At 29.4% G+C, this 144179-nt stretch overlaps 1 protein-coding gene across 5 annotated transcripts; it reads left to right on the top strand.

Annotated features, from left to right (window-relative positions):
• Nucleotides 1-39060: 39060 nt before the first annotated feature.
• Nucleotides 39061-130689, top strand: LOC129915558 (homeobox protein abdominal-B). 5 transcript variants are annotated; one of them, XM_055995160.1, is made up of 8 exons: nt 39061-39132; nt 96175-96239; nt 101046-101097; nt 119484-120017; nt 120127-120296; nt 123399-123582; nt 129138-129343; nt 129478-130689. In XM_055995160.1, the coding sequence occupies exons 1-8, from the start codon at nt 39087-39089 to the stop codon at nt 129667-129669; spliced, it is 1449 nt and encodes a 482-aa protein (XP_055851135.1). In that variant the 5' UTR covers nt 39061-39086; the 3' UTR covers nt 129670-130689. The 5 variants fall into 5 exon arrangements, with proteins under 5 accessions (XP_055851135.1, XP_055851137.1, XP_055851134.1 ...); XM_055995162.1 differs by having other exon boundaries at nt 39071-39132; nt 119646-120017; nt 120109-120296; XM_055995159.1 differs by having other exon boundaries at nt 39071-39132; nt 120109-120296.
• The last annotated feature ends 13490 nt before the right edge of the window (nt 130690-144179 follow it).

Here is a 144179-nt window from a genome sequence, read left to right as displayed (position 1 = left end):
GCCTCCAAAAAAATGCACATTTTCTTAAAATATTTTTTTTTTTAATTGAACGAAATTCCAGCTTTTAAATCCATTAGTATTTACTGACGATTTATCTCCAATATCTAACCACGTAATTTATGATGAATGTAAGAAAATGTACACATACCCTAACCCAGTGTTTTTCAAACTGTTTGAGTAAGCGACCCTTGATGAGAAGTCATCGATGTTTATAAAAGATTCAAAATTTAGAAATTCGAATCATTTTTCTGACCCTCCGCTTCATTGGCCTTGATTAGCTGAAATGCTAAAATAAGTTTGAGGCAAATCATATGGGTAGCGTATAGTAGCAATAATCATGTGTCGGAAAAAGTTTTCAATTAAAATTACAAAACTAAGCGTCACAAACAAATGGAATAAAAGTATTCAGATGATTGGAAATGGCACTGGGACCCGTACACAGAGAAAAATATGACCCGCTAAAAACTAACAGATTGCCATATTGTTTTACCGTCCATACATTTCATAAGGAAATCTTATTAAAATCAACGATTAATAAGGTTTTTTTAAGGAGATTTCTTATTATTTTTATAGAGAAAATCTTATTAAAATTTGACTGAAAAGTTGATTTTTTTTGCAATTTAGCAGTAGAACAAAAACCGCGATCAATATTTTCATGGCAGGTTGGTTCAGGTGGTAAGGTGGGTGACTAATGATTTGAAGTCCCCAGTTCGATTCCCAGCCTGGTCATGGTTTTTTTTATTTTTTTGCAGATTTTAAAACAATAAGGAAAACCCGATTGTTTTAATAAGGTTTCCTTCTTGGATGAAAACCATAGAGAAATCTTATTGTTTTTGTTCTATTTTATGTGGTCTATTTTTCTCTGTGTAAAAAATAGATTTAATTCTAGCCAAAAGGTAGCACCATCAAGTTGTTATTGACGTCCCTTAATAAAAAAATTAATCTCAATGATTGTAGCTAATTAATTGCTAATTTGCTGCGCAAACCAAAAATTTGTAGCTCCTATAGTTTTTGAATTAATGATTTTTCCTATAAAATAAGTCTGAAGTTAGCGGACAGAATCTGAAATGGGCTGACCTCCAAATTTGTAGCTTTTTAAATGGTTTTCAATTCCACAAACTTGGTTTCTGTAGCTTCAACAGTTTTTTTGTTATTCAAAATTCCGCTAAAATAAGATTGGAGTTAGCGAACGAAAATGGGTAAATTACTATTTTTTAACTAGTTTGTTGCGCAAGAACTTATATAGTTGCTCCACCAAGTCATTTTTTATTTCAACTTAAAGTTTCAGAGGTTTGTTATTGTTCAATGATTACAATGATTTTCGACTTTACATAAAAAAACAAAATATGCAGTTTTTTTTCGCGAGAAAAATATTTTTAAATTTCGTTTTTTCTAAACAGTGTATTGAAATGTAAAAATCTGTAATATTTCAAAAAAAAACACTGAAGCCAAAAACTAAGTTATAAATACCTACCAAATTTGGCAGACACGTGTCAAATTATATCTTTTTTTTATTCTCTAAAAAAATAAAAATCCTTTTATGCAGATTTAAGGTGAATTAGGTATTTCTCGAACATCGAATTTCACTATTTTGACTTTTAAACGTCCATATCTCGAGTTACAGATTTTTTATATTTTTTGTTACCTACTACTTATGTATTGCTTTCAAATATTTATAATATCTATCAATTTCAATAGCAATCTTGTTTCTATCACTTTTTGTTAAGAAAATAGCTATTTGACATTTTCCTAAATTCATCCCTGTAAAAATTTAAAAAATTTCTTAAAATCCTGAATATTCAAATTTTTATATTAAATTTCTCTGACATAATATTTTTTTTGCACCTCTAAGGCTTCCCATAGAAGCACAGGATGGCGTAATCGAAAAGAAACAAAAAATGAACCTTAAAGCTAGGCAACCCTATGCCTCGACAGGATGTCGCTAGGCAACCTATGTATGTGCAAACGGTTTCTTTAGACACTATACCTTTAAGAAAATATAACTCTCAACTGGTATAACGATGAGGGTAGGTCGTCCTATGGTGGGATCTTCTAATATACCTAATAAGAATTTAAAAATAACAACGAGTTAAAGTTGTTGTGCTTTTGAAATTTTAGTTTTTTTTTTTTTTTAAATTCTAGTTTTTTTGAAAGATTGGTGTAAAAACATTTTGATGGCGGTTGGGCACAAAGGACCAAAAGCACCTTGTGCAATACCTTAAGGTATGCAGCTAGGAAACTTGAGCTTAATGAATCGGCAAACGTAAAGTGGTTCTCTGTCTCTGTCCCCCTTCTTCATCATCAACTACTAATATTTTTTTTTATAAAGGTTTAAAATAATTCTTATATTATAATCCTATATTATTATTTATTTATTTTTTAGCTAAGAATAAAGTTTATTCAAATTACTAGAATAAATCGTTCAGTTCGAAAAATGATATATTCACTACTGCACTCGGCGCAACGCAATGTAACTTTTCCCGAAAATTACAAGCTTTTCCCAATTTTGACCTAAAAATACATACCTACCTACCTAGATAAGGTTTAAAATTTCAAGCTCCTATCTGAACTGGATCTGGATGTATTATCACCATGATTATTTTATAGCAAAAATATATCCTATACTGTTAGTTGGCTTGCTCGGTCATAGGTTATAAACGGCTGAGGAGAAGTCACTCAAAATTTAGGCCAAATATATAAACACAGTTACAGTCAATACGAGGAAAACTTTTGTTTAAGTTTTAAGTTTTTTTTTTTTGCTAAACTTTTTTAAACAAAAGAGCTGACATACGAACTTCAATTTGTCGAATGCATTTAGTGGAGAGTGTTTGTAGTAATTGCATACACCACAGATATTTTAGCAACCATTCCGTAAAACAGTTGAACAAGAGAAAACCAATCAACAAAATATTGGTGAAATTGTTGGAGAAGCTAAATAATTCTTTTCCGAAAATTTTTCAAAACTTTATCTTCAGAGCTTCAGCGACATTGTATATAACTGGTTCAAAGTAATTAGGACAAATTCTTTACTAAGAATTAAAACTACCAAATGGAGATTTCATTTTGTTTTTTGTAAAAACGAAAAGGAATTCATTATTTTCTTTTCTATCTGTTTAAACATTGTCAACGAAGAAAACACTTTAAACACAATAGTCTTTTCAATATAACATCCGTTTTGTTGCTTTCATTCTCCATTTACATTTTAAGTCATTTTACTACCGAACGTGTTCCCATCAAAATTTTACAGCTTCCCGTTCCCATCTTTAAAAACTTCCCACGTAAAAGGAATTCCTTTTTAATGCCGGATCTGAGATGGCGTTATAAAAAAATGGAGAACGAAAAAAATGTGTTAAATGTCACTTAACTTCAATTACGCACAAACATTGTAACATTTTTACACGAAGCCATTTCATCCGGTTGTCGCGTCGTGCGTCGGGTGGCTTTTGTTATTTCAATTTCAACCCTCAAGAGATTTATCTTACATTGATGTGAATTATTATGCCCTACCACGGCTGTGTGTATGTGTTGTTCTGAAAAGATACTCGAATAACGCCATGATAGAATAAAAGATGAAGGGATGGAAGTCAAATGCTACTACCTGCCCTCCTACTTACAAATGGCCGACTTATCCATAACTCCATTATGGGCGGAGCGTGTAAGTAATGAAAAAAAGATAAAAGCGATTGGATGCGTTCTACAGTGTGTCCGGAAAGATAAATAACAAATAATATTTTACTTGAGATATAGGTTCTATAGATACGGTGACCATCCGTCACGGTTTTACCGGGACTGTCCCGTATTTCATATCTCTGACTTTTCTATTTAAAATTTTGTACGGAAACAAAGAACACACTGGTTGGTACATACCTACATAAAAGTTGGTCTTTTATTTTTCAGATAAAAGCACTAGTTTATTAAAGGACATGGTGGTAAAGGTAAAATTAAAATTTAAGATTTTACAATTTCAAAAATCATTTTGAATGAATTGAAAATGTTTAAAAAAAGCTTTCACAATTTTGATTTGAACAAATATTTTTTAACAGTTACTTATGGTACCTATTATACATTCTAACTTCCTTGTTTACCACTTATGTATATTAATGATTACAACGAAAATATTTCTATTAAAAATCGAATAGTTTAAGAAATCTTGATATCAAAATAAGGAAAAATTAAAAAATTCATTTCAATGAAATTCAATTTTTTTTTTGAAAAATCATTACGATTAACGAATATAAATTATGAAATTAAATTAAAAATATTTTTGTGTCAATTTATTCCATAAAATGGTAATATAGCTATATAACTTTTAGGTACCTATAATGTTTAAAATAAGTTTTTATAATTTTTTTATTCCGGGTTTCGCTCCCAAAAATATGGTCACCCTAATTACTCGTATAAGGCAAGCTTAGGATTCGTTGAAAAATTAGAACTCGAGATATCAATTAGGCATTACGATGATTGAGTATGCCAAAAAAGTAGGTCTCGCGATTCTGTTTGTCCGTTTTTTTTTTGTGCCTGAAGCGATTTAGCTCAAACTTGGTAGTTAAAGCCGACTCGTGTGAACGTAAGCCACAGGTGACTAAAGTGACAATTCCCATGAAAGAATCCTAGTCGGCTTTAGCCGTTCGATATATTGTGCGGCTAAAATCGTGAAAAGTCGGCATATGGTTTTTGGGTAATTCTCTAGATGAGAAATTGGAAATTGAACAATTTCAAAACGGGTAACTGAATTTTCTTGAAATTTTTTTTTATGAGTTAATAATTTATTGCATTAAATTGGCATTCCAATTTTTTTTATTTTGGAAAATTTTTCTCAACAAAAAAATTATATAAAAAATGGGTCCTATACAGTTATAAGAAAAAAAAAATTATAAAAATTCTTTGTTATCCAAGAAACCCGAGTTAAAATAGATATTTAATTTTTAAAGAAAAAAATAAAAAAAATCTTGATCGCCACCCCACAGCTGCACCACCGCCGCCGTTTGGTTTAAAATTTCGGCGCAGCACCCGAGTAACGAGTAACGAAACGTTATTTTCTAAACAGTATCGTTACTTGTATGTTTCGTTACTGGGTACTGAAGTAACGAAACATACGAGATACGAAACATATGTAAGAGTAACGACCGCATTCCAATTTCAATACTAAATCATCCGATACATGAGATACGAAACGAAGTGATACACTCAATTTGTCGCATTTAGCATCTTCTATCGACATCGTCACCGTAGTCGGAATGCTAACTCCAGATAATTGTCTTGAGTTCACTTTTATCTCAATAGAGACAGTAGTGCCAAGGTATCGTTGTGTTATCGATAATAATTTATACAGAAATATCAAAAGAGACACGTTTTGGTATTTTCTCTATGGGGCCGAAACCAATGTGTTTATGACCTTTTTGTTAATGGTTTTGAAATGTAGCTTAAGAATATACAAAAGTTTTTTTGGTTTTTCAAAAAATTTGTTTATTTTCACTGCAAAATTTTCAACTAAAAATAAAGCAGAGAAAACGAGGTTTGAAAATCACTCTCAATAGAAAAAAATAAATGAAAAATTGTTCGACATGGTTGTATCGAAGTGTTAATATTCCGAGATCTACGAGATGTACTTTTGAAATAAAGGTCTCTAAAGAATTGTGATAAGATTACTGAACGAATATAAACAAAAAATTACCAAAGTTTTGTCGAAAAATTAGGAAAAAAAATAAAATAAGTTTCCACGTTTGATTAAAAAAAATCGAAAAAAAAAATCAGTATAGCTACCTTCAAACTCTTATAACATGAAAACGCCGCAACTTAAATTAATGTTTATGACCTTAAAATGTACCTTAGATTACACAAATTGTTTTTGGTTTTTTCAAAAAAAAAAAAAATTTACACCCTCATACCTACCAACGTACGAAAAATACTTTAAATACCTACCAAACACACGAAACGTATCAAATACATAAAATATACGAAATGTACGAAACATACGAAGCATGCGAAAGTAACGAAAGTAACGAAAGTAACGAAACATGCGAAACACACGAACCATACGAAATATACGAGATATACGAAAAATGCGAAACATACGAAAGTAACGAGTAACGATCTTATTGCTGCGGGTACTAGTATCAAAAGTAACGTATACATGCGGGTACTCATTTTGTCGTTACTTTTACAGCCCTACTTTCAATTAGAAGTCCAACGCTTTAACCACTCGACCACCAAGTCATGTTTGTACGAACAGGCAATTTTGTTACTTAAGTCAAAATAAATTTGAAGACGACTAAAACATTTGTATAAAAACGCGTGGTGCGGCGCAATAGAAATTTTTTTTAATAGTGCGCACGTGGTGCAGCGTAGGTGCGGCGGTCATTTTTACTCCGGTACTTTATTTTGTAATTAAGATATTTAAATAAAAGTTTTGTTTTGCAATTTTGTTCCTTAAAAACATTAGTTACACTAATTGTAGCTAGTTAAATACTGAGTTGCACAAACAAGTCAGCTGACGAAAATAAGAAAGTTATTATTTTTTGTACCGCAAAACCCAACTAGCACAACAGCTTCTGTAAATTAAAATCTCGCAGGTTCTACTTTTTATACAGCTTGTATTGAGCTAACTTCAGAATTTAATTGCTTATAGAAGTTCGGACTTGTTAAAAAAAACTTCAAATAAGATGTTTAAATACTTTTAAAGAAGCTTAAACGAAGAAAGCTTATTTTTCGGATAAGCTAAGTTAATGAATTTAAAGAAGCTTTACAGAAATTACTAGGTTTTGTATAGATATGATTTTTGGTTTTCACATTGAATAATTTAGCTCATACATTTTTTGTTTTGACATTTCTGCTATTTGAACTGATTAAGTTTTTGATTTCATTAATGAATATACTAGGATGGCCGAGTATGTAGAGTGGTGGACTACATCCAAGCAGATACGAATTTCGATTCCTGGGTGTGGTAAAAAAAATTATATACTTTACAAATTATTATTAATAGATATACTAAAAACTAATGGAATGTTATATATAATTTCAGATCGAAAGATAAAATTCATGACTTAAAATCAAATTAAAACCAGTTAAAAAAGAATTCTTTTTTGTTTTTGTAGTTGTTTTTTTAATTTCGATAAGAAATGTATTAAAGAGCTATACAAAATCTTTCGAAGCTATCTGTCAAATCTCAAAGCTTCGGTAGAGCTTCGGTAAACCTTCGTTTAATTTTGTTTTATAGAGTGTCAAACTTGTATAACGTTCTCCTTTTTCCATGGCCAACAACCTTACTAAAGTTTAAAACAAGCTGAGATGTAGCTTTTGCAATACCTTAATCCTTAAATCCAACATTTTTCAAGCAAAAACATTAAAACAAAAAAGTAATCAAAAATTAATCAACTAACTAATCAATCTCGAAAGTACCAGGTCAAAAATGTCAATGCTACATATTCGCAAAAGAAATAGAGCCAACCACCTGCAGTGGCTCAACCTTCCTGTCGAAGAATGTCTGTTACTTGGCCAATTTTGAGGGTTTCGATACACAAATGTGTAAAAATTACATTTCTATGAAAAAAAAAATTTGTGAATGGAAAGAGGAAAGATAGTCAGAAGATGAATGGATGAATTTTAACATTTTATTGAAAAGGGCACACATTTTAATGACATTTTAAAATTAAGCTTGTGTGTTCCAGGGTCTTGTTATAACAGAAAGAGTTTTTCCTATGTTAAATAATGTTAAGACAAATAAAAAAAAAAAATAAACAAATGAGAGCCGAAATTATAAAATCTACTAGATTGAACTATGCAAATTATAGTTTTGTGTTCAGAGTGTGTTTAACAGTTTAAATTTAAATCTGTCAAATCACATACCTACAAATTTTCAAATTTCCTATTTTAAATGGCGGTATTAAATTTAATAGTGACTATATAGACAGAGAATTAAGTGTTTCCCTTGCATTAAGTTAAAATAAAGACTGAATTTTATTTTTGTTGCCAACGTTTTTCCTTTTGTAATTTTAATATTAACTGACTATACCTATTTAAAGTCCCCATTTAAATGGTGACTTTTAATTTAATTGAGTTTAATTAATTTAGCATTAAGCCAAATTTAATTAATTTTCATTAACAACTCTGCATGGAAATAATTTTTGACATCAAAATTCATAAAATGAATCACAATATAAGAGTTCCCATTCCCCTTTGAGGGGTTAACTAGTGAATTAAAATTGAATTGACAATCATGTTGAAGGAATTAACTCTGGATTAACCCTTAAACCAAAATGGTCTCGCACTGAAGCTTTGTGTTGTTCAAAATGTACGTTTTAACTGGTCATTTAATTTTCAGAACCTATTTGTATTTTGCCTTCTCGTTGATTTTGAATCAAGATATTTTCAATCTCTCTCATTTTATCTCGGAAAGTGAATTTATGGAATTTCCATATATGCAATTATAAAGTCGCCGTGTATGATCTGCGTTAAAATTCGGGTTAAAAGTTTCACCTTGATTAAAATTGAATCCTGCTCTATAGCAGAATAAATTTTAAACCACTTTATTTACTACACAACTCTCAAAATTTAAGCAAGGTGAAAATTTGAAACCAAATTTTAACGTAATTCACACACGCCATACAATATTATTTTCAAAATTCTATTTTTTGAGAGAATTTAGCTTGGAAGCTAAAATTTAGGTGGATCTGCGTAATAGGCGTCGATTTTACAACAGACATAAGAAATTCTATTTGTTTTGTGGAAAGTAACCAAACATACCTTATTATTTCTGATTGCACCTTTAAACTCTACAAAATCTACAAAACAATGATTATAGTCAGATTATACCATTCATATCCCATTCGAAGAAATATGGTTGACGTACAAGCTAAGTAATCATTTTGAAATAATAAAGGTATTTCTTGTGCACTTTGCCTTTTGAATTCCTATCTGTTATAACCCATTATTTAAGGTTTGTGTATGTGATAAATTCCCTTTACGATATGACGATTTGTACTTATTTAGAACATAGAATACAATTCGTCCATCATAGATGGCGCACTTTGGTTTTTGTTGTGCGCATGTTCGGGCGTGGCTTAAAACAATGATGGCCGCCAACTCATACAACCATAATTTGTTTTCTTTAATACTCATATACTTATTTGATAAGAAATTGGAGACAGGAGACAGGTATAATTTTTTTTTGATACAAGTATTTAATAAAAAAAAAAAATGGGGAGAAAAATGTGTAGGTAAATATTAAAGGAAGATATTCATTCCATTAGCTTATTTCTGCTAAAAGATGATAAGTTTTAATGAGAAAACTTGAATGAAGGCTGTGTCGTCTGTTTTGTTGTTTTTCCATACGGAATAGGCAAATTGGCTCCTCAAACTTTTAATCTTACAATAATAATCATTTTTTATTAGGTATTATTATGAAAGGAAGAAAAAAAAAAGGTAAAATAAAAAATGAAGCGAAGAATGAAGCGGATGGGATGTGGGATGCTCAAAGATAGTCTTTATTTTCTTATACCTAATTCAAGTTTAAATTATGTTTTAAGATATTCCATCAGGGATAGATAGCTACATACCTATGTGTAGGTACCTACCTTAAACAGAAAAATAAAGACTTTTTTGAAAGCTAGCTTGATCTAACATTAAAAAAAAAACCGTGAATATTTTAAAAAGTGTTTGAGCTTAATTGGGACTTGCATCAAAAATTTAGTTTTCAAAAGTTTCAATTATACCTATGTATTTGAAAAAGAAAAATATTTCAATACATAGTTATTCATTAAAAATGTATCTACTGGCTTGAGCAAACTGGAAATGCACTTCTTTTATTTAAATTTGAATTGAAAACTGACTAGATTAAGCTACAATCTACAAAGTTAAATTTTGCGCAACAAAATTTAATTAATTTAATTAGTTACAATATTGGACACACAAAAATAATAAGTTTTCTACTTTCGTCCACTGACCTCAGTCTTATTTAAGCGAAATTTTGAAAAAAACTAAAAAACTGTTGAGGCTATAAAAAACGAAGTTTGTGGAATTCAAATTCATTTAAAAGCTACAAATTTGCATGCTAGCCAAACATATTGTAGGTAGGTAGATATATTAATTTCCGACTTATTTTAGCGGAAATTTCAATAACTCAAAATCTATTCGAGCTACAAATTTTTAATTTAACTATACACAACACATAAAATTAGCATTTAATTAGCTATATTTACTGAAACCTAGGTATACATTTTGTCTCCGCCCCAAAGTGTCCATCAAAGAAAGGGACGTCTATTTATGTAGGTACCTATACAAGTTGTTCCACAGTCACCAAATGAAAACCATGCATTCTTGAGCTCATTCTAAGTCAATAAACTTAAGAGGTATAGTTTTCTCGTTTTCGTCCCGTTTTCGAGTTATGACGGTTTTTTATGATTTTTGCTCTCTTTTCGCTTAACTGGCTTTAACTTTGCCAAACTATGTCTGATTTTAAAGAGTTTTTTGTACAACCAATCAAGAATTTATTACAGTTTTAGTTTGTTACAAAACTTTTTTTTCTGGGGACAACCGTTTCTTCGCAATTTTGCAAAATTCATAAAAACCATCATAACTCGAAAACGGAACGAAAACGAGAAAATTACCTCTTAAGTTTATCGACTTAAAATGACTTCACGAAGCCATGGTTTTCGTTTGAGGCGGTGACTGTGGGACACCCTGTAGGTATAGATTTTGCATTGAAACCTGTGTTTTTTTTTAATTAGGTAGAGAGAGTAGACTGTATTTAAAAATTTTTTGTATCCTTTAATTTTTTCCATTAGAGTGGATTGTAATTGCCCTGTGTAAGTCCCAAAAAGTCTCGCTAGGGTCTGGAAGGTCCGTATAGGTAAATTCGATGCAAACAATTAAAAGACTTTCTAATACTTCAACCAGAAAAATTTGTGACGAAATCGTTACAAACAGCAGCCAATATTTTCAAGAAATGCTTGTGGATTCCATCACCGTGTTGTAGTTTATGCGATGCAATCCGAAACTATATGTTGTTAGTCTTAGGTATGATTTAATTTCAGGATGGTTTCATAGTGATTTCTCTTGCAATGAAAGAATCAAAAATCATAGTCGCCAAACCAAAAATGAAAAATTTTAGTAATTTTTGGATAAGGACATTTCTGTGAACTGTTTTCAGTAATAAAAATGTTCTTAAATATTTTCACCGTCTAACCAGCAGCAATATTATTTTTTGTATGAGTTTTACTGGTTTATCCAGCTCCGTATCTCCATAGTCATTGATCCTATATATTATATAAAAAAAATCATGTGTGCAATACACAAGTGCATTGTGCAGTGTGCATTGAAGTGAAACCTTAAAAAAACATTTTTCTTGCAAAATAAAAATAGAAAAAATATAAATTTTTTTTATTTAAGCTTATTGTTTCAGATCAAAATATTTATATCGACCATGTCTATACAACATCTACAAAAAGAGCTAGAATTTTTTAACCCAATTAGTTTTCATAAAAAAAGCAAAACAATCTATTTCTTTTCTCTTCTAACGCCATTAAATGCATTTTTTAAATGACAACCTATAATAAATTTAATATCTTTATTATTTCACCTTTCATTATGAAGCTTCAATCATATTTCTACGATGCCTACAAAAATAGTACCTAAGAATTTTTTAAAGTCAACCCTGTCGAAATTTCAAACTGAGATTACGTTACTTCCTTCCTACTCTGGGGCTGGTCATCGGAAACAGATCCCCACAGTTGTTTTGAGGTATTTTTCAGGTTTTTCAATTAAAGATTGTTTAAGTTTGTAGAGTTTTTGAAGGTTGAATCGTATTGTACATCAAAATTTTCATTTCGAAGATCAACCTGAAACAAATTGAAACTCACAAAACCCAACAAAAACCCTTAAGATTTCAATTGCCTAATAGCTTAAATGAATGAATCAAATTCTGTCGGTATGTGCAATTGTGCATACTGCATACTTCCATAAATGAAACAAAACTTCAAATGACTATAATCTATAAAATATATCAAGGTCAAACACATTTGCTGCAAATACTATTCTAACGAATGTTCTCAATAATTAAAAAAAAAAGGATTTCACACATCCATAAAGTTTAATGGAGTCACATTAAAATTGCGTCTCTTCCTCTTTAGAGTTCGATATTCAAATTCAGAAAAATGTCTTTTGTCCGATACCTACACATCTTGCCACCCTGAAGGAACAAGAAAAAAAAATCATCCAATTATACAAATTTTCTTTCAAGGACAATGATGTAATATAACAGAGACTCTTGTCGCACTCAATCCTTTTAACAATCGATTCTAATTTTTATTGATCCTTTACTGCACGACGAGTATTCTAATTGTGAGTGTTGAATTTAACGATAATTGGAATAATCGTCGGAGGTTTCTACAATTTAGAAAAGTAACTCTCCAAAATGTCCTTGAAAGAGTATATCCTTGTCAGGTGTTAAAGGCAATCGAAAATACCTATTTAATTACATTTTTGGCTCTTGAGCATTTTCTATAATCGATTGATTGAAATCAGTTTTTCGACAATTTTCCGGCGGCAAGGATGCAGACGGTATGTTCTTCATCAAATCAAATCGAATGGAAAATGTGGGTGCTTGTTATAAATGATAAAGTGATGTGATATAGTGAATGTGAAAATTATGTGATTTGTTCCTTGTCCTTTAGAAGTTTTCGATTTAAAAGCATTCCATTTTTAAATCAAAAAATCCAATTTAAAAAGCTTAAAGAGAAAATGATAAAAAGAATAAAATTGGTTTTATGGAATAGGGATTTTCTACTCGTATTTATTTTCGTTTCCATTCGTAATTCTTTGTTTGTGTGTTATTACCTAAGATAGCGCACCATAAAGCTGGGGTATAGTAAAAATAAATCGTTTCGCTCGACTCAACGATGATGGACATTCGGATACGTGATGGCATTAAAATGTTCAACGGTTTTTCAAAAACCACCAATTTCTTCGCTCTTGCTTTTATTTGGAAATTGAGTGGAGTTTTCAAATACATCAACAGTTTATATATAAACTACGATGCTATATATATGTGTTTTTTTTTCTTTAATGTCACTGCGATGATATCTGGCTAAAGTATGGAAGTTTCAACTGGCATTATAGTTAATCCACATGAAGAAATGATGTGTGTATATCAATATTTTGTATGTATGTATAATTGTATTTCTTGAACAGACAATTATTTTTTATGGGTCTTATTCTGAAAGATTAGGTTTCCAGAAGAGTGTATTTATGTGTAAAGGATTAATAAGGAAAGGATTGATAAGGATTAAAGATTCTTTAATTATTTTTGTTGTTGAAGTTTTGATATGTTTGCTTAAAAAAAGAGGGGAAGGGTTGGTTAGTAAAGATTAAAGAACCCAAATATAAGCAGTACATTATTATACCTTAAATCTAAAACTTTGAGAAGTTTTTTTTTTAGAAATTGTATTGAGTAGGTACCTGTATCGAACCAAGTTATATATTTGTTTTTCTGTAGAGCCAAGAATGCTGCTGACGAGAAATGAAATTTATATCTAAGTCAACAGTGAAAATCCTCACTCAAAAACCACAAAAAACATCATAGACAGGGGTTTCTAAAAAAATCGGAGAAAAATATTTTCGAAAACCACTTTTCAAGTCAGATTTCGAAATTTAACCTTTCCGTAAATGGTAGTGCATCGCGATTGGTGATTGGCTCCGTATCCCTTGAACCTTAAGACAAAACCAAACAAATTTTGGCGAATTTATATTTATTTAAAACAACAGAGATTGACGAATTAGGTTGTTACCAATGAAGGCAGCAAAGTTATAAAAATTTAATTTGCACATTCAGCAAATTAAATTTTTTTGACTTTTCTTTCATCATTGTTAAAAAATCGCCAAAAGTTTTGTCAGAGAAATATAAAAATGTTTCTAATCGGTAAATGTTGAATTCGGTCAGACAGCTTTTAGCTTTGAAAAATGATCATATCTAGTTTTTTTTCACGTTTATGCTTTTGCCCAGAGGAGGATGAAATCGATATGTTCCTACATTAGGGTGGTTGTTATTTAAAAAATTTGTAGGCTGTTGGAAATAAACAAAAAAAATATTGCCCCAAGTTTCAAGTCTTTAACTAAACCAACCTGTGCCTCCAAGTGGTTGAAGTTTCTCATGGGAATAACACGGGATTTAACATTTGAGACCCAATCAATTTTAAAATCCAGCCAAACAAAATTTGAAACTTAGCCTAATTAATGCTTATCAATAGTTGCAGCTTTCATCTGGGGTGGAATTGGCTATTGTGATTTGTGTTCGGTGATAATCACAAAAGAACAATTTGGTCTGCGAAATATGATTTTCGCATTCCAAATTTGGTTCTTGCGACTATCACCGATCAGAAATCACAATAGCCGATTCCGCCGTGGATTTTTTTTTTAGATATTTAACTGTTATAATTTCGAAGATTCAGCATGGTAAAGAAAACCATTTTTTCGGATTTGTATAATAAAAAATTAAAAAATACAGAAAAAAAGATAATACGTTTTGAAAAAACATCTAACAAAAAAACCAAATGGGGGTAAGACCACCCTATCAAATTTTGTTGGTAGAAAGACCGTTTCTATTGTTTTAAATGCAGTTATGCTATATTTTCATTAGTTCTCACTCCAGCACAAGCTTTTTGGTACCATTTAGTACACATTTTGCACTTAATCCAACAATTCTTTGGATTGGATCAAGAAGACAGTTGAAGATAGAAGGTACAAATACAATCTGCTAAGTCCTCTTCATCAGAATCATCAATTACAGTATTTTTTGACGCCTGTTGCTTAGCTCTTTGGAAGATTTAACGGTGTATTTCTTTTTTCACTTTGTTTAAGCTACCAGAGCTTCCAATTTCGCCCATGGGCGGTCTCACCCTGGTCATATCATATTTGATGTTCTGTATTATTTTTTTTTATTTATTTTTATGACTCCTTCTTTCGCAGAAAATACTTTTTAATATTCAATTTCTATTATAAAAAAAAAGAAAAGTTAAAAATTTTAATTATTTCAGTGTCAAAAATACAACTGACTTTTTACATGAACGATCGTACCAAAGGGCACCTATTTTATATTGCAAGTGTTGCCAATTTTACTTTTTTTCATACAACATAGTACAAAAACCGTCTTGCCCCCATAGGCGGTCTTGCCCCCACTTTCCCTACATATATTTAGCTTTTCCTGTTTTCTTTAGGCATAGGCAAACGATATTATCTAAAGGCATTAAAATTATCTAAAGAATGTTCTGAAATTTTTCTTTTTGAGAAGTATAATTCTTAATGCACATGCGGCGGTAGCAATTTATCTATTTCTATATTTTTGAAATTTGATGACAATGTGATAATAATATTGGGAGTGTTTCATGGGTTGCGTTGTTTCTTCTATAAGTAAGTATAACCAAATAAAAAATTGTTAAAGATCATCACTTTTATTTCTTAAAATCATCAAATTTTTTTGTTTTCCCTTTAAACATCCTGATTATTATATATGTACGTACATAGTAGATTTTTGGCACAGTTGCTTATAGCCATAGTCCAATAAACCAAACTTAGCTTTCGAAATCAATATGGAACATTGTCAAAAATGAAAAAAATTCAAAAAACACTGCAATTTTTCAGTTATTTCTTGTTTTTAGCTCTTAAAGCCTATAGGCTATTGATTATGTAGTTTGGAAAGGAACTAAGACGTTCACGGGTTTTTATTGCAGGAATCGTTGAATGGGTTATAAGAGAAGATAAAACCGCGGAGTGCTATTAAATGAGAGGGTGGAAACTGAAGATAGGGGTGCAAAAGCCCCCTTTTTGGTTTTTTCAATATACCTCGTAAACCAAGAAAAATTTTAATATATTGCTCATAAAACATTTTGTAGAGAATTAAATTTTCTATTGGATTAATGTTTTTTAAAAATTGAAAAAAAAAAAATTCCATACCAAAATAGTCGAAACAATCTTAAAAAAAATATCAAAAAAATCAATTTTTTGATTTTTTTTTGCTTTTTTAGCTGTACATTTTTTGTGGGTTGAGATAGACATAAACATTGCTCCAAGGAAAAAAAGAAGATTAAATTTCCTTCAAAATGCTGTACTCACTAAATTTTTTTCATTGAAAATTAACCGAAGTATGGCCATTTGAATCTATCTTTTTTTCGCATTTCTAGTTTTACTCAAGTAAAACAGAATCATTTGAGGGGAAAGTACGATAACTTAAGCACCAAGAAAATAAAATAAACAAACTGAGTGAATTAAAAAAAAATCATTTTTAAATACAAAATTAATTTAAATGAATTAAAACTTTTTCTAATTCTTTTATAATTCATTTAAATTAATTTTTTATTTAAGAATTATTTTTTTTTAATTCACTCAGTTTGTTTTTTTTTTTTTTTAACTACTTTCAGTAGCCTTTTTTATGAAATAAAACTTATTTTTTTTATGGAAATAAACTTTATAATAAGCACAAAAATAATACTCATTAACGTGTTTTTTTTACTTAAATGATATGAAAGTGTAAAAAACAACTTAAAAAACGAAGAAAATTGTGTTTGATGCAAAATTGTGGAGAAACGGTTGTCCGCAGAAAAAAAAGTTTTGAGACAAACTTAAACTGTAATAAATTCTTGATTGGTTGTAAAATCTTTCAAACCAAACGTAGTTTGGCAATGATAAAGCCAGTTAAAGGACAAGAGAGCAAAAATCATAAAAACCGTGGTAACTCGAAAACGAGACGAAAACGAGAAAATTACCTCTTAAGTTTTTCGACTTAAAATGACCTCAGGAATCCATGGTTTTCATTTGGGGCGGTGACTGTGGGACACCCTGTATACATTGTCCATAACTATGTCCTTAATTCATAGTATAGTTTGCTGCTTAAGCGGAAAGAGCTCGATATTATTAACAGTCTGTAAATGGCTAAAAAAAAGGTAGTAATTTCACTTTTAAGGCAGCTATTAAATAAGAAAGAACTTTGGGACACTGTGGTGTATGCGTACTATTATTAAGGGAAAAATATTAGTGGAAATTTTGTAATATTTGATCATATAAACATTTAAAAAAGGTATACATATACCTGCCTTAAGGAAATTTTAAAAAAATATCAAAAATAGACAACAGTGTTCTATAGGTACACCAATGATACATTATTTCAAGGTATTTTTTAATATTTTTCCAAAAAAGCAAAAAAAAAAAAAACTGATTAATGAAAATAAAAAAAAAAAAAAACAAACAAAAATCTATTAAAATTATATTTGAGTTTTAAAAAATAAGTAATATTTACCTAAAATCTTTTTTTTTGAAAACTATTAATATAGGACATCTTGATCTATAATAATAATAGTAGTAATATTAAAGCAAAATTTTGAATAACAAATATACATAGTGCATGTATATTTCCAAGTTCTTTCTTTCTAACCTAGAAATCATTAATAAAATCGTATATATTTTTTATAAATAAATAAGTAGCCAATAAATCAAAACACCTTCTATATTTTATAAGGTTGTTAGCACCATTAAACAATTTTTTTTGTCTCAGCTCTCTAACTGTTTGTAAGGTACTAACTATATTTATTGACATTTTTATTTTTACTGCAAACCGAAATGTTATAAAAATTTTGTTTTATTTCCCTGACACAGTCTTGTCTGGGTTGATGGTGATGTGTAGATTTATTATAACCCGGGCATATTAGTGACACGGTATTGTCTTGTCTGTGCCACATCAAATTCAACGACCAACTAATTGACATCAATAAAGCATGCTAATTTTTATTTGTTCATCTTTATAGACATTTTATACATTATAAATACTGATGTATATAAATGATGCGAATAAAAATCCCAGTTATCAAAACTATCGATAAAATTTATTTTTATTACCAAATTAAATGATGTACACAAATAATATTGATATACAAATGGTTTTTCTTTTGCTGCAGCCTCTCTTATACCCTCCTTTAGAGGCATATAAACTCATTCACGCATGCCGGCTTGCATGTCAGTACATTACATTTGTTAAGTGTCGTCAGAAATGTCAAACTGTCTAGCTAAAGACAATGTCTGTTTACCTACTCACACTTTACCATTAAACGAAGGACTGTCATTATGTTATACCAGAAGCTAAGGGCGAGTGCTTGACTATTAAATTTATTCCATTTTCCAAAGCTATTGACGATGACACGATGACGAGACGACTTTGCATAATTAGACAACTCGGAGTTATTCATATGCACCACAGAGTAAAATGGCGCATTTTGTTGTTCAGAAATGTCATCACCAAGTCCTATTTATAACTTTCTACATCCTCTCTTACTTTGTTTTGTTTTTTTTTTTTTTTCCTAAAATTTGCAACAACGAACCTTTGTCACAAAATAGATCTTCTGTTCATAAAATGTGCGCCATTGTTCATTTTCTGTTTTGTTAAAATTGTTTTGCATATAAATTTAGTACCCCCTCATTTTGCAGTCAACACAAAGAAGTAAAATATTCATTCAAGTTGAATGAGTTTATGTGTTAGCCTGGAAGTTTTGCCCTTATTGGTTGCAAGACAAAATTCGCTCAGAAAGGAATTTGGACCGAAAGTATAATACCTTTTTGCACCCTCCTGGCCCTTACTCCCGCAATGTTTATGTATATACACATACCTAATGGCTTTGCACAAGGAAAATGTCATAAAACTCCCTAGCAGCAAGGATAATACATATTTGCATGTAAATTATCCTGGAGTTTTTATGACACTTTTCTTACTTTGGGGGTCGTCGTCATTGGTTTACATAAATTCTATACCCACAAAGCTTCTTTTATACTATGAAAGTGTGTATATACCCTAATACAGTTGACTAGCACAAAGTTTGAAAAGTCCTTTGTAATAAAACGTGAGGACTTTGAAAACAAATCGTGATGGTGTAGAAAGCATTGCCAGAATCAAAAATTGCAATTATATGAAAAGAAAACTGAATTAAAAAAATAAATAAGGAATTTTTCAAAAAAAAAAAAAAGTAGTTTTTATTTAACAATTTATTTAAATATTGAGTTCCTGAAAAATGTATCTTCGGACAATATTAAGAACTCTTTGTATGCAATCCAGAACTCTTGTCAAACCTTTCTATGTAACTTTTTCAAAAAATAAAAAATAAATATTTTTAAAAATTAATTTTAATCATTTTAGATTTCTTGTGTGTTGATAAAAAAAAGGTGCTCAGAACTCTTTGTTACCAAAAAGCTTTGTGAAGTTATAGCAACATATTATGTATGTAGGTACCTACTTTAATTTAGGGGAACTCAAAAAAACTCTTGAGTTGCTATCAAGAGCTCTTATTTTTTTTGACGTGATAACGTCTTATAAATCGATGAACCATGGCAGCCACCACAAAAAAGTGACGCCATTTTCTAACGTTCCACTCTCGCACTTTCGCAGTGCGGCAAAAATTTCAATTAAAAATTAAAACTAAACTATTAGAGATACCTACAAAAATCTTCTGTAGCTTATTTGAAAGATAATAACCTAAAGTTAAATACACTTTGAAGGATTTAAAAAAAAATCCATCTTTTAATAGGGTAAATAGGGGTAAAACAAAATTTCAAAAAATTGGATATTTTCTAAACGCGACAATGTAGAAAGTTGAATTTTTTTTAATCGATATAGATAAATTTATTGCAAGACTGACAATGGTATTGAAAAAATTCTAAAAAATTTGAGAACCAAACTATGAATGGTTTTCTAAAACTAAAACATGAGGTAGGTAGACCTTTGACAAAAAAGTTTTTTTTTGACAATTTGAAAAACGTCATTCGAAAGATAATAAAAAAAAGTTAGGGGTCTGATAGGGATTTATTTTTAAATCTCTGCGTTTCGAAATATGAATTTTTGAAAAACACCTACTTATTTTGGGGTATTTTTGGGTGAGTTTTTATTTTTTTTTTAATTTTTTGTAGCATTCAAAAAATCTCAAGCTTTTAAAACATGTAATCTATGACTGTGTGCAAACATGTGCGAAAAATTGGTATTTTAAAGTTTTTGACCGAATAACGGGAAAAACAAGTTTTTTTGTCCCCAGTTTTTTTTTGAAATTTATATTGTAGATAGATAATACCTAGACAGGACTATATCTGTGCATTCAATCAATTTTGTAGTCACAATTTTGATATAACGGTAAAATAAAGTTTTATTATTCAACAGGTTCTATCTTTTGATCTAAAGCAAATACAAATTTTTTAACTTTATTTAAAGTTATTGAGCATCCTGATGATGTTACCTTTCATTTGGTATATCACACATAACTGTACATTCACTACAAGCTACACAATGTTAAATTAAAAAAAATTGGGAAATACCTCAAAATACCTGTGGAGATCTGTTGATCATGAACAGCCACCAGTGTGGGAAGTACCGTATTCTCAGTTTGGAATTTCGACATGGTTGGCTTTAAAAAATTCTAACTTTTTTTCTATCGCAGAAATAAGATTGTAACGTCATATGAAATCTGAAAAGCTAAGCTTTTACATGATATACAATTTTTTATAAGTAATCTAAAAAAAATTCGTTTAATAGCGTGAGAACACAAAATAATATGTTTTTTTGCTTTTTTGATGAAAATTGTTCGAGTTCAAAAAATTCTAGCTCTTTTTGTAGATGCCTAATAGACATGATCGATATATATATTTTGAGCTGAAGCAATAAGCTTTCAGGTGGTATAAAATTTATTATACCTAGGTTGTTATATCAAAAAAAATGAATTTTTGGGTGATGGAAATGATTTTTTCACTTTTTTCATAAGAAATGATTGCTTTTAATAAATTATTTTAATACTTTTTGCGCATTGTAAATATTTAAAAATATTTGGCTTTTTAATGGTATAATTTTTTTTGTAATCTTTTAAAATAAAAAAAAATTAATATAATGAGAAAAGAAAACAGGTAATTTTTTTTAGCTTTTTCTTGTAAATTATGAATGTTTGAAATAAATAAACGCTTCAATTGACTCATTTTAAAAGCACACAACTTGTTTTCTTAGGACGTTATCACGTAAAAGCATCGTCCGTAAACCGGCTTTACAGACAACCTCTTTTTCTTGTATTTTTTCAAAAAATATATTTCTTAAAAAAAGTATCTTGTCTTTGTAAACGCTAAAATGGGGTACATTTATTTTGGTTAAAGGGTAGTTTAAAGAGTGGATTAGAATAGTATTGATAAAATAAGAAAATATAATTTCGTTGCTAAAAAAAGTCTGTTATCATATCACATATCACTTGTCGTTTTTAATGCCCTCTTTTTTAAATTTTTTATACCTACAAGAATCTCAAGTGGTTTTTAGAGCAACGGCTAACACTTGAGAATTTTAATCAAAAGCTTTACCTGAATGTACGACTCATTTATAATAAGACAAGATCAAAAGTGATGAAAAATTACTAACTCCAGAAGAAACGTACTCGTTTTGTAGTTTTTTTTGACCAACCAAACGTCACAAAATTACTCGTGACACAGAAGCAATGGACATGCTGAGAATTCTAAACGGTTCAGATTTATCAACCGTTTTTCGAGAAGAGAAGCCATAATTGCTTTAGTTTCTACTACAGCTGGAATATCCTAGCAGATGCATGGAGGGTCCTAGGACACTGGCTTAAAGAAAAAAACATAAGATTTAAATTAATTTTTTTTTCTTATTTCACGATTAAAATAATTTTGTTTGTGAAAAGAAAGGGTATTTTTCGAGGAAATTAAATTTTATTTTGATGTATCTTTGGTTCAACGACTCAACGTAATGAGTGAAAGGCAATTTGATTGAGAAAAAAGACATCCCAAAAAAACAAATACAAGCTAGTTAAATTAAGAAGATTTCAGCATGGGTTTTTGATAATACTCTACTCTCTTCCTTATAATATTTTCTATCGTTGTATGTAATTTCATTGTACTTTAGTGAGTAAATACAAAATGGCAGCCATTTAAAGTCAAATTCTTGTCGTTAAAAAACACATATTTTGTAGCCCTATTCATGTCCTGCATTTTAAAGAAATAAAATGCACGACTGGGTCGCACGAACTTGCTCTTAGAGTTAAAGTTGCTTAAATTTTTAAGACTTTGTATAGAAATTTGGAAAAAAAAATAAAATTCGTTTTTTAAAAAAATAAAATAAAATCTAAAATAAAATTGCCCTCCAAAACAAGTATGCAGTTTTGATTGATACATTAACATGCATTTTTAGAAAAAAAAATTTCAAAATCGTTAGAGCCGTTTTTAAAAAAACTAATTTTTTATAAATAATTTTTTGGAAAAAAAGTTTTAAAATAAAATTGGTATGCCATTTTGTAGAAATCACTAATCAACATCTAAAAACAAAATTTCAAAAAAATTCAATGTCCCGTTTTCGAAAATTTGATTTTTCAAACAAAAATTTTCAAATTTTTTTTAAAAATCCAAAAATTATTTTTTTGGAAATTTTATTTTTGGTTTATATTTTAATTATATAAATGCTTTTTCACAAAAAGTTTCGTTGAAATCGAATAAGCAGTTTCGGAGATAATCGGATTTTAAAAAAACCGTTCTATGGCAGGTACCGTTAATAATGATTTTCAAAAAAAATTTTTTTCATTGAAAGATAGACCTTTGCTTAAAACTAACATTTGAATTTTTTAAACAAAATCGTTGGAGCCGTTTTTGAGCAATTTCAACTTTACTAAAATCGGTATATGACAAGTACCGTTATTTTTGGTCCAAAAAAATTAATTCCAAAAACCCCTCTGGAGAGTTGCCAAATAACGCTACATACCAAGTTTGACATTAATCGGTCCATTCGTTTAGGCTGTAGCTTCTTATACAGACAGACAGACAGACAGACTGACAGACAGACAGACAGACAGACAGACAGACAGACAGACAGACGGACTTCCGGGACCCACTTTTTTTGTATTGTCTACCATCGTAATGTTATGGAAAAATGTTATCTCAACTTTTTTTTTTTGTACGAATGCATAACTTGATATATAGTACCTATATCGCAAGTAAAAATCAGCTCTTTATCACCAAAGATGGCCGAGCAGTTGATAAATGAACGCATGCAAAACCGGTGCGAAAACACCCAAAAATATCCTTTTTGGGGAATAACTCGGCTTCAGAATGTCCTACGACAAAAAATAAAGCTATTGATTGTTTGTTACAATATTTTCTATCGATTTGGTGCACATTACTTTTGTTGAAACAAATAAAAAATAAGTAATATTAAGTCAAAGACGTTTTTGAAGTGAAAATTTCTTTAGTATCGTAGTGATTTAAAACAAGATGAAACGAAAACGCGACACGAACATTCAACTTGTTATAACTTTTTTGTTTTAATAGATAGATGAATGAAATGATAGGTAATTAAATAAACATGAATAGGGCTACAAAATAGGATAGAAAACTGTCAATCATGATATACCTAAGCTTTTTTCGAAATAATGACAAAAATGTGTTTTTTTAACAACAAGAATTTGACTTTAAATGGCTGCCATTTTGTATTTACTCACTCAAGTACAATGAAATTATATACAACGATAGAAAATATTATAAGGAAGAGAATGTATGTTTATTTTTTGGTCTACGACAATCTGGAGCAAAGATATTAGCTTAGAAGTAAAATAAGAAGTGAATAACTCCGCTAAAAAGAATGATCAGGTGGTGAGAAACTGGGTTTAAGCCTTTTTAATATACCCCTATTGATTCATGAAATAAAAACTGACTGTGCCTCTGTGCGCAAGGTTAGGCCCTTTTTTCCGACGCTTTGACTGGAGTAATTATTTGCAATCTTATAAAAACCGTCAATATTTTTTTTTGATTCAAATAATGAGTTTGAAAATGTTCACTCTTGTATACTTTTCACTTTCTGGTTTAATGAAATTAAGTTTTCAGCGCAATTTACTTCATGGGAAAAAATATTTGAACAAACTGGTTAAAATTTATACAGTCTGTGAAGAAATTAGTTCACAGTATTCAGACTGCACTGTAATTCCATTTAGAAATATTCTTTGGTATTTATTTGACAACTTGGCCTTTTTTTGTAAATATTTCCTGGGCCATAATAGACAGCCATTTTGGAAAATAAAACAACTAATAATTGGTTGAATGTGCCATTGTTGAGATGTTTTTTTAATTTTATTTCAACAGCATGAATTTTTGTCTGACAATACCTCTCCTTGTTAACTTTGTAATTTTATTCCTCTTACACGTGTACCAGAGGATAACTCCAAGGAATAAACCCCAAACAAAATACATTTTATACATGTACCAACATAACATAGGAACTCAGATAGATTATCTTATGAAAACGGAAGATTCAAGTTACTTTATAGCATCACTTGCTATACAAAAGCTTAATCTAAAATTCAAATTTGATTTTTTTTTGTACATGTACCTACACTGGTTATTGCCCTGTGTGACTTTATTATATTTTATCTTCAGACAACTTCTTCAATTTAAATTAAAAAAAAAATAAGCTTCCATTATGGGTGGTTGTCATAAAATTCACTCTGATTTTACGACTCCAAGACATAATTAGATTTTTTTTTCTTTTTGTCACCAAATCTACAGGATATGAGTTCGAATTAAAAACAAAAATGAAGTAAAAAATAAACCTTCAATAACCATTAATCCAATTTAGTTTAAGATTCAACAGAGATACAACTAAAACCTGATTTTCAGCTCCACCGATGAATCTGAAATCGATTAAAAGCCTTAAAAGAGGTGGGTTTTTTGAAAGAATTCTTATTTCTTTAAGTCTTTTATACAGGTTTTCGTTTTTCCATTAACTTTATTTTAAATTTAATCTTTTTTTTTTGTCGATGGCAGCCATTGTTAGGCAAAAAAACAAAATCAACGAATTTTTGAGTTGGGTTCCAGATTAAAAAAAAAATAAAAATAAAAAACAACAAAAAAAAAACAAGAAAAAAGATATTTATGTATCTTCAAGAGTTTTTAATGGCTTTCTTTGAATCGCTATCCGACTACAATGTCTGTCCGAAGGAAGTTTGTAATTTGATCGGACTTTGCCTGACACGAAACGAAGATGTTCGCACTGAGATGCAATGCACTCTGTGGCCTTTTCCTGTTGTATCGCTTGACGTTTATTGGTTGATGCGTAAAGAATACTTGGGTCCAGAAATCTCAGCAAGTGAGTCGCTCCTTGTTTAAGAATATATTTGAAAGGAATATGGACAACGGGGTATAATTTATGTAAATGCATTTCTTGTGCTTGGTTAACTTGCGGCAAAGATTACGGTGAAGATGAGGATGACGACGAACGACGGCCAAAGTCATGGTGGGTTGTTGAGAAATGAACGTGACATGGGTCCACACTGTGATTACAAAAGAATAAATTTTACTTCCATCTGACAGATGACATTAAATTAAAAAAAAAGAAAACCTACAAAGATAAAGTCCAAAATGGAATTTGAACATCAGAACCGAATCGCATCGGATTACATGGTTCCTTGCTGGGAAGGGTAGAATGAAGCTATGTTTTATAACTGCCGCCATTTTAAAAACAAAAATGTTGGAATTTGAGGTTTTTAAAAAATATACATTATTAAGTACCTACTATATTAGTTCAATGAAGATTTTTATTAAAAATATTGAATATTTTGACAGTGAAAAAAAGATTATTACCTTATTATTCAATTTTTTATTTTTACTCTTGTAGCAAAAAGTTAGAATAAAATTAAAAACGCACAGCAAAAAGTGTCCATCAATGTCCACTCTATCTTCCATATTTTTGTTTTATAAAACCTTCAAGTTCCAATATGAGTAATAATATAGTCTAAGAGCCCAGAGCAGATTTTGGGAGTTTTTGGATAACCGAAAATGGGTCATATGTATGTGTAGGTAATAGCGTCCTGATGAAGAATTCGAAAGTCTGGCAGGTTTATTTCACGGCATTCTATGGTTTATGGGGAGTTGAAAAATGCATTTTTTCCGATTTTTGTGTCGAGTATATAACCACTTTAATTCATATAGAGCCGATAGAGGGCGATACCTTGATTGCAAAAAGTTCGGTCCCAGACGTTTTATTCGCGGCATTACCCCCGCCAGACGTCCTTGAAGATTCGCGAAATGGCGATTTTCATACAAAAGTCAGAATATTATTTTTTGCAAGATATATAACCGTCTGGTGGTACCTATTAAGAAATCACCACTACCCCTTGATAGAAAATAAATTAGTGCCAGACGTTTTAACCACGGCATTACCCCCGCCAGACGTCCTTGAAGAGTCGCGAAATGGCGATTTTCATACAAAAGTCAGAATATTATTTTTTGCAAGATATATAACCGTCTGGTGGTACCTATTAAAAAATCACCACTACCCCCTGATAGAAAATAAATTAGTGCCAGACGTTTTAACCACGGCATTACCCCCGCCAGACGTCCTTGAAGAGTCGCGAAATGGCGATTTTCGTACAAAAGTCAGAATATTATTTTTTGCAAGATATATAACCGTCTGGTGGTACCTATTAAAAAATCACCACTACCCCCTGATAGAAAATAAATTAGTGCCAGACGTTTTAACCACGGCATTACCCCCGCCAGACGTTCTTGAAGAGTCGCGAAATGGCGATTTTCGTACAAAAGTCAGAATATTATTTTTTGCAAGATATATAACCGTCTGGTGGTACCTATTAAAAAATCACCACTACCCCTTGATAGAAAATAAATTAGTGCCAGACGTTTTAGCCACGGCATTACCCCCGCCAGACGTTCTTGAAGAGTCGCGAAATGGCGATTTTCGTACAAAAGTCAGAATATTATTTTTTGCAAGATATATAACCGTCTGGTGGTACCTATTAAAAAATCACCACTACCCCCTGATAGAAAATAAATTAAAGCCAGACGTTTTAACCACGGCATTACCCCCGCCAGACGTCCTTGAAGAGTCGCGAAATGGCGATTTTCATACAAAAGTCAGAATATTATTTTTTGCAAGATATATAACCGTCTGGTGGTACCTAATAAAAAATCACCACTACCCCCTGATAGAAAATTAATTAGTGCCAGACGTTTTAACCACGGCATTACCCCCGCCAGACGACCTTGAAGAGTCGCGAAATAACGATTTTCATGCAAAAGTCGTTATTTCGGGACTTTTCAAGGACGTCTGGTGGGGGTAATGCCGTGGTTAAAACGTCTGGCACTAATTTATTTTCTATCAAGGGGTAGTGGTGATTTTTTAATAGGTACCACCAGACGGTTATATATCTTGCAAAAAATAATATTCTGACTTTTGTATGAAAATCGCAATTTCGCGACTCTTCAAGGACGTCTGGCGGGGGTAATGCCGTCTGGCACTAATTTATTTTCTATCAGGGGGTAGTGGTGATTTTTTAATAGGTACCACCAGACGGTTATATATCTTGCAAAAAATAATATTCTGACTTTTGTACGAAAATCGCCATTTCGCGACTCTTCAAGGACGTCTGGCGGGGGTAGTGCCGTGGTTAAAACGTCTGGCACTAATTTATTTTCTATCAGGGGGTAGTGGTGATTTTTTATTAGGTACCACCAGACGGTTATATATCTTGCAAAAAATAATATTCTGACTTTTGTATGAAAATCGCCATTTCGCGACTCTTCAAGGACGTCTGGCAAGGGTAATGCCGTGGTTAAAACGTCTGGCACTAATTTATTTTCTATCAGGGGGTAGTGGTGATTTTTTAATAGGTACCACCAGACGGTTATATATCTTGCAAAAAATAATATTCTGACTTTTGTATGAAAATCGCCATTTCGTGACTCTTCAAGGACGTCTGCCGGGGGTAATGCCGTCTGGCACTAATTTATTTTCTATCAGGGGGTAGTGGTGATTTTTTAATAGGTACCACCAGACGGTTATATATCTTGCAAAAAATAATATTCTGACTTTTGTACGAAAATCGCCATTTCGCGACTCTTCAAGGACGTCTGGCGGGGGTAATGCCGTGGTTAAAACGTCTGGCACTAATTTATTTTCTATCAGGGGGTAGTGGTGATTTTTTAATAGGTACCACCAGACGGTTATATATCTTGCAAAAAATAATATTCTGACTTTTGTATGAAAATCGCCATTTCGCGAATCTTCAAGGACGTCTGGCGGGGGTAATGCCGCGAATAAAACGTCTGGGACCGAACTTTTTGCAATCAAGGTATCGCCCTCTATCGGCTCTATATGAATTAAAGTGGTTATATACTCGACACAAAAATCGGAAAAAATGCATTTTTCAACTCCCCATAAACCATAGAATGCCGTGAAATAAACCTGCCAGACTTTCGAATTCTTCATCAGGACGGTATTACCTACACATACATATGACTCATTTTCGGTTATCCAAAAACTCCCAAAATCTGCTCTGGGCTCTCGGTCTAATAAGTTAATTTATCTTCTTAAATTTTTTTCTATTGTGGTTAGGGGATCGGATATTAAATTCTTTCATTCTCCATGCCATATGTGATGGCCCGCGTTTGTTTGTCTTTCTTGTCTTTGCACTTAAATTCCCATTATAATATTTTTACTATAGGTAGGTGCAATAAAAAAATTGTAATACGTGTTTATTTATGAGCTAATAAATTGTGTAGAATTATTTTAGCCGACACATATTTTCAGAATTTATAGTGCTGATATGGCAAATGCCAATGACAAAGATTATAGGTGAGACTCTGTGAAAGAATTTGGAGATTTTTAATATTGCAAAAAAAAAAGTTGAAAAAGATTAACAAATAATATTAATTTTGTTGTTGTTTAATTTTTGCAACATTGTTGATTTAGAATATAAAATAAAGATGGAAAGATATACCTAAATAATGTGTGTCCATAAAAATTTAATTATGTGTTTAATAAACAAATTGAAAGAATTGATAATAAAAACGCATAATTTATTTAAACAAAACTCTAAATTACGTTAAAAGTATTCCATATTTCACTTACTCTCAAATATTGTATTCATTGTCTAGTAAAAAAAAACCATCTGCCCGTTAGCAATCCGTATAAGGCTAGGCGCACACATGCGATTTCGATCGCGCGATTATTCAGTCGCAAATTAGATGACAAGAATTTCAATGACTGTAGACATAATTTTCAAATTTTTAATCGCGAGAAGCATGTGTGTTCACAGTCATTGAAATCCTTGTGATCCATTTTTGCGACTGAATAATCGCGCGACTAAAATCGCATGTGTGCGCCTAGCCTAAGAGTTAAGGTTTAATGAAAACATTTAAAAAAGATTTTGGTTTGAGAAAGTACCTATTGAAATTAAAGGTCAGAGACCTAAAATTTTAATATGAGCATTAAAAAATGCACACAATTTTTTTCAGAGACGAACCAATTTATAGAGTAGGTACAAAATTTCTCATCAAGAACACAAATTTAAATTCAAACATTCGTTGAAGAATCGGAAGGAAAGAGGCGGAATGAATGCTAATACCTAAAATTAACGTTTTCTAAGTAAATACATATCTTTGTTTGGATATTTTATAATTTCCTCAAAAAAATCAAGTGTGTGGACACAGTCAAAGTTTTCTAGGTACAACATGAGGTGCGAGTTCATACCTATATGATTTTTTAAAAAATTCAAGACTGGGGTCGCACGAACTTGATCTTAGAGTTCAAGTTTATTAAATTTTTAAGATTTTTTATATAGAAGTTTGGGAAATGTAGGTGTAGGGGGAAGTGGTCACCCTTCGTACACGGTCACCCTTCGTACAGTGAGCTTAAAACAAAAACTAAACGGTATTCAAACACGTGCTTACTAGTGTGCATAGACATAGTAGGCGCCGAGCTGCTAGATAAATTTTGAATCCTAAGTGCAACGGATTCGGTCGCCACAAGACTTTTAGTGTTTTTTAGTGCTCTGAGTAATTTTTTTATGTACATTTGATGTTATGTTGTGTTTAAGTTAAGTATGTTTTTGGCTAAACAGTAATGAAGAATTGTTGTTTAAAGTGTTAAATTTGTGTTTTAATTATAATTATTGCAAAATCTCAGTAAATTTTTTCAAAAATCGATTTTTCTGCGTTATGTACAGCTTGGGGAGCATTCGTCCAGTCAAACATGGGGCACATTCGTACGCATACGTATGCCCTGCAGTAAATTTTCTTGAGCAGATAACAATCAAAACACGGAGTTACAGTTTTATTGAAATGAAATTTAAACCTCTATAATAAGTTTTTCGCATTCTATAGTAAATTAAGGTTGGTATTTTTATATATGTAAATAATAATTTGTTTCAGAATCGTCGAATCGCGAAAAATTAAGTTTTTTATTTGTTTTTTTCTGAGTCAAGTTCAATAAATTAATAAATTAATAAGTAATTAAATGTTTTAAAACTCAAATTTGGCATTTGACAAATCAAAAGTTAGTCAAATTAACGTTTTAAATATCCTGTACGAATGTACCCCATGTGCTGTACGAAGGTACCCCACGGGTGGGGAGGATTCGTACAAAAATCTAATCCCAGTAAAATGGCTATAACTATTTAAGCCTTTGACTTAGAAGTGTCAAATTTTTTTGTAAAGTGTAATAATATACATATTACAAATAAAGTCCATTTTCTCGAAATTGGAGTGAGTAAATAAATAACTAAAAAAAAAATAAGTAAAAACTGTACGAAGGGTGACCACTTCCCCCTATCCCCAAAACAAAAAAAAATTTAAAAAAAAACGTAAAATTGGCTTTTTTAAAGAAATAAAACAAAATCTGAAATTAAATTGCCCCTCAAAACAAAGTATGTAGTTTTATTTAATATAATATGAGTGTATTTTAAGAAAAAAATTTTCAAAATCGTTAATTTTTTATAAATATTTTTTTGGAAAAAAAGTTTTAAAATAAAATTGGTACCTATGCCATTTTGTAGAAATCACTAACCAACATCTCAAATCAAAATTTAAAAAAAATTAAATGTCGTGTTTTTAAAAATTTGATTTTTCAAAAAAAAAATTTCAAAAATCCAAAAATTATTTTTTATTAAATTTTATATCTTATTTAGGTATATTAAAATTATAAAAATGCTTTTGTGTCAAAAATTTCGTTGAAATTGAATTAGTATTGAAGCAGATTTGAAAGAAAAGGTTTTATGGCATACCTAATGGTTTCCAAAAAAAAAAATTTCCTCATAAAATAAACCTTGCTAATAAACTAATATCTGAATTTTTTTTTTAACAAAATCGTTGGAGCCATTTTCGGGAAATTAAATTTTTCCGAAATTTTTATATGACAGGTACCCTTATTTATGGTAAAAAAAAAATTAATTCCAAAAAACCCTCTGGAGAGTCTCCAAAAATGCTACATACCAAGTTTGAAGTCAATCCGTTTAGTCTGTAGCTCTTTATACAGACAGACTGACAGACAGACAGAAAGACAGACGGACTTTCGGGACCCACTTTTTTTTGCATGTAAAAGAAGATCTAAAATATTTCTTATAAATTTTATAGTTAATATAGGATAAAAAGGTGTTTAATAAACATCGGTGAACAAATGTTATTATTGTCAATTGAAATCTTGTAACACAAAAAAGAAACAAAATATGCATTGTCTTTTCTACATTTTTTTTATTAATTAATTAATTTATTAAAACACAAATACTGATCTTTAATTTCTAATAGAAATATTAAAAATTAATGTAAATTTAATATTTCTTCTGTTAACAATAATAATAATTTTAACTATATACCTGTAAGATCTATAAGGTCTTTTAAATGCATATTGCACGGCACTAGTTAGAAGGAATAGAAAGATAGAAAAAAAATTTGTTGGTAAAGTGAATTGAGAATACGATGATTACTATCTCATATAATCCCGCGGGTGGCTTCCAAGCTGGGGGATAAATAAAAGAACGCTGAATGTGGTAGAGCTCGAACCCACACCCAGGTTAGCAGTCAAGCACTACATCCACTGCACCATTACCAACTGCAAACAAATCGGATTTTTTTTTACCTCCTTCTCATTACTAATAGTATTAGAAGTGCCAAAAGGATCTTATAATCCTTAGAATTGGCAATTTTCGAGCTATACGAGTATAGGTAAGTTTTGTCTAATGCCAGCTTGAAAGTGTTCTACGCCATTTTAACGAAATTGATTACTAACCCCGTTTTGCCTCAAATAATTTTTGCAATTTATACAACTAACAATTGTTTTACCAAAAATATAACTCAAATGACGCTTATAAGGGAAAAACTGTTAATTCAACATTGAGAACCAAAATCCTTGATTAAGCTATTTAATCCATTTAATGAATGCTATACCTAAATATAATATATTCTATTTTTATACAATACATTTTTGATTTTGACCAAATTTTGGACAAGTTCTTCTTAGATTCATGGATAACATGGATGAAATGAGAAAAAAAAAATCGTTCCCAAGATATGTTTGGAGAAAAAGTAAATAAACTTACACAAATAAAATCTTTTATCAGTGAGCAAAACTAATTTTAGTTCAATTAAGTTTATCTTATCAAACATCATAATTGAAGGGTCCAGGGGAAAAACACAACAAAACCATTCCAGCTCATTTCGAGAAAAACGCATTTCAAAATGTTGTTCTCTATTCAACTTAGTACTAAAAGCACACAATTTATTTATTTTTTCAGAAAGCCTTAAATTTTGTTTTATAAAAGTTAGGATGCCATCAGATAGTACCCAATAAATACTACAAGACCTCATCATTAGTTTATTTTTGGCAAAAAGTGGACATGTGCCGATTGCCCTTAACCGATATGAAAGCTTTTAATGTAGTTACACATTCATTAAATCAAAATAAATATTTTCCAATGTAGATTAGATTCATTGATATTATGTTTTTATCATGAAAATTCAAGAGTGCAATAAACTCTAAGAATAAACACGCAATATTCTTTACCTATGCCCAACCTCTAAAATTATTTAGGTTTAGTCATCAAAATGAAGCAAACTTCTATGCATCTACTTCCTACTTCACCTTAAAAATGCTAACTATGAGAATCTAAACTCCACACTCTATTCTTAGAAAGAGTTCCCCATTAAGTCTGAATTTCAAGTGATGTGAAAAAATTGTAATTCTTACGGTTTTGTTTCAAAGTCATCTAAAGTCAGTGCACTCCAATGGCGATAAGAAAATCTTCTATTTACTTCACATTCGACACAATGCATTTAAACCATGAAGTCTGCTTTAGGTACGGAATTATAATTTAAAAACGAAGCTTAGTTTCCGTAATGGGTGTGCGAATATTGATCAAAATATAAATCATCACCCTAAATTGATGATTTACACCATAAATTCTCCAGTTGACAGCTCAGCCATTAGACATGTATCTACAACTGTACATATAAAAATACATTTATGTATTTTAATATTTTTTTGTCATAAATAAAACGCCTTTTATTGCTAAAAATATTATTATCTGCGAATTTATTTGTTGAAAAATTGGAATCGTTTTTCCCATTTTCTTTTTGGATTGTCCCTTTATCTAATGTATTAAGCTATCGAACAAAAATGGAGAAATGTAATTTCCGCTGGAAAAAAAATCAGCTCATGAATTCATAGAAAAAAAGAAAAACAAAAGTGATTTCGTGCGCATATGAACAGTGCTGTGACTAAAATTCTAATTAAATGAAATTAAATTATTCGTCATTTGTTTAAGGAATGCTGTCAATGTAGATATTTAAAGCTTTGAACGAATTAACCTAAATATTGACATGTTTCAAACCCTGCTACGACTTTTTAAGAACAATTTCTATAGGTAAAAATAAATCAAAATACTGTCCAGTTCTTAGATGTTGCTCAAGCTTTTGACAAGGTTTGGCATGAGGGACTTGAGTACAACTGTTTCCCAGACAGTACTATGAAATATTAAAATCTTACATCTCACACCGATTGTTTAGAGTAAGATACGATCAAGAATATTCGGAATTGAAGAAAATAGAAGCCGGTGTACCACAAGGAAGTGTCCTAGGTCCTACCCTGTATTTACTATACACAAGGGATATCCCAGTTGGTAATCACACCATAATGGCTACTTTTGCAGATGATATTGCAATTTTGGTACCCGACAAATGTGTCTCTAAGGCAGCAGTAAAACTACAAAATGCCGTCGACACAGTCAGAGATTGGACCGAAAAATGGCGTATCAAACTCAATGAAACAAAATCTTCACATATAAACTTTATAAATAAAAAGATAAACAATATTCCAATATTCATTAATAATCAAGCTGTACCTTACACCAATACGGCTAAATACCTTGGAATGACTTTGGATGCAAAGCTAAAGTGGAAAGAGCACATCAAAAAGAAAAGAGAAGAACTAAACTTGAAATATAGAAAAATGTACTGGTTACTTGGTAACAACTCTGATTTATCAACCCAAAACAAAATAATGCTGTATAATCAAGTAATAAAGCCTGTTTGGACCTATGGTATCCAATTATAAGGCTGTACAAAGAAAACAAATACCGAAATCATCCAAAAATTCCAAAACAAAATCCTTCGTGGAATAGTTAATGCACCTTGGTACATAAGAAATAGCGATTTACATCGTGACTTACAAATAAAAACGGTTACAGAAGTTGTTAAAAAATACGCTGTATCGCATAATCAGAGACTGCAAAGTCATACCAATTGTAAAATGGTGTCCGTCTTGAATACAAGAAACCATGTTCGGAGATTAAGAAGAACCAAGCCTCATGAGCTTATGGTCTAAAAAAACATGTTAAAGTATTAAAAGTGATTTTACAAAGTTAAGAAAGAAAAATCTGATGTCGATCTCTTAAGATTGGTCCTGATAAAGAGGTGGTTTTAGTGGTTAAGAGTCCCACACTACTTGGTGTCGAATACTGCCAAGTGTCTTTTGAAGATTTCCTCCTGTAAAAAAAAAAAATACTGTCCACATCACTGTGCGTATATTTGTCTGGATATCTTGAAGCTGGATTTTTATATATCCTAAAAGTATATATATGTTTATAATTTATATCAAATATACTATCCCAATTTCAAGACTCCTATATCCCTTAAAGGGAAACAAAAATCTTCGCCATTGGAAAAAATAAAGGATCGACCAAGAAAACTAATCGAAACGAATGGAAAAGGCCAAAGAGAATTCACATTTAGGGCAGTGCCATAAAAATTGTGTGACAGGATGAAATTTATGGCGAAAGTTCTCTCTTGGGGCTTGGTTTTTTTTTCGAAATGGCGAAAATACATATACCTATATAGCGTGTATGTTATATATATCGATGAAAGAACTTATAAATGTTTTGGGTTCCGATAAGGGTGTGCCTGATGGGTTTTTGGAAATGAAATATCTTTTTGTTATTAAGAAAATATTTGAAAAGAATATGGGTTAACATCCTCAAATATACCGATTCCAACAACCATCATACAAGAGTATAGTGTGTTAAGAATTCCTTTTTTGAGGCAAGTAAACTTTAAGATCGATTTCTTTCATCAGACTTTTGAATAGGAGAGTACAAAAATGTATATTTTATTACTTTTGGATGGGTATAGTTTATATTTAATGAAGTTTGAAATTTTGCAAAGTTTGATCCCAAAAAGACACATATATTAACCGACTTATGGCTGTTTTTTTTAAAACATAGCATATTTTTTTGAGGTTATTTTTTTTTTATCCAATACGAAGCTGCTTTTAAAAAAAAGTGTACCGCTTCAAAGTTGGTTGCATTTAGTTTTACTATAGGTAAATTTGTCATTAGGCTACTATAAATTTGTCATAAAGCTATAGCAAGTGACAAGAGATGCTTGACCGCTATTTCTGTAATATCATGCCAAGAGTTTTCCCGTTTTTTGTAAAACTTCAAATTCATAATTTTTGAAAATACGTCATTTTTATATTTTTTTTAATTAGATAATTATGTACACAAATATTCGATAAAATGAGTCATTTATTACTCAATATGGGGTACAATAGATCTTATAGGTTGCAGTACATCTATACACCCAAAATATCAATATTACTCAAGATTGGCTTTTTATTACTCAAATACATATATAGCCCGAATACTTGTTGTAATTTTCACATTCAAAATTTAATCAAAATCAAATTAATAAAAAAATATGCAAAAAATTCATTCATTATCTTTTAGAAATTTCGTGTTAATCTGTGGCCTAATAAATTTAATTATTTAGTTTAAGGGGGGAAATCCCTCCAGACGACACCTTTTTCACTATTTTTTTATGAAAAACTGAAAGCACTTATTGAAATTTGGAAAAAGACCAGATATTACTGACATTATCAAGAATTGAAAAAAAAATTTTTGAAATGAAAAAAATAACAAAATGGCGGCTCTGGAGCCTTTCAAAGTTGACGCCTCTAGTTTGCGCCGTGCAATGTACAGGTCCAGGAAATTTTTTTCCGTTAGATGATATTAGTACGCATTGCATGAACCTAAATTTATTTTTTTTAAATGAAAAATAAAAATTAGAAATCAAAAAAACGAAAAAAACATGTTTTTTTTACAAAGAAGTAGTTAAAAAAAAATATTTATTGTACAAATTTTATTCAACTTTTAGGTTCATGTTGTGGCCAATGATTTAAGGAGTAATTTGCTTCAAATTTCAAGTCGATAGCTTCATTAGTTTTTGAGTTACATTGCACGGCGCAAACTAGAGGCGTCAACTTTGAAAGGCTCCAGAGCCGCCATTTTGTTATTTTTTCATTTCAAAAAATTTTAATATCTTGTCTTTTTCCAAATTTCAATAAGTGCTTTCAGTTTTTCATAAAAAAATAGTGAAAAAGGTGTCGTCTGGAGGGATTTCCCCCCTTAACGTCTTTTCCAGGACATCACTGTCTTTTTAAAGACTCTCAACAAAGACCCAATCGCTTTCTGTTACAGTAGTAACACAATGTGCACAAGGTTTGAGAAAAGGTTTATAAAAAAAAACGGTCACTGTGGTGTATGAGTATTTTTTTTTTCGTACAAATTTTTTTTTTTATTTAACTAGACACTCTTTACTATATTTTTTTCAATCTTAAGTTCACAAACGTTCCGAAAATTTCCATATATTTAATTAATTTGTTAAGGTATTATCAAGCTACATGGTAGGTAAATGTTATGAAAGTAACAATTAAACGACTGATATTCTATCAACATACTTTGTTGTGTATAGCCTCTATACTATAGAGTCTAGTTAATAGTTATTTTGTAACGAAAGACAACCTTTTTCTGTGAAAGAATCTTGGTTTGCTAATCAACAAATTCTTAATTGTTGTAATTTTTATTAACATGGCTTAAAATTCTTATCTTGATGTTTTAATTCCTAGAAATACTAAGCAAAACAAAAGGAAATCAAATTAAATTTTTAACCATTACATTCGTTGCTTTTCATGTCTTATTCGACCTTGTTATTTTTGTTGTTGTTGCTAACCAATTACCTACTTCGACTTTATACGGCATCACAAAACTAACCTATCATTACAAGAAATAAAAAATGCCAAACTCAATTCTTCTTCGTTTTTACTCGTCGATTTTTTTCTGTTATTTCTTCTGTAGTAAAATAAAACCAACGACTGAACACTTTTATTGCTCTATACGGTGCATAATTCAGGAGTTAGCTGTACACATTTATTGAAGCATGTAATTATAGGTGCTTATATACAATATACCTACATGAATGTAAATATGTACGTACCAGGAAGGCTTCACGAAGTATAGGTAACACCATACCTATAGAAGATGTTATAAATCAATAAAGCTATCACTTTAAATGGCCATTGAAATTACATAAATATTTATAAGACCTTATAACACCCTATTTTTTTGGTTGGGTCTTATAAAATATCGAAGCAATTACATATTTAAAGGTTTTTTTTTGGGGGGAATTTGATGGATTGACTTACACTTTGGGGTATCATAAAGAGTCTATTTAATTTTTCAACTTTTGGTAGTATTTGTGGGCGTATGACTAAAATATATTTTATTTTATCTAAAATATGATATCTCTGTTTGAAAAAAAAACCACTTAGCTCGACGGCAATAAAACAGAAAAACCTATTTAACAGCATTATAAGATTAGGTTTTATGTGTATATAGGGTACGTACTATAGCGACGATTTATATAGCTTTTCCATCACATCGACTTAGTCCGACGACCATCACTTAAACAAATTTAAATCACAGGGACCTATCCAAAGTCGTTCGTTAAAAACAAAAAAAAAACAATCCCATGGATACAGCAAACTTACACATTTATATATGTACATGGATCCAATACAGTATGGAATAGCCTCTGAAATACCGGTCTGAGTTCGAGTATAGGCCCCCTCATCCCCATTCCAATAGCCCCCAACTTCAACCCTCTCTCGAACAAACAGAAATCAACTCTGTATGCCACCAAACACAAATTATATATATTGTATACCTACCAGTCAATCTACCCAGCAAAAAGTATCTCGATACTTTTACGGAATTTTATTTCTCCGTCGAAAATCACAACGTTTACTACACCATCCGGCGGTTTTAGTACCGTCGTATAAGTTGTTCGAGAAAGAGTGTGTTCATTTGCTATTGGCTGGGCAGTGAATTGGTCATCTTTGATTGACTTAATAAAATTATGTGTATACAGTTTTTGTTTGTTTCTTTCTGGATGAGGTCTCAAATGTTTAAGTCAACATGATTTTTTGTTTGCCTTCAAATGTAATCAGGCAATATTGGTAAATCATAAAATTATAAGAATTTGGCAAAAAAAAACTCGGAAATAACAGAAAAAATACACGCCATTTTATGTGCAATTTAGCAACGGATATTATACATATATCAATAAAAAACAAAAATTCATCTCAATCATTTTCAGTGTTGCCCAGTGTTATATATTTTTTTTATATGAAATTGTGTTTGTTTGTTTTTTGTGTGTATTTTTTAACTCATTTTGCTATCATAAATGATTTATTAATGCGAAAAAGAAATTCTGTGGTGGCTCTTTTCTGATTGATTGATTTACAATTTGTAAAAAAAAAAATTGTTTATGACACTTTTTTTTGGATTCGAGAAAATAATATATTTCTGCAAGTAAAAATAAACCTATTCAACAAAACTCCTTTTGAGTCATGAGAATTAAGTGAATTTTTGTGTGCGTTTTGTTTCCAATTTTTGTTGTTAAATTAAATTTTGATGTTCGACGAGATCTATATGCGATTGAAGAAGTATAGTGTGAGAGGTAAGTTTTTTTTTTAATATACATATGTAGGTCTTTTTTTTTTATAATTTAGGTATATAATCATTAAAAAAGATACATAAATAGAGTAAGACAATACAGAAAATACATTTTTGGCAATTAAGACTTACATTTTTCATGTCTAAAAACATTTAAGGATGTAGGTACAAATTAGTTATTTAATAAGGACATAGTTCGGGATAGTGAAAATTGATAATTCTGAATCCAAAAAAAAAAAAAATGATTCATTGTAAAGATTGTTTCCCAGCTGAGTAGCTTTGTCTATTCTGTAGAAGAAGACCTTGCATCAAATGCGATAGTTCTGATTTTTCCGAAGAGTTGTTTAAAGTTATGGTTATGGCCCAATGAACATCCTCATTTTTTACCGACTTCCAAAAAGAAGGAGGTATTCAATTCGTCTGTATTTCTTTTTTTATATTTGTTATACCTCATAACTTTGGACTGAGTGAACCAATTTTTATAATTGTTTTTGTATTGGAAATCTGATGCCTGCAGTGTGGTCCCATTTCAATTTCTTCCAGTTCTGATTATGAGAAAAACCATAAAACCCATTTTTGATCCATGGAAGTCGGTTTTGTTTTATTGATAACAATGGTCTGCAAGGAAATCCTCCTTTTAATAAAACTATACTTTGCTAAAGGATTTTTGTATGCTGATTCCTAATCCGAAGTCAGAACTGGTCTAGCACATCGAATTTTAAAGAAATTTTCGCTAGAAAATCTCAAAAACCCATTTTTTTTTGCTGTTTTCGAAGCAATACTTTGGGATAAGGTAGGGTAGAGTTGCCTAATTTTGGCCGTCTCCAGTTACCGGCCACCTTTCGAAAAATCGCTACACAGAGAAAAATAGACCACATAAAATAGAACAAAAACAATAAGATTTCTCTATGGTTTTCATCCAAGAAGGAAACCTTATTAAAACAATCGGGTTTTCCTTTTTGTTTTAAAATCTGCAAAAAAAAAAAAAAAAAAAGATGACCAGGCTGGGAATCGAACTGGAGACTTCAAATCATTAGTCGCCCACCTTACCACCTGAACCAACCTGCCATGAAAATATTGATCGCGATTTTTGTTCTAGTGCTAAGTTGCAAAAAAAATCAACTTTTCAGTCAAATTTTAATAAGATTTTCTCTATAAAAATAATAAGAAATCTCCTTAAAAAAACCTTATTAATCGTTGACTTTAATAAGATTTCCTTATGAAATGTATGGACGGTAAAACAATATGGCAATCTGTTAGTTTTTAGCGGGTCATATTTTTCTCTGTGTATTATTAATGATTTCGTAGGCTTTATTCCAAATTTTTATTTCTACCTATGCTGTTTTCTTATAATGTTAGAATAGCATTAGAGTGAAGTTTTGGAATAAAGTCTACGAAATCACTAATAATAGCGTTTTTTTCTTTTAAATTTAGTTTTAATCTTCTAAATATCTCTTGTAATTCTCCGAGATATCCATAAAGAAACTGATCTTAAAAATTCATATTTCTTTCGTCCAAGAATAAAAGTATACTTTTCTAATGGATTTTAGTGTGCCGATTTTGAATCCGAATTCAAAAAAATTTCGGTCAGCTCTCGTTTTCGAGTTATAGTAGTTTGTTTGAGATTTTCTAAAAAAAAAACTTGATATTGTGATCCTTTAATGCATAAATCTAAAAATCCTGACGTGATAGAATTTTTTTTACTTCGGATAACTCAACACAACAAAAACCATAAGAAAAGTATAGGTACATTTAATTGTAGGAGAGACAAATCTGAATAAGATATTTCTAAATAGAAAAATAGTATATTAAATTACAAAACACTTATAAATTTGTTTCTTTTACTTTTCTTTACATATTTGACTTTTTAAATATAACGGGCGTTGAGATTTTACATTTTCCTTAATTAAGGTGTTTTTGTTCATTTGAGATTTACTAAAAGCTGCAGGATTTCAATATTTTTGCTGTTTTTGTCAATTAGTATCTTAAAATGTGTGTAAACTTTAATTAATAAATTGGTGTCATATGATAGATCATGTTATAAGAAATAAGTCTTCCAAATTTGAGCTGAATACGAATAATAGTTTTATTTTTGTACAAGGTCAACCGAATCTAAAAGGGTTATTTTCTACAAACTGCTCATATTTTCAAAAATCATTAAACAAAATGGTAGGTACGTGCTAGAATTTTTCTGAAACCAGAAAGGCACGCAAATCAGAACTTTCAAAAAAAAATAGCATTTTTCAAAATTTCTGATTTCATGGGCAACTTTAAATTCGTGTTTAGCTCCAAAAAATTATAAAGTTAATCACCAAAAATATTAACAATAGAAGCAAAATTATAGAATGCAAAGATGACGCATCCTATAGAAGTTATCCTAATCCCAAATTTAAGGCCTGATTCCTGAGCATGTTGCTAGTTCCTAAAAGTTGCTAGAGCAAAGGAATACAATATTATATTAATGCAAAAAAAAAATTATTTAAATCCTTTTGGACAGCAAATTACGGGAAAACGGTTAAATGAACAGGAAAAATCTGTGAGACTTGTTTAAATCGTTATTAATACACTGAGGAAAAAGATACCATAAAACAACGTAAAATCAATGAAAACCACATTGATCTTACTATTATTCGGAATGATTTTGCGTTGAAGATGAACATTTTAAAATCAACGTGGAAAACTGGTTATTTTTGTGTGGTTTCGTATCTTAAAGCAACATAAGACGTTTCAACTTCAATTTATTTTTTTCCTTAGTGTACCTACTTGTTCGAAAAATACAAAAAAAAAATTAAAATAAGTAGGAGCCGTTTATGAACGTAAAAGTTCTGTTTGGTAGTTGATCAGATGTTAAATAACATTAAAATATAAAGTTATTAGGTGTAGTTTTTTGGTCCTCGTAAGGACCGTATACGTTTATTTTTGCGGTTTTCATGGAAAAACGATAAACTTTAAAATGCTTTCTCTAGCATTTGAACACGTTAATCCATCATAGAAATGCTTCTGTTATTCAATATGACTGTTAATTTTGTTCAAAAAATTTTAAATTTCCGTTTTTCAAATTATTTTTCAAATTATTTTAAAAATTATTTTTAAATATAATAATTTTTGTTAGTTTGTTTGTGGTTTGAGTTTATTTTCAACTTTCAGTTCATAGAGGTCAATGTGATTTAAAGCAACTTTTGAGATTTTTTTCACCTTGCAATTTTCATTCTCGTTTAATATTGCATTTCCATTTAAAACTCGGTGCATAACTTATTTCCATTTTCAGACATTGCAAACTCTCGTCACTACAAGAAAAGTTTACCAACATTCAATTAATTAAATGTCAGTGATTGTAAGCAAAGGCAATATGGTGTCAGGGACACCCACATAGTCAAGTGCATTTTTTTTTATTTTCGGTTATATTTCATGAAACTTAGTATATTAATAACACAAAATCTATAAAGATAGCTTACAGTTATGTATGTACATCTCCTTATATGAATACAAAAGTAAAAAGAATGTTCCAACCTTTGCAACGGATGATATGTACCATTAATGTTGATTTATTGTAAAATACCATATGTTTTATACGCTTGGCTTATATTTCTACAAGAATTCCAATGGCTGGTGGTATAAGCAAGTGTTTTTTTTACAAACCATAGTTGCCACACCATTTGGAGGAGTCATTTTGAGATAATGAAGTATGAAAACCTATAAAACAGCAGGAGTTCCACGATGCACAAAGACGATGAGACTATATTTATATACATACTATCTACCACTTTTATATACCTACTACCTAGCAATGTATATATATTTGTATATATTTAGATATATGATACCTCGAGAAGAAAATTAAAAACAGATTGGATTTTTAAATTAGTTCATTCCTTGGGGCGTAGATATGTTATTTCAGCGGATTTAAATTAGGTATCTCTTTCGTACATTTTTCATCCTTTCTTCTAAGGACCAACATTTTAAAAAAAGATATGAGATAAATTTAAATCGATTTCACTTATAGATTGTCTTTGATGATTCCGAAATACAAATAGTTTTCGATCAATTAACCCTTTTCTATGAAAAAATATTTTTTAAATTGTTAAGAGTTTTATCCATATAAGGAAATACATAATATGTATGTATGCGCGATTCCTGTTAACAAAAATAATAAAAATTTGATATGTTTTTTATTTTTTCATATTAAGTTTGAGGTTAAAAGACTGATAGCTATATTTTTAAACTCAGGAAAAATAATATTTTTTGTTTTATTTAAGAAATTCGAGAAAAAATAGATTAGGTAACATCACCAAGAAAACTGCTAATTCATACCTACTAGTAAAACAAAATAACATAAACTTAAACTCAAGCCATTAGAACCATTCAAAAACATATAACATAATGCATAATTTCTTTAATGCATAAACAATATCTATAATCTCCTTAATTTGATTCAAATCATAAAATAAATTATATATCAATTGATTCTTTGGATTTTTAATCGATCAATTATTTATGCTAATTGAATTAATTGGTAATAAGTAAAATCATAATAATATCGGGTCAAAAGAAAGTTGTTTTCATATAGACTTAAATTTTTAAACTTAAATATATGAATATTCATTGCATAGAAATTTATTATGCGGATCATCAATTATAATTTAAATCAATGATTAATGCTGGCAGCATTTCAAGCTGTGATCAATTAAAATAAAATTATAGAATAAATTTATTATTAAACAGGATGCTAACGTCTAATTTAAAAAGAATTTTTTTTTTTGTTTATATATTTAAAGTCTCATTAGCGAATAGTGAATATAAATTATTCCTTATTCCGTTACCTTTGTTGAATTTTGAAATATTTAAGCCTAACAAAAACCAAAAAAGCAAAACCAAGAACAGAAAATCTTAAGATATATTTCTTTAGATTAAAAAATAAATAGAATTCCTGAAGAAGAGTGTAAACACACTCGAAACGTCGGAATAGAAGATTAGAAATTAAAACTAAGTAAAAAGACCTCAAGCCCACGTAGAATTACATATTTAATAGTGAATATATATCTACATATAGGTACTAGTAGGGTGCCCCTTATTTTGAACACGGTTGAATTTTAAAATGTATATGGGCTCAAAAGTTTATTTATTTTTATATCTTTTGTATTCGTTTCTTATAAACTTACTAGATTAGACTACTACTTTGAGCTTTCAGATTCTAAGCCTTTTCTGAATTAAGTTCTAGAAGCTCGATTTTTCGAAATATTCCAATCTAAAATGTAATTTTACAAACAACTTCACGTTGAATTTAATTTTAATTCGTTTTCCTACACTATTTACACTATTAAAAGAGTTTTTTTTTCCTGATTTTAAAACGTCCCTTACTTTAGCGAAAAAAATTAATCTCAGTACATAATTATTGAAGCTAATTCAATGCCAATTTGTTGCGCAAACCAAAAATTTGTAGCTTGCATGATTTTGGAGTTATTGAATTTTCCAATAAAATAAGTCTGAAGTTAGCGGACAAAATGTGAAATGATAAAAAACCATATAGCTTTTGCTGACATCAAAATTTTTAGCTTTTTAAATGCTTTTAATTTCACAACCCAACCTTCGTTTTTTGGTTTTCAAAATTTCGCTAAAATAAGACTGAAGTTAGCGAGAAAAATTAGGGAAATAATTATTTTTAAATAATATGTAGTAGCTAGTTAATTTTTTATTTTAACTTAAAGTTTCATCAGAAGTGCACATTTTGGTTTGATCAGGCAAGTGGAGAATTTTTAAAGAATATATTTACATATTTTTGTTTTCTTTTGCCAGCAAATTTACCTTTTAATGTACCTTTGTTTAAAAAAGTTAGCTCAAAAGTATACTTTCAGAAATTGAAAGTTTAGATACCTACTTTTGAGCAACAAATTAGCATTTAAATTTGGAACACCAAAAAAGTTTACTTTAATATTATTTACCTATCTTAAAGGTAATCTATAAAATATTTTACATAACAAAATAAAAAAAATGAGTTGACTATTGTAATGGAGTTGTGCCATTAGTAACGGATTCTTGCAGAGGAGTTAAATACAAGCATTTTGTACTATCTGAAGGGGGGTCTAACTCCCCGCGTTTAGGAGGGAGGGGCAATTTTCTAAAAAAGTAACTCAAAATAAAAAAAAAATTATTTAAAAACGACGGCAACACCTACAGTTATGAGTGATACATTTTTCAAAAGGCAGAATATTACACTTTATATTAGTTTTTAAATCAAGTTATTTTAATCAATACTTTTTGAAATAATCGATTTCAAAGTCAAATTTTGGGCAAAAAAAGTTGAAAATTAAACTTTCATTAAACCAGACCAAGATTTTCTTACTAAGCATACTGAAAACTACCACTGTACGAATTTTCAGCCTTAAAAGAGCTACCTTAGTCAAATGTGCCACTAGCTCTTGGACTATATCTCTACATTTAAAAATATGTGACTATTAAGTAGTTTATCATATCATATTTCTTTTCCAGCAAGAATTTGAGACTTAAAATTACACAGACAAATCTAGATTTATCTTTGATATTTCATTTATTTTACTATAGCAATTCCACTAATCATTTCGTCAATTCAATTAAATTCAATTTCTTTTAGCAATAAAGTAATAAATCAACAAATACCCGTCCACCAGAGTTTCATTGCAATTTATACTTTAACCACACATGACTGACTCTTGCTACTGGAAATTGCTTTTAAATTAGTCCAACAAAAAGTCAGCTGCTCTCTGTTAAACTTAAGTAGGGGAGAGTGGGGCTAAATGTAACAGGGGTAAGAATTAACAGCTAAAAAAAGCGATGTTCCTTTCAATATTAAGAAACGCGTAAAGGAGAAAAATGCTCAATTTTTGCATATCTACCGGCACATTTTCTTCAGATGAAGATTAGACTACAGGGTGAGAAGTTACACTAGTGGTGCCCAAAAAATGCATGTTTGTAACTTTTTTTTTAAATTTTATTTTTGGTCTACCTCTTTACCCGAAAAAGATAGAGTGCTAAGTGTTTTTTTTGTTATATGCAACTGTGTTTTGGCTCGAATTGCGTGTATATGTTATGTCTATATCAGTTTCGCTTTTTTTTTTAAATTGATTTTATGTGCCAAATTTCATGCTGGGGCTAGTTGTAACATTTTTCCGGGGCAAGTTGTACCATGTAAAAACCTACCTATACTGAAAAATTGTTTACCTAATATAATTAACAACCCTGAATATGAATGCTTGTAATAGAATTTGTATTTATTTTGAAATTGGAAACACATTTTTGAACCACCACTTGAATTCAAAAAGCTTATAAAACAATTTATGAATTCGAATAACTTTTATTTAAGACTACTGTCAAATTTTCTCTGGAAATCTTGGATTTGCTCCACTTTTTACAAATTTGCACCAAAATTTCATGACTGAGGTTTGTTTTTATTGTTATTAATTAAAAATAAATAAATATAAACAAATAAAGATATTTTTCTCTTATTTTTAGTTCTTGGTACAACCTACCCCGGTATGTGTTACACTTTGCCCCGTATGTGGGGTAAGTTGAAACAACAAGATTTTTTTTTTAGAAGCTTTATTTTTCAACATTACCGTTATGTTTTGCTAAATTTTTATGATGAATCTTGGAGCTAAAACATGGGTCTTTAATTTAAAAAAGGTCTGGTTGACCCACTTTCAAATTTGTAGGAGAACCATCGATTTTAGAAAAAAGTGTTACATTTGGCCCCACTCTCCCCTAACCAATATACTACATATAGCTGATGATATATTTTTTTTTTCTATAGATTTCCTTGCACACAAAAACATCACATATCCAAAAATAACAAAATAAATAAGATTTTCGATTTATACAACAACAACCACTACCAACACACCCATATACGAAAAAAAAAGAAAAACTCATAAAATCCGCATGTTTTCCTTTTGGACTTTATTTCGATTTGATTAGTTTTCTAAAAGAAAAAAAAAAAAAACTGCCAACATTTTCTTTTTATTTCTCTTCACTGCTCGACGAAAGGAAAAAAAGTCATAAATTTTCTTTCAAACAGCCTGCGTTTGACATCTCAAAAAAACATCCATCAGACTCCCAGAATCTCTATACTAAGATATTGGATCCGCATCACACTAAAGAGTATAAAAACCAATTTCGTAGGGCAAAAAATGTGTCTTGGCCTTGGAAAAAGAAAATTTCGCAGCCAAAAATTATAAGGGTTGGTGTATATCTACACATTTACCCTTGCTTTGTCCTTTTTTTGAAATAAGAATATCCATAAGATTACAATCCCAGAGTTTTCCCGGGCTCACAAACATTTTACTAATACATACTTATTTTTTGACTCAAAGGTATAGAAAAGGACATGAAGGTATGATGAAAGCACTGGGTAAAGCCATCAAATTTCCTTCCACCATCATCGTCATTCAGGCACAGGGTTAGCACCATAAAAACCCCAGAAGATCCATTAAAATATTTTTTTGGGGTTGAAATTTAGGTATAAGAAATTTTCTATACCTACCCAAGTTGTCGAACCCTTATATTTTCTCAACAGCAGAAGTTGGTAGTAGTAACAGAAGCACGTAATGGCCGAAATGAAAGATGGACTTTCTTTCTAAGAAGTTTCCGTTTTCTACTCCCTGTGGCTACCATTAAATTCTGTACGGGGAGGTGAAATGTACATAATTTATCTTCTGCTTAGCACTGAATTTTACCCACCTCCACCCCTCGCCTGCAAATCAACCCTTCAGCCATTTCATAAGGAATATTAGGATACCTACCTACAAACATTTCAGCAAGCATAATGGTAGCTCAGAGGGTTTTATGTTTTTTCCAAGCTTAGGAATACAGAATTTTACATTTATCGTATATTTACCTAAGGCACACTCTTTTCACACATACACTCAAAGAATTCCTTTATCCTATACAAACGAAAAATGAACGAGTTTATATACAAAAATAAAGGCAAAAAAGGAACCGAAGAAAATAAACATGGCAGCTTGTTTATAATTTGTTATTCCATTCTGGGTTTACACATTATGTAGCTATATGACTTCTCTCTCTCTCTCTCTCCTTCTTTTTCTCTATTTCTCTCACACACACATACTGGCACATAAAACAGCATTTTCCCATTCCGAATTATCTCCAAAAGGTGGCACAGCCACACAACGAAAAAGGAAAAATCTATCAGAGCTCGAGAGTTTTTCACAATAACGTTTTATGGCATTCGGTCATAAACTTGATTGTAGTGTGTGCGCGGGCCAAACGGCGGCAGCTTATATTTTTCTGGTAGCCAATTTTGATTTTTTCGAACTAACTACTTTCTATAAAGGAATACAAGATACTTACCAATACTCTATAACTACTCATAAACTGTATTTTTGTTTTCATCTTATTTTTGGTTATTGTTTTTTTTTTGCAAAACAAAGAAATATAACAGCAGGAATAACAATAATAATTATCTTTCATTGTTTCATGGCCATAATCGTTAAGTCTTTTGAATGCAGTTTTGTGTGTCCTTGTTTTGTGTATCTTTTGTGGTAGTTCAAAAATTTTTGACAAAAACGTTTAAACATTTTCGAAAGGTGTGAACTAATTTTCTTAAATTGTATTACGTCAAGGCCCAATTTGAAAACAAAAAAACGACAAAAAACTGACGCATGCATTTGTATAAGATGCCAATTTATGTATTTATATGACTTATTTTGTGTCGTGTTAACGTAATTAGATTGATGTACTCATTGAGACGATATTATACGACTTCAACGACGACGGCGACGGTGATTAAATTGCGGTGCAATTCAGTGGTTAGTGCCGATAAATTGTAAAAATTTTTAAAGACCAATAAATATAAAACTAAAGTGAGTGAATGAATAAAAAAAACCTACTTACTATAAGAAGGAAGACGAAAAAAATAAAAACTCAAAAAAGAAACTAAAAAAAAAACTGAATGATGATGTGGCAAACAGTTTTTCAAATGGATTGGTGAATGAGTATCAATAGAAAGGTATGCGCAAGTGGTTTCTTGTTCTAATTTGTATGAAGTTATATTTAGTGGATTATTGGCATTAATGAGATAATTTAATAAGAATTTATTACTCTTTGGTTTCATACGTTTGGTATTTATATTTGCTTTAAATATAGGAATAATTTAATTTTTTACTGACATACCTACCTGGCATTTTAATTTTATTGACCTAAAAACATGTCTCCTACAATTTTTTAGTAGGTGATAAAAAAAAAGGACACTGAATAATATAATTATTATAAATTCAGCAATTTATTTATTTAGTTCTAAGTAAATATTTAAAATATTTTGATAACATTCATCTTTAATATATACTTGGTCCTTATTTCAGTTCAGTAACCTTTTGCATCCAAAAAATTTAAGCAATATAGAGGAATGCTTTTTAATTGGACCTAATTTGCAAACATACAAATTACAAAATTTCAAATTAATTTTCTTAGAACCTATTACATCCATGGTTGCAACTGGTGAAAAAAAAATTACTACCAAAATTCCCCAGAAATCCTACCAAATCTCGAATTTTTGTTTTTAACTGATAAAATGATTCAACATTCCAAAGCGGCAACTACATTTAAGGTATGTACTGTACATTACAACTATAAAGGCCACTTTTTGCTAGAATTGCAGAGAGAATAAAAATGAAGCAAAACGAAAAATAAAATAAAAATGAATTAAAACGAAGAAAAAAAGGTTAATTTCTAGGTTTTGATAAAAAAAAAAACATTACGAAGATTTTCTGATGGTCTTCCGAAAATTTCGTTGCTTTTGTCATTTCAAAACTTAAAATTGGTATTTCAAAGATCTGAAGTTCTGAAGTTTTTTTTTAAAGCGGAGTGATCGAATGAAATTAAAAGTTGTAGTGACCCGAGTCGAACAATTGGGACTATTTAAAACCTATTTAAAGTCCAACTATTCTCTGTTTAGATTTAATAGTCCCTAAATATCACCTATTTTGTAAAGGAAATAACCTCTACTTAAGACCTCAAACAGTCGGTTATCGGAAAAAATCCCATTTTGGGTAGTTATCTAGGACCAAAAATATTATCGTTAAACCCTTTTTAGAACCTTAATATTCTACCAAAGCTCATTAAGTCCTATTTATTCTACGTATTTCTAAGACTTCTATAGGCATTTTCCTTCTCATTAGGGTCTAAATATTCTAACTAGGATCTACTAACTCATTTTAGTTGTTAATAATATGAACGTTAAAGTTCAAGTTTAAAATTTGGGCATAATTTTCAATTGAAAAAAAAAAAAATGCATTCGAATTAAAAAAATATTTATTGCTATTGAAAAAAATTTGCATTAAAAAATAAATCAATGCAAAATGTGTGCATTAAATTTTTGTTTTAATATTCGTCTTACAATTTTGGAGATTTTACCATGCATAAGCTACTTCAACTATAGGTATAAACCTAATGTATGGTCAAATATCCAAAATTGAAAGAAATTCGACGGATATTTAAAGCATTGAATTTTTTTTCAATGCATAATTTAGAACAGATAATTTACCCTTTGTCAAATAATGTCAAACAAAAAGAATAACTATATTGATTTTAATAATGCTGACTCCGACATGGTACTTATTGTAAGCCCCAAGTCCCCTTACGTCTACTTACCAAAGATTAAAAAACCAAGAATTTATTTTGCCGCCAAATGATTTTTTTTTTTTAAATTTTATCAAGCACTATTGCAGAGTTTCTCTGATTTTGTTTTCTTTTTTTTTTTATTTGACAGAAAAACTTTTTCGCAGGACAACTGCGTTTTGTTGCTGTTGCAGAAACCGTTCACTCTAAAAATTTGGTGGGATTTTTAATGCATTTGCTTTCCCTTACAATAAAAAAAATATTTATTGCAAATAAAAAAAAAATTATTAAGAAATTTTATTACAGAAAATTAAAAAAAAAATACTATGAAAAAAAAATCAATGAAAAATGTGAGCATCAATTTTTTTTAATAATGTTAAATTAATGTTTAATTTCTTACAATTTTGACTATTTGAACTATTATATTAAATTTTACATATATAAGGCCAAATAGTCAAAATTCAATAAAAAAATTTAAGGCATACATTCTAAGACGGCATTATTAAAATACCACAGCAAACGAACGCGCTTTGAACAAGGTCAGACATGTTCAGAAAAAGAAACACTCCGAACTACTTATTAATTTATTTTTTTTTATTTTCACTAAAATATTAATTTTTTATCTTCTTCACTTTCACTTTTGTTCTTCAAATTTTATTTTACAATTTTTTTAACACTTTTCCTCATATATTGTTTACTTTACGTATACAAAGGTACGAGCACATGTAGAGCGAACGCTGTTTTTTTCACTAAAAAGTACAATGTATGTACCTACATATATATTTTTTATTTTCAATTACTTAATTAAACTTTTTGTTTTCTTTTTATTCAAAAGTTAGAAAAAGCTGAAGAATTAATTTTCTTAACTTTTTAACTTTGTTTTAATTTATTTTTTAATACTTAAACCGATCCGCACTCCCGAACGACCTACTTCGAATGCCATATAAAAGTACCAAGTGGACGAGACAATGGCCAAGGTTTTTCCTGTTTGAGCATGAAATTTTAGGACTTAACTAGCATTTAGAGTTTTGAAAGTCTCAACCTAGATTGAAGAGTACAATTTCAGGGCTTAAACATTCTAGACACATGAAGAACATTAAAAAAGTTTCAGTTTCAATAGATTCAACCTAGCTTAAATAGTGTTAATAGTATCTACCAAGTTTAAAGAGCCTAATAAGTACATAGTAAGGTCTAAGATTCTGGACAAAAATAGAATATTTAGGATTAAACAAGTGTTTTCAGTTTTCAAAGTCGTAAACCATCAGTCGTGAAGGTTTCACAGGAGATACTGAGTTTAGTTAGTATACAAAGTTCTAATTTAGGTTCATTTTAAGATGAAAAGTACCTACTTTAAAAGATTCTATAAAGTATTTTAATTACTAAATTCGTACATAAAGTTCGACTCGGGTGACCTCTCCTCCAATACGAGTTTTGGTACCACAAGGTTCATCAGTTAGAAATGCAAATTTTGGTCAATTTCTGACGTTATTTGGATGAACTTATAATTGAAGTTTTGAAGCTACATTATTTTTTCTTACTAATGCATTGAAATTGCAACTTTTAGAAACAGATTTTGTAATATATAAGAATGAAATTAAATAAATGTAATTGACTGACTTGAGATTGAAGCGTTGAATAGTCATTCTAAAAACTTAAAAATATTAAGTATTTTTAGGTGACTTAAAAAAACCTACCAAATCGAGTTTAAACCTACCAACCTACCAAAGCCAAAAAAACGTACTAAATTTGGTATAATTTTACCAAAACGGCAACCGTGATTACATCTGTTTAGAGCTTGTACAATATTTAATTTTTGTTTAGGTACTAATAAGTAAGTATTTATGTAGGTAATTTATTTATTACTTTTTATTTTAAAACTTAGATATTTTGAAACAAGACATTTATCTATGAAACTTATGTCGTTTGTAGAAACTTGTCGTTTGTGTAAGAAAACATTCTTAACCACTTTCTGGCGAAGTAAAACTGATTGGATTAAGATTATAATTTGTTTTAAAATTTAAAATTTCTTCTCATATTTGGAAGGATTCATAACATATATCTGACAAAAACGGTACTTGTGGGATGATATTGACTTTCATTCTATTTAAATAAACGAAGAAGCACAATTCTTAATAAGAAAACTCATAGTAGCTATATCTCTCTTTCGGTTATTCGAAATTTTTCAACAGTTTTTAGTTCACTTTTTTAAAGTTTAAAGTTGTCGATGGAATAGGCCTCTTGGAACAATTTTCGGATTTCTGCAAGTATTTTTCGTTGATTTCTTCCCTCATTTTAAGCAGTTTTTTAATAAGAACATTTTTATTTTTCTCTTTGTAAAGGATGGTATTGGAGTGGTTTATAATCGCTATAAATATTCCTAGATTCGAAGGCCGGAAGATAGAACCCATCGGCGCAGAGCCCCGACATAAAAGACAAATTCTCAGGTCAAGCTTTCAATGAAAAAAGTGGCTTTGTTTTTTATTTTAATTTCCAGAAAACGATGAAATGTTTTCACATCCGGTTTTCTGATTACTTACTTAATTTTCTGACTAATAACTGGATTGAATTTTTAAAATCAAATTATTACTTAATTACATAAAATTTTGAAAAAAATTTGTTCGAAATTTTTGTTTGCATTTTTTTTTTTAATGTAGGTACCTACTTTTTATACCAGCATACCTAATATTCTAAATGTATTATAGCAAGGAAGCGTATCGGAATCCCGCTTTTTAAAATCCCGTTTTTCGAAAATCCCGAAAAAAAAGTTTCAAAATCTCGTTTACTAAAATACCGTTTTTTAAAATCCCGTTTTCCGAAATCCCGCATTTTTAAATCACGTAAAATCTCGATTTTTTTTACAAAATACATGCTTAATTCACAAATAAAAAAAACCATGAAAAATAGACATAACAAATAGTAAAACTGTTTTTGCGTTGTAAAGCCCACACAATATGTACCTTTAACACATTATGAAAACGGTATTTCTTTTATAAAAAAATAAAATGATTAAAGCCTTAAATTGAGTTCACAAGTAAAAGAAATTACATTTATTTAAATATCAAAATTGTTAAAATGCATCCAAATATAAGTTGAAATATATTTAAATGAAATTTCTTTTGATTATGTAGTGTGTACGTAATTTAAGGTGTTGTGATCATTTTATGTTATTATTAATCTATGGGATTATCACGATTTGATTGTTCTTCTGAAACTTTAAAGTAAATATTAGTTTGTTAATTGATTTCTTTTTAGTATCACATTCCTTACTTTTTCTTATTTTTTTTTATATACCTATTATATTTTTTGTTAAAGGCTTTAATTAAATGCGTTTAGAACAATCTCTCATTTTTTAATTTGTTTTAGTATCCCGATTTTGCAATCAAAACTAGTTGTTTTATTTTAAAAAATCGCGCGATTTTTTAAAATAAAACAACTAGTTTTGCTTGCAAAATGGGGATACCTAATAAAAAACGGGATTATAAAAGTCGGGATTTTAAAAAGCGGGATTATAAAAAGCGGGATAATGAAAACCGGGATTTTAAAAGCGGGATTTTAAAAAACGGGATTATAAAAATCGGGATATCGAACCCAACCCTTCTAGCAAAACTTCATAGAATTTGACAGGGACACAAACATAGTGCGCGGTTCTTTGAGGAGTGCATGTGAACAGAAGGGCGTATTTCCACTTTTCACGTTTTAATTTTTATTTTTGTTTAATTAAATCGGTTTTTTAAGGCAAAACTACACATATTGCCTTCAATAAAAACTGCTAAAACAAGCTCCATGAAGCCATAACTGCGACCTCAAATTTTATAACCAAACTTGTCTAATTCGTTTGTCCACCTTTTCTCCATGTTTGTCAACCCAAAATTTTCTTTTGTCCACCCTTCAAAAAATTTTAGAGGAAATTCTTTTTTTATAGGAAGTCTGGATCATCATCTTAAACGATCAATTCTAATTGCTTCCGTTTGTCCAACTCGAAATCTTTACGTATGCCAAAAATCATCATTTGTCCACACTACGTTTAGGAGATATTCAAAAAACAAAATTTCTACTGAAAATTCCTAACAAAAGTTACGCATACACCACAGTGTACGCATTGAAAATTTCAAAATCCCCAAATTTTTTTTTTTTTTTTTTCAAAAATTCAAATTTCTGTCGTTTTTCCACCTCAAGTTATTGACATATACAAAAAATCGTTCAACTCGAGGTGGACAAACGACAGTAATTTGAATTTTTGAAACATTTTTTTTTTGGGGATTTTAAGGGACTTTGAATTTTTCAGTTGAATGTTTTTTTGTACCAAACGATTGCCGTTTGAATTTTTGAAAACAAAAATATGTTTTTGAGGTTTTTGAAGTTTTCAATAATAGGTAGGTTCAATGTGGTGTATGCGAAATTTTAAGTACACAAATTTGTTTTTGAAATGTGGACAAATGACGAATTTCGCTATACGTAAAGAACTCGAGGTGAACAAACGACAGAAATTTGAATTTTTTGAAACAAAAATTGAGTGTTTGATATAATTTTTAATTTTTCAGACTTCATATAAAAAAAAGAATTACATAGCTCTAAAATTTTTTTGTTAGGTGGACCAAAGAAAATTTTGGTGGACAAATGAATTAAACAGATTTCAAAAATTTTGAGGTATATTTCTTAGGTAGGTACATAAAATGACTTTTCTAAAACTAAATTTCATAAGAACCTATTTTAATTTTTGTTTCAGTTTGTAAATGTTTTTAAACATACATTGGAGGTATTCGATTACTAGTACCTTAAAGCAAAGTTTTGCTCTAAAAAATCGCATTGAAAATTTCAAAATCCCCAAATTTTTTTTTTTTTTTTTTCAAAAATTCAAATTTCTGTCGTTTTTCCAACTCAAGTTATTGACATATACAAAAAATCGTTCAACTCGAGGTGGAAAAACGACAGTAATTTGAATTTTTGAAACATTTTTTTTTTGGGGATTTTAAGGGACTTTGAATTTTTCAGTTGAATGTTTTTTTGTACCAAACGATTGCCGTTTGAATTTTTGAAAACAAAAATATGTTTTTGAGGTTTTTGAAGTTTTCAATAATAGGTAGGTTCAATGTGGTGTATGCGAAATTTTAAGTACACAAATTTGTTTTTGAAATGTGGACAAATGACGAATTTCGCTATACGTAAAGAACTCGAGGTGAACAAATGACAGAAATTTGAATTTTTTGAAACAAAAATTGAGTGTTTGATATAATTTTTAATTTTTCAGACTTCATATAAAAAAAAGAATTACATAGCTCTAAAATTTTTTTGTTAGGTGGACCAAAGAAAATTTTGGTGGACAAATGAATTAAACAGATTTCAAAAATTTTGAGGTATATTTCTTAGGTAGGTACATAAAATGACTTTTCTAAAACTAAATTTCATAAGAACCTATTTTAATTTTTGTTTCAGTTTGTAAATGTTTTTAAACATACATTGGAGGTATTCGATTACTAGTACCTTAAAGCAAAGTTTTGCTCTAAAAAATCGAAAACGGCCTTTATGGTTCAGAAAAACAAATCCTTATAACGCAATTTTTTGTTCAAAAATGAGGATGCCATATTTTTAACATTTATCAGAGCTTAGATAATATAATTAATTGATAAAAGTCTAAAAACTTTCACGAAACTAGAAAAGTCATTTGCATTGAATGTTTAGTATTATTAAAACTCAAACAAATGACTTTATTAGGTATGTCATAAAAGTAATAAAATTACGTGCAAACAAATAAAATTTTAATTACAAAACAAAACTAAACAAAACACAAAATAATAATAAATTTATCTCCATTCATACTTTCAATCAATAAAAACTGTCTTTTTCACACAACTTGAGCAGACTCATATAGCTGAGAAAAAAAAAAAAAAAAGCATAAAGCTCAGAACTCACTTGTAACGACGACGCGACGTTCACTCTCAGTAAAATTATACAAATAGTTTCACACTCGCATATCCGTAAATGGTTTTATTACTGCAATATTATTTACTATTATTGGTTTATTATTCCACAACAACAACAAAACTGACACAGAAATTGGAAAGACGAAAAATTAAGTCATTAGGACGCAAACAAGGCAAAATCGAAGAATAAAAAAGGATGATGATGGCATAAATATTTAAGCAAAGTAAAGTCCTTCTTGAGACTCTTGCCTTGTCATAAAATTTGTATGAAGGTGCTAAACGAATAATATAACCCAATTTCATGTTTCATTTCGAGCCTTGACTTATATATTCAGTTCGTTTTTTTTCCTTACACGTATCTGTCTATGAGTATATAAAATAAGGAGATACACTTGAAAATATATTATACTGACGGGGTTCTAACTTTTTGACTATATAAAGTGTTTGTTTGTATGACTCGGTGTGTTTTTCAAGTATTGTAAATTTATGGCACAAGAGACCTTCAGAAGGATTGCTGTTTCACATAGTATAAATTAATAAACCATCGACTTGCCTCAGAATATATTCTTTACTATCTCTGTCACGTGTCTTTCTCTCTCTCGCAACATCTTGCTCACTCCCTCTATCTATCTATTCCCATTTGTATCTAAAAATCTGCTTTTCACATCTAAAAAAAAAAAAAATACATAATTATGATCACATAAAGTTTTTTTTGTTGGTATCAAAATATACTCAGTGTATATATGGACTGGCGTTTTGAGTCCTTTTTAACGGCCCCTATATTATTATTATACCAGCTATAGCAACTCTGATTGATGATAAATGATGGCTATTTGCGGTGCGGGTCTTTAATGTATTTAGACTTAGTTTATATGTATATGATGGGTGCGATTCCCTAGCTAATGGGTTCATAAAAACCTGACCATTAATGGAGATTTTATATAAACTTCCAACCAGGCCTGGTTGTGCTAATTGATATAAAGAAAACAAAAAAATTATTTCCAGTGTAATAAGCAATTATTATGATGTCGATTTTGATGATGGCGTTGATTGTAATTAGTGGTTGTAATAAGGATTTTAGAAGAAAAAAAAAAATTATAATGTTTAGGATTGTTCTTTAATTTCTATTAGTGTATTTACACTGTGTAATACTCGTAGGTACGTAGTGTTGTGATATACGATTGAAATTGATAAATTTTCAAAATCAAATATAATAACTAGGTATGTACCTACATAATGAGACCGCTCAACACTCCTTAAGTTAAGGGAAGCTACCCCTGTCGGCACACGGGTGCGAATTTGGCAGGACAAAAATAAAAAAATTATATGATTTTTCAAAAAAGGGGTCATAAAAAAGTCTCTTTATAAGGGTGAAAATAGTTTTTTCGGAATTGTGAATACAATATTCGAATTCCTCGGAATATTCTACATCAATTTCATACTTGATTCTCTATAAAATATTGTGACCGAAAAAAGTTCTAGCGACATGAAAAAGTAAAAAACCCAATTCGTACCCGTGTGCCTATCACGTCACAAAAAAGAGGTGTGCCTACAGAGGGTTAATAATAAGATCAAGAAAATAATTGTTGAAATGTTAACCTTCGAAAATGTTCCAAAAAGTATTGAATAACAGCCCGTACCTCCAGATTCCATACCTAAAATTAAGCTGATTTTTTCATGTTTTTTACACAAGATGACTTTCGTCTCAAATTTAAAATCTTCTTATTTTCGGGCAGCCTCCAAAAAAAGTACATTTTAACAATAATCATTTTTATCAAAATTCAAAACCGACTTCCATGGGTTTTATGGTTTTTCTAATAGTTACTATGGCCAAAACTGAACGAAATTGAAATGGGCAGCCACCAGCTTTCCAATACAAAAAAAAATTATCAAAATTGGTTCACTCAGTCCAAAGTTATGAGGTAACAAACACAAAAAAATAACAATTAGTATATTACAATTTAACGATTTTACGGTCTTTTTTTCACCGAATTTTGTTTTTGAAATACAATAATTTTTTTAAACTAATGCCATTTCTTTAAAAATCAATATTTCAAAAAAATAACATACTTCACTAGAGAATAGTGTTGTTAAACACACAAAATTTCAGCCCAGTCGGTTAAAAACTGTAGGAGTTAGTTGGTCGCCCGATGATGAGAGCACAGGATTTTACTATCATCCTGAACTACGCCGCCATTTACAAAATTTCACATCATTAAAAATTTTCACATTAGCCTATTCTGTTACCAATTGATATACTTAAACAAACTCCAAAAGAAAATAATGTTTCTCCTTTGTTTTATACACTGAAAATGACACTCGATTTCGTGCTTACAAAGTGTTATTACCCCTTAAGCTATATTTTCCCGAAAAACGGTTTTAAGGCTCCCACTAATGTCCTCTGCCGTTGTATGAAAACAAACTTTCACCATTAAATTTTTTCCATTTCAGCTTTATTTTTTGTACATTCCGACTGTGATAAGAGGTAATATAGGTAGATATGAGGCGTTCAGTATAATAATGGGTCGGGTCCATTTGAAATTTGTACATTATTCAGAACTTTAAGAAGCTCTTTCTCAGGAACTAAATTAACTTTTAAAAAATGCTTCACAGATCAATAGCTCTGTACCTCCAGAATTTCTTTCTTTCATTTCATTTAAGATAAAACGAAATACTTAATTTTTAAAACCTTTAAACATTATTACTCTGAACGCCTCATATCTAGCTACTCGCATGTAGCATGTACTCGGGGTGAGTACAAAAGTACTTTATTAAAAAACGCGGCTAATCCGAAAAATTTTATAATTATAACTGAGTAGATAAAACGGAACGTCAGAGAAAATGTTAAAGGGTTCTACGGTAGCATGGAAAAGTCGATACAATTGTATGGAATTCAATACAAAAAACGGGTTTGCTCGAGTGCAAAAATACAATTGGTTTAAATTCGATACAGTTTTTTAGTAAATATGTGTCTTAAAAATTCTTTTGCAATCTAAAATTTAAATAAAGAGAAAATCGAAAGTATTAAAAACGACAGATTAATTGGTTAAAGTTTTAATTTAGTTTCAGATTTTTTGAACCAAAATAAATATCACAATTTCAGTGTACCTAGTGACTTGTTTTTTGAAAATATTCATAAAACTGATCAACTTGTTCTATTTGTTCGACCTTCATCAGCAAATATTGTAAATGCGGTTCGAATTAGAGACTTATAAATTAGAAATGCAAAACACTGAATTCTCTCTGTTATATAAATTCAGAAAAAAAAGAAAAGGCATGTTAGTGTAGATTAAATTTCATGAAATTCAAAGAAAACAGGTTAGTCTTTATGTTGGAAATGTGTTAACACTAGGTAGGTATATCTTTTCATAGAGTTGCGGAAATTACCGAATATTTAAGTTTGTAAAACTAATTTTAAGTTCAAAACTGAGTCATTACCCGAATATCAAAATTGCAATTTTATTTTTGGGTCCCCACGATTTTGCATTTTTTTTCCATTTTTTGATAGGAAACCTTTTGTAAATATGTAGGTATGTACTTTTTCCCATATATTTATTTATACCGAAATTAAAAATTACTCTTTTACGCAGAAAATAATGAAATGTACCTAGGTATATGGAAAATTTAAAAGTTTCTGCAAATACCTAAAACATTTTGATTAAATTTTGTAGGTATTAATTTCTCGTGTGAAAAATGTATTTCAATACAATTGTATCCATTTCAGTAGGTACCTACAATACAAATGAAATTTTCAGTACCTACAATTAACAAATATCATTTTACATCCCTGCTTCCAGTATCTAGGCAAACATTAACAACAACTGGCTGGCCCAAATTATTGGTTTAAGGCAAAATTTATGATAAATGCTCTTACAATCTAGGCTAGCAACTATACCTAAACTAATCTTCACCTACCAAGGCCAACATTTATTAGATACATGTTCATGTTAATTCAACTCATTGTGAAGATCTCACAGCATGGTTGTTAATTAAAGACTTCTGGGTGCTGCGGGCGGCAAGCGAACTAATCAAAAATTTTATATAACTTTTCTTGGCTTATGGGCTTACGGTAAATAATAAACGAAAGCAGAGAATTTATGTAAGACCGCAATTAGCTTCATGCCTTTGTATATCCATCCATCGCCCTTCGGCATTGTCGGTCATAAATCTAAGCTTGTTTCCCGGTTAATCTACCTAAAATGCAATGAAAAAAAATGAAGCCTCTAAATTATGGCTGGCATCTCACACAGTTATAGCGACGGCCGCCATGTTTGTCGTTTCTCAACACAACTATAAGATAACATCATGAAGAAAAAAACACACAACTACAGAGCCTGCGCTTAAAGACCAACACCAAAAAGACCACCATCATTGTTGTCAGCAGCCATGATTAAATTCATGGACCAAACATGAACCGCAACAGGCTGACCAGAGATACCCAAAAGAGATGAGAAACTTCTGACGTCATACGGGTTTGCCTACAAGCTGCTTTAGACATTTTTGGATAAGTATGCGTGAAAAAATATACATTTTTGGCTAAGTATGCTTGAAAAATCGTACATTTTTCCTTAGGTGTGCGTAAAAACACCGTGGCTACACTATGTGTGTTTTTCACATTTATTCACGAATACAAAAGAGATTACAACAACACGAAATAAACAAATGGGTTTTGGGGGGTAAAACGTACGAAAGTTTCCCATCTCCTTTGGGTATCTCTGAGGCTGACAGTGCATAAAATAAATAAACTACCACTGACCAGACCATTGCTTGCTTGGTGTTCCTATGTGTATGTAGACTTAAGGGTGGAAATTGTTATGATTAAACCTCAGCAAAGTTACTTTCTTTGTAGTGTTAGTGTAATCGTTGGTTTTAAAATTATATTTACCTACCTGTGGTGAAAGTAAACAAATAATGGTAGAGCCATAAACTCCCGCCCTAAAATACGAATTTTTTTTGCCTTTTTTGTATCTATCTCATTTCTTAAGACTTTCCTTTTCTATATTTCTTAATGTTAAAGTACTAAAAAATATGCACAAACTCGGAGAGGCCACTGTCCTCACCCAGGTTTATGTATAGGATATTGACTTAGATCGTAAAAAATACGGTTTACTTTACGACCTTCGAAATTACCAATATTAAGTCCCTAAAATTCTCCATTGACTGTGCATATGAAAAAAGTTGAGAACCGAACCAGTTATTTGATTCGATTCACAAGCATTTTATAGTTCAGTGAATAGCCGTTGGATGGCAGTTAGAAACTTACTGGTATAAATGTGTTTGTGTTTAAAATAGGGTAAAATATGATTGAGTTACCTACCTAAATTTATTTTTTTTTAGAATCAAAAATATTTTGATTTCAGTTAAATTTTGTCAGTTAAAATGCAGATGGAATTTAATAGATTTTCAAATAATCCACTAACATAAATTAAGATTTGAAAATTTCTATTTTCACTAAAAGTAAAAAAAAAAATACATTAGGGTAGGATGGTATAAGAGTGCGCGGTTGATAAGAGTGCGCAAAGCGATTTTCTACGGTTTAAAAGGGAATATAAGACTGAATGCACTTATTTTCGAAAGATCTAAATGAGTTTGATCTGCTGTCAAAATTTCATGCAAATGTGTTTGTAAACAGAGGTGCTATTTAAGTTTAAGTTTTTTAGCACTTTTTTTTCCAATTTTTCTTGCCAAACAAATTAAATTTTCCGCTTAACAACAAAAAATAACAATAAACAAAGTATGGGACATTGAAAAGTCGACAAAAAGAAACATTTGAGGAACACGTTAGATTGGTCATAAAGTGCATTGTGAAATACCATGAAATACCATGATGATGTATAAGAGTGCGCGGGTTATAAGAGCAGTAAATGCTATCCAAGGCTTCAAAATAACTGGCATTTGTCCATATACCAGCAAACAGCAGCTAGAAAAAGCAATTCCAACCAAAAAGAAACCAAATACAAGTTTTACAAAAAACAAGCGAATGAAAGTAACAGGAAATATTGAAATTTTCTCCTAACCATTAATCGAAGACTTAATTGATTTTTCCTCATGCAAGGAGTGATGGGTTGAAGAATACTCTGTTTATTTAAAGATAGGCAGTTTTATTTGCGACTTTTGTGCGAATTTACAAACTAAGCCGAGACTTTTACACAATAGTGTGTATAAGAGTGCGCAAATGACCTAATGTGGTATTTTGTTTATAACTATTGAATTAATAAATTTTTGTTACCAGTTTTAAGTTTTTTTCGTTGCTTTGATTGTAAACTAAAAACTATATATAAAAAAAGTAGTTAAATTCTTTTTGTTATTGTTTTATTTGGTGTTTTGTCTAAAATGCGCACTCTTATACCACCTTACCCTACTCTTGATGGCCCCTTTTAAAAAGATTTGTCTAAGCAAATATAAATAAGGTAGGTATTAGGTATAAGTTCTTTTAAGAGAAAATTCGGTGCATTTTTTTCAACATAAACTAAGACTTAGGCTAAAGACAGTTCGACCCTTTTTCTTGAATACATTTTTGATTAAAGTTCTTTTTGTAAGGTGTTGATGCAGTTATATGGACATAAAGAAATAATATGCTAACGATGTCTGTATCTTCTCTGAAACGCTACATTTTAAAAGAGGAAACACAAAATTGACATAAGTTTGAGATATTTTTGTTTTGTTATACAAAGTCTTCAGGTTTCTGTTCGGAATTTATTTTTTTTTTCATCCAAAATTGCACTTATTAAAACAGTTTTTAAGAAACATCTAAAAACAAATTTTAAAAAAAAATTAGATTCATCTTTTTTACGTTAAAAAAATGAATCTAATTTTTTTTTTAAATTTTTGTATAAAAAAAAATGGTTAAATTTAAAGTAAGACTCATCTTGAAAAAATGGCTTAACGCCAATTTTAAAAAACAGCAATCGAGTTAAATTTGTCTGACTATATGTGGCACCCCCAAATGCTATTTTTTCTTTCTTTTTTAACCTGTCTGGTTCAATTGCCCAAGGTTATCCCAGGATGGCCCACAATTTTTTTCGCTAGTTATAAAATTATAACGGAATTATTTTTGTTTTCACTTCAAAAAATCACAACAAGTTATTTTTTTCATTCAGTGTAAAAATTGTTGGTTTTGCTGTCCAACGTAAGCAAACGTAAGCCCAGGAAACCGCAACTTTTCTTCTTTCTTTTTTTAAAAAGCACAATAAAAAACTTTTTTTCATATCAGAAACCAAAAAAAAATATTATTTCTTTTTTCTGTAAAAAAATCGTTAGTTTAAAACTTGTTTGCCTAAGGTTAGGTCAGAATAGTCCAACTATCATTTAAGCTATTCTACTATTAGTTTAAAAGTTATAAAAGCATTATTTTTTATTCACCTAAAAACAAAAACAAAATAGTGCGTATACACCACAGTGACCTTTTTTAAATTTATAATTTAGAAAAAGTAAATCCACTGGTGTGGGCACTGCGCCTCAAATGTTATTTATTTGAATTACAATTCTAACTTTATTGAATTTAGTCCATATAATATTACATTCCTGTTAAGTTGATTTGTTCTATTTCACCTTAAAAACCACAAAAATCATTGATTTTTTTCGTTAACCATATTAGCACCTAGAAAAGCTACATGCTCAGTATACCTAATCTATCCAAACTTTTTTCCAAAGTACCAACAAATATAGACAAATATAGGACTAACTTTGGGCATTCAAACCAGGGAAGTTTGAATAAAAATTAGCATTTTGGGGTGCCAACTAAACCTCTATTTCCTTATACCTACATTCTTAAAAACAAATAATTCTATCGGTTTAAAGAATCTTGTTTGAAAAAAAATGTTAACTAGGTATACCTAAATGAACCTAGGACAAGAACTTTTTTTTACTGACAATAGTAATATGGAACTCAATTTTCAAGTCAATTTTTAAGTTTACCTATAGTTTAAAATGGTAATTTTTACTGGAATATTTTGCATTGAAATATTTTTCTAACTCATTCAAAATCCATGATAAGATTATTTCAATAGGTTGTTCCAACTATCTGATTTTAGAAGTAAAATATATTCTTATAAGAAAATATTAGCCTAAAAACGGACTTTAAAAAATTTTGAATTTGGAAGGAAGGTTGAATAAGCATGCTGTAGGTAAATTTCAGGCAGTAAAGTTAAGAAAATTACAATACGGGAATTAAAATCAAAGGTTAAGACTTAAGAATATAGCTCACCTTTCTATCTTATAAGTTCCTAAAATATGTATCTTTAATACATGCATATGTATATATACAATACATTCATTTTTCGTTTTAAATCCCAAGCAAAATAAATGCATTTGGTATTCAGCTTTCGTCCTTTTACGAAAAGTGTTTATGTTATATATGTAAAGAAAAAACATATACTCATATACCTACAAGAAAAATTCTTCCTTAAAACGTGAACAAAAAAAAAATAGCTGAATAAATATTCATGCGTGAAAAGAATTCATAATCAACTTCATCAGTTATCACTTCTTGTCTGTTGTAGATATATAATGCTGAGAAAAATAAAGAAAAAAACAACAGAGATACGTGTGTTATAAAAAAATATAAAAATATAACCCTCATGGAATATTATTATCGTTAAAGGCCATCTTGGGATTGCACAAAGAACGTTCATCCTTTTGTGTGTGGGATGTTTCTGTATTTTAAAATATCTTAAAAAACAAATAAGTAAATACAATCGGAATCTGCATGCACTTGTCTAAGAGTAAAACTGCTTTTTATTGTTAAAATTTTAAAAATTTACCCAACTTATTCTTATAAAAATTTAAAACTTTCACAAAAATTATACTTAGAAGAGCATACTAAGGCTTATAGTAACTTAGTTGATTTAAATCATGATTTTTATTTTATTTCTTATTTAATAAAAACCAAAACACAATTTTTCGAGAACAGAGTTTAACACAATGAAACCGAATACCTACAAAAATATTTAAATTATAAAGTTTTTAAATTAAAAAAAAAGCAAAAAAAAACTCTGCTTAAACTTTCATTCGAGTTTTCTTTCACTTTAATATTGGATTCCTCCCCCCTGAAGTTGAAGACGCCTACAAAAATACACTTTGCCAAACCAAGATAAAAACAAATTTATTTTGTTACTTTAAAACTTGTCTTTCGTTTTTTTTTTAATAAAAAAAAAAAAAACCACAGCGACAGCATACTCAGCATCTATTTAGTCCCAGATCCCATTTATTTAAACCCAAACGTTACGTTGCTTCTTTATAAAAACTTCTTTACCATTTTCATTTCTTCCCTTTCATAAGAAAATGAAAATTAGAAAAACAGTTTGAAAAGAGACGAAGGGGGAAGAGGGAGTGAAAATACTCAGCATGATTCAGATTTATGAACATGAACTAAGAGATAATGGAGAAGAAAAAGCAAAAAAAAAAAATGAAAAAGTTTTCCCAAAAAGCTAAAGACCTTTCCTGCCCACCATCACCATGATGATGATATGGTAGTTTTTGTCTTGAATATTCTTCCTCGCAGCATTTGCTTATGTCGGCAAATGTTTTTCGTGTTTGCTTTTTTTAAGACTTGAATCTTGTTTTCTCAACAAGAACAACAACAAAACTCTCAGAGTCTGTATATCTTATGTGTGGGTGGATGATTTTAGATACAAAAGTATCTTAGAACTTCCCTTTACTTTGAAATACTTACAGTTTACAGTGGGACTAAATTCTTTCAAAAGAGAAATAAAATCAAATAATGGAAATATTATTTTATCCGAATTTCTTTACCTGGTTTCTTAAAGCAAGTCAAGAGCCTTGAAATTCTTTTAAAAGATTGTTTAGGCATTTGTTAACCAAGAAAAAATGAATCTTTTCCTGGAAATAAAATTACTTACTTTTAGCTATAAATTGTTCCACTGTTCTTTGTTCCGCCTACAGCTCCTTGTGTGATTTGCGTTGATGTTGTTGGATATATAGATTTTATGTTTTCATTCCATTTCATTAAATTTATTTTGAAGAAATTTTCACAAGGAATTCAAGTTTTTCGCCTTAAGATAAGTTAGTTGTTCCTTCTTTGTTGTATCTATCTATAGCTATAGGGCTTATTTTGCTTTGTTCCTAACTGTTCTCTGTAAGTATTATCTTTTTTTTTTGGTAGGGCAAAAAGGAAAGGAATAAACTTGTAATGAGTCAAAGTAAAAGGATTTAGAAAATAGAAGAAGAAAAAAAGGAGGGAGCTGTGAAGCATGTCGACCCAAAGTTAAGTGACACAATAAAGGCGGCATGCTGATATCGTGTTCAATGTTTCAAAGTAAAAGTTCTATCCAAATAGGGTATGGCAGAATATACCAACCCCTAGGATGTGGTACATACATACATAGGTACACACATTTTGAGGATTTTGACTATCCTTGTGACTGACAAATGGTATGATAAAGAAACGAAGACAAGGGCACGCGATGAATTTATTTTTAGGAATATATTTTTTGTATAGGTATGTAGAAATGGGAGGAAAACATGTGAAAACAAAAAATCTTTTTAAAATGGATCCCCAATTTCATTTATTTTTTATATACAAATAATGCCTTTACAAAACAATGCATTCGCATGAGAGGGCCAATTTAAAACTAAATTTTTTTTATTTATATATTCTTTATTCGTCTACAAATTATTATTTTTCTTTCAGACTACTGAAAATTTTCAATATAAACTAAATTAACTCAATAAATAGAAATACAATATTTTTGATTTATAATCCATTCTATTGATTGCTAAATCTATTTACTACCGTAGTTATCTATTAGAAAAAGATTTATTACAACCTTAGTTAAATATGTGCTTAGTAACATTAAGAAAATTTTGCTAACGCATTCTTTTTTGTGGAACATAATATACACTAGCCCAAAAAATTAAGGGAACAAAAAAAAAAATCGGGATTTTTTTTAGTGATATTCGATAGGCTGTATCTCAGTAAAAAATGATCGCATCATGACAAAATAAAAAGCGTGTAAAAGCTCTATTCTTCTAGTTTTAGGATTAAATGTTAAAATATTTTCTTTCTAACGGTAAAATAGCTAAATCGTAGAAACTGTTAAAAAAACAAAAATTTTCCAATTTTTGTTTGTTTTTACTTTTCTCTTAAGAAAGTGGGAAAATTTTTTCTGAAAAAATGATTATTATTTTTAAAAAGGCTATTTATTTGGCTTTAAGATTCATTTTGTTTCAAACTTCTACGATTTTTTTTAACTGCAATATAAGTCATCAAACCAAAAACCATACTTTTGACTTTGGTTTTTTAGAAAATTTACCGCTATTTAATTTCTATGGGTGATAAGATTTAACTGAGGCTTAATTATTGAAGCTTAATAGTTTTTCTGTTGTGAGGGTTTGAATTTTTGATGAAGTAAAACAATATATTTCTGCAGGTCTAAATGACTTACTTCTTTGAACTTTTTTATGAGCAAAATCAAATTTTATTGATAAATATCGTTTAAATTTAAGATAAACCAAGGAAAAATTAAAAGTTTTCAAAAAAAGTTAAATTTTGAAAAAAGGCTTTTTATACCATTTTTGGATGTTTTTCCTAATTTTGAATTTTTTTTTGTTTTTTCTTGGTTTATCTTAAATTTAAACGATATTTATGAATTAAATGTTCAAATAAACTCAAAAGAATTTGATTTTGCTCAGAAAAAAGTTCAAAGAAGTAAGTCATTTAGACCTGCAGAAATATGGTGTTTTACTTCATCTCAAAAATTCAAACCGTCACAACAGAAAAACTGCTTGATGAATAAGTCTGAAACTTTGCATATTAATTTCAGGTATATAAAGCTTCAATAATTAAGCCTCAGTTCAATCTTATCACCCATAGAAATTAAATAGCGGTAAATTTTCTAAAAAACCGTAAAAATGCCTGTTTTGATTTTCTAAATTAATCTAAAAATAAGAAAACAATTTGTTTAACAAAGAAAACTTAATTTATTTGTAGAAAATTGAATGAAGTTTTTAAATGTGTCCTTGAATATTCTATACAGTGATCCGTTGTTAAGATATTGATAGTCAAAGTCAAAAGTATGGTTTTTGGTTTGATGACTTGTATTGCAGTTAAAAAAAATCAAAGTAGTTTGAAACAAAATGAATCTTAAAGCCAAATAAATAGCCTTTTTAAAAATAATAATCATTTTTTCAGAAAAAATTTTCCCACATTCTTAAGAGAAAAGTAAAAACAAATAAAAATTGGAAAATTTTTGTTTTTTAACAGTTTCAACGATTTAGCTATTTTACCGTTAAAAAGAAAATATTTTAACATTAAATCCTAAAACTAGAAGAATAGAGCTTTTACACGCTTTTTATTTTGTCATGATGCGATCATTTTTTACTGAGATACAGCCTATCGAATATCACTAAAAAAATCACTATTTTTACTTGCGATATAGGTACTATAGGGCAAGTTTAGGATTCGTAAAAAAAATCGAACTCGAGATAACAATTTTACATGACATTACGATGATGGAGAATGCCAAAAAAGTGGGTCCGGAAATTCTGTCTGTCTGTCTGTCTGTCTGTCTGTCTGTCTGTCTGTCTGTGTGTCTGTCTCTATCTGGAGCTGCAGCCTAAACGAGTGAAGTGATTTTCTTCAAACTTGGTAGTTAGCAGTTTTTGGTGATTCCCTAGAGGGGAAATTGAAATTTTTTTTTTATGACCAAAACTAACGGTACCTGTCATATAACGGAAATAGAAAAGTTAATTTTTTTCAAAAACGGCTCTAACGATTTTGATTAAAATTTTTGTGTGTAGTACTACACATAAGAGCCAACTTCTGAAATAAAAAAAATATTTTTTTTACCGTTATTTACGGTACCTGTCATAGAACGGTTTTTTTAGTTTCTGAATATCTCGTACAACATTAACCCGATTTAAATGAAAATTTTTATACAAAAGTGTGTAAGTAAAGATAATAATAAAATGTTAGAAAATTTTCAAAAAACGCATTTTTGGTTTTTTAAAAAATATTTCAAAATTTTTTTTTGAAAAATCAATTTTTTGAAAACGGATCAATGAAAAATTTTGAAATTTAGTTTTAATGTGTAAATTAATTATTTCTTCAAAATGGCATACCAACTTTTTTTTTTTTAAATGTTCAAAAAATTTTATATATAAAAAATTATTTTTTTAAAAAACGGCTCCTACAATTTTCGAAAATTTTTATCTAAAAATACCTTTTTATACAAGAAATAAAATGGCATATTTTTTTTTTTTTTTAAGATAATTTAAAACGGAGTTTAATTAATTATAAAAACAGATTTAATTTTTTTATACTACTTATGAAATTTTAAATTTCTTGAATAAAAAGCTTTAACATTATTGTTACTTTAAGCATAAGAGCAAGTACGTGCGACCCCAGTCGTGCAATTTATTTTTTGTTCCCTTAATTTTTTGGGCTAGTGTATTTCAAATACCTACGTAGGTAGGTATTTGCAAAACATTCAAACTTTTAATTCGATAAGAAAAAATATCATGAACAAACAACAAGCACTGAATAAAACGTTTTTCTAAGTGAAGTCGATGGGTATTTTTGGTGCACAGAGGGATCTCCGGCTTTCTTAAATTGTTAGGCCAGTACCCCACAATTTTCACGGGTCATGCCATAGAATTGATAATATAGACAACTACATCCTTTAAGCTTGGATACCTCGGTTCTCTTTTCTAGTATCTAGGATGAGTGGATTGATATTTTGACGTTCTTCATAAAAAGGTTGGTCTTCTTCTTAGAAACAAAATGTTAATGAGCTCATTTTTTGGAGAGCTTGTAAGTCGCTTCTAAAACACCTTGTTTTGCATTTTTGGGTTTGAAAATGGAGTCATCATTAAAAGGTTTCCTTCTATTCTTTAAATCAATCTGATGCTTTTCGTGATGAAAAACTATAGCAGGCTCCAAAGTTTTGCTGATTTTCTGAATTTAATTTTGATTATGTTTGTTAAGAAAACGGTCATATATTGTACATATTGGCTTCCATTTTTCTAACCCTCTAAGCCAAGCAATTACTTACTGATTCAACGAGTCAAATATGCGGTATCAAGTCTCCTCACTGAAGGCCTTCTGCAAAAATCTTAGCGTGTTCGCAGATCGCAGCAGATGGAATAAGGTCGGTTTTCTTATTTTAGCGTTTTAAAGGAGGAATTTACGCTGCTGTTGAGTCATTTTTTTCAATTTTCGCTATCAAGCATGCTATAGTTTTGAGGTTTGAGTCGATGGTAGCTGCTATTGGCTAACAATGCTTTTTATTTAGTGTGTTAAAAGAGTTTTTCCTAACTTAAAGCGTCGTCAAGTGCCGGAAATATACCATTGCATGTTTTCATTTAAAATTTGTAGGGCTCTCAAAATAAGTTTCAGTTGCCGCTTTTTAAATAAAAGGCACTTGATGACTTACATACCTATTTGATATTATGTACACACTTGTCAATCAACCAAAGCATAGTTTAGCAAAAACAAAATAACTTTGGTATCTAATAAATCAGTCTGTTTACCATGTTCATGACGGTTTGGATTATGTTAAAATGGAACACCACTTTAGTCATATAATCTTCAAAAGTACCTATACAGGGTGTCCCAAAAGTAATGGATCAAACGAAATATGCTAATAGGCCAACTTAAGGGCTCTCAGAATTTGGTAACTTGTTCATCCCAATTCCTTACGGTTTTCGATTTAATGCAGTTTTTGTCAAATTTCGAAAAATCTCAACTTTGCAACAGTATTTTGCTTCCTCCGCTCATAATTGATTTTTGTTTTTTACAATTATTTCACTAAAACATATATGTTATACCTAATATCAAATAGACTGAGAAAAGTTAAAAAAAAAAAAACTGAAAAAATAAAGCGATATAACCTCAAAAGTGTTGTCCTCTCTGCATAACAGTGAATGCACAAGAAAAGATATTTATATTACCTACAACTTTGGTTGGGTAACTTATTCCGTCAAGCCAATAGTTTCAGTTTGGGAGATATAGGTATATACACCAATTCGCGTTTTTCAAAATGGCGGATATCAGGGGTGGCGGGCGTCCCGAAAATCAGGACTTACGTTTTTTCTAATACCCTTATTTAAAATTTAAAAAAAATCAGCCTTCCTGTATTTTGTTCCACAAAATACCTGTTTTTTTTTACTAACTTTAATGTAGGGGAGAGTGGGGCTAAAAGTAACAGGGGTAAGAATTAACAGTTAAAAAAAGCGATGTTCCTTTCAATATTAAGAAACGCGTAAAGGAGAAAAATGCTCAATTTTTTTATATCTACCGGCACATTTTCTTCAGTTGAAGATTAGACGACAGGCTGAGAAGTTATACTAGTTGTGCCCAAAAAAAACATGTTTGTAACTTTTTTTTTTAATTTTATTTTTGGTCTACCTATTTACCCGAAAAAGATAGAGTGCTAAGTGTTTTTTTGTTATATGCAATTGTGTTTTGGCTCAAATTGCGTGTATATGTTATGTCTATATCAGTTTCGCTTTTTTTTTAAATTTATTTCGTTTGAAAAATTACATGCTGGGGCTAATTGTAACATTTTTCCGGGGCAAGTTGTACCATGTAAAAACCTACCTATACTGAAAAATTGTTTATCTAATATAATAAACAACCCTGGATATGAATGCTTGTAATTGAATTTGTATTTATTTTGAAATTGGAAACACTTTTTGAACCACCACTTGAATTCATAAAGCTTATAAAACAATTTATGAATTCAAATAACTTTAATTTAAGACTACTGTTAAATTTTCTCTGGAAATCTTGGATTCGCTCCACTTTTTTTTTAAATTTGCACCAAAATTTCATGACTGAGGTTTGTTTTTATTGTTATTAATTAAAAATAAATAAAAATACAAACATAAATAAAGGTATTTTTCTCTTATTTTTAGTTCTTGGTACAACCTACCCCGGTATGTGTTACACTTTGCCCCGTATGTGGGGTAAGTTGAAACAACACGATTTTTTTTTTTGAATCTTTATTTTTCAACATTACCGTTATGTTTTGCTGAATTTTTGTGATGGATCTTGCAGATAAAACATGGGTCTTTAATTTAAAAAAGGTCTGGTTGACCCATTTTTAAATTTGTAGGAGAAGCATCGGTTTTAGAAAAAAGTGTTACATTTGGCCCCACTCTCCCCTACTACTTAATGCGGTATCAGAATTGAAAACTACGCTGCGGTGAAACGCAATGAATTTAAAGAATTTAATGCCCCGCAAAAGTTCTTGAGTAAAAAAATAAATCCACATTTGAATTACTTTTTGATTCTATAGTATAAGTCGGTAAAATTTTCCATATACGTAATTATGCAAATAGAAATATTTTTGACTTTGCGTTTATCAAACCAAAGTTTTCATTCACGCTTACTTTTAATTACCTAAAATAAGGCTTAAACCACCTACGACTACGGAACGTAATCTGATAAGTAAAAATTGAACAATGCATTATTAAGGTATTAAAATATAGACTTGCGTGCTTCTTTTAAACACGCGGTAAGTTTCTTTTATATTTAATTTAAGATAATCACTTTATTGCCTGCCAACGAAATATATATTCGTCCTTAACCCTCTTGGAAATGCGTGTTAAGGGTCAATTGAATAAGAGACAGGCAATAAAGAAGCCTTGGTAGGCTACCAAATCTTGTTTGTTGAAAAAAAACCTTAATCGAACGGAAATGATTATTATTCCCTAAAATAAGATTTGGGGAAAAATATAGTTTTCAAGTCAAACTCGCTTACTTTTTCCAACACTCCCACATTTGAAATAGAATAAAAGAAAAAAAAAATACACCCACTTTTTGGGGATAAAAATCACTCCGCGTGCACAGTGACATCCACCATTAATCGTGTTTACGTGATTTTGAAAAGAAAATCGCCCTCCGAAACGTATACGAAAATAATATCCAACACATCTGACAAACCTGACATATTTAAGCCGTGCGTGTCTGTTTGAAGAACTCGCACCACACTTCCAATTGAAATTTACGACATCAAATGTCCGGAAAAGATGAAATGGGAATTCAACCAACGATGACGACGAAGGCTGGCGGCAGCTCAGCGACAACGATGTCGCAATATTCTTTCCTTTTGGACAAAAATAAAGTCACTAGAAGACCCAATGTTTTCGAAGAAGACACATCCAGAGCACATCAAATGGCGGCAATATCCATGGCGGATATATTCGTCCTTTTGTTCCAAAACTATTAAAAATCGAAGAAGCAAAACATACACACAAACTCAAAGTGTGCGACACATTTTCAGAAATGATAATAAAATTTTTTAGATAACAACCGACAGACAGAGAGTTATATAGAACGGTATAATATGGTCTGCAAAACAGAGGCAGGTTCCCATTGTCGAATTCGAATCTGATGGACTTGAAAAAAAAAAACAGTTTTATTGCCTTCAAAACAGACACAACAGGACACATGACAGGGTTCTATACATAGCCTTTATAAGCAAATGACAACGAAAATCCTGGCATGCATATCAAATGCCCTAAATAACCCTTTTTGGCACAATAGCCATTGCGGGAATTGCGTCTGATGTAAATGAAGAAAAGGGTAGGTTTTTTTTCGTATAGTTTTCATCTTTTCTTCTAAACAAACAAAGACGACAATATAATTTCGGGTTATGGAAATATTGATAAAAATAAAAATTAGAGCATGACCCGAACGCACGTCTCAGTGTATATTTTATGCAGATTGAAGTCATATCCTTGTTTGCATGGTTTTCTTTTTGATTTTTTTTTTTTTGCTTTTATTATAATTTATGATAGTTGAACATCCTTTTTTTTGGTTACTGTGTGCGGGCGACTTTTGACAGACCAAAAATGTGTGCATAATTAACAAAAACGAGAGAGTCAAAATAGGTACCTACAACTTTCTAAAATGTTTGTTAGAATTCAATAAACATTTTCTATACATTCTTGCATAATACTGAAGACAAACGTTCTAGTCCAAAAAATAAACTGGGTTTTACCTGGCTCTTAGTTGAATATTTTTTTTTAATAAGGTAAACATTTTCAGGAGTTGCTTTAAAGTGCGATCAATTTATGTACCTATATAAAATTCAAACAATAATCGTCAAAAGATGATGACCTACACCCTTTTTAGGAAAGAAAAGCCGGGATTTTTTGATATTAAACTGCATGAAATTTCGACAAATATTTTTAGTTTTAAGTTAGCAAAAATTTCTCTGATATCAGTATCAATCTTAAAATTAATCTTATTAAGCTTGTGGATGCGACCCTCAAAAGAACTCTTTGCGTCCCCCCAGGAAGTCGCGACAACCACTTTGAAAAACACTGCATTAGAACATGTGGCTAAAATTTCAATATCAAAAGATTGGTAGATTTTCGAAAGCTGTTATTTACAATCTTTTAGGTATATCAAAATTGTTGTAGACTCTTAGTAGTAATTCATCAAGGAAAAAACCGGCACGGATTAATAAAGTTTTTAAAGGAAAAACCTAATTTAAAAACAAAAATTCTAAAATTAATAATTTTACTAAAATTAATTTTCATTGTTTTTTTTTTTTAATTCGGTCATAATAAATAAAATTCAAATCTGGCAACTAAAAAAAATTTTTGATCTAAGTACAAAAATTTAAGGCTAAAAAATTGACATAATATGCCTATGAGAAAAAAATTCTTCTCAATTAAAGGATGGCCAACCATTGTATATAGAATTTAATCTGGGGGTTGCCCGGTTTGGTAAGATCACTACCTAGTGGTATCTTATCACAAAAGATTCACAAAATGATGGTCAGAATATGTAATAAAATAGAGATAATTATTTTTTTTATTTTCGGGTCAAAAACATCACAACTAAGAAATATGAATAGCAAAAAGTTATTTTCCAAAATAATAAATAGCAAAAATAATGTGTTACTCTCATATTATAAGTAACATGCACTGCCTATGACCACCAAAAAAGTCGGACAACTGAGAAAATAACTTTTTATGGAACAATAATGTATGCTACTTCTTCTAAGCCAAAAAACAAAACACTTTCAGGATTTAACATTTTTTATATCTTTTTTTTTTCAAAATAATGACCATATATAAAAAAAAATCTGCAAAAAAAAAAAAAACAAAAAAATGTCAATTTCAGTCCCTTTTTCGATAAAAAAAAATTTAAAAGTATGATATTTGACGAACTTTTTGTAATAATACCTACAGTAACGAGGAATTATTATCTTTCAATTAAGCCATCGAAACCTAAAAAATTATTTAATAGAATATTTTCTGCGAATTTTTAAAAATATGTTACATGAGAGTAACGCTGGGTCCGAAAGGGTTAATAAAATAAATATTTATTTCTTGGTCAAAAATATACTTTTTGAAAAAACCGAATCCAAGGAATGATACAAAATTCTTAACTTCATAATTTTCTAATAAAAATTTATCGTGCTTGTTTAAACTGGTTGAAAAAATAAATACACGGTTAAAAATTCTAAATTAAAAATTTTTAATTTCCTTGGAATATGGCTAACATTACATTAAAATATAATCAAAAGTATTAAAATATAAGAAATCTGAAATAAAAACTAAGTAAAAGTAAATTTTCGTAATTTAATTTAATTGAAATTAAATACTTGTGATCTTATTTTTTTTTTTTCAATATAAAAATATTAAATTTAAATCGAACTACGTAAGAAACGTATACAAAAATAAGAAGCATTTAATAATCATTTTTATCAAAAAAACAAAACCGACTTCCATGGAACAAAACTGGGTTTTATGGTTTTTCTCATAGTTTCTATAGCCAGAACTGAACGAACTTGAAATGAGACCACAGGCATGCACCAGCTTTCCAATACAAAAAGAATTATCAAAGTTGGTTACCTCAGTCCAAAGTTATGACGTTACAAACAAAACAAAAATTACAGACGAATTGAATGCCTCCTTTTTGAAAGTCGGTAAAAAAAAAAGAAGATATATCTAAATAAACTAAAATATTTAACGGAACATCCTTGATTTGTAATACCTACCTACTTATCTTTTATTGGATTAAGAAATGTAATACATTCAAAGCACTAAATTTTTCGCTAAATTCGACTTGCTTTTTACCTAAGCTGAAAATTCTTACAAGTTTTGAATATAAAGCCAAATTTCTGACTATAAAATTCAAATTTAAAGCTGTTTCTTATTGTCATTTTAAATTCACTAAAGTCCTTAAGAGTGCTAAATTTTAAGTGTTGTGATGCCTTCGGATGCAGCAAGCTAATATCATTGAAATTAGATACTTTTGAGCTTTAATAATTTTTAGAACATCTATTTTGAATATATTTAGGTATGTCAATATGTAGAATTTTTTGTCGTTTTCGATTGGCCGTCCGGAAGCGTCCGGAAGCATTCAGAAGCCTTCTGAAAGCGTTTTATTCACAAAAACATGACAGCTTAAACTCTTCTCAGAAGTAAAATTCTCTTCTTGATTTCAAATCAGAATCGACTCAAAATTACTTATACATAGAAAATAAATGTCAAACAAAATTTTCTCGTACAAAATTAAATTTTTTTATTTGATTATTCACTAACACCGATACAAACTTTCAGAATTGAGTGGAAACGATTCAAACTGTTTTATTGGATTTCAGAATGAGTGAATCCTTGAGTGAAACCAATCGAAAACGACATTTGCTTCTCCGTAGATTATCTGCTGAATTTTGCATACAAAATGAAATGGTGCGGCGGTTGTGCGGCGCAATTTTCTGCCAAACGGCGGTAGAGTGCGACTGTGGTGCGGCGGCAATCAAGAATTTTTTTTTCTTTAAAAATTCAATCCCTCTGGTTGATGGGATAATTTTTTCGGTTAGTACAGATTTGCAAGAACTTTCATTCGATGGGGATTTATGCTTGAATTGTTTTTGCAGCCCACAAAACCAAGTCATCTTATAAGTTTACATTCTAACTTTTCGTCATTTTGCTTGTTTAAAACAACGTCTAATTTTTGAAAGCTGTTCCAAGTCTTTAAGATTTTTTTTGATAAAATTATTAAAAACAATAACCAGAAATATAATATTTTACTAGTAATTTGGATGGCGATTGTATTTAATTTTCTCCTCTGTGGCACAAGCCACAGCAAAAACATCCGATTGCATTCAACGTTCTCAATTTATTTTCTTTTTTCGAAAAAATACAAAATTCTATTTAAAGATTATGATCGAAACCTTCAAAATTGATTATATTTAAATTCTCTATCCAATTTAGGTTTATTTTTCTTTCACGCTATTATATTCCCCATCACCATCACCGGCAGGCACCAAAGGCCCCAAAATATGCCTCCAAACAATATCCAAACCAAATGAACTGCGTAGGCACGTTGAATTGTAACAAAAAAAAGCATCCGTTTGTATCTAGATAAGAAGAATCTCATTACGAATCTTATTGGAACTGACAGCGAGTTGCTCGTTTTCATTCTTTTTTGTGTAAGGCCTTCGTCTTTTCCATCTCCCGTTGTCGTCGCCATGATCCTCATCATCATCGTCATCTGGGGAGATGCTGTATCTTGTATTGTTATAACTGACGTCGTCAATTTGGAAAGAATGTTTTTTTTTCCTGTTCAATCTCCCTCTGCACTCCCTTTGCCTTTGAGTCCCCTTGAGCTATTTCTACGCCTCTTATGGTGTTATCTTCCATTTTAAGAATTGAACCAGAAAAAAAATGGAAAATTTATTACATACCTACTTTCCAGAGTGAAATTCGTTTTTTTTTATTCATCTGCGTTTGAGGGGTGAAATTATAACAGGAAGACAACAAGAAGAAAAAAAGATACCCAAAAAACACAACAACAAAAAAACTTTAAGATGCTTTAACAAAGATATGCCTATTTGTAGGCCACGGCAGCAGTTTGTAGGTATAGAAGACTATATAGAGGTATGAGTTTAGATATGGAAGTTATAAGAAGACATGTATCTTTTTGTAGAGCTGTCTAATTTTCGGGTTGACTTCTCTTGAAATATAGCCTCTGGAGGATAAAAATGTTTCCAAGATATTTTGAAAAAAAAAAACAAAAAAAAAAAATAGATAGAAAAGAAAGAAATAAACAATTGAAGTTACTAAGATGACAAGGAGATTTTTCCTTGTCTTGTTTAAGTAACATAAAAACGTTAATTTACGGTGACCAGTCATTTTGATATTTAAAAACTTGAAAATACAAAATTATTTTAGAGATTTTAGAAAGGAGATGACCCATTTTTCCATGCAGCCTGGGCCCAGTGTGTTCCCTAATGAAATTGGTATCAAATGAAAGGTGAGGTCAAGCACGTTAAGAAATGTTAAATGTTTTCAAAATCGTTAAAGGGGTTATTGAGATATTGGAGTTTCGATGCACCAAAGGCCACGCTAAAAAAAATCACATTTTGACTAGTAAACACCTAATATCTCCAATTTTATTAAATAGAGAAAAATATATTTGACGCAGGTTTATACCTAGACAAGAGAAATACCTTTCATTTTATACCAATATGATTTTTGTACTGCATTTATTCTGCAATCAACTTTTTGAAAAAAAAAAAAAAAAAAATAGATCTGCAACTTCAAACTCAAATATCCCAAAAACCCCATCAACGATTTTGAAAATATTTAACCCACATAATGAACTTGACCTCACCTTTTATTTGATACCAATTGCATTAGTGAACGCACTGGCCCCAAAAGTCGGTTTTCTCCTTTGTTTTGAAAATCGTTTAAACTACTTATTAACAAAATTGTTAAAGGTCCAAACGAAACAAGCTGAACAAAAACCAAGTTAAGGGTTTTCATAATTTAGAAAATTAATTATCTTAAATCCTTAAGGTTTTCGATTAAATGCAGTTCCTATAAAATTTTTCAAAACCTCTACTTTGAACTACTAGTATTTTGATTCACCTGTATTTTGGTGAAAGGGTGGTTTTTTAAAGGGGTTGAATTATGTGTAAGAAAAGTATTTATCATAAAGCTGACAATTTTCTAAATGTTGAAAATCTATGTTTCTCCAAATTATTATGAGTAAAAGGGTGTGTTTTTGTTTAAGGAAATGATGAAATGAAGAATTAATTCAGGAAAAAATTGTAACAAAATTGATGTTCCAATTAGAATTGGTAAAAATATTTCATTTAAGACAATAATCTAAGCAGTCTTTACAAATATTTTAGGTGAAATGGGGTTTTTTCTTATGAAACAAGGAAAAACCCCTTTAAGTCCCAAAAAATCAATAGAATAAACGGTATACTCCTACCAACTTCATTAAATAAAATGCACGACTGGGTCGCAAGAACTTGCTCTTAGGGTTCAATTTTTAGGACTTTTTATATAGAAATTTTTTTTAAATGTAATTATTATCGTTTTTCAAAGGAATAAAACAATATCTGAAAACCAATTAGCCTCCAAAACAAGTATTCGATTTCATTTTTTTTTTTTTATTTAGATGCATTTTTAGAAAAAAATTCAAAATCGTTAGATCCGTTTTTTTTAAAACCAATTTTTTATAAATAATTTTTTTGAAAAAAGTTTTAAAATAAAATTGGTATGCCATTTTGTAAAAATCGCTAAACAACATCTAAAACCAAACTTTCAAAAAAAATTCAATATCCGTTTCTCGAGAATTTGATTTTTCAGAAATGATTTTTCAAAATTTTTAAAAATCCTAAAATTAATTTTTTTCAAATTTTATTTTTGGCTTGCATTGAATTAATACAAATGCTTTTTAACAAAAAATTTGGTTGTATTCGAATTTATAACTTCGGAGAAAATCGGATAAAAAAAAAACGGTTCAATGGGAGGTACCGTTAACAATGATTTTCAAAAAACCTCTTTGTCTTTGCCATAAAAATTACTAATGAAAGGAGTGTTTCTTTTTGTTGAAAAACAAAAAGAAAATTGATGAGGATTTTGCAACACTATGATACCTATGATAAGTTAAAAAATAGTTATATTTCAATAAGACAAAAAACCCTGATTTGGTCACCTTGAAATGGTTATAGGTATTGTAATACGATGGAAACCGAAAATTGTATCTTATTTTAACGAAGACCTGTTCGAAACGATAACAAGAGCCCTCTAATAAGTAGAAGACATGAGATAGATTTATTTTTTTATTTTTTAAATATGTGCATTGTAGGTAATCGTACCTGCCACTTGCTCATTGATGCGTCTGTTTTTTTTAATAAAGTTAAACTGTCTCAAAGACGGAATATTTTCTAACCAATAAAAAGCTGTTTTTAAAATTGCGAATTTCTTTGAAATTAAAATTCCTCTTTTTTACGAAAATAAAAGTTTGTTCGTGAGACCTGTGAGTTTAACAAAATTAAACCCTTTGCTTTTTGATTTGGAATTTCTATAATAGAAGGGTAATTAAAAATGTTCCAAAATATTTCAGCATAGAAATGCAGGAATGGAGAAGAATTTGTTTGTTTTAACAACCAACTATAAAGTTAGCCTGTTAAGCCAATATGGCGCAATGAACAACTTCACTGCCCACTATACCTAAAACGAATGGTGAATGTAATAGCAAAGGAATTCTTCTTCCATTATATAACTAACAAACAGCAGTTCTGTTTCAGAATTTCATTTAATTTTATTTATTTTATAAGAAGGTATTTCGCAGTTATTTCACGATTTATTAAACGTCCGGACGCGTCCGTCGGCAAAGGCGGTGATGGTGACATTAACATTGGCTGTGACTTTGTCCCCCAAAATTTTAATGTAAATGCTTTTTTAAAGGGGTAGATTGTTGTTTTGCGTAAAAATGAAGTTGTGTGAATAACAATAAATTACAATTTAATTTTGAAACTTAGTCTTTGGGAGGGAGGTATTCTCACCCTTCTGAAATAATAACAAAGAGACTAGCCATTGTTGGAAAATGCGCCATTAGATGTAGACATTTTAGTGAACAGTGAAGGGATACTTTTTATTTATGTTTATTTGAGTATTTTTGAAGTTGGGGAGTTTATAAAGTTTAAATACTTAATTTGAATTCTCTTTCTTTGTGAAATGTTTAGACAAAGAAAAGTTTATATTTTAAAGTCTTTGAAGCTAAAACTTTAAAGGGAATTAAATTATTATAAATATTAGAAAAAATATTGAATACTTACGAATATAAATATAGCAAATATTTAAAAGAAGCTTTAAATATCTCTAAAATGGGAACACATTTTACCGGAACTTGTCATTTTGAACTTGTCCACTCTTATAATCTTTTTTATCAAAAAACAAAACCGACTTCCATGGATCAAAACTGGGTTTTATGGTTTTTCTAATAGTTCCTACCTCCTACGGCTATAACTGAACGAAATTGAAATGGCACCACATTGCAGCCACCAGCATTCCAATACAAAAAGGATTATCAAAATTGGTTCACTCAGTCCAAAGTTATGAGGTAACAAATAAAAAAAAAATACAGGCGAATTGAATATATCCTCCTTTTTGGAAGTCGGTAAAAAAATTGGCCTTGACTGTGAGTTTGAACATTTTTCGTTCTTTATTGTGAATTATTCTATTTGACCTTAAGTTAATCAATCAATCACTTTTTTTTTGTTTCTTAAAGTTTTCACAAAGTCACTCGAATACAACATAACAGGACTATAAATCATGAAAATTGTTGCTAACTTTCGATAAGTTGGTTTGGCTGATAATTTTTGAATTCTAATTAAAAACCTGAATATCAAGTAAGTCATCTACTGAAATTGTTTGGTTTTTATTTCTTTTAATTGGATTGGATTGAACTGACCAGATAAAAAATACAATTCATTTTTAAGGTGTTTACTCGGTATATTTGTTTGCAAATTATATGAGAAATTTAATTAAATTGTATTTAAAAGATAGATAACAACTTTTATTTCTTTTATTATTAATTGGGCTCATAAAATATTCGCTCATATTGTGAGTCAAATAAATAAACTTAAGTTAAAACAACTGTATGGTAAAACCAAATTGTATATTTTTGACTTAACAGACTGCTTAAGACATATGTTAAAACCTCGTTGTAATCCACTTTTTGAGAAAAATTTAATTTTCTGGAAATATTCGTACCTAGAGATCGTTACAAGAACATAATTAATTTAATTAGATGGCAAGAGAGACAATATTTGATATGTAAAATTTATAGATTTCGAAATAGTCCTGAAAAATTCACATCATTAGCCGACGGACGATATTCATTTTTGTGAAAATAACCGACTATGTTTAAAAGGTTGAACCTGATAATAATTTCTGTAAATTTACTGAAAGTTGGAGCTCCTCAATGTGTTTTGTCCTATCAATCATTTCAAAAACTACTCAATTATTCAAATAGCCACTTTTTTTTTGCTGTACATTTTAATATCACCGAAAAAAAATTTTATAATAACAGCTATCAAATTAACATTTTATCAGTGACAAAAGTCGTCCAACAATTAAAATATCAATTTTGATATTTTACCATATCATTTTGACATTTTTTTAATTTCAGGTGGGATAGTGAAAATTTCACTTTTACAATTAAAATATCATTTTGACATTTTTTTAAGTTTAAGTGGATAGTGAAAATTTCACTTTGACAATAAAAATATCAATGTTGACTAGATTTTACGTTTTAGTTTAATGAAACCTATTTCTTTCCTTTTCTTTTTTATTGTTTTAAGAATTTTCTTTCTTTTTTTCAAAACATTACTGAAAGAGAATATTCTTTACAAAATAGTGATGATATTATTTTTTCTATTATAGGTGATATAATTGTTTTGTTATTTTCTCCCAAACTATGTGAAGTAAAATCTTAGTGCCGAACAAATTTTCTCATTAAACCATACATTTTACTTCGAAAAAACACAAAGTGCCTTTAAATTAGTACACATTAAGAATTTTGTATTTAATATTTTTCAATAATTTGGAATGAGAAATTGATATAAAAAAAATGATAATAAAATATCAAAAAAAATTTCCAAAATGCGACATTTAAATATCATCCTGATAATAAAAATGTTGTTTTAACATTTTAAATATCAAAAACACATTTTATAGAGCATTTTTGGCTGATATTTAAAAAATGTTAATTTGACATTTAAAAAATGTTAAATTGATATTGGTTTTTTTTCGGTGTACCTATCTAAATGCTGATATTATATTAAAAGTGGTTTCAAGTTCTCGCACCATGGCTTATGAGATAGGTAAATGAAACGAACGACCTATAGTCTCTGATAAAGCATCGGTTCCCAATAGATAACTTACTGCAGTCAAGCATCATTGATTTAAAAAAGTCTTTGATTTTTTTTTTTTTTTTTTAGAAAGAAAAACGGTTTTACCTAGGGAAAGTGCATTTATTCGGTTAAATTTTGAGTTGAATTGAGTGAAATATGAGTATTTTGCTCTTCAGTATTCACCGTCGGTAAAATACATTTATTCAAATAGGTACATTTGCCTTACTTTTTTTAGCCAAAGTAGTTACCCGAGTAAAATAGAAATTGAATAAAAAAAAAAAATTAAAATTTAACATGATTGCACCACGTAAACGCCATTTCATTTTTAATGAAAAATTTTTCAATAATCCAAAATTTGTATCATGGTGCAGCGAATTTTTTATAAAAAATGAAATGGTGCGGTCGTGGTGCAGTCGTGGTGCAGTCGTGGTGCAGTCGTGGTGCAGTCGTGGTGCAGCGGTGGTGTGACGGAATTCCATACTCAGGTAATCCTATAAGCAAAATTAGTTTTTGGTCTATTGATCTTCAGATAATCTGCTAGCATAGCTCAATGTATTGAATATCGAAACACTTTTTTGATAATGTTAGGTATACCTACCAACTATTAAGCAAGTATATCGTCTTCTACCATTATAAGTATTTTGCACCTGTATCCCTATCCACAAACTATTGATATGCCTGTTTATTGTTTCCCAATCAATAACCACATTGCCATTTTCTTTTTGCTTAAGGCAACGACCAACGAGTACACCCTTAACCTCAATGCACTTCCTTTTTGACCACTATAATAATGACACCACTCAATATAAAGTAATTAACTTTTGTAACTAAAGTGGGTGTAACTAAATAAAGCATCTTACTAAGCATTTCCCTCCCACATCATTTATACAAAATCAAGCGTCTGTCATTTATTTTAAAGCCTCTCGCATACAACATCTGCCAAACAAAGGAAAAAAAACATTATGGCTGACATTTATTGTCGTCGTCCATTGATGCGCTCATCCACACAGGTATCTCTGATGTCTGTCAACAACCATCTTCTTTTGTATACCTGACATCATTCAGAGTGGAGGGTTCAAAAAAGAGGATAAAATAATCGTCCCCGCAATAATCCAACCGCCGCGTATCTATTATAATAGAGACTTTTGTTTTTCAGTTTAACCTGATTAAGGCAAGTCATGCCGCGCTTCATTGTTGTCGGCATCAATGATTAAAACATAAAAATACTTAAAATATGTTATCGGCAATTTACAAAAAAAAAAAAAAACAATATAGGAATTCATTTATGTACCTATATCCTTGAAAGGCATGTGTATTAACTTTGCTTTAATGCAATGCGTCCTTTCAATCCACCATGACGACGAAGAATTATAATCAGATAGGACTTAAAAAAAGATTCACAGATATCTCCAGAGGTATCAAAATTCGGGAGGCATAAATTGAAGATCCAAAACTTACACACATGAATTATCAATTTTTCGTGTTTCCGAAATGACTTCGCTCCCATTATGGCTGACTACGGAGTCGATTTCGATATGACGCTAACAAAATAATGCCACTTTGATATTTAATAATGATTCGCTCGATTTTTTACGGCCCCTGAAGCAACTCGAAATCGATTCTAAAGAAGAGCATCAAAATTTCATGATATTGGTTAAATTCAGCCTTTAAACCTACCTAACATGTGGAAGATAGCTAGTTTAAAAAAAAAGGTAGGTAAAGGTTTATACCTTACCAAGATCTATACATTATATACTTTAAGATACTTCGTATAATATTTGTATCTGCATAATGAAGTTATCAGAAAATTTATTATTATGGTAAAATTTATGCAGCTATTAAATTTCATGTGAGCATTTACATACATCCCGTACTGAGATGGCATATCAAGACAACAGGCAAGCAACAAACACGTTCGAGGAATATTTAATGAAATAAACAGAATTACTTAGGCTAAGCTGTTTTCACTTGAGGGGTGTGTGCACGAACACGCCTTAAATACAATTAAATAAAAATTTTCAACTAAAAATATTACTTGAATATATGAAAAGTATGTAGTAGTAGTATCTATTTGTAAGTTGGGTTTGGGTGGCAGAAAAAATATATACAGGGTGTCCCACAGTCACCGCCCCAAATGAAAATAATGAATTCCTGAGGTCATTTTAAGTCGAAAAACTTAACAGGTAATTTTCTCGTTTTCGTCCCGTTATCGAGTTACCACGGTTTTTATGATTTTTGCTCTCTTGTCCTTTAAATGGCCTTATCTTTGCCAAACTACGTTTGATTTGAAAGATTTTTTTTACAACCAATCAAAAATTTACTACAGTTTAAGTTTGTCTCAGAACTTTTTTTTCTGCGGACAACCGTTTCGCCACAATTTTGCATCAAACACAATTTTCTTCGTTTTTTAAGTTGTTTTTTACACTTTCATATCATTTAAGTCAAAAAAACACGTTAATGAGTATTAATTTTTTGTGCTTTTTATTAAAGCCCAGTTTATTTTCATAAAAAAAAATAAGTTTTGTTTCATAAAAAAGGCTACTGAAAGTAATTAAAAAAAATAAAAAAACTGAGTGAATTAAAAAAAAAAAAATAATTTTTAAATACAAAATAAAAATGAATATCTGCGTATTTTTTCAATTTTTATTATGATTTTAGTCGTGTGTGGGGGAGCTCTATTGCATGTTTGTTTACTACACATTCTAAAGTTGAATCATCTCACGAATGGAATAGACCTTTTTAAAAACACTTAAGTTTCACAACTTTGGGGTCATCAGAAAGTTGGATTTTTTTTTTTTTTGTTAATTCGTTTTAAGTAAAATAATCAAGAAATCAGGAATTGAATCGACTCGAAGAAGGTCGTAAAATTGTAAGTGGAAATGTTTTCAATTTATTTTTTTTTTGTCTAACCCAGCCACCCAGTAAGAAGGTTACTTACATGTATAACTGCTATCTGCTATTGATGGTACCTACTGTGGTAGTATTTTTAAAACTTTAGAATACCATTTAAGACAGTAAATTCCTTAGATTTGTTCCTTGTTAATAAGTAATAAGTTTAAGGTGCATGAATAATTATTTAGATTTGTATAAAAAAATACAAAAACATCCGACGGCATATCTTAACTGATAACTTGGCTGTGATGCGGAATTAATTTCGTAGCTTTTATATCAATTTAGACATTTAGGCTAGGATCACAAGGATTTCAATGTTAACACACATGCTTACCGCGATTAAAAATTTGAAAATTATGTCTACAGTCATTGAAATCGTTGTCATCTAAATTGCGACAGAATAATCGCGCGACCAAAATCGCATGTGTGTTCCTAGGTTTAGAGTTAGTTTAAAATCGTGCCTTCTATGTGGAGAGACGGTGTCAGTTAACAAATCGTCGCTCTAGAATTATAGGTACGGGAAACCTATTCATTACTACGAAATATAACTAAGAAACTCAGGTATGTTGCGTGACATGCCCGGAAAAAAATAACCATATTTAGCTTGTATTCTTGGTTAAAAATTGATTAAAAGCTTGGCTGGCTGGGTGCCAATTTGACCAGTTAGGTTCACAAAATCTTCTAGACTTCATGATCAAAACGTATGCCTTTCCCAATAAAATGTTTTGAAATATTGAGTAATCTTGCCCTAGAGCTTGATTGATTAACATTTATTTGAGCCAACCCAAATTAACTTAAACATCATTAATTTTAAATTAGGTATGCGCTCTTGACGGGGTTAAAAATTTTATAAGCAAATGTGTACCATTAAACTATTTATTTTTAGCGGAAAGTACACAAATTTTTTTTTTTTGGGTTTTGATGAACATCTTGGCTAATTATTGTCGAACAGCATCTTAATTTGCACCATTTTGTGATAAGAATGAAATCTCTATAGGATCAAAGACAACCGTTGAATTGATATACATATTTATGTATGCACAAGCAGAGAAATTATGGGTTAAAAACGACATAAGACTCATGTAAAATATTAACATTTTTTTAAATATAATTCCCACGCCTCTTTCCCCCCCAGATACCGCACGCGCTGGGGTCCATTTTCACCGAGTACGAAGTCATTTGCGGATGATTATCGTATCGGCACTTTTTAGTGTTTTTTGAAGGTAAAAACAAATTAAAAAGAACTAAATAAGTAAAGAGAATGGTGATACGAATATCAAAGGAAGGTCAAAGATTGGGACTGCTTAGTACAAGCATTTATTATATCTGTGCAAAATAAAAAAAATTTAAAATGAACAAAAAAATAAATTTAATATTTCATGTTTAATTTTCAGAAAGTGTCAAAATTTTAAAACAAAAATGTTTTAATAGTCAAGAGTGTTGATAAAAAAATAATTCAATATACATATGTACATACAATTAGGTATAAAGACATTAAATGAGAAAAGAATCAGTAAACATTGAACATAAATACAAAAAAAAAGTTTATGAGCGTGGTACACTGGTTTTTAGTATAACATAGGGAGTTTGCTGTTAAGATTACACGAGTCGACTCGGGTATATTCAAAATTGTTTAAACTTACCCACTTTCACGGTTAAATTGTACCAAAATTTCAAATTTTAAATGTGTTTCTCCGTCAATATAAACAATTTGATCGGTTAAAATAACCTTCTAAACTGGTAATTTTAAACAATTTAATTCAACTACGTTGATTTTAACAACGAGAACTACGTAGTTTTTTTTACCAAGACCGTGCCTTATTTTTAAGGTGCAACAACGCCCAAAAAATAAGGTTTTTGTGAATATTTTAGCAAACGCACGGCAAGAACTAGCGCTATAAATTTCTTATTTAAACATATCCATATGAATTGAGTGTACAACAACTGATTGCTATACTTAAGCATCCCACTGACAGATGAACCATTTTAAGTTCTTAAAAAAAATATTAATCTAGAATAAATAAGTATAAGTATTTAAATAATTTCTCACGAGATTAAACTACAATGTTTCCAGTTCTAATCACTTCTACTAATTTTTCCATTAAACATCGTCTTCAAGATTCAAATATAGTTCTCTGTGTCATTCAAAAACTATAACTTTATTCTATAAAGTCATTCCAGTTTGTTTTTATGTGTATTTAATCGCTTTTATTTGTATAATTCTCTAGCGATAAGAAAATTATTCTCACACTTTTAATTCCTACCGTAAACTAATTATCAGAGAGCCCTAAAAATGCTAAGCACCATCGTTTACTATTTTATATAGGTATATTTTTTTAACAACTTTAACTCTCATAACAAATCAATTCAACGAACTAAACGAACAGTCCAAATATCATCATTCAACTTTATGACCCCCATATAATATACCCTTCTTGTTCTGTCACATCGAAAAGTCACTATGAAAAACTGAAAAGGAAAGAGAGAAAAAACAAAAATAAAATAATAAACAGAGCCAAAACGAAAGCAATAAATTGCAAAGCATTAAATTAAAATAGTAAATGTCATAAAAAAAAAATATTCATTAAGTTCAATAAAAAAATGCAAACTGCTGGAAAATCACGTGGCCAATTTCCTTCCTCTCTCTCTCGAACAATAAATATTGTTCCTATATTAAAATAATCAACCGCACATACCTAAAAAAAACAAGCGGTTTATAATTTAATAACCAATAAATAACCAATAAATCAAATGGGGCACCCTAACGCACGCCACTGTGTTAATTATACGTGCGTAATAAATAAATAAAATTCTTATATAGCTCAGGTGTATGTACCAATAAAACAAATATAAAAAAAAACCTAATAAAAGCTCGATCTAAGTGTGAACGAGGGGTTAAAAAATACATGTAACCAAATCAAAAATAAAATTCTCTATGAGCCAAGGCTGTGGCGCGTATTAAAAAACATTATTAAATTACATACCTACCTTCTCTCATGTCTTTGATATATTATTGCTGTGGTTTGGCACTAAACACAACTGTTATATGGTTAGTGTTATTTTGATGGAGGTGGCGGGAAGGAAGGGAAAAAAAAGAGCACCAAACTTTTACAATCGTTTAAAAACTCGTCAAAAACCCCTAAAATTTTAATTTTACGAGGCCACAAAAAAGCATATTAGCACCAACATGCACCAAATAATGTCTCTGTTTTATTTAGTACCCTGGCTAGACTGTTTTTCTGTTTTTTTTTTTTTGAAGAACTGTCAGTGTCATTATATAGTGAATGGGTGACCTTTAAGAAATAAAGACATTCAACAAAGTAGTGTCAATCGCAATCGATCAGATTCACTTTCAAATGGCAACCCAGAGAATGAGTAATGACAGAAATTCTCTGCAGATCACTTTTTTTTTTTCCGAAGACACCCCTACTTTTGCTCCACTCACTGATAATCACAGTGTGTGTGTATTTTGAATGGATATTCAACAATGTCAGCCATTATTTTTCCATCTCTGTTTAGTGTATAGTGTTGTACTACTTTTACATACAGAAATTAAAAAGTTCCCCTGCATGGCTGACAATGGTTGTTTGGTAGAGTGAGGTGAACGATGAAAGAGAAGAAAAGAGAAACACACAGAAATGAAAAAAAAATTGTACCATGGGAGGAGAGTTTTTAAAGTAATTTCTGGTTTTGTTTCTTGTTGGAATTGTAGGGTGATGGCGGCAGCAAAATTTAACTAAATAAATAATAGAGTTATTTGTCATAGGAAAATGGGTTCGTTTTGTGTATGAATAATTTTTCATCAGAAATGTTCTACATTTTTGGTTTGACGAGTAGGTAAATCTTAAATTTGGTTGTTGTAAAGAAACAATTCAATGCAGTGTTGTAAGGTATCTGTCCTTAAAGAACCTTTAAAATTTTAAATATCTTTGATAAAAATATTTTAAAGTGGAAGGTACTACCTATATTATTTTTCCCGCACATTTTTTAGTAGTAGATAGGTAGGTACCTACAGGTAAAATAGGCATTAAACAAAATTGTTGTTGTTGTTATCTTGAGTGAAAAAAGGGTATTTTCTTTCAGAACTAGTACCTACCTAGGTACCTTCCAAAAAACTGGGACAAAAATGTTATCCCAATGAGAATTGGTACGAATTTATAACAGAAACCAAGAATCTAAGCATCACATAAAATATTTATTTAAAAGGGTGTCTTTTTGGGAATCAAGGAAAATCCGCTATAGGTCCGATAAAGTGAATGTAATGGTATCTATCTATAAAAGATACCCTTACGAAATTTATTAGATACAAATGTTGTCTTTTCCATGGACAATACGAATCAAATGAGTCTTTATTTTTTGCATTTGAAAGGGTGTTTTTTTTAGGTGTAGAGAAAATGTGGGTATATTGAATATTTTGAAGCGAAACCACTATTTGTTTTGTTGTAAAATAAAATTTCCAAAGAATCCATATGGAAGTTCTTAAGTGATAAGGGCCACTGACTTTGAAAACGTGAGTTTTGGGAAAAACAATCTGTATCTCTGATATTGTTGATGATTAAAAAAAACTTTAAGTTAAATGAAATGAAATTTCAAATCCGAAAAATCAAAGCTATGAAATGCTTTATGTTTTTTTTTTTCATAATTCACTATGCCAGCCCACTTAACTTGGTCATACTTCAAATTTTAGACTTTTATTTCCTAATTTTGTCTATCCCTAAGAAACCGGGCCGGGTCAGCTAGTTTATTATAAAATATTTGTAAGATTTGAAATAGATGAGCTTCTTTCTACAAAATAAAATGTCTAAATGGTTATAATTTAAAAAAAAGATATTTTTAGTATTTGTTAATATTCTTGATAAAAATAGGTAGGTAGGTTAGGTACATATCAAAGGAATCTCTAAATAAAAATTGACGATACACCTGCTCCAAAATCTCTGTAGATATGATACCCACCATAACAAGTAGGTACAAATAGGTATATCTACTAATTTTTGCATTTTCTATCTTTTGTTTCAATTTTTTTATTTTGCAAAACAATTGAATCAACCTTAAAAAACTCCCGAAAAAAATCAACCTTGAAAAATAATAATTCAAAATTCAAATCATTTAGCATAAAAGTCTTTGAATTGTACCGTTCATTTGCATTATTTTTTTATTATTCTCTGAAAGATTTGCTTAATAAAGAGATAATTAGCTACCTATACCTATTTCAGACTGTTCTTATCTAAAGAAAACCAGAACCGTCTTGTATGCTAATAGAATAATAATTTTTTTTTTTTTTATGAATTCAAAGACAATTGATGTGCATTTTTTAAAAGATTGGAGATAGTAGTCTAGCCATAATACCTAACTTATTAGAATGGAAAGACATGTCGCGTGAGTAGGTATAAGATTGTATATGTGAAGCTGATAACACATTGAATGCAGAGAAGGTTTTTTTCGAAAAACACTTTCTCGGGATTTTTTGTTGTAGAAAACAGTAATTCTTCAAAAAAGTAATATGTAGGAACTATAAGTTTTGCTATTACAAAACCTTAGATGTACCTTCTTGTAGCTTTAAGGTAATTTAATTTTCTTCGTACGAGTAGTACCTGCTTAGTTAAAATTGCCTTCCTCCCACTAATTCATTACGATTTTTTCCTTTTTCCGCAATAAAAAAACAACTTTACTTCAAATAAATTGATATCGGTATAACTATAATAAAAATTAAGCCGTATTTCATGTAAAACCACATGAACAACAAGTAAAACAATGTTCTATAGATGGCCATTATTTGATATCCCTCTTCAATCAACAGCAACATTAACCATTAGGAACTCAATTTGATTCCAAAAATAATACCAAACATAATATCAGAACAGCGAACACATGCGGTCGAGATTCAATTTTCCATTTTTATTTGTTATTTTTTTTTTCTTCAATTTTTCCTTTTTGAAGGAAAAATGAAATACAATATCTTGTATGTTCATTTTGTGATGTTTACACATCAGCCATTTCTTTTTAAACAAAACAATATAGAGCTATATATGCAACTTAAAAGAAAAACAGAGGGAAAATGGAAAATCATCATAAATGTACTTAAGCGCCACGGATGAAAGAAAAACATGCACAATCCATTAAGTTTTTCTATTCGAAGAAAAAATATATTTATGGATAGAAAAAGGAATAAGGTACTCGAAGATGCAGATGAATTTATGCGCGTGGTTTCTTGAGCAGCAGAGGGTGAGTTAATATTTTGTATTTACATTCATACATTAATATGAGACGAACTCAATTGAGGAAATGAATATATGATACCTTGGATATAATTTTGCCATTACAATCCTTACATTTATTCAGAGAAATGGCGTTCGTCGAAATTTCATTTAGGTAAATTATGTTGCATGAAATCTCAAGTATCAGGCCGAATATTTATTTTTACGTTAAAAGAATTTCACTGAAGTAGGTAGATATTAAATCAGTTGTCTTTTGTTTCCTGTTTAATAAGTTCTATAGGAACACATGAAATGGAAATTGGACTATTACTCATTTTTAAGAAATTTTAATTTTTTTTTTAAATATAAATAAATAAATAAAAATAAATTTGTGGCACGACATACCATGAAGAAGAAAGGCCTAGTGAAGAACGATTTCAACCTTTCTTGTCTGTATGTAATTAATTTCCAAGAATGGAACCTACTCAGGGGCGTACACACCATTGGGGCAAGTGGGGCGGTGCCCCGGGGTCCCCAACACGCCCGGGCCCCGTAAGGAGGCAATGCAGAGAAGGCAACTGGTTATAAAAGTATCGAAGCAAAAAGATAAGATATTTGACATGAATCACTTCGGACACAAGAGAGACAAATTATATTTTTCAGTGAATTGGTAGCCAGCCAGATAATATTTCATCTAAAAAAATAAAAATTACCTCAGGGGTCCCAAAAAAAATAAAATGCTTTTTTGAAAGAAAAATTACATATTATCTTGGGGCCCCAAAAAATATTACTTACATAATTTTAGCGAACAACAAATAATAGGTACATCAAGGGCACAAAAAAAAAATAAGTGGGCGTACGAGTATACGTACTTTTTTATTTGTTCTTATTTTCTATATCAAAGGGGCCCCAAAAATGTAGTCTTGCCCCGGGGCCCCGATAACTCAACGTACGCCCCTGAACCTACTTACAATTTATCGCGGAGTCTAAAAGGCTTATCTGAGAAAATGATGCTCTTGGAGGTTGGAGACTTTGCAGCTTCCTTGCAATAGGAAGTACCCCTGAACAAATTTGTAGATAATTTTATTATGAATAAGTCTTTCCTCTTCAATTTTGGTTAAAATTAGTAAAAATGGACCTCTTTTCCAAGATGGCGGCTGCTACGATTTCATGCCCCAAAATTAAAACAAAAAAATTTGCTGATTTCAATAGTAGGAGAAGCATCGTTTATAGGTTTATCTTATCAATATTTATATTTGTGCAATTGAAAAATTGTCCATCACTTAATAGAATTTTTAAAAAGATTGTATACCTATATGGTTTTCTTATTAATTAAAAACATAAATAAACCATGTCAAATTAATACCAATCACTATACTGAGTTTATTCACATTATGAAATGACAAATAAAATAAAAATATAAACTTAATTAAGATGCATATCGAATCGATTATCAATTTATTCGTATTATCAATTTAGTATTTCGTTGCACTTATGTATATTTTAAATAATGTTTTTAAAAATTGCTGACACTTTATTTTGTCAAACCTAAGACTTTAAAATGGAATTTTTTTAGATACCTAAAGAAGTCAAAAAAGAAATGTTTAACTTGGGTTTTTTTTTTCTCTGAGAATAATTTAACGCTGAATCCTCAAATTTCGAAACGAAGTGCTACTATAGGTACTGAAACGCATTTTGTTTTCCTTTTTTTTTTTAATTTCTGAAATAGCACCGAGATAAGACGAAAAAAAAAAAAACAAAAAATCATGAAAAAATGGCTGAATTCTAAACAAAAAATCACTCAAACTCACTTGTACCTATTTTGTATATGAGAAATCTTCAACCGCTTAGGGTGAGTGCTAAATCACAAATTTAAAGAGCTCAATTTTTGATCCAATTTTTTCTTGGATAACTATTTACTAAAATTTTGAAATGTAAGTGACAAAAATCGATGGTTGCATCTAAAAAGCAGCCTCTATTGTATATTTCAAATTGTTAGAATTTTTTTTCAAAAAGTAATATTTTTGTTGCCAAAATACTTTTTTGAAAAAAAAAAAAAATAATAAATAAAAACACTATATAAATATGTACTTTTGAATTAGCTAAACAAAGGAAAAAAATAATGAAAATTAGAGCTATTATTTTTGTTTTTCTTTGCCAAAATAATTTTTTCGCCATCTATACAATTTCATGAAAAAATTCTGCAAAGATCTTAGATATGCATTTAATTTTGCAAACTTTAAATGTTATCTTTTTAAACATAAATTTAAATAAAACAAAAATTGCTGAGAAATAAAAACTGGTTACATTATAATTTTTTAGCAAACTATAAAACTTGTGTAAACATAATGTTGGTATCTTATATGCATGATAATGTAGGTTTTTGTGTAGTTTTGCAAAATAATTTTTAATTAGTCTAAGACACAAAAAAAAGATTTATCCCATATATGTATCTTATTACATATACAAGCAAATGTTGCTTTTAATTGTAAAAACCAGAAATATCTCAACAAGGAAACAATTAAAAATGTCTGAGATTTAATTATTCGCTAAACAATTATGCTTTGTACTTACTCGTACTAACCTATAATTGTGTCAAAGTTACCTTAGGTCATCAATCTTCTTGAAGTATATTTAAATTTTGGTTTATGTTGGTTTTTGCATGTTTGACTAAAAACAAACAAAAAATATCAAACAATTATAAACCTATTAAAAAAAAACACGTGTGAAAATGATAATGTTAAATATAAATAATAATGAAGACTGTCTTAAGAACGAGGGTAGAAAATGCGTTATATTACTTCTTAAAAATTATGTCAAAATATTTGATATTTTAGGTTTAAACTTCCTTAAAATTTTGTACATATTTTGAAAATTGTATCACAAAATTTCTATCTAAAATTATTTAAAAAAACAAGACTTCCTAATAGTTTCTTAATCTGACATAATAATCAAACATAACACGCTTCCAATCGTATTTCATAAAAAAAAAAAACATATGACTATAGACTACTGACATAAATTTTATACCCAAACATTAAATCGGTTATGATCAGTAGGTAATCTGATTTTAACGACTGAATATTGATTGAGTTTGATATAAAATAAAATAGATTTATGGCTTTGTCATTTATTTAATTTTATTAATAATCTGATTATTCCCAATTTGCATTTGTTTACAAAAAAAATACATGCTTAATTAAGAATCTCTAAGCCATGAAAGATTAAAAAAAAATTTAAATCGAAAAGTATAACAAACACTAAATTATATTTTTTTTTTGTTTTTTATTTTTAGAAGTCAGTAATGAGAATTACTTTGGCGGTGCTTATAAGGTTGGCAGCACATTAATCATACCAAAGGTGAGGCTTATGGTCAACTTTAACAAAAAAAAAAATCTTTCGAGGTTGTTCACAAAACAAAAAAATCTGCCATTCACTGTCTGTTTCTCTGTATTTTTTTTTATTTATATTTTTTTTTTGTTTATATTTTTTTTTGTTTGTTTGTATTCTTGTTTTTTTTTTTCAATTATTTCGGGTCGTGAATTTAATTTTTTTTAATATTATTCAAAGCTCCGCCACCATTCTATCTATGCTGGTGTCAGAGCACGGAATTTTTATATTTTGTTGATCTCGTCATTTTCATCGCTGTCAGTTTCGGTTGACTTTTTCAGTAAAAGGTGTTTATTTTTAGGAATCTTGTGTTTTTTTTTCTGTTTTTATGGTTTTATGTTATTTATGCGGATTTTTGCGAATGCGTCAAGTATCATACAATTCCCGCATGTTCTCATACCAACTGGATGATATTTATTTTTAATTTTCAAAAATGTTTTTGTGAAATGCATTAAGTACCCACCACGTAGTGAAAATATCTGAAAGAAAAAAGCAGTTGGTCTTTGTGTGTGTTTAAAATTTATAATTTTGTGTCAAAATTTTTATTTTGGAACATATTTTTGAAGTGATTTAAAAAAAAAATTATTACAAAACATGTTGTAAAATTGTTCATTTTGTTGATTAATGTGCGTGGTTTTGAAACTAAAAACGGATCTTTCAATGCCTGAAAGAACAGCTATTGTGAGTGAGAAATAAAACTATTACATTATTATTTATTCTAAAAACCTACTTTCATACATTAAATTTTTTTAATAACCTAACACTTAGTTTTTGAATAAAGTGCAAAATTTAATTTTACATTTTGTGGTTTAAGTGTAAATAAACTTTAAATTACCACCAATTAATGACAACATTATAGGTCGTTATGGGAGCAGTAAATTCAATTTAATTAATCTTTTATTTAATAGATAGTAAATGTGTTTACATAATTTGAATTGGTACCTATTATATGGCACACATAATTTTTGTAATTTTTTTCCGAATGCGGTGGCACTAGATGCCAAATATGAAATTCTCATTTTTTTTTTTCAATCATATAAAGTTTTAATGCACCGCGCATTGTTACAGAACTGCAACAAAAAATAATGAATGATCCTGAAAATGGATTTTTTTTTTAATACAAATTTAAAATCGTAATTAATATAATATTTCGACGTATTTATTTCCAAAACTCACTTTCAGTTTTAAAAGATTGTGATTTTACAACATACATTACTTTTGCGAAAAGTTTGTATGGCGGAATCGTAACATTTTAATCGCAAAAATTGTATGTAAATACACTCAAAAAATTTCATGTGTAAATAGTACTAATAACTGCGTACATTCTACGAATTTTATTCGTGGTTTTCAGCCACGAATATTATTCGTAAAATAGACGTATATTAGTACTTTAACAATATTTTATTAGTATTCGTAGAAAATCATGCGTATATTGTACGAATACTATTAGTAGATTTACGTTCCCATTCGTACATTGTACGAATAATATTGTAGTATTTACTAATTCATTCGTACATTGTACAGCACTATTCGTATATTGTACGAATAAAATTGTAATATTTACGAATGGCTTTACTAATTATTCGTACATTATACAGTGCTATTCGTATATTGTACGAATGTTATTTATTGTAGAACTTTCCGCCATTGAATTTTTTTCCTGAAATTTCCTGAAATATGAATTGTTGAAATAATTATTCAAGCATATAACTGTACTGCAAAACTACAAAAATATATTTCATTAATATTTTACATTTATAAATAAAATGAATGTTTTTTTATCTTAAATATTATACCATATGTAATGTATTCCACGGTGTTCATATTGTTTGTCTTGGAAGGCCACTGAAAATATACAAACATTTAACATTGAAAATCCTTCGAAAAAATGTCTACTTACTACAAATATTTTTAGAAAAGCTCCAGTAACCAGTGACAGGTTTTGATATCGTCCGCCATTTTTCAATTTGTTTAGCTGATTGTTGACGAATTTCCGATGCTAACCTTGAAAGGATATTCCAAAATGAAAGTAAAAAGGCACTTAATAAATCAATATTTATGAAATAACATAAATATATGTATATTTTAATGTAACATTAATGTTTCACAACAATGAATAATTCTTAAACATAAATTTACTCACCTGGTTTTTGTTATAATTGTAGTTGTTCGTTCGGTTTAGTAATCACTTTATATATCCACGGTAAACTTTATATTAAATGTACATAGCTATAAAGAAACAAGCACTATCTTTTGGCGCACTGAAACTAAACTATTTTTATATAAACTTTATATTTTTAAATTATATTAATTTTATGTATATTTTCCACGAAATATAAACGTTATACATGCGACGACACGCGTATTGCAACTAATTTTTTGATGCTATTTAGGAATGGAAAACGTTTAACAAATAACGGAAATAACGGGTATTTCGGTTCAAAATTGTTGCAACTCAACGAATTATTCGTACATTCTACTAATAATGCGTACAGGTACCTTACGAATGAATTTTGGCTACGAATATTAGTTTTTATTAGTAAATACTACGAATTTATTAGTAAAAACTACGAAGTCATTCGTACGAGGAATTCACGAATGTTATTAGTAATATGTACACAATAATTCGTACAATGTACTCATGAAATTTGTTTAATTTTTGTTTACGAATAAAATTAGTGCATTGAACGAATAAATTCGTGCATTATACCACACTTATTAGTAAAACTTTACTAATGCATTCGTAAAAATATTACCGCACGAATACATCGTATATTTTACGAATATGCGTACAATACACGAATATTTTTTCTACGAATGCCATTCGTAGCCGTTTTACTAATAAATTTTTTGAGTGTACATATTGATTTGCTGCAAAATCTAAACACTCGTAGTTAGCATTGCTTTTGAGTTATCGAATTTTCCGCTAAAATAAATCTGAGATTAGAGGGCAGTTCTCAAATATTAAAAAAAAATTAAATTTGACTGATAACCAAATTTGAAACATTTAAACTGCAAAAACTTCATTTTTTTAGCAATACCTAACTTTTTTTTTGGTATCTAAAATTCATTTCAAATAAGACAGAAGTTAGTGGAAAATAAGGATATCATTGTTTTTTGTTGTCCAAAATTCTTTGCTGTCAGGTACAAATTGGATTTTCGGATTTTTATTGAACTTCAGTCAGTTTTTTTTCTCTTTCGTTTGGTTCTATCGTCATAGCTCTAGCGTATCTCTTTCCCTTAGAAATGATTCGATACAAAGCGTTTAAGTCAATTTTTTTTTTTAAGTTGTGTGGTACGTAAATTTACTTAACTCCTTTGTATTTGGATTTATTTTTGATTTTTGAATACAAAAATTGATCCTAAGGGTTTAAGTCAAGGGGAAGACAGAAAAAGTATAGCCATTTTTCTACAGTATTAAACTAGTTAAAAAAAGAATTTTCAGGTTCGGTAATTAATCACATTGACATTTCCAACTTTCCTTTATAAATTAAACTTTGCTTTCAGTAGCTGTGTTTTATTTTCCTCATCATCCAGATCATAAAATCTAATAAAAACAATGATGTCTGATCTGGATCACGAGGAAAATAAAACACAACTAATGTAAACAAAGATTTTTCTTGACTTAACTCCATTAGATCAAGTTTATTTTTGAAGATTAAAACACAATTTTTTTAAGAATGTTAATTTTCTGATCAACAGCATATGGATACACTGAGGGAAAAGCCACCATAAAACTACGTAAAATTAATGAAAACCACATTGATTTAACTATTATTCGGAATGATTTTGCGTTGAAGATGAACATTTTAAAATGAACGTGAAAAAAATATTAATTTTTGATGGTTTCGTATCTTAAAGTCACATAAATGAAAGAAGTTCATCTTTGAAACAACGATGTTTCAACTTCAATTTATTTTTTCCCTCAGTGTACCTATTTAAAAAGATCTTAAAGATGATGTTTCTGCATCATTACTTTTTCAAAATAAATAATATTCAGATTTACAAACAAAAATTGAAACTTCAATTTCATTTTCAACAAAATACCTAATCTTTTCTGACTTAATCGCTTTGTACACAGCGCCAGTGAATTGTAGCATTATTTAACTGTTTACATAATGCTTTCCAAAAAATTTAAATAATAAAGGTTTACTTCTTTTGACAGTAATTTTGGCTTTCCAAGATGACATTTTTGGCGCAAACCCCATTTTGAAGCTCAAACGCTTTTTAAAATAGAAAAAGAATAATAAATTTAAAAATTCATCTTTTTTTGAAAATTTTGAACAACAAGGTCGGGGTTTGTCCGATTCATATGGTTCTAGAATCTAGAAGACTAACACCAAATTTTTGAATTTCTTATTTTTTTTTTTTTTAATTTGGAGCTTCCCTTGAATACTTCACTCAAGATCACTCTTAGCTTAATATTTTTTGCACTTTCTTCCATGTGAATATTTATGTAGTTATAAACATATCGACTTCAATGTTTCAATTTCAAGATCAATGCCGAATACATTTATTAAAAATAGTTCCAAGGATATGTGGCACTTTGTACATTTCGTTTTCTGTGCTGGAAATATAATATTCTATGGTGTATAAAATGCCTCAAGTTGCCGGTAAACAATTTGAGACTCCATTTTTTTCTTAATTTCTTTCTTGTTTTCCTTCTTTTAGATACCCAAATAACCCCTAATGAAATATCAAATATAATTATATTAATTATTTTTATAAATCAATATTCAACTGAATAGGTAAAATTATTTTCTTTTTTTTTTTTAGATCTTCAACCGCAATCACGCTAACTATCCAAACTTTACAGGAACTTCCTACGGTATGTACTTACCTTAAACAATTTGTATCTAAACATAATTTATGCAAATGAATTAAAGTTGTACACAAAATCAAAGGTTTCAAAGTTATATGTAAATATTCTCGTTTAACATAAAACAGAGATAACTTCTTCTTATAGGACCACCATGAAAGCATCATGACGCAAGAATTTTTGTCTGTTTTTTTTTTTTTTTATCTTCTTCTAAGAGCGAACTAGCCATGAATACGGACTTCATCTGGAATCGAAAAAGAAACAAAAATCTGAACTCAAGTGATTATCTCTCAGATTTCCGACAATCTTCATTCAGACGAAGTTCCGCCCTTTGCATATGTGCGAGATCGGAGCAACTCAGCTCGACTCAAAACAAATCTTTAAACAGATACCTAGAAGATATATCTACACGTTTTAAAATACAATTCAAAAACTGATTATTAGATAAGTATAGGTTTGGAGTTTCACATAAATCATTTTTAATTTTAAACTCCGACAATCACGTTTGCATTTTGAGACTTATCCACCATTTTCTTGATGTCGCTCGCTATTTCTAAGTTCTATATTTAATCAATCTTTTCTAACAAGTTCATACGAATTGGCTTCCACATCGCACTGTTAACATTGTATTGATTCAAGAAAGCCTTGTAAAAGTGGCTTTATTGTGGTGCAAAAAGTACCAAAGACTTCAACAATACCTCCCAGACTGTTGAAATAATCATTTAAATTCAAAGATGAAAGAATCAAGCTAAATTAAGTTGCTCCGATCATCTCGGTCGTAAAATGATTTTTTTTGTTTCTTTTTTTTTTTAACTTAATTATGTGATGGTGGGACAAACCAGGGACAGATTCTTAATTAACATTTTTTTTGGATTTTTATTTTTTTGTCTTCCAGTTTTTTTATCTTTGTTTTTATATATATCAATTTAATAAAGCCAAAAAATAAGAAATTAAATTTCCTATACATGAAATAAAATGCGAAATTCTTTAGAACGATTTTGATTGCGATAAGAAAAAAATCCGTTGGAAGTTTTCAATGCAGTACGCGTGTATTTGTTTGTTTATCAGAAAAATAGGGGCGCCATACTTAAATTTGTAATTTTATAATCTTTTCATTTGGGCTGAACGCCTTTTTTAAAATTCTTTAAATTAAAATTAATTGATAAATATTCTTGGAATTAATACATTTATCGTGCGTGTTATTTTTCAATTAAGTGGTTTTTAATTTATAACTTCATTTAAAAAAAGGCTTCAAAGCATAAAGAACAGGCTCATGCAGTAGCCCTTCATTGTTTATCCGATATAGTCATTAACAAAACAAAGATATTATAAGAAAAAGCTGAACTGAATATTGATTGAACTGTTGACCCTTTTATTTTAACATAAATGAGGTAACACATGGAACGAATTGAAAAAAAAAAAAATTGGAATAAACCACATCTCCTTTTAACGATTTAAATTTTTTTCAACGATCTAAATACTAAAAGAACTAATCCTTAGATAGATTATTTTTACATATGACCCATGGGGAACATTTTTAAGGAATTTGAAAATTGTAACATTTTGTACAAGATTGTTTTTTCTATAACCTCGAATTTGGCCTTCAAAAATTGGAGAGTTGACTATGAAAGGCATAAAAGTTAAATTCGTTAAATTAAGAATTTTCCCAAACAAAGCTTCCAAACTCTTCCTATTTCTTGTAAAGACCTAATATTTGAGAGTGTGTTAAGTAAGCCTCCTTTTTTTTGAAATTGATATTTTTGAAAAATGTTCCAGGTTGTTCCCGATTTGTTCCGGCATGTTCCAATTTTTTTTTTTTTTTTTTTTGAAAAATTTTCAAAAATGGGGTTTTAGGAACAAGGAACTGTTTAAAACCTAGCCCACCTTTTTTCGAAAGTTAAATTTTTAAAAGTTGTCCCGGGTCTTAAAAGTTGTTTATAACAATGCTTCACATTCTTGACCTCTAAGTTCAATATTTTGAAAGTTAGGGTCCAAAAACAAAAAAAAAAATTCGAATTTCAAAAATTCAAAACTTGTTCCAGGTTGTTCTAAAGCTCTTAATATTGATTTTTACTATGAAAAATAAAAACAAAATATCAAAAATAAAATATCATGCCTGCATAGTTTGAAAGTGCATTTTTGAGTTGATACTTTAACTGTAGAACACTGAAACTTACTTAAAATTTATATATTTTGTTAATATTCGATAAAAAAAACATTAGAAAACAAAAATTTGGAAAAGTAGTTTTTTGAAAAAAAGCTTCGAAAGCCATATCTTTAAAATTACCTACAAATTTGACGACTTCAAGTTTTTTGAAAAATAATGTTTAGAAAACTTTTTAAAAGTTGAAAAAAAAAAATAAAAACTTTTAAATTTTTTGTTTTTATTGCCTAACTTTCGAAAAACCTATTGAAACTACAGGTCCATCATTTTGGAACATTGTTAGGAACAACTTTTAAAAATTCGATTTTTGGAAAAAGGTCAAAAACGGTTTTTGACTCTTAACCACCATTTTAGAAAATTAAAACAAAAAATTTAAATATTTCTGAACAAATCGCGAACAACTTTCAAAAAAACAAACTTGAAAAAGGGGGCTAACTGAACACACTCAATTTTTGAACAAATATATGCAAATTAAATATTTCTCAGAAAATAATCGGTAGGTAATCAATCTCCAATTTTCCACCTAATTAATCAACAAAAAATTATTCAAAATTAAATATCAATATCAGACTATCAGGAGCTTTCATCCCATTTCCGCAAATACTTCAATTTTTATTAAAGGTAACATTCTTTTCGTATTGCCCATGTCTCGTCACTTATAAAAGCATCATTCTAATGGTCGTCATCTTGTACCATAGCCACTTTGCACCGTATATTTCGGAAATAAAACATCAATAAATAAAATAAGTACTACAGAGCTATGTGTGAAAAAAAGCAGAGAAAAAAAAATGTATAAAAAGAAAAATTAAGTATCCTTACAACCATGCAGAATGAATGAGAGACGCTATACGACAAAACACGACGAGAATGACGAAAAAGTATAGACTTAAGCACTGCGTGTTTTCATCATGCCAACAGATTGAAACTGGCCAGAAGGGATTCAGACTTCTTGTACTAGCATACTGGGAAACTCTCTCTCTCTCTTCCATCATCCAGTAAGTGCTGCGGTGTTGCTTGATGTTACTTTCGAGTGGTGTGGTAAATCGGAAGTTAAAATAGGTAATAAAAAGCCGCAATAAAAATCTATGAATGACACATTAAATCAATCGCCGAAAATCACATAAATAATATCACACCCAGAGAGTGAGAGAGCTGAGAGATTGTATACAAGAGAGTTAAAGTGATGGTGTTTATTATGAAAATGTATAAGAAGAATGAATTTGAGGAAATATCATTAGTTAAGATTTTTTTTTTCAAAAATTAAAACAGAATAAAAAAAAAACTAAAACTGTGGATTCAAGAACTTAGCGACTTTTTCGTCATTTTATCGTAAGCTACAACAGAGTTTATAGAAAAACTTCTATTTCTTTCTGTTCCTAGCCTAATTTGGACCGATATGATAAAAATTGTACATATGATTTCTTCAGCAATTGTTGATAAAATTAAGAAAAACAAAATGTTTTCTATTCCTTCTCAGTAATGAAAAATTTAAACATAAGTTTATATACCTACCTATATCCTATAAGTTTTATACATACCTATATATAAGTTTTAATCAAATGACATATTTTTTATGAAAATTGACGAGGCTAGAGTATTTGCAATGTTTAAAGGTCGAAAAACCAGACTTTTGAGGTATTTTGAAAAACAAAGTATGCATAATATCAAAAATATTCAAAAGCCCTACAAAACGTATTAGGTCACGTGAAAAATATTTTTAAACTTCATTTTTTTCTTTCGTTAAATACCTAGTGTATTGAAATGTAAAACTCTGTAATTCTTCTAAAATACACAGGAGTCAAAAACTAAGTTAGGTAAATAAAAAATTTGGCAGATACATGTCAAGTTATTTTCTCTCTCTTGCTCTCTAATAGGTCTGTTTAATGAATCTGATCCGCACAAAAAAGAACAGAAAAGATCCGAAAAGTACAAGTTTTTGTGTTTCATGAAAAAAATTCGCCCCAACTTGTTCCAAAACCTGTCATTTTATGTTTTATGAATTTTTTTAGCACAGAAAAGTTCAAGTTTTTCTGCTCCCACTTTTGGGTTAGAGCAAGTAAGTGAAAAGTGTCAATTGTCAGCTGTTTGTTTCTTTGTGATAAAAATAAGAGAATATAAGATTTTAAAAAGTGAATTTCTTGAGGGATTTTGATTAATAACAAACAAACAAAAATTACGGCAATATTAAAAGTGGAATATTAAAGAAAAAAATCATTTCAAGAAATGATATTTGAATTTGAAATTTTACAACTGTCAATCTTGTTAAATACGAAGTTGAACTTTTCTGTTCTTTCTTGTTTTGACAGTATTTACAAACTTGTGCTGCTCTGATCTGTTCTGTGCTAGATTTTTTTTTAACTAAACAGACCTAATAACATAAACATCATTTTAAATATGTACCTACATATCTTGCTGATTTTTGGTGAATTATTTCTCAAACATGGAATTTCACGGTTTTGACTTTTAAACGTGCATATTTCGAGTTAGGTACTGAATTTTTACATTTTTTGTTTGTATGTATTAATGATATCTAACGATTCCAGTACCTATTAATTTTTTTCTATCACTTTTTGTTTATTAAACAGTTTTTTGATCTTTTTCTAATTTTACCTCAGTTTACCCTACTAAAATATTAAATTTCTAAAATTCATAAATTTTGTTCTTAATTTTGTTTACACCTCTAAGACTTATTATACAAAGCAGGGTGACGTTGTTGAAAAAAAAAAACTCAAAAAATTAACTTTAAAACGTGGCAACCCTATATGACTTGACAGGATGTCACCAGGCAAATCATGTGCAAATCGCTTCTATAGACACTACCTTTAAGGAAATATAACTCTCAACTGAGGGTAGGTCATCCTAGGCGATATCTTAGACAACAAGCATGTTTGCTTGTCATGGTTTTAAGCTGGTCCTCTATTTCTGAGTATGATACATTCTGGCACAGATGCTTTATGCTAATATTTAGTGAAATTTTCTACAGAACCCGGTCATAGGGATACCCAATAGGTATGTTTAGCCCTTTTGACAACCTTACTAAGTTTTTCTACCAGTGTGGAACTCGTCTAATGTCTTGTGGTACTTAATAGCAACCAGAGCTTAAGACACCAGCCTGTCACGTAGACGGCTGTTGTTTGAAAAATGGACACTAATAGGCTCATGGAGGTATCTGACCAGTTTAAGTTCAGATCAACAGTTCCTCATGACCGAGACGATCAGTGATATTTTCGTCAGAACCTCACTTAACCATTCCTAAAACAATTAAGGTCACAAGAGTTATGTTATCTAAACGGAACAAAACAGCTCTATTTGGGCTTTTCTGAAATTTAAATGATGAAGATTTAGCAGGCTTCCCTATTGTAGGTTATAAAGGTATCAATTTAATCAGTTTTCGTGTAATTACCGTCGCGACGCCAGTGTTTTTCTATTTTCATCTGCTAGACCAAATTGAATGAATTTCGGATTTGTTTCAAGTATAGATACTGAGAAGGAAGAGAAATTAAGGTCTTAATTTAAGCGATAAAGCTCAAAATAATTTTCAAAAAATTCCATTTATCACAATTTTCTTTCAAGAAATTAATTTGATACAAATTTAGCAAATTTGATACTGGATCAGAATCTGATGAGAAACTATCTGGGAAACAAAATTGGGGTGTCTAGATTGGCATTTGAAGTTCAAATTTTTGAACACAAATTTTGTCCACCTTTTTCACCGAACATTCACAAATTCTATTTAAGAGTTATTATAGAAAAAAGTGTAGCTTAATTTCAGTCAGTTAAATAGGTATAAGAGTGTATTTCCTGCCAACACTTTTCATTTTTTTAATCCAGATTATTTCAAACTTTTTGGAGGCTTTTAAGTCTTCGTTAAAGTATATACGTATTTATTTGGGTTAACCTATTAATTTTATAACATAACATTTACCTAACATACAAAAACTAAAATTTAGAAAAGCCTCCATTTTTCTTTTGGTCAATATAAAAATTATAAAAAACAAAACTGTACGGGTTTAATCTTCTGTCTTTCATTTACATTCTCTTAGGAATACCTTCATAAATTAAGCGCATCCAATCTGGGTATTACAACCCAAAAAAAAAAAATAATAAACTAAAGTCAGATACATCGCATAAAAACGATCTAATTTCCATAAAGTCTTTTGGACGCCCTCAGATTCTCATGCCTACACAAAATAAGCCAACAAAAAAAAAAACATCAAAATGCATTTAAGAATATGTCGTGGTTTAGTTCATTTGCCTTTTTTCATGGCGGATGATAATGATGACTCTTTTAGAATTCTACCAAGCACCTTCGTTAAAATATAAGTAAAGAAATAAGTAGGTGTTCCGTGTGCACACTGCGATGATAATGATGGTTCGAATTCGAATCGAATCATGCACGGTGCATTTATTAATTGAAATAAATTCCACATTTTATTAGGTTCGGCATTTCTTTTTATAAAGTCCAACACAATCTTTAGATACTGGCGTTGGTGAATTTTTCAATTCACTTTGTCTTCGAAGAAATATCGTCCTGAAGTCAGGGGCCTTGGAACCAGCTAACAAAAACCAAAAACAACAACTCTTGTATCTGTCTTTCAATACCGGTATAATGGTTTTAAGCATTTTTCTCAACCGCATAGTCTTTGTGCAGGTTGAATAAAAAAAAATGGTAATTCCTTAAGTATCTTCGTGGTATCTGTTCTGTCTTTTTTTGTTTTCTTTAATTTGGTTTGCTTTTTCGGCTTACTGCACGGACCTGATGGCCGCCGCCGCGCTGCTTTCTTGGCCAATGGCAGGGGCAAACCCCTCTGAAATAATTGAGGCAAACAGGTATTTGCTTTTTGTTTTATTAATGTCCTAACACAAAGATACGAAGCCCAAGATAGAATGGAAAGAACAAGTTGATACCTTAACAAAATACAAGACAGAACAGAAGAAGGTATAGCTACGTTGTTGTATCTTTCTTTTTTTTTAGTTTTTGAAGAAAAGGAATGAAACAATGGAAACGTTGACGTGCCCGGAAATTTATTCGGCTGGGGCTTTGTATAAACGTTGTATAAGTCGTTGTCCTCTTGATTATAATTTTCTTCATCTTGTATTTTTTTACATTTCTTTTATTCTTTTTTCCATCCCCTCCCAAACGCCCCTTCAGAGAATGACTTTCTCTTCATGGAAAACTGATAGAGTCATCAGAAAAAAAATGTAGTCCCTTTCTTTTCGGTGGTGATGGTGTCCAAAAGAAAATTTATTAAAGGTCGACGATTCGTGACGGAGATGAGTTTTTTCTCATCCCCTATCAACCTGATGCAATCATTTTGATAAGTCAAAGGTAGTAAAACACATAAAACTAATGAAGATTTTTCTTTTTTTTTTTGTATAAAAAAAATGGAAATAATATTGAATACCTAAAATATTTAAAGGTGTACCTACCTGTTTTTTTTTTTGTTGAGAAATTTCGTAATATTTCTCATATTACCTACTTGATGGTTTGTAGAATTGAAATTGTAATGGCGTTTATCCAGAGAGGTTTCAGATTGATTTATATTAAGATGTTTCGGTGCACCTGACGTGGTTGAAATAATAATAATTAATTTCATACTTACATTTTTTCTTTTCTTTTTAAAAGAAAGAGCAGATAAGCAGCTGCATTGAATTCTAGGGCCAATTGATTACCTATACAATTTTATTTATAAAATTTCTTGCTTTCATAATAAAGTGTGGATCAAAAATGTCGTTGGTACCTACCTACATAAAAAAAAACTATTTCAAAATATAGATTTCAAAAATTATCTGCAATCTCAATTTTCTGTATACCAAAAAAAAAATCATTTCGCATGGAAAACGCACTAAAAAGTATATTTATGTATCTAGTACACTAGGAAGTATAATACCTATAGTCCAGTTATTTCGTCGGAAAAAAGGGATGCAAAACAACCGAAAAAGCTAAATTTTGGATATGTTGTAGGGGATGCTTAAAAAAGCTTAACTTGAAGTATTCGACCAAATTTCCTATGAGCTTTTTCCGGTATTTTGAAAAAGGGATAAAATTGGTTTTTTTTTTTTTGACAAAACCTTAACTTGGCTATCCTTCGTGATACGAAAATTTTACAAAGAGCTCTTTTGTAGCTTTTACCATCTTCTACAATTCATGCATACACATTTTTTGCGTACCATGAACCGTTTTCGCGATATCGAATTTAGGACATGCCATTTGGTTTTTGACATTATCTATTTTTTGGTGATGAATATATCGAAAAAATTAAATAATGTACAAAAAAAAACATTGTTATAATCAAATTTTGCTAATGAATTGATTTCGTGACAAAAACATTTATTGCTATAAAAATGTATGAAAAATATTTTAAGCTTTCTGTAAATATTTTAAATCGAAGTAGCCAGTATTCGTTTCTTTGTCTTTGATACAAAAAATAAAAAAAATTTCAAAGCAAATCATGTGATGATTTTTTTCGAATTTATTTTTCGCTCTTTTTTTTGTTCCGATATTTTGTGAGTCGTTGGGATCTTAGATGCCCTTGATACACCAATACAAACAAGAGAGTATAAGTTATGCATTGCGCGTGAAATCTGAGCTCTAGTTCTATCTGCTTTTTATGGGTGCTTACGAATAGGAATTATGCGAAAAAAGGTGAGATGGCGCAGTTTTTTGCGGGTGAAATGGCGCATTCCGTACAAGAATTTTTCAATTGAGTATAGTGTTAGCATGTGCCATATCACCCTCAAAATATTTTTTTTTAAGTAATTCAGCCAAGCTCAAATTTTATAAAAAAGACGACTAGTTGCAATCTATTATATGGCATGCATTATTGCTTGACTCCTTCACATCGTTCAACCATTTGTGCAATGAATTTGGCAATAGAAACCTTAAACAAACTCATGCTCCATCTCACCCACCCTATAGGGGGAGATGTTTTTTCAAACTTTTTTTCTATATTAATTTAAAAATATAAATTTAAAATATAAAATTCTGTAAACCAAATAATACGTTGGATATTGAATATAGAACATTTTTGCATTGTTAGAAATATGAAATGTGGTTTACTTTGTAAAATATGACAAAAACAAAAAAGGTATGCCATCTCACCCGCTTTAACCCTATCTCAAAATAGTTCAGTAACTTAATATTATGAAACACAATCATAGAGAGAGTATCAGAAAAGGTTGTCTCTTTTTCACAAATTTTCTTAAAAAATGAGTTTATTTTTAATAGGCATTTATTGTTTATTGAAATGGTAACAGAAATATATGACAGTTTATAAAAAAAAAAAAATTAAAAAGTATTTGATTTTCAAAGATTTAAACATTTAAAAATATAAAGTTTATAACTTCATTCAATAGCCTTTAGGTTTTTTTAATTACCTATACAAATTTAGTTTGTTCTAAGAAAATTCAACGAAATGTGAGTAATTTTTATTTATTTTTTCAAAACTGTAAAACATATTACCTTTTCTCTACTAAATTCAACTTATTGCAAAACAATAATGGCCAGACAATGTTGAAAAAACCTAAATTCATGTTTTATTACCATTTTTTTTTAAAAGACATACTAGGTAGGTACATAGGTATTAAAATTTTGTCAGTAAATATTTTTTTTTTCAAAATTTTGGGTTTTAGGACCAGTGGTCCAACCACGGCACACGATTACGATCATACGTTAAATGACTATTGCCATCTTTATTTAATCAGTACAAAAAGATAAGGACAGATGGCGGCTATACCTACGTTAACAAACGTATGCTGTTCTTTTTTAAATACTACCTACAGCTTTTTTTGAAATACTTCACTTAATTTAGGTACTTGATCTTCATTTTAAGAATAGGAATAAGATTCTAGCTTTTTAAAAATATAAATTTTAATATTATAGCAGGTGTCGTCGTTCAGTTTAATTTTGTTTTGTGTGTTGAAGTCGGTTTTTGATAAAATTACATCTACCGCTTTAACGATGGGAGATTATATCCTTCACTCCCATATAGTTTTTTTTTTTGTCTTAAATTACAAAAAACTTAATTTTAATTTGTAAAAAAAAACATTACGGCAACAAGAAAAGATTTCTCCTTCTTTCTTGTAAAAATAATGGACTAAAAACTAATTTTATTATCATTTTTTACAAAGCAGTTTACGTGTTTTTTTGAAAATCTGCTGAAAATTCAGATTTAGGTGACTATCATATTGTCTGCAAAGTTCAACTTCATTACGTTTACAAAAACGCTTCTATTCCAAATTTTTGTTGAAATCGAATGCGACGTTACTTATAACCTAACTACGTAAAAAATCAAGAAAACTGTTGAGTGATAGAGAATTGGCTGCATATCATAACCCTGATTTTTCGCACTCGTGAAATTCACCTTTTGGCCGCCATCTTGGATTTTATCTTTTATTAAATAACACTTCTATTCATCCTAGTTAAAAGTTGGTAGACAATTGAATTGCTCGTCTTCTATGTTTATTACACCTTTTCTATATTCTGAATATTAAAAAAGTTACAAGCCAAAAAAGTTAAAAAATATAAAGGAAACATTTTAAATTTGTATCACCATTTTGAAAAAGGTCCGAAAAAAGACTGTTCACCTTGGAGTTTGTTTGGGGGTGGTACAAACTGCTTGGTCAAATTAAAATTGCACTGGACTATTGAGGATTCACCAATTTAATACCTATGTTTAAAAAGTGAATTTATGTATTGTTTTTTAAAGATCCCAAAAAATAAAAAAAAAAAAATAAAAAATATTACCAAAACTATCAATTTCATGTTAGTAATGTGCCTAGTTGTCTGATGCTCAATAGTGTCTAATGACTCTTTTAAACATCCAAATAATAAAATCAAAGAACCAAAGAAGAGAGATTCCCCATATAATATATTAATGGGCCACTAAAAATGTATAATTAAAAAGTGTTTTGATTTGTATTTTTTTTTTTATTATTAATTCTTCTCAACTCAAAGTCAGTTTTATTGAAAGTTGAGGTAGGTTTGTTAATAATAATCACTATTCCGTTATGTAAACAAAAAAAAAAAAAATATATACTAAACCATCGTTATAGCATATAAAGTTAAATTGGGGAGATGCTCATGCTCTTTAATGATTGACGCGATGATAAAAACACTTCGAAGATTCATATTGTATTTGTGTTTTTATTTTTTATTGACATTCATGAAATAAAAATGTTTTTTTTTTTTTTGTTTATATCTTCATTCAAGGAGTATTTGAGTGGTAACAACGTCACTTTTCTGTCATAATTGTTATTGCCATACGACAATACTATAAAAAAATAAACTATAGAAGCCTTGTATAAGATATAAAGAAGACTAGAGAAGATAGAGAGTGTCTTTCACTTTCATCGACACTATTATATTATTTGTCGTGCTTCCAAGCCACAAAAGAGGGATTAAAAAAAAAAACCGACATTGCGCCCAATTTTTATGAGCTATTAATTGTGTGCTATGAAAATTAGGCGCAATTCTATTTTATTTTGTTTGTTTGTTTAAATATCAAAGCACTTGTCACAAATTATAGAAGCACATACGGAAGTTTAATATGGACATCAAATTTTATGGCTAAAAAAAGTGTACTTATTAAAGAACGCTGACTGTTCATTTTTTTCTATTTCGCGAGATAATATATTTTAAATTTGAATTATTTGTGTTTTTTTTATAAAAAATAATAACTTATCATAACGTTTGACAAGGTTTATAGTAGTTATGCTGATATGATTTAAAGACTAATGATAGACGGACTTAGGTACTACTTGTGTTTGCTGACTTGCTGCTGGAAATTCATTTTTTTTTTTATTAAAATCTTTAGTCATCAATCTTACTTTAATTTGTGTAAGGTCTTAGTTTATAAAATGGTACATATTTTGCATTTGTATTTAAATATAAATACATCAATTTTATATATGTACAAACAAATATCTACCCATTGGTATAGATATTACCTATATAGAAATTATCATACAAAGTAGTATGCAAATTTTTGTCTACCAGACAACGATTTAATATGAATAATCCATAGAAAAACTAAGTTCAAACGAGTTTGAATAATATTCCAAGGTTTATGAGTCTGTGAAATTATTATTATTTATAAGGTGATGATGTGCAGTGATTTATATCATTTTGTTTGGTCACCGAAATCTTCAAATAAAAAGAATTAATGTCGAGAAAATACATAATAAAAACAGTGTAGGTATACCAACCTATAAGATAATCCCATAAATTATTTTCCTAAAGGGATGACAGCGAATGAAATTTGACTTTTTTCAGAAATTTACAAAGAATTTAGTACAAGTGGGAAAAAATTGAGGGTCATTTTTGTGTTCCCTTTACCTTTTAATCCAATGGGTTAAAAAAAAAGAATAATATAAAATTTTGTCTGATGTTGATGACATTCAAAATGCTACCTTCTTGATTTTATTCAATGTTTTTTTTTCGTCATGTAACTATGGTGGGATAAAATTATAAAAATATTACAAGCCTATATGAATATTTGCCACTGAATTAAAACCAAATACCAAAGCAATAAACAAAATAAAAAAGATTTTTCTATTCATTGACGACAAATAATAAATTTATGATGGTGAAAGTGTTTTTTTTTTTTGTTTAATACAAACATTTGGTATAAACATTGAAGTAAGTTTTTTTTTCGAACAGTCAAAAACACCATCACGAGTAAAATTTTTATTTTGAAACGTCAATGTTTTTAATTTTTTTTAATCTATCGATTTTCAACAAAGACTGTTTTTTTTTTTGTATTTTTAAGTACCTAGGTACAAGATTTGTTTGCTTATCCATTCGGTTCCATTGGGTCAGTAATGTTTCTATTTCTTTTTTTACTCGGAGCTACCTATAGACCAGTGCCAATAATTTTTGAAAATAAAAAAATTATTAGCAGCATATGGGTGGTGGGAAAATTTAGGATAAATGGTATATGAAAGGGGAAAAATAAATTGCCCACAAACAAATTTAGGGAAAGGGTGTGGGTGGGCGAAAAAGTGGGGTGGGTGTCAAAAATCATGGTTTTTTAGACGTCCTATCGAAAAAAGTTAAATACAAAAGTTGTAGGTAGTATAAATGTCTACAACTTTTGCTCAAACAATTTTTTTCTATAACCTCAAAAATATTGAAAAAAATGCAAAAATACGATTTTTTTATTTTTTATTTTTATCTTTTACAAAAATAGTTGGATTTTAACAAAACTTGGTTAAAAATTACTTTGTTATGTTTTCTATCTATTAAAAATGTTTTTTGAGCAAAAAGTTAATTTTTGGATTTTTGACGACGGATTTTCCCCTTTCATAAACCATTTATCCTAAATTTTTCCACCACCCATATGCTGCTAATAATTTGTTCAACTTTTGCCTTCTGAAAACCGGATTGGCACTGGCCTACTATAAATATGTTGATCATAAAATAGAAATGTTGATTTTTTTTTTTTTTCAAAAACCGCTCTATAGTGATTTTGAATAAAATTTTTGTGCGTAATGCAGCATACAATACCTATAATACTTACATTTAGGTAGGTATGACAAAAAATATTTTTTTGGAAAGATATAAACGGTACTTGTCATAGAAACGTTTTAGAAATTTCAGAACTTCTCGTAGGTAGGTACCTAAGCGATTTTTCCGATTTCAATAAAAAACATTTTGAAACAGAATCGTTTAGTAATGGGTAATTTAAATATTAAAACTTAAAAATTTCAAAAAACATATGTACCTATTTTTGCATTTTTTGAAAAAAAAGTTTACATTTTTCTTTAGAAAAATCAGTTTTTGAAAACGGGTTGATATTTTTTTTTAAATTTCGTTTTTAAGTGTTGATTAATATTTTCTTAAAAATAGGTAATAGGTATACCATTTTTGTTTTTTGAAAAATGTTGTATCGAAGACTTTTATACCTATCTAACCTATACAGGGTGATTCAGGAGGAATGTGCCAAAAAGCTATAGAGCGTTAAGTTTGGGTCGATACAAGAAAAAAAAAATTGCATAGGAATTGGGAGGTTAAATTTTCTAAAAAATTGACTTCATTGGAAAATAAAATTATTTAAAATGAACTGTTTTGTAGATCCAAAAACCTCGTCTTTATTTGGCTTTATGATAGATAGGTACCTATAGTTTCTCAAAAACAACTTTTCAAAACCCAAATTTAGAAAAAATAATTGAATTTTTAAAACTAAAATAGTACCTACTTGCCTAGTAAAATTTTGGAAAAAAAATTGTTCGAAATTTTGTATTCAATATTGTTTTTTTCCCATATCTAATTTTAATTTTGAAAAACTGTATTTTAAAACTGTTTTATTCAAAAATCCAATAAATGACGACGCTTTTGGATCTATAAAAAGGTAGGTATAGCACGTTATTGTAGGTGTAACCATTGATTTTTGATATTTTTTTTTCCAGATTAAGTGAAAATTTAAATGAAATACAATATTTTTCAAGGAAAAACCTACTAGAAAAAATCTTTTATGATATTATTCTACTTTATTATTATAATTATGGTCTTAAAATCTGCAAATATTCCAAGCATTTTCTGCTACTGATGAAGGTAAATTGTCTTATAGGTTACAAAAATTGAATTAAATGGCGACCAGACAAATGTTTAAATATAATAATAAATTAGGTTATAATAAGCAATATGTTCCTAAAAATGTAGGTATGCAGTTCACGTTCTGAACATATCTATTTTACTATTGGTTAAGAGAAGAACCCTCTACCTAAATTAACAAAAAAAATATTTGTCGGTTGAATATTCTCACTATGCTTGTTTAAATGTGGTTCTTGTCTTTCTACTTTCCCACCAAAAGAAGAACATGATTTTGTTTTAACAAAAAAGACAGAAAAAACGTGTTCCTCTTGTATTTTTCATTCATCTAACTGAACATACAAAAACTTATAGATATCTATAGTTTCACTCTAGTTTTTAAAGTGGTTTCTTGTGTCTCTTCTTATAACCTTTCTTTCTTTTTTTTATACATAATTATGTAGAATAGATAGAATTAAAAAAAAAACTAGGTACGCCTTTTATGTAATATAACTGGCAATTAGTTTCATAAATTCTAACATCTTTATCAAAAAATTTGCATATTGCTTGATTTTATACCTATAAACAAAAATAATACGTAAAAGAAAAAAAAGGGTTACCTACCGTCAACTAACCAATTGCTATAATTTATGACATGTTTGACTACTGACTTTTTAAAGTTTCCATTTTCTTATTTTTTTGTTTCCATCATAAGAACAAATAAGATTCCATTACAATTCAGCAATTCAGGTAACTCAAAAAAAAAAAAAAAAAAAATACCTTTCAACAAGCATCCCTTCAATTTTATGTTCACTTTCTTCTCTATGACGAAGAGGAACATAAAAATAAAATAATTATCACTTAAGCGTAAAATTGTCATGTTATTCCTGTCATCAGATATACCTACACTATACTTTAGGTATAGATTTCCATACCATACATTATGTATAAGAAGAAAAAATTCCTAGGTAGGTAGGTATTTCTAGGATAGAAGAGTCCTTTTTTCCTTTTGCAAGCAAAAACAAACTTCATTATAATCATAGTTTTACGACTCTTTCTCTCGCTCTCAGTCTTCTTGTGTTGTTCTTAAATTAAATAAGGGACTTGTATTTACAATAATTATTATTGTCCTCCAGAAAAACAAATATAATAAAAATTAAACAAATGAAAGAAAAAAAAATACCTACATGACAATAAATTCGCAAATTAAAAAAAAAAAAAAAAAAAAAAATAAAGGGGTTGTTTGCTTGTTTAACATCGAAACCTTTGTTTGTGTACCTATAATATAAATTCGGCACAAAATTTCAATTGAATTTCTTTTGTGTTGATTTTGTTATTTTTTTTTTAATTTGGTCGGCGTATGAGGTAGAAATGTTTGTGGATGAATTAAACGAGACTATAAGTTTCATAACCCCACCACTAGATGGAGTCTAACTTTTTGATATGACCAAGTCAGAAGAGAAAAAAACACCACCAACTACAATCAAGGCATGCGTATACAGTGTATCTACACAATAGGTACACTGTGTTGTCTTCTTCAATTTATCAAAAGAGAAATCGTGTATCTTCACATGAATCGGATGGATGGATTTTAATGAAATTTGGTCAAAATATTATTTTCATAATTATCTCTCATTTGAGATATTTTAGAACGTTGTATCTTTTCTAAAAAGTGTAAAAGATACGAGTTGAAAAAAAAAGATACATTTTTAAAATTTTTAAATTTCAAACAAAACAAAAGAGAAGATACTATCCAGAGTCTACTATCGACGATAATGCCAATAGCCCTATCGGTGTATCTTTCTCTCTTGCTTAGTTTCACCCCCACAATTGATTTTCTCTTTTCTTATGCGTCCGTGTGTAAAGTCACAATCTCATATCACATTTGATAGGTATTGTGTATCTTCTTGATACAACTTTTCAAGTGGAATTTCCTTTCCTAGCGCGCGCTCAACAAAAAAGTAAAATTTATTCTTGTCGTCTCACACAGATACACACTTATACACTGATAAAAAAAATCATATGCGCCCATGCATTGCAGAGAAGGCAGCCAGCAGCTACGATACGATGTGATGATGATGATATTATTATACGTTCAAAGAAGACGACAACGACTACGTCGACGCAGGGCACACGTTTTTTTGTTGTGTGTTTTCTTCTTTTCTTCGTCATATGACAGTCTTGTATTTGGGGGTTTTTATAATATTGAAGTGTTTTACGTGAAATCTCTGTTTTCAGTGTAAATTGGAACTTCGCGGTGTACGGTTGGGCTAAAAGTCACTGACAGACCCCCACGATAAAAATTTACTCCAAAACTGAGCAAAATATTCTCGCTGTTTTGAGAGAGAAACGAAAATTTACAAAAAAAAAAAAAAAAATCTACAAGAAAAACCGTCAGCTAAAAGATAGAAAAAGTCTTTGGATTTTTTTTTGTTATTCGTATTGAATTATTCTTTCTTATTAGAACTTCAGAGTGCAAAAAGGAAAGAAAGAACGTCGTTTATTTTTTTTTCGAAATTCGAAAAAAATTAAAATTTAAATATTTTTGTTGAAAAATTGAAAATAAAAATATTTTATGTGCAATAAAAAAAAATATGTTAAATTCTATATAACAACAAAGTTGTGAATAAGAAAATAATAAATTATTTTTACGAGTGCATCTGCGACATTATATTGTTTTGATTTTTCTTCCTTCGTTGTTCCTTGTTATTACTTCGTTGCTGCGAAATTTTTTTTAATATGTGATAGTTGAAGTTTTTGAAAATAGATAAAATTTTGACAACATTTTTTTGTGTACAACTTTATTATATTAAAATATTTAAATAACATTAAAAATATTTTTAAAAAACGATAACTAAACAAAGTGTTTTCGCCTTTTTTTATTGTGTTTGTTTCCATGCACCTTTCCTTCCATCCCACATCTGAACTGCAATCATTTTAACAACAACTGCCTTTCAACCGATTTATTTGGATTGTCACCACGACGACGATTGACGTCTTCATCATCTGGATTATTGTTATTCACAAAATTATTTTAAATGATCTCAAAAAATATTTAAAAATTAATTTATTTAACAAAAAAATCAATGACCTGTGAATTTTAATAAAATTCAAAATTTGAAAAAAAAAAAAAAAAATAATTAATAAACCAAAAATAAAACATAAATATCCAATTGCTCTTCGAACGATATTTTACCAACGAAACAAAAAAAATCTCTGCTCTTTGTGACTGTGAATCGTAAATACAAAAAAAATTCTCTCACATCGATAAAATAAAAATCTCGTTCTCCCCATTTTTCTCTTACATTTCGTTCGTATATATCGATTTATATCGCACATGTGTGTACGCGCTTCGTCTGGATTCGTTTTTTTTTAATGTGTGTGTGCTTTTTTTCTCTTTGAATTTTTGCCGGTGTTAAATAATTAAAAATCTGAATCAATCACAAATGCACCTGCAAATTATTGGTGGACTTTTATTAAATTATTCAAATCAAAATAATTTGAATTAAAATTAACAATACAAATAATAATAAAAAAAAAACTCTTTTTATAAAAATTACGTGAACTATTTAAAACAATAATTTTTTAATTATAAATTGTTTTTATAAAAATCGTTCAAAATAACCGTAACTATTCCACCCCTTCCCCAAACAACCATCCCGCTGGCGTGCGCTCTATACGACCCCCACGATGTCTCGGCAGGGTCGCACGCCGCTGCCGGGACTTGGTGGGGGGCACACCATCATCATCATCACCATCCGGCAACCCATAATAATCTGCATAACCATCCTCACGCGCAACTTACAACGCATCAACAACAACAACAAACAACACCGACACATTCCACCCCGGTTATGTATGAAGATCCTCCGATTATCGTCCATCAACAGCAGCAACAACATCAGCAACAACAACACCAGCAACAACAACAACAACAACAATCCCAGCAGCTTACCCAACAACAACAGGTTACCCCCCTTGGTCAGCGAAGTCCGCAACCTTCACAGCAACAACAGCAATCACATCTCACGTCACCCCATCATCATCCGCAGCATACAACATCCGCAACATCAGGTCCAACGATTCCCGGATCCGGTGCGAATCCTCAGCAACAACAACAACAAACAGCAGCCAGTGTACAACAGCAGCAAAACACAGTGGCGTCCGGCCAAACACAAATCGTTGCGCCAACAACGGCGAGTGTTTCACCAGCAAGTGTCAGTTCACAACCACCAGGTGAGATTTTGTTATCATTTATGTCAAAAACAACATCTTAACACTTTTTTTGAACCTTTGATTACTATAAACGCTTTTAACATAAAAAAAGATATGTCCATACTTGCAGGCCCACTTCATATACCCGCGATACGGCCCGGTTTTGAGGCTGATGCCTCGGTAAAACGGCATCCGCATCCATGGGCGTATGATGGTGATAGTTTTCCTCAATACCATCAGCAATATTATATAGATAGAGATCGTAAGCCTGTGTTTTATCCGTATCCAGAACAATTTCAGGTGAGTTTTAATTTTTATTTAAAAATGTTTAAAATAGTTTTTCAAAAAGTTTTAGCTAGGAATAGAACTTGTGGGTATTAAAATTAATAGATTATTAATAAAAAAAAAATGTTAGCCTTGAAAAATAAATAGATCTAGCCTTGAAATAATTAATGTTGGTACTATTTTCTAATTATAGTCATATAAACTTAATTTTGTTAAATAAATTATAATAATTTAAATTTAATTTTTTCTAGCATCTTTAAAGATTTGTTTTCAATTGAAAAATTAAGAATACTCAAGAATTATAAATTCTTAAAAATTTGAAAAATTGAATCAGAAAAAAAAATATTTTTTTAAACTTACCTAAATTAAAAAAAAAATATTGTTTTGGAAAATTTAATTCTATAAAATGCGAAAAAACAATTGACAAAATTAAATTGATAACTATGTTAAAATACTTTTTGATCAAATTTTTTTTCTTATAGTTACCAAGAAAACTGTTGGTATCAAAAATACCTAAATTGCATTTTTTTTAATAAGAAAAAAAAAATCAGAAGTGTACTTATAAATATTTGAGACAAAATTTTAAATTGACTTGATTTTTTTTTTGTTTCAAAAAAATTACATAATATCCTTAGGAAAAGAAGAAAAAATACGTTTTTTTTTTCAAATGATATTAAAAGCATACAAAATTAAAATTGAATATGTAGGTAGTACTTGTATGCTTTTACGCACTTAATACTTACTTTGAAATACTTACCGGATTTAAAACTCAGTATTTTCAAGTATCCAATGATCTTTCCAAAAAATCCTATTTTTGAAGTTTTCTATTTCTATTTCTGTTTACTTCTTACAAACCATTTTATATATATCATTTTAGGCATCAAATTGACCAAAAAGTTCCTATTTAAAATTATCAATTTAAAAAAATTTTTGTTTCACATTTTATTAAATCAAATTTTCCGAAAAATTATTTTTTTAATTAAAAAAAAAACTACATATTTTGATTTGATTCAATATGTATTTCAAATTAATATTAATAAAAATGTATTTTCTAGTTTTATTTAATATTATAATTCTTAAGAGCTGCAATTATGTTTTGAAAACAAATCTGTTCAAACTGTTCTAAAAATTAAGTTTAATTTCTCATTCGATTCACGTTCACTTCTTTTCATTTTATCACAAAAGTCGTGTGTATTTTTTCTTATTGTATTAATTTAAAAATTTAAAGTGAACGAAAAATTGTTTCCCTTTCATAAAACTTGACTAAAAATTAGCATGGTGTGACAAATTTTCAATAATGGACATTGATAAGAAATTTGTTTTGGCTTAGAAAACCAAAAAAATAAAAAACCATTAAATTTTATCCTCCAAAATCTACATATCGTCGTGCGTCGTAAAGCAAAATTGTTCTAAATCCTTTTTTTTTTTTACCGAAAATGAGTTAATGATGCAGGTTTACTAGTTTGAGGGTGCTCTTTCCGAATTTGAAAACCGTTTTTGTCAAAAAAATTTCATTCCGCAGATAATATAATTTAATGGGACATAGAACAATAAAAACAGGGAAGTAGATTTTTGAAAATGAGCCCGAGTATTCTTGATTGTTCTAAGTCCCATCATATTTTGTTCTAAGTCCACTTTTTGTTTAATGAAAAACCGTACTTGTATAGGAATTGTTCTATGTCCAATTTTGGGTTTTTTAATTTTTAAAAATATTTAAAAATAGTATGCACCTACTAATGAGGTAAACTTGTATATTTTATTCAAGAGAAATGAACAAACTTTATAAAAAACATAGCTTGAATGGCAAACGAGCAGAAAATTGTCGCTTTAAACCAATTTAAAACTTAAAAATCGTCCCCTGTAAAATTTGCTTTTTGTGACTTAGAACAATTTTGCTTTACGGCTACGATATGTATGTATTTTTTATTTAACCAATGTACAGTATAAATTGCTTGAACGCCTTATAGAAAAAAGAAAAGTTTCTATAAAAACAAGTCAGGGGAAACAATTTTCAACTCCTCCACTGATTTGAAAAGACATTTAAAAAAAAATTGGCTTTACCAGATATATGTAGGTATAAGTACCTAATTTATTTACAATTTATTTAAATTTATCAAAAAATTCTATAAAATTAGATAATTTTTAAAGAAATCTACTTTCTTCGACACTGCCTCTATTCTTAGCCTCGAATTATTTAGTTTTCTTTCTAAATCGAAATTGTGTTCATATATAGTTTTTTTTATACATTTGGGTTCTTGAACTTATTTTGAGTTGATAACTCATATTATTATTCATGATAAAACAAAATCCAAGTCACAACTCTCTTAATTACCGATTTTAGTGCCATTTTTTTTTTCAAATGGTGCAATCGGAACCTCATTAGAAATCCCCCAATTCCAAATATTTGAAAAAATTTTGTTTTTATTTTTCTTCAATTTTGACTTCAAATTACATTTTCCAAGTTCACTTATAAGAGAATTATTTTACCAAAAAGTTAAGGAACAAGCACCTTAAAGAATTTTTAGGAATAAATCGTCTTAGGAAGTTTAAATTTAACGGCAACGAAATTATATCATTATTTTTAGAAACGCATTAACAAAGCTTGGTATTGTTTGACTATTCTACTATTTTTTGAGATTGCAATATCATTCGTCAAACTTAAACCATACTTTTGACTTTCAATACTTCCACAACGAATAACTAAAAAATTTGTATTAAAATTAATGTAAATTGTAAATTATTTCGTTGAAATCGAGCTATGAATTTGGGAGGAAAAATTTAAAAAAAAATATTTAATAATGATTTTCGATACACAAATATCCATCACAGACACAGACAGACCATTTCTAAAAATTAGAACTTGAATATTAAAAACCCCTATGTACAATCCCCAAAAACTACTACATCTACATAACAAGTTTGAAAAGAATTGGCCCATACATTTAGGTTGTATGTACTAAACGACAGACTGACAGATCAACTTGTGGAACACTTTTTTTCTCATTTTATTCCATTTTAAGCCATCTCTGATTTTTAGTTAATATTTCGTTTTTTTTTTTTATTTTTCTTACATTTATTTTGCTAATGCCCATTTATGATTTATTTTTTTACTTACAGCCTCCTTACTGGAATTATCGTGATCAAACTTCATATCTGAATGACGATCGGCATGCATCGGTAACAGCCGGAGCTGCTGCTCGTCAATCAGTTGAAGGTGGCTCTCAGTCCAGCTATGAAACTCCAACGTATTCATCGCCTGGTGCATTGCGAGCATATCCAACGGATGCGTATGCAACTGCTGGTAAGTTATTTACTTATAATGTTATTGAAAATATTTCAAACAGTTGACACTTACAAATTTATACTGGCTCTTCATATTAGCACCTTTTTTATAAAATTGGCACCAACTTTTATGAACAAACAAAAAATTATTTATTCTTGAACGAAATCTAAATACAATAAAAAAAATAATAAAACAACATATCAAAATATGATCAAATTACACTGGTTGGCAACGAAAATAGAGCTTAAACCAAACTATACTTTTCTAAAGGATTTTTGTGTGCTGCTTCCGAATCCGAAGTCAAAATTTCACAGGCACGTCACATTTTCGAAATATTTGAATACTAACAGGTCAAAAACGCATTTTGTTGGTACTTCTGGCGTTGAATTTCATTACCGTTAAATTTTTTTTTTCAAAACTACCTATGCAATCTCCAGAAGCCATATTTCATAGTCTTAAATATGTTTATTTTTTTTCAAAACTATTTTTTGCTAAAAGATATTTGGTATAGAAATTTATGATATCTCAAAATCTTGGTGGTTAAGTGAACTTATGATTTTTTGAAGCAGATTTGTATAAAAAAAAAAAACAAAATATTACGAAAAATTATATATTTTAGATCAAAAGTAAAAAAACATTTCATTCAAGATTAGTTTTTGGAAAAAATAGACGTGATGGAATAAATCTGTTAAAAGTTATAAATTCAACACACTCAAGTTAATTAAAATTACAGAGTTCTTGCTCCCGACTTTTTTTTTTGTTTTTTGCAGACCAATGTTAGTGGACAATATGATCAAATTAGTTGCCAATTTATTGATTTTTTTCATGATTTTAGAAAATCTTTGGGTGTTAAATAATAGATAAGATGATATTTTTGATTCATAGGTATAGAAAATAGAAATATCTTTAACTTACAAATATAAATAAAACACAGTAATAGTGGAGATTTGGGCTTGATAACCGTAGGAAGAAATTAATTATATAAATAAATTCAGGAAAAAATTGCAGTCTAATGAATGTCTTATTTAAATCATTGTTTAAATAATAAAATTCACTAAATTATCAAAGGATTTTGAAATGATAAAAGTTTCGTTTTCTTATCAAATGAAGTATAAAAAAAAAAACGAAAATAAATTTAAGCATTCCAATTGAATTTTAACATTTTGGTTTATCAGTTCAGAAAGGTAGATAATTTTTAAATTCCGCAAAATTTGTTTTTCAAATGTTCCAATTTAATTACAGTGGTGATTTTTATTCGTATATAATTTTCACTCATTTGTTATTTATTTATGAATAATCTCATTAAAATCCATTACCATAAATTAACATCTATTAGAAACCGCAAATAGTCAATGATAATCAAAATAAGGAGTCCGATTTTTATCGATGAAATCTAGTAGGTATCCAAAAATCACAGTCAACATAACCAAAAGAAAAAAAAATCTATAGGTAATTCACATTTTGGTTAATTAAGACGTTTGGGAACCAGTTAAGATGCAATTAAAAAAGTCGAAATTGTTTTTGGATCTGGTTTAAGATTCCTTTGAATATAAGATTTAAAATTGAATGTATTATTTTTTTTCACCTGACGTTAAACGTGGGAGTGATTTAAAATGCAAATTTTTTGAATTTATTAATGCGAAATTATTTTATATTCGAGATAAACTTAGGTTATGCCTTGGATATGACATGGCAATTAAAATGAACGAAATTGAGATGTTATAGTGACGAATAAACGAGTTAATTATTTGACATTTTATGTGAAAATTATTGTCAAATCATTCAAATACATTGAACTATAAAAAAAAACTTTAATTACTCATGAAATGTCATTTAATGTTACATATTTTGCGGGTTCATCAATCTCAAATCTAATTCCAAATTTCAATGATTTATGTGCTTTCTTTTTTGACACACAATATTTGGCTTAGCATTTTACTCACCTTAAGGGCAAGTATTGGTTTCGTGACAAAACAAAATTCGAATTTTTACCAGCGTTACAATCTGTACGGATTTGTTTCTTAAATCTGCTTACATTACCTGAGTCTAGACGGGTGAACGAATTTTTCTCAAATTTTTTAGAGATGACTTTTGTGGAATACTAAAATTTGTATTTTTTTAAATTTTATAATATCTCATTCGGAACAGGAATATCTCGTAAAAACGGCTTTTACCATTAAAAAAAAAATAGATTGTTAGTTTTTCTATATGAATCATTTATTTGCAAAACATGATAAGTCCACTTTTTTTCAAAATTCGTTTTTTTGACTAAATTTGTACTCCAGGGATAACCACGTCTGTCTTTAAAATATGAAGTATCTACTCCATCTATATTCTATTTTACAGCTACGCGAAATATTTTTTTAGTATCAAAAACAGAATAAGTCCCGGACTTATCATCTTTTGAAAATAAACAACAGCTTCTTTTTGTGTAAATTGTATATTAGATTAATGGCTGAAAATCTTAAGTTTAAAGCTACTTTAAAGTTAAATAAGCAGTCCGGACATTGTATTTTATTCTCAAATACAATTGTTTGATAGACTGGGGCTAAAAGCAAAATTGCATATCCATTTAAAAACTAATTTTACATCCGTTTATTTTCAAAGTATGATAAGTCCAAAAGCGTTTTTATTTTTTATCTTTTGAGCTATCGCTCCAAAAATTAAAAACGAAACGGTATTTTGTAGCTAGGCAAGAGTTCTACAGAATGTATTTTTTATAAGTTTTTCTACGCATATCAAAAGAAAATAGAACGTTTTTTTCTTCTCCTGAAAATTTTAAAATCATGGACTTATCATGTTTTGCAAATAAATGATTCATATGTACGCTCAGTCTTTTGATGAAAAAAGTTTGTTTTTCGAAAAAAAAAAAAATATTAAAAAAACCTCCCACAGAACCGTTTTTCTTATTTTCTGACTTTCTCCAAGACGCTTTTAAATTTATAAACTAAAAAAAAAAAAAATTTCAAAAAATAAATCCTTGAATTAAAAGAAAAAATATGTACAAATGGTATACCATGTTTTTTTTCAATTTTTTTTTTTCCAATACCCAAACTTTTTTCTTAAAAAAATAATATTCTGGAAAAACTATATAAAAGAAATCAAAACTTGTTTTATTCAACATTTAAAAGATTAAAGCCTGAACTACATAGAAACACAAAGTGAAAAAAAAAACAAAAAAGTTTTTAATTGTTCAAATAATTTATAGTTTTAAATGTCAGATCAATAAATTTTGTTTTTGTAATTTTTTACTTTTGTTTACTTTTTATACTTTTTTTGTCTTTGTGTTTCGATGTAGTTCTGGCTTAATTTAAAAAATAAATTACAAACATAAAAATTATATATAAATTTTTTATTCAATTTATTTTTAAATAAAATCAGGCCACACTTTAAATCATTTTATTATGCAATATACCTTAAAAGAAAAAAGAACACTCATATCAGTAGAACAAAACACAATTATGTAGGTATATAAAGTCTTATTTCTATTCAGGTGTGGCTTTTATCAGCTGAAATAATTTTTTTCAACTCTCAAGTGGCTTTTAAGATCTGTATTCCGTATGTTTAAAATTTTGTGATCAAATTACAACAGCTAAGGGGTAATTCCATGAAAAAGTGGACACGAATTTTGAACAAATTATGCAGTCTTTTTTACTTTTTTTATTAGAAAATTACTATTTACAAACGGCAACTCTTTATGCAAGTTGCAAAAAAATATTCTTTGTTGTATTCCCTTATGGATAGACATAAAATTCAGGAAGTTTAATAATCTTAAAGCATTTTTATAGCATAAGCTTGACAACAACAGAAGAATTTCACATGAAAATGACGGAAAAACAAGCAAACTGAAAATATGATGAGTCTAATAGTGACGATGACAATATCCCCTAATGAGTGCTAAAATAAGTTAACATTTAAGCAAGCTTCGTTACACACTATTCGATTAAAAAAAAACTTGAGTGAAAATGCATCTTTTCTTTACTTTTGGAACCACAAATCGCAGGCAACATGAGTTACCAAAATAATGTAACGTGAGTTACCTAAATATTTAAAAATTTTTCCTAGAAATATTGAAAAAATGTTTGGTTTTGTCACTCATATTAAAAGCTTGTAATTTTGTATGTATGGAATCATCATTGAAAACAAATTAAGATTCTTAATTATCACATAAAAACTTCATACTGTCGGACTCTTAAAATTCGTGTCCGATTTTTGTAACGTGAGTTACCATGAAACTTTTATTTTTCCCAAGCCAAATGTTAAAAATAAAGACAATTTTTTTAGTTAATTATGAAAGTAATAGATATGCTCCATTCATGGATAGTAATTTCGTATCAATTTACATTAAAATTGAAAAAAAAAAAAATATTTATGTGTTGGAAATTTTTGTGAATGTAACGTGAGTTACCATGGAATTGCCCTAAGAAAGAAACATTTTGCTTTAAGATTTTTGCATAAAAAAGTACGCATACACCACAGTGACCCAAAAGTTTTTTCTTATTTAATCGCTGTCTCAGTAATGAAACAAATTGACTTTTGCTGACAATTCACCATTAAATTACAAAAATATATATGTATCTGTAGAGTCATATATGTGGGGTTCTTAGATCTTGGAGCCCTTAATAATATCAGAAATACGGAGTCATGCATAAAAATATTAAAAAAAATGTTTAAAAAAAAATGGATTCTTCAGTCTATCGAGATATTTTATGTACAAAATCATTTTAGCAGCCGTGATTGAAAATAAAGAAAAGTTTTCATATTTTTTACTTTTATTTTTTTTTTTTTTTTTAAAAGATCATTTGTTTGAAATTTTGTTTTTATATGTCGATTAATATTTCTTTTTAATTGGCAAACCTACCTATGTAGCTTTTTTTTTCATAAATTAACTATTTTTCCGAAAAATGTTTGCTACAAGATAATTTATGATATTATGTATTTAAGTACTTTGTTTGAAGGTCAAAACTACTTAAAAGGATGTTTTTGCAATTTTATAAAATTTTTAAATTGTAATCAAATTCCTTGTAAAATTAAATCACGACTGTTTTAAAAAATTTTGTTAAAAAAAAATTAAATCCAAAAATTATGTTTTTGAATGTTAGTACCTAATTATAATTATTAGGTAGGTATAAGAATCGTTAATTCAATTTTTTCAATCAAAATGTATTTCACATCCTTCTTTTTTGACACACCTGGCCCTTAATGCTTTAAAAAAGGAAAACTGAAATTCAGACCTCCAATTCGACTGTACACCTGAATAAAGTCTGCCCGCTTTGGCTAGATTTGAACCCTGAGCCTCTTGAGTGATAGTGCATCGTATTAATGAATAGCACCTTTTTAAAAAGGAGCAAAAAAATATTAAAGAAATAAAAAAACACCGATTTAAAAAGACAATAAAATACAGAATTACTAAAGAATGCTTTAGATAAAAATCAACAAACCATCTTATATAAAACAATTATTTTTTTTATCGCCAACTTCAACATAAAAAATTGAAATATGTTATACTAATTAAAAAAAAAAATACTTTGAGTCTATCGGCAATTTAAAGAAAATTTTCCTGTCAATTTTAGGTTCTGGTTTAACAGTGGGACCTGTTGGCCAATGCACTCCTCCAAGTGCAATGGAATGGACGACCCAAGTTACAGTCCGGAAAAAGCGCAAGCCCTATTCCAAATTTCAAACGATAGAATTGGAAAAAGAGTTTCTGTACAATGCCTACGTATCGAAACAGAAACGGTGGGAACTGGCTCGAAATTTGAATTTAACAGAAAGACAGGTAAGCTTAATTTTTCTTAATTTGTAATCACAATTTAAAAATCTGTAATCAACATTTTTGTTCAAAAGAACAATTTTAAAACTTTTATTTAAGCAACAACAATTTTTTTCCATTTCTTCCAAATTTTCTTTTAGGTCAAAATATGGTTCCAAAATCGTCGAATGAAAAACAAGAAAAACTCTCAGCGACAAGTGAATCAACAAAACAATAATAATAGTTCAAATAGTAACCACAATCATGGCCAGGCACCACAGCAACATCCCAATGCCCATCATTTGAATTTGGGTCTAGGTATGGGTCATCATACGACGAAGATGCATCAGTGACCTTTAGACAACAGCAGTGCAATGGGATTTGCAACATACTAACATACAACGAATATGCATGCAACAACAAAACACCTTGTTTGACGAATTATTAAACAAGAAAAAGTTTAACTTCCTAGAAGAAAAAAAAATATCTCAAAGAATTAAAAATAAATACACGAAAACTCAGTGCAAATAATATTATTTATAAAAAAAAATATATTATTTAAAAAAATTCTTTAACACTTTGCAATAAGCTTGAAAAGATCTTAAAATTCAACAAAAGAACACAAAAATTCGTCCATTCCAGGTGAATGTTAAAAAATAATTTTTTATTAAAAAAATCTTGCAAATCCCAAGCCAAAAGTACTGCTGATCTAAATTGAAACAAACGAAAAAAAAAATTAAGAAAATAATATTGAAAAAGTTATTTTATACTTTCATGATTCTCTTCCCGTCTCTCTAATGAAAGATTTTAGTTAATTTTAAATATAAACTTAAGTAAAATGGTAAATAATATTAAAATTGTTTCGAATTGTATAACAATAGACTTATAAATTTAAAAAATAATAAAAAAAAACACAAGTGAAACATAAAGTTTAAATTTTGAAATAAATTTAAATATAATTTTAAATAAAACTTAAATAATGTGTAATTATAATTTTAAGTTCCTGTATATAATAAGTTAATGAAAAAAAAAAATGTATTATTTAATGAATAAATTGGCATAAAATAAAATTAAAAAATTAAATGAAATTATTCAAATTAATTTTAAGGTTAAGAAAAATAATTATAAAAATAAAAAAAAAAAAACACTCAAAAATAATTATCTAAATTATATGTAAAATTTTGCTTATCTTAAATTAAACAAGTAAAGAAAAAAAGTAGTTGTAGTTGTTCAAACAAGTATTTGTCGCTGTCCAGATCTTGTAAACACATTAGTTTTCATAGTGATATAAAACAAAACAAAAAAAAATATTATAACTATTATATAAATATACGTAGGTGTCCATAAAATACATTATTACATACAAAACAAAAAAAAAATAAATAAAACATAAATACATACAAGAAAAAAATATATAAATTAATTAATACTGTAAGATTGTGTGCGTGTTAATAAATTGAAGGCTTTTTGAACAAAAAACAAAACAATATACATTTAAATCAAGATTTCATGAAAAATATAAATAAAAAGAACCCCAACTTAAAAAAAAAAAACAGTGAAAATTAAAAATTAAATTAAAATTAAAAAAAAATATTTAAAAATAGTAATTGCTTAGAAATGATATTATTTTTTAAAATAATTTTTGTTGATGTTTTATTATTATTATTATTTAATTTTTAAACAAAATAAATTTAATTTAGTTTTTTCCCTAATTTTTATATTATTATCTTTTATTGATACTGAAAAGCCTCCTGAATATGTTAAATATACAATTTTAAAATTAAAAAAAAGAAACTCTAAATTGTTTTATTATATAGGTGAATTGTTTTTTTTTTTATGAATTTTTAATGTGAAATCAAGAAATGAAGGCGACATCAAAACAATATACAAAAATAATAAAAATAGTCGTTTCTTTTTTATTTAATATATCAACAAACCTATAAAAGAATTACAAAAAAAAGAAAGATTTTGTGTTTTATTTTGTGAAAAAAAATATCAACTTAAACATTGCCAACTGGCTAAGATGGTAAGTATCTAATATTTTTAAAATGCATGAATATACAACTTTGGAATGATAAATTTTTCATTGGAAAAACATGCAAACAACATTATGCTTGTTTATCAATGGACTGATCGCATGAGAGAGTTACAGACTACTGACAGACTTCTGACAGACAACTGACAGACTACTGACAGACAACTGACAGACTACTGACAGACAGCTAACAGACCACTGACAGACTTCTGACAGACAACTGACAGACTACTGACAGACAACTGACAGACTACTGACAGACTACTGACAGACAACTGACAGACTACTGACAGACAACTGACATACTACTGACAGACAACTGACAGACTACTGACAGACTACTGACAGACTACTGACAGACAACTGACAGACTACTGACAGACAACTGACAGACTACTGACAGACTACTGACAGACAACTGACAGACTACTGACAGACAGCTAACAGACCACTGACAGACTTCTGACAGACAACTGACAGACTACTGACAGACAACTGACAGACTACTGACAGACTACTGACAGACAACTGACAGACTACTGACAGACAACTGACAGACTACTGACAGACAACTGACAGACTACTGACAGACTACTGACAGACTACTGACAGACAACTGACAGACTACTGACAGACAACTGACAGACTACTGACAGACTACTGACAGACAACTGACAGACTACTGACAGACAACTGACATACTACTGACAGACAACTGACAGACTACTGACAGACTACTGACAGACTACTGACAGACAACTGACAGACTACTGACAGACTACTGACAGACTACTGGCAGACTACTGACAGACTACTGACAGACAACTGACAGACTACTGACAGACAACTGACAGACTACTGACAGACAACTGACAGACTACTGACAGACAGCTAACAGACCACTGACAGACTTCTGACAGACAACTGACAGACTACTGACAGACAACTGACAGACTACTGACAGACTACTGACAGACAACTGACAGACTACTGACAGACAACTGACATACTACTGACAGACAACTGACAGACTACTGACAGACTACTGACAGACTACTGACAGACTACTGACAGACAACTGACAGACTACTGACAGACTACTGACAGACTACTGGCAGACTACTGACAGACTACTGACAGACAACTGACAGACTACTGACAGACTACTGACAGACTACTGACAGACAGCTAACAGACCACTGACAGACTTCTGACAGACAACTGACAGACTACTGACAGACAGCTAACAGACCACTGACAGACTTCCTTGAAGACGAAAATTTTAAAATCAAAGTAGAACATCGTTAGTTTAAAGTGGTTTACCATTATAAAACATCTTTAAATCAAATTTGTTTCAACTTTAAAAAAAAGCATCAATTTATTAAAATTGGTGATCGAACCTACTACTCTTGGGTTACTAGGCGAATGCTTTACCAACTCACTGTTGAAAATTAGAGTGATAAAATGCAACAAAAGCTGAAGTCCGTCAAAAATAAAAAAAATAATGTGTGAAATTCAAATCATATAAAAAAAATCGAAAAAATATAACTTTTTTTATATGACAACCTACAATAAATTTTATACCATCTGAAAGCTCATTGTTTCAGCTCAAAATATTTATATCGACCATGTCTACAACATCTACAAAAAGAGCTAGAATTTTTTTAACCCAATAAGTTTTCATAAAAAAAAGCAAAACAATCAATCTGTTTTCTCTTCTAAAACCATTAAATCCATTTTTTAAAAGACAACCTATAATAAATTTTATATCATTATTATTTCACCTTTTATATGACGCTTCAATCATATTTCTACCATGCCTACAAAAAAAGTAAGAATTTTTTAAAGCCAACCATGTCGAAATTTCAAACTGAGATTACGGTACTTCCTACACTGGTCATCGTCAACAGATCTCCACAGGTGTTTTGAGGTATTTTTCAAGTTTTTCAATTTAAGATTGTGTAACTTGTAGAAATTGTACAGTTAATTGTGTATATCAAATGAAAACTTATGTTATCAGCATGCGCATTAAAGTTAAATCAAATTTGTATGTGCACTAAATCAAAAGATATAACGTGTGTAGAAAAAGAACATCTTTTTACCGTTATCTCAGAATTTTGAATATGATATTAATTGAAATTTTGTACATTTATAGTTTATTTAATTACCTATCTACAATACCAATTTCATTCATCTTTCTATATAAACAAAAAAGTTATAACAAGTTGAATATTCGTGTCGCGTTTTCGTTTCATCTTGTTTCAAATCACTACGATACTAAAGAAGTTTTCACTTAAAAAAATTTCTTACGTTGTTTCAATTTTATTTTGAAGAATTTTCATGTTAATTTTTTCAATATTAAATCAACGTTGAACATTTTACATTTTACGTTGCGTTTTTTCCCTCAGTTTAGGAATAAGGCAAGTGAGATACCTATCGCACGTTGAGATCAATAGTGTCACAACTCAAAATCCTTGATTTCTCAGAAGAAGTAAAATAACAAAATCATAAAAACAGATGAATTTAATAACGAAGCTTCTGATCTTGTTTTGCGGATATGTAGAGTCATGCCGTTTGGTACTATTGTAGACGAATTTAGTTGCTGGACAAATCAGAGAATGAAACCCGAGTCATATATGGTGGAATAAAATATTTAATATGTATATGTAAACCAATTAAGATGATGTATTACTTACTACGGATACCATTTTAGGTTTGTTTTTTATAAATAATATATATCAATTTAAAATGTACCTACACTTTGTATTCCATTGTCCATAGTTTTAACTTATGGTCAATATGGAAAACTATTTCATATGGATAACATTCTTATTGATCAAGGTCCTACGTTGAATAAATAAGTTAAAGCATGTAGAAACTGTCCGGATAAACATAAATAAAATACGAAAACAATAAACGGAAGGAAGACATAATTAATCTATAAAATATCTTTTATTAATGAATTTAATTGTATAAATTATATTGAAATATTTTGAGATCTTTATATAGTTAAGAATAAGTGTATAGCTAGGTTAGGTATACATAGCATAGATATAACTCAATTGAGTTGTTGTTGAGGAAAATGAAATAATTAATTTTTTTGGAAGTACCTAATAATAAATTATGATTAAGAAAACATGGACGAACGTGGTGTAAAAAAATGAAGGCTTTATGTACTGGTAATTGAATCCGAATTGAATTAAAAAATGAGTTGAAGATATTTAGAGGATGAACCGAGGTTGAAAATGTGCTGAATAGTTTCGTCAAACATCTCGAATGCCAAAGAAACGAGTAATTTTAATTTCGGAATTTTGTTTTAAATGAACTTAGCCATCCAGCTTTTTAGTCGACAGGAATCCATCGCTATAGATGGATTTACTCGACACTTCACAATTATTTGCTATTAAAACAAACTATTAGGTACCTACACATTATTTGAATACAATTTTGGAAAGCGTTTTTATCAAAAATTGAATATTGTACCTAATCAACAATTTCAAATTATACTTTTGTTGAACTTGTAAATAAATCATTTTGTTTTAGAAAAACAAAGCTAGGATTAAAATTTCATTTGATGAAAAAAAAAATCAGAAAATTATTTTCATTTTCACTTCGAAATCATTTACAGACTACATCCGTTTCTATGATATCAAACCGTGGAAAAACTAACGCCATCTCTCAGAAAATGCTTGAACCCATAGAAAATCCGTCAACTTAAAGGAAATGAAGTAATAAAAAAATGCAATAAAACCTTGGTTGGCACCATAAATGTACGTTGCGTTGTTGTTTTCTTTATAAACCTATAGACAACTCATCGCATTTATCGTTTGAAAAGGTACTTGAGACACAATATGGTTGGACACAAGGAAGCCCAAATGTCACTTATGGGATGCTATTAAATTCACTAAATCACCATCGAATTGATTGATTCTGTCTGCAGGACAAACCAGACACGCCGATGAACATTGACCAGGACATCTTCATGATGATGATGATGATAAAAAAGAACGAGACACATGATACAAGTAAGTGTGCACATTAGAGTGGACCAAAAAAATCATTTTTTCATTATTTTGATTTGCTCTACCGAAAACTTGTTTTCTCGACACAAAATAATGCTACCCTAATTTTTTCAGAATTTTTCGATGATGTTTAGGGGTTGCGCGCACCCCTTTTATAAAAAAAATAAGCTCTTTTAGTTTTTAATTTTTTTAAAGCTTAAATAATTTTTTAATCGAAAAGCTGTTTGAGGGAAAAGTATTGAGTATCAATAGATCTACTTACATCAATTTTTCTTTTTTCAAAAAAAAATATTTTTGACTGATTCCCAGGCGTTAGAAGTCGAAATTACTGGTAAATGCTGGGAAAAAAGCCTAAAAACTATGTTTTACTGTTGTTTATAACGGTTAAAATTATTTTTATCGTATTCCTCATCAAATTTACTTTAAAAACCGTGCTTTTATATTGCTAAATTCTTCTTAGATTGATAAAAGAAAAATAATTTTTAAAAAAGATCGTACCAAAACAAGTGAAGGAAAAATGGGGGAGGGTACTATATCTTGCGCGACGAGATTTGATAACAGTATTTTGTAGAGGAGTTAAATACGATCCTTTTTCATTATGGGAGGGGTGGTCTATCTGGCTCCGTTTAGGCGGGAATGGCAATTTCCTAAAAAATGACTTAAAATGATAAAAAATATATTAAAATACAATGGCAACACTTACAGTTATGAATGATAGCTTTTTCAAAAGCTGGAACTGTACACTTTATTCTAATTTTGAAGTAAAGTTATTTCAATCAATTGTTTTTGAAATAATCGATTAAAAAGTAAAAAATTGGGAAAAAAAAGTTTAAAAAACACATTAAATACTGTTTTTTGTCAATTGTGGATTACAATACAAAAAATGGCTGATAAAATAAAGTGTCACAATTGATTCCTTATCAAATACTGAAGTCCATAAGTTTTAATACTTGCTAGTTTTTGATAAAGTTGAAAAATAAAAAAAACTTCTTTTTTATCAGACCTACTCGAGATCGTCCTTCTGGTTCCACGAAATTTTATTTTGATAACTATCCATATTTTTTAATGATGTTGTTGTTGATGCAGCGCCTTATAATATTGAATATCGGATATGTTTTTTGATGGTGGCAAAAATATTAAAAACAGCCATAAAAATTATAATCTGATAAAAAGAATTTGTTTTATTTTTCAATTTTCTCAAAAACTAGAAAGCATTAAAACATATGGACTTCAGTATTTGATAAGGAATCAATTGTGACACTTTATTTTATCAGCCATTTTTTGTATTGTAATCCACAATTGACAAAAAACAGTATTTAATGTGTTTTTTAAACTTTTTTTTCCCAATTTTTTACTTTTTAATCGATTATTTCAAAAACAATTGATTGAAATAACTTTACTTCAAAATTAGAATAAAGTGTACAGTTCCAGCTTTTGAAAAAGCTATCATTCATAACTGTAAGTGTTGCCATTGTATTTTAATATATTTTTTATCATTTTAAGTCATTTTTTAGGAAATTGCCATTCCCGCCTAAACGGAGCCAGATAGACCACCCCTCCCATAATGAAAAAGGATCGTATTTAACTCCTCTACAAAATACTGTTATCAAATCTCGTCGCGCAAGATATAGTACCCTCCCCCATTTTTCCTTCACTTGTTTTGGTACGATCTTTTTTAAAAATTATTTTTCTTTTATCAATCTAAGAAGAATTTAGCAATATAAAAGCACGGTTTTTAAAGTAAATTTGATGAGGAATACGATAAAAATAATTTTAACCGTTATAAACAACAGTAAAACATAGTTTTTAGGCTTTTTTCCCAGCATTTACCAGTAATTTCGACTTCTAACGCCTGGGAATCAGTCAAAAATATTTTTTTTTGAAAAAAGAAAAATTGATGTAAGTAGATCTATTGATACTCAATACTTTTCCCTCAAACAGCTTTTCGATTAAAAAATTATTTAAGCTTTAAAAAAATTAAAAACTAAAAGAGCTTATTTTTTTTATAAAAGGGGTGCGCGCAACCCCTAAACATCATCGAAAAATTCTGAAAAAATTAGGGTAGCATTATTTTGTGTCGAGAAAACAAGTTTTCGGTAGAGCAAATCAAAATAATGAAAAAATGATTTTTTTGGTCCACTCTAGTGCACATATAGAAATCAATATAAAACCCCATTTGTAATAAGAATGATGCAATTGCAAACATGATGAGCAAAAAAAAAATCATGTCAATGTTTATCTCTTTTTTTCCATCATGGCGGCGCTTACTACAATTGCGGCTTTGATTTAAAGTGGTTGAGAGTTTACTCTTTTGTGTAAAACAAAATCGAGTAGGGTAGTTTTATAAAGTTTTCTGCTTTTGGTAAGGATGCATCCTAGAATCAGTTCAATGACCGCAAACTATTTGCAAAAAAATAGAAAATTGTGCACAGGTGTTTTAGGGATTGATGTAATAGCATGTTACTCTCATGTTCATTTTCAACCCCTGGGTAATGTTAATTTTCTCTAAAAGGACATTAAACCCATGTAAAAGGAAAAGATACACACATATTGATACATATAGAGATAACTTTTAACTACCCCATCCATCCACCCTTGTAACATCATAGTAATTTAGTTTTGCGAAGTGTCTAGCGATGCGAAAATTGCGACAGCGCCTAGTCATGCGCAACATGAAAAAAGAATCCCTTTTTTAGCATCCCTTCTCTTTTGGGGTGTTGGTGTTGGTATAGAAGTACAGATGCTTTAAAGAGAGGGCATTGTAAAAAATATATTCAACTCTATGCTTTAAATCAAACTAAGAATTCTACAAAAAAAAAACTAGTTTTCAATTTCAATGAAAAATAGATATTAAATCGAAATTGTATTCTTATATAGGTATGGATATAATTCATTGATTTTAATTGAATACTATGTACGTATCTACCGACAATGTACATATTATTTGTAAAAAGTCTTTAAAATTTGAATTTTTAAAATTACTCAATAACTATAGCTATTATTATCTACGAAAATACTCTTCGAAAAAGTATTTATTAATTAACAATAGATTTGTCGCATTCCTTAATTAGTTATATATTGATATTAAACAAAAATACTATCCGAATTTTAAAATTAGATAGGTACTGAGAAATTTTATATACCTAAGGTACCTACAGTAATTTAAAATTTGAAATATTGAAATACTATGAACATAATTCTGCATTCCATTATCCTGGGGAGGAATCAGCTAACTATCGACGATTCCACCCCTGATTTTCTTTTACTTTGTATTTTCAAAATTCTGAACACCAAAATGATCTTAGGGAAAATGAAATATTATTGTGATAATTTTTATTTTACTATCAAATTTTTCTTTCCTCATTTACCTACAGTTTTGAAAAAAAAAAAAAAACAATTTTGAAAACCAGAATTACATAAATTCAACCCATACTTAAGAATAATGCAAAAGTTTTTTGGTTTTTCAAAAAATTTGTTTACCTACTTTCGGTCCAAAATGTTCAACACATAAAAAGCAGAAAAAAAAGGTTTGAAAATCACTCCCAATAGAAAAATGTACATGAAAAATTGCTCCACTGCATTGAAGCACTGAAATGTTAATATTTTGAAATCTACGCGATTCAATCTTCCGTTAAAGGTCTTAAATGATTTCTGATAAGATTATTATAAGCATAAAATTAGCAGTTTTTTGTCGAAAAATTAGGAAAGAATAAAAAAAAGTTTCTACTACAAAACTTTTGAAAGAATGCTGCCAAAGTGTGTGTACAGTGCTTACGAACCTAACTTGTCTTTATATTTATCTTGTAGGTATGTACATTAAGGCGGGTCGTTTTTGGGTTTTTTTCGAATTTCAAATCGTAATAGCGCGGAAAAGTTGTGAATGGTGAAGACTAAGAAGGGGTTAAAAAATAATCAAAATCGGTTAATATCTTCAATCCGCGCTCGGCTCTAAAGCTTGAAAAAAATATTTAAAAAATGGTATTTTTACAAAAAAAATTTAAACACCCTAACATCTTTTTTTTTAATAAAATAGCTTTGGACAACTTTTATATTAGCTAAATATTAAGTAGAAAAAAAAATTGTTCAAATTGGGTAAGGACTTCCGGTCGCACATGCGTTTTGGAATTTGTCAAAATATGGCAAAAATCCTATTTTTGCGAATTTTTTTTAATGGTTTAGACTATTTGGTAAATTATTATTTTTACCAAATTTGAAGTAAAAATGAAGTTGACACAATCAGTGAATGCTATGAACTCGTTAAAAATTTGAAAATCTGTTGGTCAAGAGGGATTTGACTATGTATCATTCTCCTCATCGCACAGTGGTACTTTATGGCGTCATAAATCATTTACACAGCAATTTCTTGACGAAAAGTCATGAAATTTGGGACACTGAAGCATATTAGTATGAAAAATACGAAAAATCTTCCAACTTTTATTTTTTCAAAATGGTGGTTCCAAAATGGCGGACAGAATAAGCGTTTATAGAATTTTCTTTTACAAAACTGAATATAAGCTAGAAATTTTTAGCTAAATTGATGTCAAAAAGATGTACGCTCTTGGATTTGCTTAGAACTATTCATATTCAATGAAAAATAAAATTAAAAAAATTTAAAACAAAGACCAAAACGTAAAAAAGTAGTAAAAACACGTTTATATCCTTTTTATGCTATTTCTTGGATTTTTTGATTAAATTAGCACATTTTTTACATCTTTCATATTTATTTTCACATAAAGTTGATTATTTTGGCGTTATACATATATTAGGCAACTATGTTTTTATGAAAAAAAATAGGAAAAATGTAAAAAATGTGCTAATTTAATCAAGTGTCCCAAATTTCATGACTTTTCGTAAAAAATGGTGGTGTAAATGATTTTTCAAAGCAGATAACCTGACGGGTTTAAGAGATATACTTCAGTTAAGTGTTCGACATCAGGGGTGAGGTTGTGAAAATGATTTTTTGTAGACCTGTTTATTTATTTTATTATAAAAGGAAATTGTTAGTTTTGAGTAAATATGATACACTTTGATAATTTATTAATAAAATATTCAAAAAGTTTTTTTTTTTATTATATTTTTTAGTGTCCGGATACTAAAACTAAAATTTAAGTCTTTTTTTAGTTCCCGGACACAGTGTCCGGATACTGAAAATATGAGGGAAAAAGAAAAATCGCTTTTTTAGGCTTTTAAATTGTAGTTTGGAACATATTTTGGGTTTTAATGCAAAAGAATTGAATTTCTCGCTCAATGTTTTAGTATTCGGACAGGGTTACCTAATTTAAAATATGTGTGTCCGGATACTGAAAAACTAGATTCAGTTTCCGGACACCCTTGTTTTTAATGTAATTTTAAGTGTTTTTGTACTTTTAAACTTGCTATCTTATAAGGAATGAATTAAAAAAACATATCAAAGACCATAGAGGATACAAGGATATATATAAATCCAATTCTAGATTTGAGAGAAGCTGAAAACATTAGTAGGCAAGGAACAGCAGTTTTTAGACAAGAGAGCATTATAAAATAGTTTGAATAGCTCTAAAGTTATTTGAAAAGTATTGACCAGGAACATATTTCCATTTATGACTAGAGTATGATATTAATTGGCGATGAAACCAGTTTTTGTCTCTACAAAAAGACTAGCAAAATTATATCACGGAGAAAACATAACGCCACGGAAAACTTTACTTCTGGTATATTTAATCATAATATAGTTAATTATATTAGAAATTAGTTAAATGTACCAGAAATAAAGTTAAATATACCAGGAATAAAGTTAAATATACCAGAAGTTAAGTTATCCCTCCGTTATTTTCTCTGTGTAGCCTTCTTAGGCTGAGTAGTGAAACCTTTTTTGATTTTGTTGCAAACTGCGGACACAAACGCTTGCTTGATGACAAAGTGGAACATCCTGTGATGGACATAAGTTACAATTAACACTAAAGTTGAGTGAATTTTGTTCCAAAAATCTAGTTTTTTTGTACGTATGGCCACCGAACACAACTCACATCATGCTCTCAATGTTAGTGTCTTTAAACCCCCTAATCTGTTTGAGAGATAACAATTCATGATTGGATTTAGTCCAAGCACTTCCAAACTGAATTTTTTACCACTTTTCAATGAAGCAATAATGAAAAATATGGATATGGTGGTAACAATGTGATGTTATTGAGGAATGAGGACCCCTAAATTTTGTTGTCACCTTCAGTGATTTATGAATTCTGGAAATATTCGTCTCGTGCTTCAATCTATCTCCAAGCCTACCAGTTTTGACAATTCCTTCGGTTCCGAACGAAGTTTCAATTTCATCCCAAGAACCTCGTTTTAACATAAACGTACCTAAGTCCTTATTTATAATTGTTTTAATGAAAAGTTTACTAAGAAAAGTGGATTGTTACCCTTATTATAAGAACTAAATTTCGTTTGTTTTGTTGGTACCCAATAAAAAAAGTTCTTATAGGACTTTTTTTAAACTGAAATGAATTATTAATTCTTTTAACAAATATAAGCTGTAAGTGTGTCCTTTTTTTTGATTGCTTAGTGATAACTTTTATTAAAAACTATTTTAACCTTTAAAAGTACCTACCAAACAGTTTTTTTCAACAATTAATTTTTTTAATAAATTTTTTTGTATATTAAAGTTATACGTTCATATTTTTTTCAAAAACAAAAGATGTTTTATTTATATTAGAAATTCATACAAAATTATCGTGTACGGATACTGAAATAAATTGGTCCGGAAACTAAATTTTGCGTCCGGACACTAGTGCAGATCGAACTTTTTTTATTATTTTTATTTTTAAATATTGAAATGTTTTATTTAAAAATTATGTGAATATAACATTATTACAAAAATGCCAAACTTTAAGAAACTACCAAAAAAATTTGCTATAGCTTGAACAGCAATAGAACTATTCGACGTCAAAGTTCAAAAGTACCTTAACTGTCCGGATACTAGTGCCTTTACCCTACCTACCAACATTTTGTAAATTAAAACAGAAGTAAGCCATTTGATTTCTTGATATTATTAACCCATGCTTACATGAGAACAAAATTTCAAGAAAATTCATATACCTACACAAATTTCAACTCTAGGTAATACATTTATATTGGTTTTTCGAAAAATGAATTGAATCTCCAAAAAATATCAGAAGAAATTGATCTTCAAGTCAATCCCTTGCTTGAAATCTCTTCTTATTCATATCATATTGAAGTATCAGGATCTGTCCCGAAATGATCGTTGTTTTTTTTTTTTTTTTAATTTTGAATAGGTAGGTACACACTTTTATGAAACTTGGTTCTTTCAAACCCTCAATTAAAAAATATCATAAGAAGATATTTTAAATACCTAGGCACTTTTTCAAAATTTCAAAATTTTAAATATATCTAAGCAGTTCATGCATATCTACCTATATGTATTTCCATTAATTTCAAAAGACTACAGCTTTAAACTTTCTTGATTTACCGCCGGGTAGGCACCTATGCATAAATACCTATAGGTACCTACTTTGACATCCTTACTCTTCAATCTTTAATTTAATTTTTCCCCTCCCATTAGGTATGTTATAGGTATACACGTATGTACATAAATAAACTTCTCCAAACTTATTCCCTAGGTATCTTTCATCATGCTCACGTGCACATTTTCAATCTCCATCGGGACCGTCTAAAATACGAACTCCAATTCCCTGTTCCCCAAAGTATATTTAACTTAATTAGGTATGCCCAAAATGTGTTCAATAATTCTGACAAAGCCAAACTGTGTGTAAAAGATACATTCGTTAGGTAGGGGAGAGTGGGGCTAAATGTAACAGGGGTAAGAATTAACAGCTAAAAAAAGCGATGTTCCTTTCAATATTAAGAAACGCGTAAAGGAGAAAAATGCTCAATTTTTGCATATCTACCGGCACATTTTCTTCAGATGAAGATTAGATGACAGGGTGAGAAGTTACACTAGTGGTGCCCAAAAAATGCATGTTTGTAACTTTTTTTTTAAATTTTATTTTTGGTCTACCTCTTTACCCGAAAAAGATAGAGTGCTAAGTGTTTTTTTGTTATATGCAACTGTGTTTTGGCTCAAATTGCGTGTATATGTTATGTCTATATCAGTTTCGCTTTTTTTTTTTAAATTGATTTTATGTGCCAAATTTCATGCTGGGGCTAGTTGTAACATTTTTCCGGGGCAAGTTGTACCATGTAAAAACCTACCTATACTGAAAAATTGTTTACCTAATATAATTAACAACCCTGAATATGAATGCTTGTAATTGAATTTGTATTTATTTTGAAATTGGAAACACATTTTTGAACCACCACTTGAATTCATAAAGCTTATAAAACAATTTATGAATTCGAATAACTTTTATTTAAGACTACTGTCAAATTTTCTCTGGAAATCTTGGATTTGCTCCACTTTTTACAAATTTGCACCAAAATTTCATGACTGATGTTTGTTTTTATTGTTATTAATTAAAAATAAATAAATATAAACAAATAAAGGTATTTTTCTCTTATTTTTAGTTCTAGGTACAACCTACCCCGGTATGTGTTACACTTTGCCCCGTATGTGGGGTAAGTTGAAACAACACGATTTTTTTTTTGGAAGCTTTATTTTTCAACATTACCGTTATGTTTTGCTAAATTTTTATGATGGATCTTGGAGCTAAAACATGGGTCTTTAATTTAAAAAAGGTCTGGTTGACCCACTTTCAAATTTGTAGGAGAACCATCGATTTTAGAAAAAAGTGTTACATTTGGCCCCACTCTCCCCTACCTATATACATATTTGCTTGTGTTTATATGAGCACAT

This window comes from Episyrphus balteatus, chromosome 3, assembly GCF_945859705.1.
Source record: "Episyrphus balteatus chromosome 3, idEpiBalt1.1, whole genome shotgun sequence".
Taxonomy (NCBI): Eukaryota; Metazoa; Arthropoda; class Insecta; order Diptera; family Syrphidae; genus Episyrphus; species Episyrphus balteatus.
Note: the sequence above shows the minus strand (reverse complement) of the source record. Positions and strands in the feature narration are given on the sequence as shown.

Excerpts from the sequence above, each read along its gene's own strand:
- LOC129915558 (XM_055995159.1), top strand. The coding sequence starts at position 39,087 with ATGTTCGACGAGATCTATATGCGATTGAAGAAGTATAGTGTGAGAG. Across the intron at positions 96,240-101,045 it reads GCACATTAATCATACCAAAG|ATCTTCAACCGCAATCACGC; the intron begins GTGAGGCTTATG and ends TTTTTTTTTTAG. Across the intron at positions 101,098-119,483 it reads CTTTACAGGAACTTCCTACG|GGTCGCACGCCGCTGCCGGG; the intron begins GTATGTACTTAC and ends ATGTCTCGGCAG.